Source organism: Lactuca serriola, chromosome 4 (genome assembly GCF_051521515.1).
Source record: "Lactuca serriola cultivar US96UC23 chromosome 4, Lser_US96UC23_V15, whole genome shotgun sequence".
NCBI lineage: Eukaryota > Viridiplantae > Streptophyta > Magnoliopsida > Asterales > Asteraceae > Lactuca > Lactuca serriola.
The window spans coordinates 379722765-379866943 of record NC_136411.1 but is presented as its reverse complement, the minus strand read 5'-3'; the positions used below and the strand labels follow the sequence as shown (position 1 = coordinate 379866943).

The 144179-nt window shown below is 38.3% G+C and overlaps 1 protein-coding gene across 1 annotated transcript; it reads right to left on the bottom strand.

The window, feature by feature from the left end:
• Window positions 1-59408: 59408 nt before the first annotated feature.
• Window positions 59409-141915, bottom strand: LOC145099806 (uncharacterized). Its single transcript, XM_079037311.1, has 3 exons — window positions 140784-141915; window positions 140437-140694; window positions 59409-59710 (listed from the first exon to the last, which is right to left on the bottom strand). Exons 1-3 carry the CDS (start codon window positions 141913-141915, stop codon window positions 59409-59411), a joined length of 1692 nt encoding a protein of 563 aa, XP_078893437.1.
• Window positions 141916-144179: the final 2264 nt, after the last annotated feature.

The following is a 144179-nucleotide window of genomic DNA, read 5'->3' as shown; positions in this document are numbered from 1 at the left end:
ATATGATACATAAGACTCAGAAGCCTCACATGAATCAGCAAACAAGCCGAACTTCACCAAGGGATAATTTCCTTGAAAAGTGATTTTTCCCTTTCTGTTTTGCTTCATTAAACTGACAGTGTTCGGCCCAAGAGATTTCATGTCAAGAGTTTCTCCGTCTTTGGCCATTTCGGGAAATTGTTCGTTAATGAACACTCGAATGAATCTAGGGTACAACAAGAACTTGTCCCATGTCTTTGCTTTCATGTTTGTAATCAACTCATGGAGAATGAATTTGGAGAAATTATAATTCAGTCCTGCAGCCAGATAGATTATAGCACCAGTATTCCTTAAAGAAATTTCATACGCACCAGATTTTCTGCCGGAAATGTAGCTCATAAAGACATGATCTAAGAATCTCCAAAACGGTGGCAACAACTTCTTTAAAGTTGGAGGGAAAGCACCTTCATATCCCATTTTGATAATAAATTCTTCAACTTGAGAGATCTCGATCTCCGAGGGGAAGGTTGATAAATTGTCAATTTTGAGAACATCCCTGATGAACTGTTCTGTGATGATATTTTGCAGTCTTTGACTATAGCTTCAACAGAAACTGTACCATCACTTCCTTTCTGCACATCTTCCGTGTTCCAGAATTATTTTATTAAGCCTTGAAATATAGCTGGATTAACAGTCGGTGCAATAAACAGACAACATTCTCGCAATCCATGCATCATTAATTTGAATTCTTCGTGGGCAGCCGGAGGATCAGCAAAGAGAATAGTCAGATTATGAATGTCAACAAACTTAAGTTTTGCCATTACAATCTGCACTAAACCAAGCCAATAGAGAAAAGGAAATAATTAATTTAAACATTTAAAAGATGATGTTTTTCTCATTTTACAATTTAATTTGGCTTTTAAATGAACAATAATTTTAAAAATCAAAATTTGGTTGACTAAAACTAAGTTTACGGTCAAAAGAGAGTTTACGGTCGTAAACCCATGGCCGTAAGCTCTAGCTGTAAACACCTGTCGTAAACTTCTTGGCCGTAAACTGCCTGGCCGTAAACGCCAACAATTTGATTTTCTTCGATTATACCCTCAATACAGGTCGATTTGAAGTGCGAATAGTCAATTGAGGATCAAAAATAGCATACTTACAGATTGAACCGATTAATTTCATGAGAAAACACGAAAAAAAATTTAGAGAGAGAGAGAGAGAGAAAGAATAAGTTTGCGTCCGAAAACACGAAAATGAGGAGAGAAAGAGGTTCTCGGCTGGAAACTTTTCTTTATATACCCCCAGAAAATTGGGCTGCAACTCATAATACTTTAAAAATAAAGCCCAATACTCCAAAAACTTATTAAAAATAAAACATTTTGAGGACAAAAATAAAAATAAAAATAAAAATAAAAATAAAAATAAAACCAATTTTAAAGCTAATAAAAATTAAATTTTTTTATAAGAGTATAAAAGTAAAAATAAAATTAAAATTAAAAATAGAATTGAAATGAAATTGAAATTTAATCAGGAATTTAAACTAATTTCACCTCTTACTAACACTAATAATATTTTTGTGATATTGGGATCAAAGTTGTTAGACAGTCTTAATCCGTTTATCAGCACCTTTACCTTCATGTCTATATCTGGCCGATCGCCGGTATTGTGGTCCACTTAAACACGAAAGGTTGTGACAAATTTAGAACATACTATAAGTGATAAGACAATAAATCCTATGAACATAGATAATATTCCTAATAGACCATTCAGCTGACGACGACCAAGGATATTGTTGTCCACCTAAATCGAGTAGCGAGATCTATAGACAACCAATAAAATATTCAATTTTAATTGTATTAGAACGTGTTTCCCACTTCCTGATATACCCCAATAATTAAGGTCTTCCAGAATACTCCTTACTTCAAATGAGGAGACCATTATTAAGGAAGAAGTCAAATTTAGAATGCATATGTTGTACACTCAGGTCGGATCTCTTCCAATCACATAGAGAGTGAAACATATGACTAACTAGAGGTTAGAGAGATTGAGAAGTAGAAGCTTGCATATGCTGTGTACTAGGTCAGATTTTTAATCACGCAAAGGAGACAGCATATGGCTAATAGGTAGGAAGAATATCATAGAAGAATATACAGAGAGATAGAGTTGCATATGTTGCATTCTAGGTCGGATCACTTCTAAGCAGCAAAGGAAGCAACATATGATTAACAGATAGAGAGAAAGAAAATAATTTTCTACAGACCTAATTTATCGGAATTCCCCAGTTCCCCGTCAATACCGGAATTAAGGACAAAGTCCGCACATCGAGGGAAAGTTAATCCACAATTCTAGATACAGATCATTTAATGTATCCGTAGATTCTCATGTATATCTTTTTGCTCAACCTACCCAAGCGTCGTATTGTCAAGCTAAATGAAACTATCTAGGTCATTGATTTATCAGGTATTTAGATTCCTTAAGTTCATCTGATCCAAGTCAAGTCCATTTTGAAAACTTTTCGTGCCTACCAGCGCATCAAACGCAGATCTCAGACAATTCGACTTTGGCACCTTACACAGATTCAGATTGTCTGATATCACATGATTATATCACTTCCCAGCACATCACCTACTAACAAAAACTATCAACAACATACTTTTAATTTTCTGATTTTATAATGTTTTTGGATTTTTTTAATTTTCTAATTTTTGTTTGGTTTTTTTATCTTGTTTATTTCTCCCCCTAAATTTGCGCATGGGTGAGAATGAAATTAAAATGCGCAAATTTAAACTAACCTAAAACAAAAATTAATCCTTAAAATGTATCATTTTCAAAAAGCTCACAAGCACATCGAATCGAGCTTTGTTAAACGGCTTTGTGAACAAATCCGCCACATTATTAGCAGTGGGAACCTGTTCTAGCTGAATGAGCGAAGGCTCATAAAAATCTCTGATGAAATGAATTTTGATGTCAATGTGCTTGGTTTTCGAGTGCTGGACTGGATTTTTAGCAATCTGAATTGTAGCCTCATTATCACAAAATATAGGGGTTTCTAAATAGTTCAAACCGTAATCCAACAACTAATGTTGGATCCATATAACTTGAGAGCAACAAGCAAAGGCAGCAACATATTCCGCTTCTGCTGTTGAGGTTGAGACGGTGTGCTATTTCTTGCACTGCCAAGACACCAGCCGATCACCAAGGAATTGACATCCTCCTGATGTAGATTTCCTGTCAAGCTCACAGCCTCCATAAATATTGTCAGCAAATGCAAATAAATAAAATTTAGAATTTTTCGGATACCAATAAGATGTGAAAGTTTAGAATTAGCCTGATAGCGTGCACACTGACAAATTGCAAACATGATATCTGGACGGCTTGCAGTTAGATACATTAACGAACCGATCATCGATCTATGGCGAGTTTGATCAACGGATTCGCCATCGGTATCTGGAGTAAGAAGGGGTCTCTCAGCAATTGGCATCGAGGCAGGTTTTGCGTCTTGAAACCCAAACTTCTCAAGTATATCCTCCACATACTTTGCTTGATGGAGCAGGATTCTGGTTGATCATTGTTAGACCTGAAGCCCCAAAAACATGGTCATTTCACCTAACGAACTCATCTCGAACCTCTTTTTCATCACTCCTTCGAACTCTTTGCACTATGGACTTGTAGACCCGAAGATAATGTCATCATAGATCTGGACTAGAATATGATCATTACCCACATGCTTGATGAACAAAGTTTGATCGATAGTGCCACAAGAATATCCAAGTTCGAGCAAGTGCTTTGTGAGAGTCGCATACCACGCTCTAGGAGGTTGATGTAACCCATACAATGCCTTGTCCAACTTGTAGACATGATTGGAAACTTCAAGTTAATAAACCTAGGAGGTTGATCAACGTAGATTTCTGCCTTGTCCAACTTGTAGACATGATTGGGAAACTTCGAGCAAGTGCTTAGTGAGAGTTGCATACCCGCTCATCTGCAATCTCGACCTCCAAATGGAAATCCAGCATGCCTGAAGACTCAGGAAACTTCTTGCTAAGTGCAAGAGAGACAAACGATCGGGTAGCACCCAAATCAAACAATACCTGAACTGGGATACCGTTCACATGGAACGATCCTACACCGTGCATACATGTATCAAAATCTGTGACATCCCCAAAATCTCGGCCAGAAAAGACCGATTTCATTTATGCTTTTAAAATAATTTCAGAGTAAATCCTTTTGATTTGAAAGAGTTGTGGAATTTGTTCCCAAAAACAAAAGATGATAACACAATGTTTACCAAAGCATTTCATAAAAGAAATGTATTTTCATTATAATCAAAACTCGGGGTGTCATGTTCCGATACAGACCAATAAGCATAAACAATAACATTACAAGTCATTCAATAAATATATACATATAAAGACTTGTAAACAAAACAACTGATGGTTCATCCATCTCATGCCATCGCGCCACTTCCTGTAATATAAATAAAACTGAGCGGGTCAGGTTTGGGAGCCTGGTGAGCATATAGGGTTTTCAACCCACAATAAATAATCATATTTAATTTTCACCAACCAACAATAACCCAATTACCCATTCCCGTTATTCTCACTTTATGTCCCTAAGACAACTAACATAAGGGACCTAGTCTAAGAATATTTCATCGGGGCGACAACACATGTTTCGGGGGTACCTCAGCAATATAAGTCAAATAAGGCAACCATGAGGGGGATGGAGTACAGCGAATGAACACCCGAGTTCATTAACACCTACAGGTGGCGAACCTGCTAATGTTTCCACAAGACTGTCTAGAATAGCCAGTGGTCGTCATCTAAACTCCGCTAGATGACTAAATCAAACAACAACGAGGCCTCTCATCTGTTTATTACTCACTAACAGCTACCCATGTTCTACCCAACATATTAGTAGATAAAATATACATTTTTATACATAGTTTTGAAAACCTGTATATCATGCTTTAATCAACACATAATCCACATAACAGATGAGGCACACACACACATAGCACATATCTCATAGAGAATAAATCATATCTATGAGATAGAAGAGAGTGAATACACATTCACACATATAAACAACAATATACTATACACATACCACGTATTTTATAGAAAATACTTAATATTTATGTGTTAGAAGAAGGTAACTACACACTCACACTTATAAACAACAATATACTTAATACACTCGAACCAAACTTGTATTATTATCGTGTTTATGAAAGGTATTATACACTCACTTGATCAGAAGATGATCAGACAGCACTACGACTTGCAGAAGTAGTAATCCTCAGCAGATCTTGAAAGATCTTCACAAAAATCGAACTTCTTGCGGGCAGAGCTTCGGCTCGGGAACCGCACTTCTCAGGATCTTCGGGATCTTGGGACTTGCCTCGGGGCTCGAGTATGATACCGGGGTTTCGGGATATTTCTGGCACGCAAAACGATGCAAAACGGGAGAGAGAAGAGAGGAAATTGGCAAAAGACTCGATAAATCATAACTTGTCATACGAAGTCAGATTTGGGCATTCTATATATATATATATTCGGAAACCTCGTTTCAACTACTACAACATTATTCAAAGATATTATGTTTATTTTACACTTAAATTTTGACGCTTATTTTTATTCTTAATTAATCAAACCACATAATTAAGCAATTAAGCACAAAACACACAATACTTAAATAATACAATCTTATTATTTCAAAACGGGTTACAAAGGTTAACCTAGACTATTACATTGCTACAAATGGCAAGCCCGGAAACACGGGCGTTACAATTCTCTCCACCTTAGAATGATTCCGTCCCCGGAATCACACATCAACAAACAAATGCGGATAGCGACTCGACATGTCACTCTCCGTCTCCCAGGTGAGATTCGGCCCATTCGTGTGTTTCCATCGGACAAGCACTAACCCAACCATTTTGCGTCGCAACTTCTTAGTCTTTCGGTCAACAATTGACTCTGGTTCTTTAATCAACCTTTTGTTCTCATCAATTCTCAATTCAGAAATTGGAATTATGTCGGGAACTTCTCCCGTGAACTTCCTTAAATAACACACATGAAAAATGTTGTGAATTCCATTCAGTTCCTCGGGTAATTCGAGCTTGTAAGCTTGGTTCCCAATCCTCTGAAGAACTTTAAACGGTCCAATAAACCTTGGACTCAACTTTCCCCTTTTACCAAATCTTATAAGTCCCTTCCACGGCGAGACTTTAAACAAAACCGAATCTCCAACCTCAAAAGTCATCGGTCTTCGCTTTTTGTCAGCATAGCTCTTTTGACGATCTTGAGCTGCTAACATTCTTTCCCTAATTATTTTCAACTTTTCAGCAGTTTGATGAACCATCTCTGGTCCCATAACCTGTTTTTCCCCAGCCTCAAGCCAACAAGACGACGTACGACACTTCTGTCCATACAACGCTTGATAAGGTGTCATCTTAATGCTCGAGTGGAAACTATTATTATAGGAAAATTCTACCAATGGTAAATGTTGATCCCAATTACCTAGGAATTCCAAGGTACATGCTCTCAGCATATCTTCAAGTGTTTGTATAGTTCTTTCACTCTGACCATCAGTCTGCGGATGGTAAGCTGTGCTTAAACATAACTTGGTACCCATTTCCTCTTGTAGACTTTTCCAAAACCTTGAGGTGAAACGGCTATCACGATCCGATACAATCGTTAATGGAACACCGTGAAGCCTCAAAATTTCCCTCACGTAAGAATTTGCAAGCTTCTCTATAGACCATTTCTCCTTGGCTACTATGAAATGTGCACTCTTAGTGAATCGATCAATGACCACCCAAATCATGTCGTGACCATTCTTTGTTCTGGGCAGTTTAGTGACAAAGTCCATAGCAATGTCTTCCCACTTACCCATAGGCACAGGCAATGGTTCTAAACTCCCGTAAGGTTTTTGATGTTGTGTCTTGACTCTCGCACAAGTCACACACTCAGCCACATACTTTGCAACATCAAGCTTCATCGTCGGCCACCAGTAGTAGGGTTTCAGGTCCCTACACATTTTAGTGGTACCAGGATGAATCGAGTACATGGTTTTGTGAGCTTATTCCATCAGAAGATCCCTAATTCCTCTTGACTTAGGTATCCAAATCCGATCTTGGAACACCTTCAGTCCATGACTGTTTACACCGAACACCAACGTTTTGCCCAAACGTTCCTCCTTTCGGTCATTCTTTTCAGAAGCTTCACTTTGAGCTTTCTTTATACTTTCCAAAATAGTCAAGACAAATTCAATTCTCAACGCTCTTGGCCTTTTCCTTTCAAGATTGACTTTCCGACTGAGAGCATCAGCAACAACATTAGCTTTACCGGGGTGGTAAAGTATCTCGCAATCGTAGTCTTTAAGTAATTCTAGCCAGCGTCGTTGCCTCATATTCAATTCCTTCTGATTAAAGAGATATTGAAGACTCTTATGATCAGTAAAAAGTTTGCACTTCGTGCCATAGAGGTAATGCCTCCATATTTTCAGAGCGAAAACTACTGCTGCCAACTCCAAATCATGAGTCGGGTAATTCTTTTCATGCTCTTTCAGCTGTCGAGACGCATATGCTATCACCTTTTCTCTTTGGGTCAAAACACAACCCAATCCAACCCCAGACGCATCGCTATAAACAGCGAAGTCTTCAACTCCATCGGTTAGAGAAAGTATCGGTGCCTCGCATAGCTTCTTCTTTAGCTTCTCGAATGCTTCTTTATGCTTATCACTCCAAGTATAAGTAGCTCCTTTGTGGGTCAAAGCTGTCAATGGACTAGCAATCGAAGAAAAGCCTTGGATAAACCTTCGGTAATATCCTGCTAATCCTAAAAAGCTTCGAATCTCCGTGGGACTTTTCGGTTGTTCCCACTTCGTCACAGCTTCGATCTTCGCTGGATCAACCATTATCCCTTCTTGGTTGACCACGTGACCCAAGAATTGGACTTCACGAATCCAAAAATCACATTTGGAAAACTTCACATACAGCTTCTCCTGCTTCAAAACTTATAACACTTCTCGCAAGTGTCTGCCATGCTCCTCCATGCTTTTCGAGTAAATCAGAATGTCGTCTATGAACACTCTCACGGATTTATCAAGGAATGGATTACAAACCCTATTCATCAAATCCATGAACGCTGCCGGAGCATTGGTTAGTCCAAACGACATAACCAGGAACTCATAGTGTCCATATCTAGTTCTTAATGCAGTCTTCTCAATATCTTGCTCTCTTACTTTCAGCTGATGATATCCTGACCTTAGATCGATCTTCGAGAAATAGCTCGAACCTTGAAATTGATCAAATAGGTCATCAATCCTCGGCAACGGATATCTATTCTTTATTGTTGCCTTGTTCAGCTCTCTGTAATCGATGCACATTTTCATACTTCCATCTTTCTTCTTTACAAGTAACACCGGAGCTCCCCAGGGCGATGAACTAGGTCTAATGAAACCTTTGTCCAATAACTCCTGAAGTTGCATCATTAGCTCCTTCATCTCAGTCGGTGCTAATCGATAAGGTGCTTTTGCTATTGGCGTGGTCCCTGGTAACAAGTCTATTCTGAACTCCACTTGTCTATCAGGTGGTAATCCAGGAAGATCTTCGGGAAATACTTCCGGATAATGACACACCACTGGAATGCTCTGCATCACCTTCTTTTCCTTCTTAGCATCAATCACGAATGCTAAATACGATGTACATCCCTTTGTCAAACACTTTCTGGCTTTCATTAGAGAAATGATTCCACAATTCACTCTACGTTTGTCCCCATACACCATAAACAAATCTTTACCAGGCGGGTTTACTTTAACTATCTTCTTCTTGCACAGTATCTCGGCATCATTGGCGCTAAGCCAATCCATTCCCAACACGATGTCGAAACCATTTAGTTCGATAGGCAATAATTCCTCGTGAAACTTATTCCCATTCAGATCAATTAAGATGCTTTTCATACGATGGCTAACAGGTACAAACTTGCCACTAGCTACTTCGACTAATAAAGCATCATCTAGTCTATCAATAGGCAAAGCTAGCTTTCTACCAAACTCATGCGAAATAAAGGAGTAGTTGGCTCCAGAATCAAACAAAATTTGAGCAGGTAATTCATTTACGAGAAAGGTACCTGAAGCGACATCAGCTTCATCTTTAGCAGCCTCAAGTGTCATCTGGAAGGCTCTCGCCTTCGGCTTTGGTGGAATGTTGGGCCTAGCTGCCTCCTTCTTCTTCGGACAGTCTTTCAAAATATGCCCCTCTTCATTACAGCCAAAACACATCCTTTTGTTGTTCGGACATTCATCGGCAAAATTTCCAACCTTTCCACACTTGTAGCAGGTCACATCCTCGCTACATTTCCCAAAGTGCTTTTTCTTACACTTATCACACCACTTCGCTTTGCCTCCTTTCCCTCCAAACCTTTTCGAATCAGATTTTGAAAATTTGCTTTTCTTACCGGAACCAGATGTTCCCTTAAACTTTCTTTTCTCACCAACCTCAACCTTGACGGTGGTTCTTCCCTTTATCATGTTCTCAACAGACTTGGCAGCCCAGATAGCTGCCTCTAGAGTAAGTGCCTGACGTACTGGCACCTCGTACTCCCATGGGAGTCCCTTCGCATACCGGTCCACCTTTGTCAACTCGCCTGGAACGATACGCAAGGCAAACTCCATCTTATCGGTGAAGTTATTGGTGTATTCATCAACTGACATGCTGCCTTTCGTCAATGTCAGGAACTTGTTCTCCAACTCCAACAAATTTTGAGCCGAGCAGAACTTGTGCTTGAACTGCACCAAGAACTCTGCCCATGACAATTGCAGTGGCTCATTAGGGCTCAACGTCTTCCCTAGAGTGTTCCACCAACGAACGGCTCCACCTCGGAATTGTCGCACGGCAGAGATAGTCTGCAACTTGCCTCTGCAGCCACATGTCATAAAGGCTAACTCCATTTCGGAGATCCAATCCATAACCCCAATCGGATCCTCCTTTCCATTGAAGGTCGATGGTTTGCAAGTTAGAAAGTCCTTGTACTTGCATCCCATTCCATCATTCCTTCCATCATGGTTATCTTGCCTAACTATCGGTGGGTTGGCTTGACCAATAGACCCACTGAAGTTTCCACCTTCCGAGTGCCCTTCATTTAATTCAGGCTCTTCCACACGAATTGAAAGTTCTTCACGATTCTGCTGAAGCAACCGTCTAGTTTCATCCATCTGACGATCCAACATCGTCTGAATCATCATTTGCACACCAGCCATGGTTATTGGCTCAGGTGCTGCTGCTACGATAGGTACTTGTTCAATCACTGGTGGTTGATTCCTGTTTTCGTCAGCATTTCCAACTCCACTTCTGGTTCTCACCATTTTGATCTACACACCGAATAAGGTGAAATTAGATCCTCAATCATGATAGATATTCAAATCATCCTTATCACTCCGAAACGTTTACATGCTAGTTCTAATACCGTAGACGTATGCTTAGAATCCTACACACATAAGGTTTCTAGATCCGGTCGGGAACAGACCATAGATCTGAACAAATAATATTATATATGGCAACATATAACATTTAGCACATACAAGCATTTTAGGCAACTTTCCTAAAATAAACCAGTGCTCGTGTCTAAAACACAACAGAAACACATCTCAAAATTCCACTTAGCATTCTAAGTTTAAGTCTAGAAATACTACAAATTCCTAGTTCGCTTAAACTAATGCTCTGATACCAACTGTGACATCCCCAAAATCTCGGCCAGAAAAGATCGATTTCATTTATGCTTTTAAAATAATTTCAGAGTAAATCCTTTTGATTTTAAAGAGTTGCGGAATTTGTTCCCAAAAACAAAACATGATAAAACAATGTTTACCAAAGCATTTCATAAAAGAAATGTATTTTCATTATAATCAAAACTCGGGGTGTCATGTTCCGATACAGACCAATAAGCATAAACAATAACATTACAAGTCATTCAATAAATATATACATATAAAGACTTGTAAACAAAACAACTGATGGTTCATCCATCTCATGCCATCGCGCCACTTCCTGTAATATAAATAAAACTGAGCGGGTCAGGTTTGGGAGCCTGGTGAGCATATAGGGTTTTCAACCCACAATAAATAATCATATTTAATTTTCACCAACCAACAATAACCCAATTACCCATTCCCGTTATTCTCACTTTATGTCCCTAAGACAACTAACATAAGGGACCTAGTCTAAGAATATTTCATCGGGGCGACAACACATGTTTCGGGGGTACCTCAGCAATATAAGTCAAATAAGGCAACCATGAGGGGGATGGAGTACAGCGAATGAACACCCGAGTTCATTAACACCTACAGGTGGCGAACCTGCTAATGTTTCCACAAGACTGTCTAGAATAGCCAGTGGTCGTCATCTAAACTCCGCTAGATGACTAAATCAAACAACAACGAGGCCTCTCATCTGTTTATTACTCACTAACAGCTACCCATGTTCTACCCAACATATTAGTAGATAAAATATACATTTTTATACATAGTTTTGAAAACCTGTATATCATGCTTTAATCAACACATAATCCACATAACAGATGAGGCACACACACATAGCACATATCTCATAGAGAATAAATCATATCTATGAGATAGAAGAGAGTGAATACACATTCACGCATATAAACAACAATATACTATACACATAGCACGTATTTTGTAGAAAATACTTAATATTTATGTGTTAGAAGAAGGTAACTACACACTCACACTTATAAACAACAATATACTTAATACACTTGAACCAAACTTGTATTATTATCGTGTTTATGAAAGGTAGTATACACTCACTTGATCAGAAGATGATCAGACAGCACTACGACTTGCAGAAGTAGTAATCCTCAGCAGATCTTGAAAGATCTTCACAAAAATCGAACTTCTTGTGGGCAGAACTTCGGCTCGGGAACCGCACTTCTCGGGATCTTCGGGATCTCGGGACTTGCCTTGGGGCTCGAGTATGATACCGGGGCTTCGGGATATTTTTGGCACGCAAAACGATGCAAAACGGGAGAGAGAAGAGAGGAAATTGGCAACAGACTCCGTCGGCTAATTTCGACTTTATTTTTATTATTTATTTTTAATAGGCCGCGACAGAAAAACTTCGTTATAAATTCATAACTTCTTCGTTTGACGTCCGATCTCGCCTAACTTTTTATCGCTTTGATACCAACAACGAGACCTTCGATCCTCGTTTAGATTGCTTCGGCTAAAAACCGCTCGATCTCAAATCGAGTATTTCGGGCTGCACACTGCTATGCCGAAACTTCGATAAATCATAACTTTCTCATACGAAGTCAGATTTGGGCGTTCTATATATATTTGGAAACCTTGTTTCAACTACTACAACATTATTCAAAGATATTATGTTTATTTTACACTTAAATTTTGACGCTTATTTTTATTCTTAATTAATCAAACCACATAATTAAGCAATTAAACACAAAACACACAATACTTAAATAATACAATCTTATTATTTCAAAACGGGTTACAAAGGTTAACCTAGAATATTACATTGCTACAAATGGCAAGCCCGGAAACACATGCGTTACAAAATCACAACGTCACAACATAAAGAGTAAAGATAAGAAATCATACCCCTCACCACATCAGGTGCAGCGTGCGCCTCCTTGGCCGTCAACTGAAATGCTCGACTCCTCGCTAATGGAGCCTCTACCTTTGCCTTCCGGCCATCCATCACCCATGCCATTGTTGGGGTCGGCGCTGCTGCAGTTGCTGCTTTCAATCTAGGGCAGTTGGCCTTTTTATGGCCCCTATGATTGCAATGAAAGCAAATCAAGTATAAGATTTGAACCGTGGGAGCAGGGGCAGTATAATCTCTACCAAAATTTCCAATCTAGCTGCACTTATAGCAGCTGAATCCCGGCCCAGTGCGGGAAACTCCCTCATGTGACCGACCGCACTTCCCACAGCGGTCAAAAGCACCCAAAAGCACCAAAAATGGCTTTAGATCACTCAAAGTGGTTAGGGTTTCGATAAGAGGTGTTCTGGGGGCATAAGGGACAATGGAGGCTACAATAAGGCGTTTAAATAAGGTGTAAACCCTCAAATTTGGGGTTTCACTCAAGCAGCACCTACTCGCTGAGTCAGTCTCCGACTCGTCAAGTAGGTCACTTAAACTTTCCGCAGAACCCCGTCTCTACTCGACATGTTGGGCCACCAACTCGTCGAGTCCCAGAGAAAAACACATAAAATTCTTGAATTAAAGACATACCCGGAAATCGGGTGTTACAAATCTCCCCCACTTATCTTAGACTTCGTCCTCAAAGTCTGCTGCAAGATCCTGAAAAAGCTCGGGGTAATGTTCCCTCATCTCGTCCTCCGGCTCCCAGGTCCATTCCGAGCCCTTTCGGTGCTGCCGCTGCACCTTTACTAGCTCCACTCTCTTGTTCCTCATATCCCTTGACTTCCTGTCACGGATTGCCACTGGTTGCTCAATGCAGTTCAGGCTGTCATAACCCTGAATATCCTCCAGAGGCACCACCGCCGAATTGTCTACCTGGCATTTCCGCAACTAGGAGACATGAAATGTGCTATGAATTTGACTGAGTCCGGCTGGTAGCTCCAACCTATATGCCACCTTGCTCACCCTGGCTACAACCCTGAAGGGTCCAATATACCTGGGGCCCAACTTGCCCCGCTTCCTGAATCGAATAACGCCCTTCCATGCCAACACCTTCAGGAGCACCATATCCCCGACCTGGAATTCCTGGTCTGTCCGACACTTGTCGACATAACTTTTATGCCGACTCTGAGCAGTCTTAAGTCTGCTCCGAACCTGCTGGATCCTCTCCGTAGTCTTGAGTACCACTTTAGTACTCCTCAGGACTCTCTGCCCCACTTCTCCCCAACATATCGGGTACTGCACTTCCTACCATACAACATCTCAAAAGGAGGACAGTCAATACTCGCATGATAGCTATTGTTGCAGGAGAACTCCGCCAATGGGAGGTAAGTATCCCAACTACCTCTGAAGTCCAAAACACACGACCGCAACATATCCTCCAGAGTCTGGATGGTCCGCTCGCTCTGACCATCCGTCTGTGGGTGGAAGGCGGTGCTAAAATGCAGTCGAGTACCAAGCTCGTCATGAAACTTCTTCCAAATCCTGGAAATGAACCGCACGTCCCTCTCTGAAATCACCGAAACTGGCACCCCGTGTCGTGCCACTACCTCCCGGATGTCGATGTCGGCTAACTTTTCGGCCGAAATACTCTCCTGAATCGGGATAAAATGGGCGGTTTTGGTCAATCAATCAACGATGAACCAAATCGAATCCACCCCTCACACAGTCCTGGGAAGCTTCGTAATGAAGTCCATAGGAATGTCCTCCCACTTCCATAGGGGGATATCTAACGACTTGACCTTTTTATGAGGTCTCTGGTGCTCAGCCTCGACCTTCCTACAGGTCAGGCACCTCTCCACAAACCAAGCTATGTCCCTCTTCATACAGGGCAGCCAATAATCGAGACGAAGATCCCTATACATCTTCATCGCCCCAGGATGGATGGAGAACCTAGATTTGTACGCCTCTGCCATCAGTACCTAGCACACACCCCTATGATATAGGACCCACACCCTGCGGTGAAGAGTCAACAATCCCCGACTATCATAGTCGAAGGAGGAAACCTGACCCACAATTCTCTCACTCTTTCGATGTTCCACCTTTGTGTCCTCCTGCAGGTCGTCCCGAATATGCTCCAGCAACGGAGCCACAACTGTCATCCTCAGACGGATGTCCCTGATCAGCGCTGCCTTGCGTCTAAGCGCATCGGCCACGACATTGGCCTTCCCCGGGTGGTAGAGGATCTCACAATCGTAATCCTTTACTACATCAAGCCACCGAAGCTGCCTCATATTCAGATTTGGCTGGTCCATGAGATACCTCAGGCTCTTGTGGTCCGTGCAAATAGTACAACGAACCCCATACAGGTAATGGCGCCAAATCTTGAGGGCGAAAACAATAGCCCCCAACTCCAAATCATGCGTCGGGTAGTTCGCCTCGTGACGCTTCATCTGCCTCGAAGCGTAAGCTATAGCATGCCCTATCTGAATGAATATCGCGCCCAAACCTGAGATGGACGCGTCACAGTATACCACAAAGTCCTCAATGCCCTCTAGCAGGGCTAATATTGGCGCCTCGCATAATCTCTGTCTTAATGTCTCAAATGCGACCTACTGCTAAGGCCCCCAGCGAAAGACCACGAGTTTCCTCGTCAACCGGGTCAGGGGCACGACTACCTTGGAGAAGTCCTGAATGAACTTATGATAGTACCCTTCGAGTCCCAAGAAGCTCCGAATCTCGGATGGAGACCTGGGAACCTCCCACCTCATCACGGCCTCCACCTTGGCTAGGTCAACCAAAATCCCATTCTGGTTGAGAAGGTGCCCAATAAACTGCACCTCGCGCAACCAGAACTCACACTTGGAGAACTTAGCATACAAGTTCACCCTACTCAATGTACCCAGTACCTCTCGCAAGTGCTCCTCATGCTACTCGCACGTCTTGGAATAAACCAAGATGTCATCGATAAAAACTATCACAGACCGATCCAACGTCGGTCTGCACACGTGGTTCATGAGATCCATGAATGCGGCAGGAGCATTGGTGAGCCCGAAAGGCATCACCACGAACTCATAGTGTCCATAGTGTGTTCGGGACTCAGTCTTCTGCACATCCTCATCTATGACCCTCATCGAATGATATCCTGAATGCAGATCTATCTTGGAGAACCAAGATGCTCCCTGTAGCTTGTCAAAGAGGTTGTCAATCCTTAGGAGTGGGTAACGGTTCTTCACCGTTACCTTATTCAACTCCCGATATTCGATACACATCTGATGCGACTCGTCCTTCTTTTTCACAAACAGAATCGGGGCTCCCTAGGGTGAACTGCTCAGTCTGATGAATTCTTTGTCTAACATCTCTTGCAGCTGTGTAGAAAACTCCTGCATCTCAGGAGGAGCCAACTGATACGATGCGTTGGCTATCGGAGCTCCACCGGGGACTAGGTCGATCCTGAACTCTACCTCCCTCTTCGGAGGTATCATTAGAAACTCCTCAGGGAATACATCCGCAAACTCTCGTACTACGGGCAGATCGCCCACCGTCGCCTTACCCGTTTCCCGGGTATCCATAACATAGGCGACAAATCCTGCGCAACCCTGCTAAATGTAGCACCTAGCTCTCGCTGCTGAACATAGAGCTGGTCCTCGCTGTGGCTTCTCGCCCTGAATCACAAGCTCTCCCCCACTTGGGGTCCTGATCCTCACCAACTGTTGCGCGCAGTCAATCACTGCCCCGTTGGGGTTTAGCCAATCCATACCAATAATAACCTTGTTCCCATGCAACGGTATGGGAACCGGATCTACCAGGTAACTCTCCTCGAACAGCCTCAAAACACAATCTCGGTAGACCTTCGATGCCCGCACTGACCGGTCGTCCGCAATCTCGACCTCCTAAAGGCAATCCAGCATGCTCGAAGACTCAGGAAACTTCTTGCTAAGCACAAGAGAGACAAACGATCGAGTAGCACCCGAATCAAACAATACCTGAACTGGGATACCGTTCACATGGAATGATCCTACACCGAGCATACATGTATCAAAATCTCAACGTCATAACATAAAGAGTAAAGATAAGAAATCATACTCGTCTCCACATCGGGTGTAGGGAACGCCTCCTCGGATGTCAACTGAAATGTTTGGCTCCATACCACTGGAGCCTCTATCTTGGCCTTCTGGCCATCCGTCACCCGTGCCGTCGCTGGGGTCGGCGCCGCCGCTGGTGCATCTACGGTCTCTGCTGTCAATCTAGGGCAGTTGGAGTTTTATGGCCCCTCAAATTGTAATGAAAGCAAACCAGGTCTAAGATCTGAACCATGGGAGCAGGAGCAGTACAATCTCTACAGAAATGTCCAATATGTCCGCATTTATAGCAGCCGGAACCCGACTCAGTGCAGAAAGCTCCCTCATGTGACCGACCACACTTCCTATAGCAGTTCCGCCCCTGCTAGCCCTTCAATCTCGCATCAAAGGCCCTTGGGTTTCTTCCCTGAAACCCCCGTAACATGCGCAGTCTCTGACTTCCTCTTCTTGATGTGCTCCAAATCGAGTTGCCTTTCCCGTGCCCTGGTAGTCATGGACTCCAGGGTCGGGCAGGCTGAATTGCTGACATGCTCCCGGATATCAGCCCTCAACATATCATGGTAGCGGGTCTTCCGCATCTCCTCATCCTCTGCATATTGGGGTACCTACAATGCACTCTCCCGGAACTTAGCGGTGATCTCCCCCAAAGTCTCTGTAGTTTGTCTCATATCCAAAAGCTCTTTGGCCGGCTGCTGAAGCTCCACAGCTGGTGCAAACTCAGCCGTGAATCGGGTCACGAAATCTGACCAAGTCATAGCCTCGACGGCTGGGGCTCCTAACGAATCGCCAACTAGCTCCCACCAATCCCTGGCACGATCCCTCAAACATCCTGCTGTGAAACGGACCTTTGACCCTTTCGGACAGAAGCCCGTCAACTACGCAGACCCAATGTATGCGATTCATCTCCTGGCAGCAATGGGGTCCTTCACCCCATGAAAATTCGGTGCACCACTCCCTCGGAAGTCCTTGAAGGACAGTGTGCACGCACCCATTTGGCTAGATGCCAAATCACTCCTGAATGCCCGGAGGCGATCCTCCATCAGCTCAAAAATCCCCTCCTTTATCGAACTAAAAATGACGGGGGTCGGATCAAGGATACCTCTCATGATCTCAGACGCGATGAACTCGCGTATCCTATCATCAACCTGCCCGGATCCTGCACCCGAGCCTAATCCTGATCCTGACTCTGAACCTGATCCTCCTGCACCAAGTTGTGTGATCGCCATACTGAAAATAGACATATAATTGTCAGGATCATTCATGCTCTCGAGAGGTCTCACACACTCTCCAAGTTTCCTGGTTCCATCTAGGCCCTCCTTGAATCGAGTACGGATCCTCTGCTTCCAGTAGTACGAGCCCATACTACCTTCCACATCAATCCGTACTTTCCTCAAGCTTTACTTCGACTTCACCAAGTCCCTTTACTAATACCCTTTCCTACTAATCTTGTCCTAGGCCTTCCTAGGGCACTCTCCGACCTACTCTCCGCCATCAGCTGCACAAGGAGTCCCTGCTTCCCTTCCCTAACTAACTTTCGAATGCATTTGCATATCTGCTCACTAGTTAGTTAAAGTTAGCCAGGACCCCTTAAGCACAAAGCAATCAGCATTCGTGCATTGGGTAACCACATCAGGCATAACCTAATCAAGCTATCCTACCGCTGTCTAAACAGTCCTAGCATACAGCTCATACAATAGGAATTCAAGGCATCCTCTAGATCCTTAGCCCTACTCTAGGATGCAGTTCTCAGAATCATATATCAGGCATACAAGGCATCCTTCTAGATACCTAGCCCTAATCTAGCATGCAGTTCTCAGAATTATGAATCATACACATATCATAACAAGTATGTGTATCTTGGGGAAAACTTACTTGAGCTCGGCCGGTCGCACACATCACACACTTTGTCTTTTCTCATAATCCGTTAACTTTAAATTTTAAAAACTGTTTTCCTTGAAAAAAAATCTCTTAGTCCCTCGATTTGAGTCCAGACACCGTCGAGGGTGTGTCCGGATCCCTCAAACCAGGGCTCTGATACCAACTTGTAACATCCCAAATTTCGAGACCAAAAATTTCATTTTTGAATTAATATTTTATAAAGCATTTTACCAAAACATTGTCAATAAAACAACACATTAAAAAATCATAATGTTGTGTCTCAACCCATGACGTCAAAAGTAATGAAAATCAGAGTACGATCCTAGAAAACCCAATGCAGAACCCATGTGTGTGTGATGCGCTACTATACCGCCGGCTCCTTCCCCTTCGACAAAGCTTAGCGAGTTCCCTCATCATACCACATATCATATAATATCATCGGTATCTTTCAACCGGTAACTGTCATTGGTATCTTTCAACCGGTAACAATCATCGGTATCTTTCAATCGGTAACCGCCATCGGTATCTTTCAACCGGTAACCGCCATCCGTATCTTTCAACCGGTAACTACCATCGGTATCTTTCAACCGGTAATTGGGGACTATTTCACCCCTACCACTAGCATACTGTAAAGATACAGTCAGGTATATCGGGTACTGACCTACCCCTTAGTCCTAACTACCTATGCCAGGGAAAGACTATTCCATGTCACTACTACTAACAAAGATATCATATCACGCAGGCATATCTCATAACCAAATCACATAACCAAACCAACATAATTATCACAAAGACAACTATCTACTAATTACCCTTATTGGTGGGTCAGCATTGTGGCCTTAGACCCACCCCTACTGGAAGGTAACTCACTTCGATGTCGTGTAGTGTCTGAACCGTCCTCCGCACGAAGATCGACTCTCCTCGACTCCTCAATCCCTACACGAAAATTCTCAAGTCATCAAACAGATCATGCAACCCTTACCAGGGTCAATACCATAACCAGTCAAAGTCAACAACCAGTTGACCTGACTCGTTGAATTGGGCCCGTCAATTCTCCGAGTCCATACTCCACTAATCCGATACAACCTTGACACCACTCGTCGAGTCTAGCGAGAACTCGTCGAGTTTTCCTTCATTAAAACCATCGGGACCATCTCCATCCGACTCATCAAGTTCTTCCTTCAACTCGGCGAGTTCATCTCCCTCATAAGTGTTGGGTTTTTGAGCATTCTAACACTCCTATGGTGTACATGCAACCCTAAATACCTTGGATCTATGTTTTTCTCTATTATACATACAAATATGAATATACCAAGGTATTACCCTGACTAGCATACAATCTTTATGATACTTGGATAATAACATAGATAGAATACATTCCTTGTTGATGTAGCTTGACTCCATGAAGCTCGAGAGCCTAGTGCCCTAAGTGTGACACCTCAAATGGTTCACACAACATCATCAACACTTGGAATAACCATGAGAATAAGGCATGAGACATGGAAATCGGTTTGCCCTCCATTTTATGCACTAGTGCCAATTTCTTGAACTAAAGGGGTCCTTATATAGTGTGCACATTAGGGTTACACCATGTAACCCATGACTTTACCTATTCCTTATGCTCCATGGGTTTTAACCTCCATGGAGTATCCATGGTTCACCACATGGGATAAACCCAACATAAGGAATCATGGATCATAAGCCCACATATATAAGAATGAATAGTTTACACAATCAATCCCCATATATTTAATTAGTCTCTTTTTGATCACTAAATTAAGTCTAAATTAATTCTTGATCAATACTAATTAAATAAGATGATCTCATATTAATATATTAGAACTTATAATATATTAACATGTCACAAATGTCTTCTTCTAAAAAACGATCTATTCAAATGTTTTGATGTCATGCAACCCAAATGGACCATGCCAAGTCGGGTCAAGTACATACCAATTATAGTTATGGACTTAGACACTAATCCAACAGTCTCCCACTTGGATAAGTCTAAAACTATTATTGAGTATGACTTCAAGAACAACTGGCAGTCGTAGCTCTGAAAAGCCGCTGTCGAACTCTGACCTTGTCGATGAACTCAGACCTTTGTCAATGACTTGTCCATTAGATAAAGGATCATATATTCCTCCATTCTAGATATCAGATAGACTGAGACATGGATTATAAATCATTCTCTCTGTCCATTTGTTGTTTCCCGATTTCTGATTCATGATGACTGATTGATTAAATAGATCAAATCAGTCCTGGATTGGCCAAGCACTCACATGTGTCATCATTAAATCATCGAGGGGCCCACAAATATCGCATTTATCCAGAAGGTAAAAGGAATGGATCAACTTCGACTCATATGGCTTGTTCTACTACTTGTTGAATCATACACAAAGGTACATTTTATAACATCGAGTTACCAATGCGTCTTCGTGCAATCAATGCATAACCAACTCATAGTAACACCTCATATCTCTAGGGTTGAAGAATATAAGATATTATCGTCTCATGATCACTCGTAATAAAATCCATGAAGTGATTCAATGAGCGTGGGTTGAATCCAATACTCAGAACTTATGAGAACTCACGAGTGTTGTAGCACCACTTTGTCCAACATTTTAGACCTTTACAAGCCAACCCATGACAGTCTTGATTCATATCTACTTCCAACATATGACCGACTGTGGATGGTTTGAATAACTTAGTCATTTGGGAAGAATGATCTTGTTTATTATGGAAGTCAAAACATGCAAAATGAAACACAATAATAATTGAATCCCATATGGTCTTAAAACTTATGAACATAAATAAAACACCTTTTATTTATCACCATATTGATTACACATTATTCATTGTATACTATTTGAAACTATTAACATTATACTTGAATTAAAAACACTAATTGTCCCATGCTCCAAGCATGTACACTATGTTTTTCTAAACAATAGCTTTGCCATACACCAAGTATGTACTGTATGTTCGTCTATGATCCTTACTTTGTGAACTAGATCGATTGAACATAATTTCAATGATTCTCTTTTCACACTCCCAAATCCTTATCGAAAATGTAAGAATTCCAAATTCCTATCATTTATCGAAATATGTTAGATTTTAAACTTATATGCATTGATCCTCTTCTAATAATTATGCACATAGTCACAAAGACTTGTCAACATACATTACAGAGTATTCCAATGGAGATCAACTCCATGGAAACAGCCTTCTTGCATTAAGTTTTCCTAATCTTACACAGATTGAACAACTTCCACCTATGGAATCATTTCCATATTCCCATTTCGACTATCACTTCTAAACAAGAGTTTCCTTTTTTCAGAATATGTCAATATGGTCCTTCCAAAAATTAACACTATCATTCCAACTGTCCCTGAGCAACCAATATTTGGTAAACCTTAGATTGTCCTTGGCAATTGCTTAATCATTTTAGTCATATCCAATTGTACACCTTTTCCCTTCTTAATGCCCCAAGCATTTGGAAAATTTTAGAAATGATGAATATTATAGCACATGCAATCAAGCCTGTACTCAAAGCAAATGGGACACGATTCATGATGTCTCACATAAAGACAAAATTCTAGGCCAGCCTTTTGCTACAATATTTTTTATTTGCCATGTTCTCAAAATTTGACTATCAAGAGGGATGTCGTAATCATAATCGAATTTTAAGAACACAATATATAGAATTTTCTTAAGTTGAACCAAACCAACATAAAATTCATATATATATATATATATATATATATATATATATATATATATATATATATATATATATATATATATATATTCTTGACTAAAGAGGATTAAAATCTCAATCTAAGCTTTTAGAATTGAAATGAAATATAATTTCCTCTCCCTTAATTATAGCAAAACAACTTTTCAACCCCTGCAACTCCATGAATTGAAACTTTTGTTTTCTTTAATTAACATTGCTAACTTGCGACCTTTATCATAATTATCATGCTCCCACTAACATGGTGATTATTAGCATAACACTTATGCTCCCACTAGTTTTGACATGTACTCAGAAATCAGCTGGACTTCTAGAAGTCAATACTTTACTGACTTTCTTACCAAAGTTCAAATTTCTAAGACGAGATTGCCTTGACAAGACTTTATCAAAATCATACACCTTATCTTAGATAGCTCACAGGTGTGTCTAAACAATTTTAGAACTATGAAAAGTGATGTCGTAATCATAGTCTCAGTTGTTTAGATCTTTGCTATCTGCTTCAAATCTACTTGGTGGAAGTGTTTCCTCACCATCATTTTCATGAATCGGAGAGAAACCTTATGACCCTTAGATTTTATGGTATATGTGTTCTTATCGACATGAATTGTCAAAACCATAGTCACAAGAGAAGGATAATGCCAAATCCAAACTCATATGGACTTAACTCAATCTTATTTTGTTGCCACCTGGCCACTCAAGGGCCTGCCATTGCTTCTAAGTTGTTATGCAACCAATTAAGAACTCTAAGAACTCATATGCAAATCCAACTTTAACTGGAATGGGCACAAAAATAGAAATATGTCAACACGATAGGTTATAAACCTCACGTCGTGGGCTAATGTTAAACTACAGGTTTTTATTCTTGATTAGATCTTGATTTTCTTCCAGGATCTTTAAGACTACCACTATCCTTTTGACACATAAGACTCACTTGCCAAATATTCAAGAGATAGTTTGGATTCTTTATCAAGACAAACACTTCACACAATTGTTCTTAGTTGGTCTTTGTTTTATCCAAAATATCACAACTTATCAATTTCAAATGAACAAGAGTAGGATACTTCTACTCTTAAATTTGACTTGTGTTAAGAAACATTCCTTTGAGATATGTCACTCAAGTTACAATCATGGAGTATGACTCTAAGAATTGTTTTTGGAACGAAGCATGACCCATCTTCTTGATTTAATCATTTCAACAATTCAAGATTCCTCTTCTTAGTCATAAGAATACACTAAGATGACTTTAGAGGACTAATTGTGACATGATTTCTAAATCAATAAGATGATCACAAAACATGATGCTAAAGTACTCTCCCATCTTTTCAGATTTGAGAAACTTTTATCTTTCTAACTAAGTTGATTCTTCTCATTCGTTCTGCCATACATCGAAACTTTTCCAATGTTTTAGAATTATACTTTAAACTTGTAAGTATAACCATATTTACTAAGCTTTAGTAAATCATGACGAATAGTCTTATCGATCTTTTTGTGGTGGACCTGACCTGTGCACAAGAATGTGTACTCGATCCCTTAGTCCTTCACTTGATTCACTTAAACATGTGAACAAGGAATTAGTCATAATTTTCCAAAGATAAAAATTCTCATTCATCATAAAACTTGCATGATTCCAAGTTTCTATCCAACTGAAACTTGGGTGATGAGAAGCTTTCCTTGTTTGGTAAACTTAGACACTACCACATATGAAAGAATCAAATCCACTTTCCAATATTGCTAACAATGGAATCATAAAAACTACAATTTTTCAGAAATGCCATTGTAAGGATACTTAGAATAAATAAAACCAAAAATTTTATTTTAAAACTTTGCGGAAAACTTATCCTTACAATGCAAAAGCGTATGAAAAACTTGTTGTTATCTATTCCTAAGCAATATTACATAACTCCTAAGTAACAGTTCAAAATTCTGATCACCGAACCATGCGATCGAAATCCATCTTCGCGATCAGAATCAGCATATACTTCCTTCTTCACTTTTTCTTTGATTCTTAAAACATCAATATGTGACCCAATCACATCATGTAATAAGAGTATCAAAATAGAAACTCAACAGAGTTTGATAGATGACTCTACCTAAAGATCTTTCAGGTAAATTTGGTAGCGTCGTAACTAATGCCCTCTACCATGTACCATTATCAATGTCCATGGAAGTTTGCGAAGTTGATCTTCTAATCAAATTTGCTTTACTAGTCCTCCTAATCATTGCTGATTTAGAAGCACCAAGCAAATAAATAAGACCATTAAGGGTCATGTCATAGCCTGTTCCATACTAGTCCCAAAGGAACTCACTATGTGACATAGAAAGTGATTAAACATCCAACTTTCTCAAGACTTTGACACCCAATTCTCCCGGCTTGTCAATATGTGACTTTGTCTCCAAGATGTGAGCAGACATAGACTTTGCTTGCCAATAGGGCTTGAGTAACCTTGAACTTGTGGGTTAGGAAGTATAATTGGAGGAGATGGAGGAAGTGAAGTTCCAAGATATTTGGGAAGATCATAGATGTCTGAATTAGACATCTTTTGGGAGATATTCAAGATAGTTGATTTAAAGTCCTTAATATAACACCCAATATGAAATATTAAGGCTAGGACCCAACACAATATTTTATAACTTGGAAGAGGAATGCCGTAATCCAAGCTATAGATTATTTGAAGGTAGGTGAATGATGATTCACTAATTTCCACCATGAAAAACGAAATAATTTATTAGGTTTTTATTTGAAACTCCTAGATCTTTTGAGATTCATTGAACTGTTCACTGGCATGTTTCAATCTCGAGTGTGCCCTTCAGGTTTTGTGACTGGGATGTCGAGGATCACAAAACAAGGTGTGAAGTAACCATGCAAATTACTTGGTATTCTTAAGTGTTTACCCCTCAATCGATGTGCCGGTTAACCACACACGCTCCACTAACCGACTTAACTTAAGTGCAAAGTGTAATTTCATGGATTAGCACCTTATTCACATTTCCCTAAAGTAACTAAGATTGGGAATTATAAAACATTTTAGTTACTTTATATTTATCATTAATACTTTAAATGAAAGGAGAATTATAGTCTTTGTCCTATCTGTTCGGCTAACTACCCTCCATCAGTCAAAGGAGCGGTGGGTAAGAGTGGACACCCATTAAACTGCTATTTTATAGGGAGTAACCTTATACCCCCCTATAGACCGGCTTCGTGAATGAGGCCTACTAATGGTAAGACGAATTGCTCTTATACATATATATAAATATTATTAACTTATAATATTATAAAGTATAAGGGTTGAATTTTAACTTTTAAAATTCGAAGGGCTTAACTTGGAGTTAAAGTGTTCATGGGAAAACTTTACAAAAATCCAAAACTGGAGGGCATGTTTTTGAAACTATTCAAAACTTTTCATTTCATAACTTATGAGTTCAATGGTTCATTAAAATGAAGACTCTTCATTTTTTATGTAACCTATGGCACTTTTATGAGTTTTAAGACTCTTCAGCCTCGACCTTCCTGCAGGTCAGGCACCTCTCCACAAACCAAGCTATGTCCCTCTTCATACAGGGCCACCAATAATCGAGACGAAGATCCCTATACATCGTCATCGCGCCAGGATGGATGGAGAACCTGGATTTGTACGCCTCTGCCATCAGTACCTAGCACACACCCCTATGATATGGGACCCACACCCTGCGGTGAAGAGTCAACAATCCCCGACTATCATAGTCGAAGGAGGAAACCTGACCCACAATTCTCTCACTCTTTCGATGTTCCACCTTTGTGGCCTCCTGCTGGTCGTCCCGAATATGCTCCAGCAACAGAGCCACAACTGTCATCCTCAGACTGATATCCCTGATCGGCGCTGCCTTGCGTCTAAGCGCATCGGCCACGACATTGGCCTTCCCCGGGTGGTAGAGGATCTCGCAATCGTAATCCTTTACCACATCAAGCCACCGAAGCTGCCTCATATTCAGATTTGGCTGGTCCATGAGGTACCTCAGGCTCTTGTGGTCCGTGCAAATAGTACAACGAACCCCATACAGGTAATGGCACCAAATCTTGAGGGCGAAAACAATAGCCCCCAACTCCAAATCATGCGTCGGGTAGTTCGCCTCGTGACGCTTCATCTGCCTCAAAGCGTAAGCTATAGAATGCCCTCTCTAAATCAATATCGCGCCCAAACCTGAGATGGACACGTCACAGTATACCACAAAGTCCTCAATGCCCTCTAGCAGGGCTAATATTGGCGCCTCGCATAATCTCTGTCTTAATGTCTCAAATGCGACCTGCTGCTCAGGCCCCCAGCGAAAGACCACGACTTTCCTCGTCAACCGGGTCAGGGGCACGGATACCTTGGAGAAGTCCTAAATGAACTTCTGATAGTACCCTTCGAGTCCCAAGAAGCTCCGAATCTCGGATGGAGACCTGGGAACCTCCCACCTCATCACGGCCACCACCTTGGCTGGGTCAACCAAAATCCCATTCTGGTTGAGAAGGTGCCCAATAAACTGCACCTCGCGCAACCAGAACTCACACTTGGAGAACTTAGCATACAAGTTCACCCTCCTCAATGTACCCAGTACCTCCCGCAAGTGCTCCTCATGCTACTCGCACGTCTTGGAATAAACCAAGTTGTCATCGATAAAAACTATCACAGACCGATCCAACGTCGGTCTGCACACGTGGTTCATGAGATCCATGAATGCGGCAAGAGCATTGGTGAGCCCGAAAGGCATCACCACGAACTCATAGTGTCCATAGTGTGTTCGGGACTCAGTCTTCTGCACATCCTCATCTATGACCCTCATCGAATGATATCCTGAATGCAGATCTATCTTGGAGAACCAGGATGCTCCCTGTAGCTTGTCAAAGAGGTCGTCAAGCCTTGGGAGTGGGTAACGGTTCTTTACCGTTACCTTATTCAACTCCGGATATTCGATACACATCTGATGCGAATCGTCCTTCTTTTTCACAAACAGAATCGGGCCTCCCCAGGGTGAACTGCTCAGTCTGATGAATCCTTTGTCTAACATCTCCTGCAGCTACGTAGAAAACTCCTGCATCTCAGGAGGAGCCAACTGATACGATGCGTTGGCTATCGGAGCTCCACCGGGGACTAGGTCGATCCTGAACTCTACCTGCCTCTTCGGAGGTATCATAGGAAACCCCTCAGGGAATACATCCGCAAACTCTCTTACCACGGGCAGATCGCCCATCATCGCCTTACCCGTTTCCCGGGTATCCATAACATAGGCGACAAATCCCGCGCAACCCTGCTAAAGGTAGCACCTAGCTCTCGCTGCTGAACATAGAGCTGGTCCTCGCTGTGGCTTCTCGCCCTGAATCACAAGCTCTCCCCCACTTGGGGTCCTGATCCTCACCAACTGTTGCACGCAGTCAATCACTGCCCCGTTGGGGCTTAGCCAATCCATACCAATAATAACCTTGTTCCCCTGCAACGGTATGGGAACCGGATCTACCAGGTAACGCTCCTCGAACAGCCTCAAAACACAATCTCGGTAGACCTCTGATGCCCGCACTGACCGGTCGTCCGCAATCTCGACCTCCTAAGGGCAATCCAGCATGCTCGAAGACTCAGGAAACTTCTTGCTAAGCACAAGAGAGACAAACGATCGGGTAGCACCCGAATCAAACAATACCTGAACTGGGATACCCTTCACATGGAATGATCCTACACCGAGCATACATGTATCAAAATCTCAACGTCATAACATAAAGAGTAAAGATAAGAAATCATACCCGTCTCCAGATCGGGTGTAGGGCACGCCTCCTCGGATGTCAACTGAAATGTTTGGCTCCATACCACTGGAGCCTCTACCTTGGCCTTTTGGGCATCCGTCACCCGTGCCGTCACTGGGGTCGGCACCGCCGCTGGTGCTGCTACGGTCTCTGCTGTCAATCTAGGGCAGTTGGAGTTTTATGGCCCTTCTAATTGTAATGAAAGCAAACCAGGTCTAAGATCTGAACCGTGGGAGCAGGAGCAGTACAATCTCTACAGAAAAGTCCAATATGTCCGCATTTATAGCAGTCGAAACCTGGCTCAGTGCAGAAAGCTCCCTCATGTGACCGACCACACTTTCCACAGCGGTCCCGGCCCTACTAACCCTTCGACCTCGCATCAAAGGCCCATGGGTTTCTTCCCTGAAACCCCCGTAACATGCGTAGTCTCTGACTTCCTCTTCTTGATGTGCTCCAAATCAAGTTGCCTTTCCCGCTTCCTGGTAGTCATGGACTCTAGGGTCGCGCAGGCTGAATTGCTGACATGCTCCCGGACAATGGAATCATAAAAACTACAATTTTTCAGAAATGCCATTGTAAGGATACTTAGAATAAATAAAACCAAAAATTTTATTTTAAAACTTTGCGGAAAACTTATCCTTACAATGAAAAAGCGTATGAAAAACTTGTTGTTATCTATTCCTAAGCAATATTACATAACTCCTAAGTAACAGTTCAAAATTCTGATCACCGAACCATGCGATCGAAATCCATCTTCGCGATCAGAATCAGCATATACTTCCTTCTTCACTTTTTCTTTGATTCTTAAAACATCAATATGTGACCCAATCACATCATGTAATAAGAGTATCAAAATAGAAACTCAACAGAGTTTGATAGATGACTTTACCTAAAGATCTTTCAGGTAAATTTGGTAGCGTCGTAACTAATGCCCTCTACCATGTACCATTATCAATGTCCATGGAAGTTTGCGAAGTTGATCTTCTAATCAAATTTGCTTTACTAGTCCTCCTAATCATTGCTGATTTAGAAGCACCAAGCAAATAAATAAGACCATTAAGGGTCATGTCATAGCCTGTTCCATACTAGTCCCAAAGGAACTCACTATGTGACATAGAAAGTGATTAAACATCCAACTTTCTCAAGACTTTGACACCCAATTCTCCCGGCTTGTCAATATGTGACTTTGTCTCCAAGATGTGAGCAGACATAGACTTTGCTTGCCAATAGGGCTTGAGTAACCTTGAACTTGTGGGTTAGGAAGTATAATTGGAGGAGATGGAGGAAGTGAAGTTCCAAGATATTTGGGAAGATCATAGATGTATGAATTAGACATCTTTTGGGAGATATTCAAGATTGTTGATTTAAAGTCCTTAATATAACACCCAATATGAAATATTAAAGGCTAGGACCCAACACAATATTTTATAACTTGGAATAGGAATGTCGTAATCCAAGCTATAGAATATTTGATGGTAGGTGAATGATGATTCACTAATTTCCACCATGAAAAACGAAATAATTTATTAGGTTTTTATTTGAAACTCCTAGATCTTTTGAGATTCATTGAACTGTTCACTGGCATGTTTCAATCTCGAGTGTGCCCTTCAGGTTTTGTGACTAGGATGTCGAGGATCACAAAACAAGGTGTGAAGTAACCATGCAAATTACTTGGTATTCTTAAGTGTTTACCCCTCAATCGATGTGCCGGTTAACCACACACGCTCCACTAACCGACTTAAATAAAGTGCAAAGTGTAATTTCATGGATTAGCACCTTATTCACATTTCCCTAAAGTAACTAAGATTGGGAATTCTAAAACATTTTAGTTACTTTATATTTATCATTAATACTTTAAATGAAGGGAGAATTATAGTCTTTGTCCTATCTGTTCGGCTAACTACCATCCATCAGTCAAAGGAGCGGTGGGTAAGAGTGGACACCCATTAAACTGCCATTTTATAGGCAGTAACCTTATACCCCCTTATAGACCTGCTTCGTGAATGAGGCCTACTAATGGTAAGACGACTTGCTCTTATACATATATATAAATATTATTAACTTATAATATTATAAAGTATAAGGGTTGAATTTTAACTTTTAAAATTCGAAGGGCTTAACTTGGAGTTAAAGTGTTTATGGGAAAACTTTACAAATTCCAAAACTGGAGGGCAAGTTTTTGAAACTATTCAAAACTTTTCATTTCATAAATTATGAGTTCAATGGTTCATTAAAATGAAGACTCTTCATTTTTTATGTAACCTATGGCACTTTTATGAGTTTTAAGATTCATAAAGGTGACCTTGTGTGTAACTTGAGAACAAGTTACAAAAACACATTTTATGAACTACCTCTAGATTAATTAGGATTGAAAACAACTAAAACATAATTTTTTTCATTAATCTAAACTAACTCATAAATCAAGGAAACATAAAACTTTTGGTAATCCATAACTTATGGAGTTAAATGCTTCTTTTATGATGAAACTTTTCATGTTCCATAACTTAAGAATAAGTTATGGAATTCTTTAAAACATTAACACCAAATTTTGTAACTCCATAAAATATTGAATCAATTTTTTTAAAACCTTTTCATATCCATAACTTATGGAGGTTTAAAAAAAAAACTCTTTAGATCAAACTTTTAAAACTAATAAAATAATCATATCATTTTATCCTTTACTAAATTTGACCTAATTCAGCTCATACAGAAAATGATTCAAAATTTTCAAATAATTAGTTTTTCACAAAAACCAGTAATTATCTTAAAATTTGACAAATGCCATGCTTTTTTCCCTTTTTTTCAAATTTGAAAATAACACATTTGCATCAATATAACATAAAACAACCCATGGCTCTGATACCACTATTGGATTTTTGAGCATTCTAACACTCCTATGGTGTACATGCAACCCTAAATACCTTGGATTATGTTTTTCTCTATTATGCATACAAATATGAATATTCCAAGGTATTACCCTGACTAGCATACAATCTTTATGTTACTTGGGTAATAACATAGATATAATACATACCTTGTTGATGTAGCGTGACTCCATGAAGCTCAAGAGCCTAGTTCCCCAACTGTGACACCTCAAATGGTTCACACAACATCATCAACACTTGGAATAACCATGAGAAGAAGACATGAGACATGGAAATCGGCTTGCACTCCATTTTATGCACTAGTGCCGATTTCTTGAACTAAAGGGGTCCTTATATGGTGTACACATTAGGGTTACACCATGTAACCCATGACTTTACCTATTCCTTTTGTTCCATGGGTTTTAAACTCCATGGAGCATCCATGGGTCACCACATGGGTTAAACCCAACATAACGAAACATGGATCCTAAGCCCACATATATAAGAATGAATGGTTTACATAATCAATCCCCATATATTTAATTAGTCTCTTTTTGATCACTAAATTAAGTCCAATTTAATTCTTGATCAATACTAATTAGATAACATGATCTCATATTAATATATTAGAACTTATAATATATTAATATGTCACAAATGTCTTCTTCTCATAAATGGTCTATCCAAATTTTCTGATGCCATGCAACCCAAATGGACCATGCCGAGTCGGGTCAAGTACATACCAACTATAGTTATGGACCTAGGCGCTAATGAAAAAATAAGAACGTGTCCATCTTGGGAGATTGCCTTGGACTCACCGAGTCTATTCATACACTCGTCGAGTCCCATGATTCCCAGGCCCCTTTACAAGTCTAAACATTTACGGGACTTCCTTCCCGAACCACTGGTCCAACCATAGAAAGGATTTAGTTGTCATTACACACCGACTCGCCGAGTTCCAAGAACAACTCGTCGAGTCCTTTCTTGACCCTTACTATACAATCGATTTAAATGGGTCTTAATACGTCAAAATCATATATCTGGACTCCTAATGTCCATTTTATACGTAAAGTTCCAAACTTGGCGCACATGCATGGGGTTGTTGGCTCAAAAATCCATAAAAGGTGCTCTACAATGTGCACGGGGATCTCATGGCCATAGAGTTGGCACCTTTATGCCATGAGACACCTCCAATGACTCAGATCTGAAAGTAGAACCCCATGAATCACTTCACAAATCCGGAAATGGATTAGAAAGCCCTAAATGCACCCAAAATCTAAGCCCTATAGATGAATAACCAAATGGAAGACCAAAAATGGGGGCATCTACCTTGGTTGAGCTGAAGATGGAATAAGATCTCTAGATCTACCAGCCCCAACTCGAATTCCCAAGTTTCTCCCTTCCTTTCAAGCTTCACAACCACCCAAAAGCACCAAAAATGGCCTTAGATCACTCAAAGCGGCTAGGGTTTCGATAAGAGGTGCTTTGGGAGCATGGAGGCTACAATAAGGTATTTAAACAAGGTGCAAACCCTCAAATTTAGGGTTTCACTCAAACAACACCTACTTGTTGAGTCAGTCTCCGACTCGTCGAGTAGGTCACTTAAACTTTCTGCGGAACCCGTCTCTACTCGATGAGTTGGGCCACCAACTCATCAAGTCCCGGAGAAAAATACATAAAATTCTTGAATTAAAGACATACTAGGAAATCGGGTGTTACACTGAACACATATTGAACAATTTGAACAATGACATGTAATCAAAAAGCCAATCAGGACCCACTCTAGCCTCCATTTCATTCTCCTCCAACCAGCGCACATCGAAGGATTCGACAATTTGCTTTGTTCTTTTTTTGTATACCCTGTACGAAGTGCGAGCAACATACCCCACAAAATAGCAGTCATCAGCTTTGGCACTGAACTTCGACTTGGAGTCCAGGTGAAGAAGGGTACAAGGGCAACCAAATACGCGGAAGTGGCTGAAAGATGGCTTATGACCATATAGAATTTCGTACGGAGTCTTCAACTGGGCTTTGTTGATCAAAACACGATTCTGAACATAACATGTTGTGTTGATCGCCTCAACCCAAAAGAAAACAGGTAATTTGAAGTCACACAGCATCGTGCTTGCAACGTCTTGAAGTGTTCGATTTCTCCGTTTAGCAACACCATTTTGCTGAGGCGTGCGAACGGAACTATATTAATGCACAATCCACTTTTCTGCGCAAAAGTGATTGTAGCACCTGGTTCCTGGTATGTAAGATTTATCTGAGTATTTTGTATTTTGGCCTTGGACTCGGCGAGTTGGAGGCCCGACTCGCCGAGTAGAGACGAGACTTGGGACGCGGTTAAGTTGGCGACTCGGCGAGTCCATGTTGTCTGATGAAACCCTAATTTCCAAGGGTTTGCACCCTATTTAAACGACCATTTGCGCCCCAACTCTGCCCCCTTCACCCTCAGAAGCTCTCCATACATTCTAGCCCTTGTTCTTGTGAGTTTGAAGCCTTTGGTGTGTTCTTTTGAAGCTTTGGAGTGAGAAGGAGAGGAAATCAAGAAGAAGAAGAGGAGGTCAAGCACCTTTGAGCAATCTCAGAGTGTTCACTAAGGTATGGCTCGTTTCCCCCATGTTTTCATACTTATGGCTCCATTAAAGCCCTTTGTGATCCGTTTCCAAGCTTATGTATGCTTGTGGACTCGTAATAAGCTGGGTAACTTCTAGATCTAGGTGAGATCGAGCTCCAGGAGCTTGGATCTACTGCCTTTATGGACCCATGTTGCATGTACACCCTAGATCTACCCTTTTTGGTGCAGTTTGAGCCCTAAAACCCTCATTAGTGAGTATCTACACGTAAAGTTGGAAACTTTACATGTTATTCATGCTCTAGGAACCCAGATCTGTGGATAGCATAAGTTGGATTCAAGCAAAATCGACCATATAGAGACTGCATGGTAACGACTCGGCAAGTCGTTCATCTGACTCGGCGAGTCTGCTCGCGAGTCTCCGAGTTTGTCCTCTTTTCGTTGTGTCGAGTAGAGTAGTGAGTCATGGGGTGTGACTCAGTGAGTTGGAAGTCGAACTCATCCTTGAAGGAACTCGGCGAGTCATTTCCCTGACTCGGCGAGTTCAAGGCAATCTCCTTAGATCAAGATCAGACTCGGTGAGTTATTCATACAACTCGGCGAGTCGCAGCATAAGTGTTCATCGGATGAAGATGAACTCAGCGAGTTGTTCATATAACTCGGCGAGTAGGATGAAGGACTTCAACATCAGTTTGGAAGGAGAACTCGTCGAGTCAATGCCGAACTCGACGAGTAGAGACGGGATCCAGGTCAGTCGAATGGACAGGGACTCGGCGAGTTGGCGAGCCAACTCGGCGAGTCGGGTCAACTGAAAGTTGACTCTGACTTTGACTTAGGGCATGATCAGGGGTAAAATGGTCATTTTAACCAAAGGACAGTTAGCAGTGTTTGATTGAGTATGTTGTGGGAATTACAGCCGGAGGATTTCCGGAGCAGCAGCAGCAGCAGTAGACCATCAGTTCCCGATTAGATCAGCAACTGCTTCGAGATGAGTTACCTTCCAGTAGCGGTGGGTCTACGGCCACAATGCCGGCCCACCAGTAGGCGTCGTATGTTAGATGATTGTCTTTGTGATATCATCTAGGTTTGCTACTACCTGATATGTTATATGCTAGCATGATATGTTATATGTGATAGAAGTAGAGATCGGTTGTTACGACCGAAGGGTAGTTCAGACACCCCAGAAATGTCTGACAGTATGTGATGATATGTTTGCATGCTGGCTTGTTATGTTATATGCGATAGAGGTAGTAGGAGGGGACCAGTCCCCAAGTTCGGTTGTTAGGACCGAAGGGTAGCCCAGACACCCCAGATATGTCTGATAATATGTTATGTATGATATATGTGTAAGTAGCAGTAGGGGGTGAAACAGTCCCCGAGGATCGGTTGTCAGGACCGACGGGTAGTCAGCACCCCAGAATAGCTTGACATGGGTAGTCAGCACCCCAGAATGGCTTGACACGGGTAGGCAACACCCCATAATGGCTTGACACGGATAGGACGACAGCCCAGAATGGCCGCACGGGTAGTCGGTACCCCAGAATGGCCGTACCGGGTAGTCAGGCACCCCAGAATAGCCTGGCAGTATGTATGATATGTGTTGTATGGTATGTGGTACGATGGGGGAACTCACTAAGCTTTGTGCTTACAGTTTACAGTTTTGGTTTCAGGTACCTCTTCATCAATGGGGAAGGAGCTGGCGCAGTAGCGGCACATCATGCACACACACTGGTTTCCGCATTTACGAGATTTCTCTAGGATTTATACTCTGATATTTCGATTGGTTGTATGATTTGGCTTTTAGACATGGTTTACGTTGTGATGTGGTTAGATCAAACAATGTTTTTAATTATTAATGTTTTCGAAAGTAATGTTTTAAAAACGAAATTTTTGGATGTGAAAATTGGGTCGTTACTGTGATCAAGAACCACATTCTTGAATTCATTTCCATTATCAGTACGAAGAGCCTTCACCTGGTTATTGGTTTGGTTTTCTATCATTAAGATGAACTTCTTGATCAGATCAAATACCAGCTTGGTTGGATACGAAGAAAACCCACGTGAAACGCGAGAATTCATCGATCACAACTAGACAGTATGAATTCCTGTTGATACTTAGGATATTGACCCGACCAAATGGATCCATGAGCAACAATTGGAGTACTAGGATGATTGAATTGACCTATTTTGGCAGGTGTGGTTTTCTATGATGCTTTCCCTGGGCACATGACACACATTTTTCAAATGTTATGAGGTCTCTGACAGGCAGGCCACACACCATTTCATGTTTAGCACGACGACTCATATTCTTAGCGTTCGCATTACCAAGTCGTCGGTGCCACCACATAGCATTTGGTTCTGAGACATTTGAAAAGAGGCAGGTGACTTGTTCAGGAATGTTGCTATTGAGGTCAATGATATTTGAATTTCCATCCCACTTTGATTTAATAAGAATCCACTCATCCGAGATGATAATGCCTGGCTTCACGAGCAGACGCTCTTTATCAGTAAAATATGTTGTATAACCCTTGTCGCAAATAGGAGAAACGCTCAACAAGATATGCTTTAACTCGGGAGCATAGTTGATGTTCTCAAAACTCAGCACTCCGTTCGTCACAGTTCCTCTTTGTGTAATTTTTCTGCCTTCTCCGCCCGTAAAGGAAACGAATCCCCCATTAAATTTTTGAATGTCGTTCAATTGGGAGATGTCTCCTGTCATATGTCGGGAGCAGCCACTGTCGACATACCAAGGTCTGACGACATTACTCCGCAACTGTCCCTGCAAATGAGCGGGATCATTTAGATTTGGGGACCCATGTCATTGCTTTCCTGGGTTGACCCTTTATGATCACAGACTTATCTTTTGACCTTTTTTTTATTTTTAATCATCATTTAAAGCACTCTCAGAGGATAACAATGATTGGTTGGAAGTTAATTCGGGAACCCACCGGTATTTAGGTTTCTTAAAAATCATGGGTGATTTTGAGGTATGTTTCTTTTCAGTTTGCTTTGAGCATTTGGATTTTCTACCAGAATTGGTTGAAGATCCAGATCTAGTCTTTGACGAAACCAACCTTGGCATAGCCTTGCTTGATTTTGGCAAACTATATGTGACTTTGTTATTGAAAACCTGTTTTTTCTTTTGAAAAACTACCCTTTTCTTGTTATGATTATCCTTCCAATCATCATCTCGAGGACGATATCTCGAGGACTTTCTAGTTAAATAACTTCCTCGAGACTCGTTCTCTCTCCTTGGTGAAGAAAAATTCACAAATACTCTATTAGAACAATTTCGAGAAATATGACACGCAGTACTACAATTGAATAAACTTGCTTATCGTCACTAGAGTTGATACCGCCTTGATCAGACTTCATCCTCTTATCTACTTTTCTAATTTGTCCACATGTGCACGTGCAGGAGTTAGACTGTGTGACAGATGTAAAATGTGTGGTTGTACTAGTGTCAGATTTGATAGATTTTTTTCAAAAGCAACATCACATTTTACAGAATTACCAGTTTTAGACATCACATCATCACAAACAAAAACATCAGTCTTAACATTAGACACAGACTCATCACAAATGGGAACACCAAACTTAGACACCAACTTACTAGACCCAAACTTCTCATCTCCTTGCTTTCCTTGGCTTACTGACACATCTGCATTTGAAGTAGAAACGTTAGTATCATGTGTGGTTCTCTATCAATTTCTTCTTGGGTCAAAGGAGTAGGAATATAGTTATGATTAAATGAAGGAGGGACACTCTCATATCCTAAACCTACTTGTTTTTTTGTCCTTCCACTGCATTTGTTCTTCAATTATTTTTGCAACCTTTTCACTTGACACATCGAACTTCTTGAAATTAAAATCAACATTTTCAAAATGAATTTTCAATGTGTCAAGTTCTTTGGTTACAACAGCAAGTTTATTTTTGATGTGATCATAATTCTCAAACTTGTTGATGTAATCATGTTTCAATTTCTTGAAATCTTTAATTTTAGACTCTATTTTTTCCTTTAATGGCTTTTGTTCTTTCCTAATAGTGTACCGGTCATATTTTAAGTCCTCATTTTCTCTCTTAATCAACTCAATTTGGTCACATAGGAATTTGGCAGTTTCAATGCAAGATTGAGAACAAACAATTTCACTAACCTCCGGCTTTGCAGGCTCCGGTGTCGTTTGAACTATGAATGCGAATTGGAGTTCCATCATTTCTACTTCTGGGTATGTTTCACCTTCTCCTTCAGCAACATCATTGATTTGGGCAAGATGAGCATTTTCAGGTCCTGAGATGCTCAGAACCTAAATTTGATCCTCCCATTCAAATGATTGAGCCACCATTGCAAGATTTGTTGTTTCATTGTTAATGGTAGCTCCTCTGCTGCTATTCACTGGCACCATAGTTCTTTCACCATTTTCCCATCTGTCAGGCCTTGGGCAATCTCTGGCGAAATGACCGGGTTCATGGCAGTTGAAACAACGAAGTTTGCCATTGTTGAATCCGACCTTCTTTTCTACACTCATGCTCCAATTATTTTTGCATTACTTCTTGGAAAACCGTTTAGCTCTGAACACGGCCATAGCAATTTGCCGTGTTATGTCCATTTCTTCAACATCTTCTTGATGAATTTGGTCCAGATCAGCAAATGACAATTGAGGGGCAGCTCACCAGCTACAAAAACATTATTACAATTTACAAGACCGGTTGCAAAAGCCAAATTTTCAGCATTTTCACTGGGAGCTGGAGTTGGGGCAGGAGCTAAACAGCAACCGAAACAGATGTCTTTGAAATGGAAGCAACTTGTAGGTAGGACATTGAAGAGTGAGCACTTTGCATAGATGGAGTGACATATGATGATGGTTGGGAAGCAACATAAATGGTTGAACTTGAGGAGTGGTGAAAGATGAAAAGGCATTATTGGATTGAATTCCCAGATTTGCAGTGAAGTATGAATTGACATGGTTGATCTCTCTCTGCTTGTCATCCAATTCACAAGCTTTAATGATTGCCATGGTTTCAGCTAAACTTAAACAATTTAGATCTTTTGTTTTCTTAATCATAGCAACATTCATATCCTAAGACCTTGGCAGAGAATTTAACAGCTTTTTGATTATTTCTGACTTAGACAGAAAAATTCCGACATAACTCATTTCAGTAGTGGGTGTAGTAAATCGGTGCAAGTGAGCTTCTAGGGTTTCTCCAAGGACATAGTTGAACATATTGAACTTTTGTCTCAACATATCCAAATGGGTCTCTTTCATGTCTTTGTTTCCTTCATAGACTTCAATCAAAGCTTCCCACAGAGCTTTGGCTGAAGTGTATTCTCAAAAACCTTGTGCAATCTCTGGACATAATGCCACTATGAGTGTAGCCAATGCCTTTTCTTGCTCTTCATTTTTTTCAAAGTCATCATCCGTGTAGTTTTCAATTTTCTTGTCAGTGATTGTTTCGTCTTCAAGTGTTGTGGTGATATGAGTTGGTCCTCTTAAAATGCTTCTCCAAAATTTGAAGTCATTCATTTTATTGTATTTTTCCATTCGATACTTCCATTCTGGAAATCCCTCAGCAGATAGCAACCGAGGAATTCGAGTGGTGGTTCCCATTATGGTGTCCAATTTATGATGTGCTGATGAGATTTGGGAGTCCATTTTTTTTAATGAAAATGATTTGAAAAATAAACTAAAAGGTCAAATAAACAGTTTGCAGTCAGATGATTACGGCCATAAAAAGGAGTTTACGGTCAGATCAGGTTTGCGGTCGGTAGTTTTCGGTTGTGATTGTGGTTGAGCTTACGGTCGTGAATGGAGTTTACGGTCGTGAATGGAGTTTACGGCCGTGAATAGTGTTTACGGTTGATGAATAAGGCTAGTTTGCAGTCGTAAATAGGAGTTTACACCTGTGAACTCTTGACCCTAAATACACAGTTCTTGATGAAAACGCGAGTTTTAAGCAGGTCTGATTCCCTTTTGCCACAAAAACACCAGAACAAGCCTTGAATAATGATAAAATAATGCTCCTCTGACCGAGAACGTGATTGAAAGATGATTTGACACCGGATAGGCTCTGATACCAATTGTAAGTCTCTGGAAACAGGATCTTAAGCAGTGATCAAGCAATCTTACAATCAAACAAGATAAGAATTGAGAAGAAGAAGATTAAACCAAAGCTTGCACACGTTTATATCAGAAAAACGTCTAGTACAACTTGGACACACACTAGTGAACCATCAACAACCTCAACAAACTCAGATATTCACTATATATAGGAAGGATGAACTGGTCGTAAACAGGATTATGGCCGTAAACCGGTTTACGACCGTAAACTATCTCTAGCCGTAAACTCACAATTAACACATCAGTTACATGCAAAAGACTCAATAAGACCTATACATTAAATATCCTAGCCTAAACCATAAAATAGACCCTTCAGGATCGTTTAATTATAGATACATGTAGTTAGTATTCATACGATATTTAATTTATTCATAGAAGTCTCTTCCCTTTGGCATAGTAGGATGTAGTGGAGTATATGATTAGAAGAATCTTAGAAGGAGAGTCTAGGAAGATTAGTGGTATGTGCTTATCTAATCCTGTGAATACATGATTAGAACATTTATAATTAGTAGTGATTAGTTACTTGGGAACCTTAATAAAATTATTGATATGAGTACGAATATGTCTGGAAGGTAGTATGGGTCTGTACTACTAAAAGCATAGGATCCGTACGAGGATCAAGAAGAGTTGAAGAGATTACTGAGGAACTGTATGTTATAAAAGTTTGGTATGGTGCTACTGTTGTTTGGGTCTGGGTAATGTAGGAATGTGCAACTCATACGAGTATGAGGTAGTATAGACATAGTTTAAGGTAGTATCAACTTGAGTCGCGAGACTCATGGAGAAAGTGGTTGTGATGTTCGACAGTGGGATTTCAACTTGTGTCAGGAATGATCAGCTAATGACTTGTGTTATTGTTTGTTATGACTAAGTAGTATTTTCCAATATCAAGGATAATAGTTTGGATACTTATCAGTCATAGGATAGAACCGAGGAGAAATTATATATTGGTTGTTCTGTCGGTTCGATGGTTGTGGTGGAGACCAGATCACAAGTCGAGTCTTCCAACAAGTTTTAAAAAAAGAGATTGTTCCCGATGCAGATCGAGTTTATGATTCCAGGGTCCGGACTGGAGTTCGGGAAAAGAAAGAAGGATTTGCTTCATGGTTAGGCGCAACTGGCAACTAAGATATTTGATACTTTCGATTCTCATCAATGGATCAGCGAAGTCATGGTTATTGTATTAGGTATAGGAGATGTACTGATGGATTGTCCTGCTTATATCTCAAGGTGTTACAGATGTTGCTAGGAGGATGCTTTAACTGAGAATGTAAGTAAGTGAGAAGGGAGTATAATTCTCTTCTCAACCAATTGATTCATGTTAATGATAATTGTCCCTGATTGGATCGAAAGGATAGTGTGGTACCCAACACCGATCAAGATAGCAAGTGTATTTTGTTATGATATGAGACTCTGTTATAATTTTTGTTGGTGTTCGATTTGGGTGGTAAAATTCAACTTCCATTGATCTTGTCTTAGTCATTTGACTCATGAGAATGTTATGCAATCGAATCTCTTGTTGATTGGAAAGAGTTTCATGTTTATTTTGGAGAATTGCACTTTCAATTGTGAGAAGAACCTGCTGGATTGAATTACATAGGCTTAGAATTTCGGTTTACTTTGATTTCTTGTTCTTTTGTGATAGGGTTCTAGAGCAGAACTGATTATTTCAACAACTATGTGGTTTTATATCAGGAAAATCCTTTGAGAATTAAGGATTGTAAGTGTTGATCGAGCCAGTTCAGGACTTTGATGTTTTTGACAAAAACTGGTGGTAGTTCTAACCCTAATTGGTGGATAATTTGGTATTCGAATTAGTAATTTGAAGGACAGTTTGACTTTCAGTTTCAACATCACGGGTTAGGAGAGTCTATAGTTCGATTATGTAGAATGATTAATTGAGGTTCATTGATGTGTCAAGTGAGAGGAGGATATTTCTTCAGAATACTTTTGGTTATAAGTTTAAAGGATTACCTATGAAAGGTTTGTTGGATTTCAATCCCTATGTTAGAAAGGAATACATGACCGATCATATCGAGGGTACAAATCAAGTAACCAAATGTGTTTGTGTTTTGAGTGATGCATAAATTTTCCTTAAGGCATAGAAGCTACAGAGCAGTTCCCCTTAGGAGCATTAAGTATTTTCATGAGGGAGAAGGTAGACCACCCAGGTAGTTTATTGAAGTTACCATGTTAGAGATACTGGAAACTCGTCTTTGCAAGTGGATTAGAATGGGAGTATCGTGTATGTTCACAAGGAAGCAATTGGATCAACGAGTCGTATATGGGAATTTAAGAGCTTGGTTAGCTCACAACAAGGAGTGGTTAATAGCCAAGGATATGCAATTATGGATCATTTTCATAAACAAGCATGTATGCTTTCTTCATTTTATGTTGTAATCAGGTATCATCGCATGTGTAAGGATGGAGTGATACTGTTAGGATTCGTTAGTGTTCCACCAAAATGTGTGAAGAATTATGGATTGAGATTTTAACTCAAGGTAGGATGGTAAGGTTTAGAGATTATCACGGGCTTTTAAGGTTTTGGCATGAGATGATAGAAGTGCAAGTTACATTCTGGTTAGAGTGGTCTTGTATAAGCAATTGTGAAATTATAATTGATATAAGACTATAGTCAAACCATAACTATGTCATGAAGAGGAAGTATGGATGTTAGCAAATTTAGGTAGGGCCCCAACTACTCCGTGGTGTTTCCCGTTAGTGAAATGGGTTTGTAAGTTGACAAATGTTAGGAGGAATGATTGTAAGAATGTGGTTGTATTGAGAGCTTATTATTCAAATGGGTAGACTGTGTCACGTCATATCCTGAGCAAGCAAGTAGGCGACTTATGTGGGTTGAGCCCATCAAGTTTTAGATCGTGTTTTGCATGGATGTTATGTGTTGAGTTGTCCACAAATAGGGTGGACAAGGATTAGTATGCTTGACCATGATAGACCCTTCGGGGGAAAGTGATCAATCCTCAATATGCCCGTGTTTGAGATGGGACTTTCGGGGGAGTCGGTAGAGCTGGTATGTGTAAGGAATGTATTACGTTAGTGGATAATAATAAGTTGGAAGTCATGATTTTATGTCAAAAGTTCCCAAATTGAGTTTGACTATCAATAATGAAATACTAGTTTGGAAATTATGATTCATAAGTCTCACGATAGTGCATATTAATGCTCTATTGGTAAAGACGTACACCCAATCTAGAATAACAACATAGACACAATAGGAGATTATGGTTTGTTTACTGTTATACAAGTGGCATAGTGAAGATTTTTCAAGAAATCAAGTATACATTAGAAGCCCTTTCGGGCATGGACTCCAGATTTGGAAATGTGTTGAGATTGCATGAATGAAATGTTTTTAGATAATTGTTGCATCATAAGTAGGATTAATTGATGGGGTATCCCTCGTCAGATGAGGGATTAATCGATGGATGTACCTAGAGAACCTTTTGTTATTAAGTAAAGGAGTTGCATGAGAGTTTTATTTTATAATATAACCGAAAGGGATTTCAAAGACGAAATCCAATTTAAATGGGGGCGAATTATAAACTTCGTTTCCATTTAATGATTTTGAAATAAGATCAACAAATAATAACGAGTGATTATGTAATGAAAGACTAAATTTTGTAAGTTTGATAAGTGAATTAATTAAATAAAAGACATTATACATATGTAAATGGTTAAATTAATAATAATAATAATAATAATAATAATAATAATAATAAATCATCAATTTACTTAAATAAATTAGGAATTATAAGTCCAGGGTCAGTTTTGTTATTTCGGAAACTGTATATGTTAAGAAAATCAGGAATGGGGGTATTTTCTGTCAATACGCCAAAACTTGAGGATCAAAGATGCCAACTTCTAAAATTATGATTGTCCTCTTCCTCCCAATACTCCGACGTCTCTTTCCCTTTTGAAGCTTGAAAATCTCGATCTTTTCAAAAGGCATTCGATTCCTAGCCATAAATTCTTGTATATATTCTTATGTATCGGTACACTAGGGTTTTTTAAGAAGAAGAGAGCTGCAATGTGGTGTATGTATGAGTTCTCGGGTGTCTCCTTATATTTTTCCGGTGAGACCATATAGCTCCGTCTACTGGTTCCGATAATGAATGAACGAACATAAAAGGTTAATAGAGGTGTTGTGGAAGAGTCTAACCCCATCGATTTTCATGCCCATGCTACCTCGACAACTTGGTTCGTTTCCGAAGATGACAATCTTCTCCGACGACCTGTGGACAGCTCCGGTGTAGCGCTATGGAGGGGAAGTTTGCGCCAGCAAGTAACTTCTGATTATGATGCAGCTTACTTTGAAGGAGGTATACATTCTTGTATTGGGCTTCTAATTTGGTAGACTTAGGCTTATGATTTTCCTATGGAATGAAAAGTTATATCGATCCGGTTTAACTGTTTATGGATTTGGTAAGAACTTAATGATGTTGAAATTTTATTAACTTAATCAATGAGTTATGGGTTCAAATATTTGATGTGGGACTTGTTAAGAATAATACTGTATATTAAGAGTGGTTAATTACAAAAAGGATTTGCCATGATATAGAGATAGTCTTAAGTTATGTCCTAGCAAAATGTATTTGGGTTGAATTATATTTTAAATAAAGTTGGTAAAATTATTTAACCATTTATTTAACTAATAGTCATAAGAGCTAATGTTCATGACAATATTTAATCCTAGGGTTTAGAAGGATAAAATAGTCTATGCACTATTTAATAATAACGTAAGTAAGTATAATAGTAACTTTCATTATGTAGTACTTCAAATAAGTACTATGTAAAGATTATTGATATGGATTGTAGATGCTCTGGAATCCGAACAATCCATCTAAGCATGTATAGTGGTTTTATAGTGTGTTTTGTTGCTTTGTGTGAGTTCTTATGAACTTACTTATTATATAGACTATGTGATTATGTTATCTGAAACCACAAAATAGTCTTTTAAGTGAGGGAAGTGGTTATCGATTGGGAAACTTTAAAAAGCCTCGCGGAAAGGGAATATAGTTGTTCAGCTCGGGTGGCCATTTATGGATGGTTGACCACCCGACGCATCTCTGAGGAAGGTGGTTTATGCAGGGCAACTAGATAAAAACCTTTTAAGTGAGGGAATCTAGTTGTGACCAGTGATTAGAATGCTAGCCTTCGTATATGTTTAATTATATGTGATAGAATGTAAGTAATATGTTGTTTATTACTTGATGTTTATATGTGTATTGCATATGATATGTATAATGGGTGAGTATTAAGATTACTCACTAAGCCTTAGGCTTACAGTTGCTACCTTATATTTTTAGTTGTAGGTCCTTCAGGTTCGAAGGGCGTGGAGCTGGAATGACTTGGATATCTAGATATTCTCGAGGGGCATGGCATCTAGCTACACGTTCTTTATTACATTATGGTTTTCAAAACATGACATAGCTTCCATAATTTTATTATGTTTGTATAATATGACGTGAAAAGACAACTTTATATTTTACTAATGAGTTTGAATAAAACTTTTGGTAAAACATATACTCTAATTGTCAAAAGAAATAATGTTGGGTATTTTGGATGTTACAATTTTTAAAGTGCGAAGAAAATTCTTTTTGGTTCTAAAAATTAGGGGATGTCACATGTTTGACTCTTGAGTATCTTGAAGATCTATAGGACTCCCACTAGTATCTTTCGATATTAGCTCCCTCTCGAGGAAGAAGCCCCTTCCAGAAATGAAAACCATATTCTCAGAAGGATTATAAAACAAGTATCCAAAAGAGTTCTTGGATAATCGATGAACAAACACATTTACAATCTAGGTTCTAGTTTATCGTTAGCCTCGCAACAAAAGAAAAGTTCACAACCCTATAAATTTAAATGTGCAGGACTGAGATATGTCTTATCCCACTTTTTGGAAGGTGTCTTAACGAACTTTTTAGTTGGTAAGAAGTTTAATATATTAGTGGTTGTCTCTTGGGTGTAACCACATAAACCTAATGGAAGTGTAGCTCGAGTCATCATAGAAGAAACCATAGTAATAAGTGTTAAGTTTTTTCTATTGGAAACACCATTCAATTTTGGTTTTATATGAAGGGAAAATTCTAAGACAATACCACAATCTTTTAGATGATTGATAAATTCAAGAATCAAGGATTCTCCACCATTGTCGGATCGGAACATCTTGATCTTCTTTCCCAGTTGGTTTTCAACTTCCTTTTGAAATTCTTTGAACATTCAAAAGTTTTTGACCTATGTGTAATTAAGTAGATAAAGCTATATCTACTAAAATCATCATTATAAGTCAGAAAGCAACATTCACCATGTACATATATTAGTGTGGATTAAGTCCAATAAATCATTGCCTTATTCAGAGTTTCCTACGAAAGGCGCTTTTGTCCTCTCGCCAAGCAAGCAAGACCCGCATACATCATTTGACTCTAGGTTAAATGATTATAAGATCCCATACTTTTGGAGCTTAGCGATGTGTTTCTTGTTTACATTCCCAAGATGACATTGCAACAAGCACGATTTATCCAACACATTAGAATTAGAAGAATCAACATTTAACATTAGATTATTAGTATTTCCTACACAAATAACACTTTCATAAACACCATTATAAGGACTAGATTTGAAAATAAATGAACCACTTTTGTAAACCAAAATATCATCATTATCTCTATCAAAAGCAAAATGAAATCCATCCTTATACAATGCTTGAAAATAAATAAGGTTTTGTGCCATATTTGGCAAGTATAAACAATTAAGTAAACTAAAAGACACTCAATTGCTTAATAGGAGCTTGCATTCCATGATCCTTGTAACAGGTGTCGTTCTTTTGCTTCCCATGATCAGGTTCAACTCTCTATGCTTCAACCTTCTACTTTCCTTCAGTTCCCTTCGTTTTCAGTAAATCCATGCAAATGGGAGCACCACATCCAATATCAGGTTCAATTCTCTAGTGACCTTTCGCTTGGCAGTAAAAACAAATGGCCTCCTTTGGGTTAGTGTTAGGAGTTATCTCAGAGTTGAGTTTTCTTTTAAGACATTGATAGGAAGGTCCAACTTTGGTCTTACCCTGGAAGTGAGAAAAATTCTTCTTTTTGTTAGCACCACCATGCCCGATGTCCAAGATAGGAGCGGTAGGGTTGGAGCCTTTTTCTTTAAGCAAGCTAGCTTTGATAGTTTTCAACATGTCATGTAGCTCCATGAGGGTGTTGTTGAGGTTGTTCATATTATAGTTCACGATGAACTGATGATATGAAATAGAAATTGAGTTCAACACCATGTCAATGGCCAACTCCTTTGCAAAATCGACACCCAAGTTCCATAGTCTGTCAATGAATCACTTATTTTTTTAAACGTGCACACACATGGAATTCTCATCTTGATGTTTACAAGTCATCAATGACTTCATGCTCTCGAATCTTTCTTGTCGAGCTTGCTCTTGTAACATTTCCTTGAGATGCTCATTAATTTCATACGCCCCAAGGTTCTTGAAACTTTTTTGGAGCTCAAGAGACATGGTCACCAACATTATGCAAGAAACTTTAGTATATTTATCGTCGTGCTTGTGATAAGCAGCCATTTGTTATTTAGTAGATTCATCATCCACATAAGGGAGATCTTGAACAAGGACATACTCTGTAATACTCGGTTTCGAATCGTTTCATTATTTGGGGTCGTGGCCAAATTGTCACAAGCTTTAGGGCCTTGGGGAAGGAGGATGTTGGCCCTTTTTAGATGGGGGAGTTATAGATTAAGTGATCCTAGTGTTCGTTTGTGTTTCGGAGCCCAAAGTTAATTTGATAACTCGGTCTTTTGTGAATTCTGGATTTTTGTTCAGGAAGTTCTTAGGCGAATGTGAGTAGATAGAAGTGCAGGGCTTCTTATCACTTTTCCATGGTAATAAAGTTCGTTGGAAACGAACTTAAGACGTAAGAGTTATGGCTAATTGAAGATCATAAGAATTCGAGCTTGGTCGAGTACGCAGGGCGCACTCACCAAGTACGTTGGGCGTAGAGAGTAAGGTGATCACGAGCCTTGTTTGAGTACACCAAGCGTATTAAGGGGTATGCGGGGAGTACTCCCTTCAGCTAGAAACCCTCATTTTTAAGGTTTTACCCCTATTTAAGCATCTTATCTTCTAAAGTCTTGACCCTCAGCCACGAACTTGAAGTTCTTAATCTTTTATGTGTGATTTTGGAGTGTACTTAAAGCATATGAAGAGATCGAAGGTTGTTGAAGGATCATCTTTTGGAGTGGGGCTTATAGATCCAGAAGTTTCTCATCCTTTGCCATCCGTTGAAGGTAAAAAGCTCTCATATTGGTATCCCTTTGGCTAGATCTTGTTTGGGGGTGGTTTTTGGTCCCTTTGGGTTGTATAATTCGTTTGAGGATTCCCCAAGAGTTTGGACACTAGATATGGACGTTTTAGGTGTCCCAAATACATAAAAATGTGACCTTGATAGTTGATATCAACTCATGCATGTGTTTTAGTCCCAAATACACACATTGGTTTCCGCATTTACGAGATTTCTCTGGGATTTATACTCTGATATTTCGATTGGTTGTATGATTTGGCTTTTAGACATGGTTTATGTTGTGATGTGGCTTGATCAAACAATGTTTTTAATTATTAATGTTTTCTAAAGTAATGTTTTAAAAACGAAATTTTTGGACGTGAAAATTGGGTCGTTACAAGTTGGTATCAGAGCACTGGTTTGAGGGATTCGGACACACCTTCGGGGGTGTCTGAACTCAAATCGAGGGATTAAAAGATTTTCCAAAAAGAAAATGTTTTCTAAAGATTGAGAAAAGAGTTTTGAGAAAGAACGAAGTGTGTGATGTGCGCAACCGGCCGAGCTCAAGTAAGTATTCCCCAAAGTACCCATACAAGTTTATGTTATGTTTATCAGCTTTTGTAGAACAACATGCTAGAATAGGACTAAGGATCTAGGAGTGATGCCTTATGTGCCTGCTCTATATGTTTCAGCTGTATGAGAAATTGCATGCTAGTGTTGAGTAGACAGCAAGTAGGATAGCCTGATTAAGTTATGCCTGATAGTATGAACTTAGCATTGTATGCTAGTACAAGTTCCTGTAAGCAGATAGAGTTGATTGAGATTGTTACCCTTGTCTGAATGTTGCTTGCTTCGTGCTTTGTGGGACTCTGAATAATGGGAGTTAGCCATTAGGTGAATACGTCACATCACATGTGATCAGGGTTGAATAATCTTAGAGTGCTAGATTTGATCCTATTGCGCAACTCTTGTTTGAGTCCAACCGTTGTAGGGAAGAGTCTGTTACTCGAAGGATTATCTGAGCCTCATCACATATGATGGTATTCGGGTAATGGCTAATTGGCATTACAAGGAGGTCTGCAGCAGCTGAGGAATGGATGGAGTAGAGTCAGAGATTTCCCTAGGGCAAGCCTAGGATGAGTATAGCGGAGGACAACAATAGTGAAAGGGATCTGGCGGAGTCGAGGCAGTCCTTGAAGAAGGTACGGATAGATGTGGAAGGTAGTATGGGCCCGTACTAATGAACAGAGGATCTGTACCCGAACCAAGGGAGGCCAAGATGAGACCAGGGAACTTGTAGTAGATGTGATCCCTCAAGAAGTACTAGTATCGCTAATAATTGTTATTTATGTATTGCAGAATGGTGGTACTTCGATCGAGGCCGATAGATGGCGGTTCAGGAGAGGGGTCAGGTTCGGGATCAGGTTCTGAGCCGGTAGATGAGGGACTACGCGATTTCATCGCGTCAGAGATCACCAGGGTATCCTTGAGTCGACCTCCATTATCTTCGGGTCGATCAAGGAAGGGATCATCGAGTTGATGGAGGATCGCCTCGGGGCGTTCAGGAGTGACATGGCATCTGGCCAGTTGGGATCTCTCACGCTGTCCTATAAGGACTTCAGGGGCAGTGGTGCGCCGGATTTCCACGAGGTGAAAGACCCCATTGCTGCCAGGCGATGGATTGCGGACATCGACTCTACACAGTTGACTAGCTTCTGCCCTGAGGGGTCGAAGGTGAGGTATGCAGCAGGGTGTTTACGAGACCGAGCTCGAGATTGGTGGGACTCAGTGGGTGACTCGTTCGGAGCCTTAGCTATCGAGGCTATGACCTGGTCAGACTTTGTGACCAGGTTCATGGCAGAGTTTGCGCCGGCTGTCGAGCTTCACCAGCTAGCCAAGGAGTTTTGGACATGAGACAGGCGACGGAGACTGTGGCGGAGATCACCGCCAAGTTACAGGAGAGGCACTGTTGGTGCCCCAGTATGCGGGCGATGAGGACATGAGGAAGACCCGCTATCATGACATGCTCCGGGCTGATATCCGGGAGCACGTTAGTTTTTCAGCTTGCCCCACCTTGGACTCCATGATTGTCAGGGCGAGGGAGAGGGAGATAGATTTGGAGAATATCCGGAAACGGAAGTCAGAGGAGGGACAGACAGGAGGGGCTTCGGGGAAGAAGCCCAAGGGATCAGATGGTAGGCCGAAAGGCCAGTCAGGACCGAGCCGCTGCAGGAAATGCAGCATGCCTCATGAGAGGGCATGTAGACTGGGATCGTCAGGCTGCTATAAGTGCGGCAAGACGGGGCATTTTAGTAGGGATTAAATCGCCCCTACACCTGTGTTACAGACATCAGAGTTGTTGTGTTTCCACTGCAACCAGAGAGGCCACAAGAAGGCCAATTGTCCCCAGTTGACAATAACAGCGTCAGTGAAGGCGCCAGCACCAACGACCCTGCGGATTACTGATGGCCGGCAAAGCAAGGCAGAGGCTACAGTGGTGAGGAGTCGGGCATTTCAACTAACTACCAAGGAGGCACGCGTCGCACCCGATGTGGTGACGGGTATGATTCTTTCCCTCTATTTTATTTTTATGATGTTATGATATTGATATGTGTGTGTGTGTTAGGATCGTTCCATGTGAACAGTATCCCAGTTCAGGTGTTGTTCGACTCGGGTGCTACCCGATCGTTTGTTTCTCTTGCGCTTAGCAAGAAGTTCACTGAGTCTTCGGGTATGTTGGATTGCCCTTTGGAGGTAGAGATTGCTGACGAACGATCGGTGCAAGCATCATCGGTGTTCAGGGACTGTGTTCTGAGGTTATTTGAGGAGCGTTTTTTGGTGGATTTGGTTCCAATTCCGTTGCGTGGGAACAAAGTGATTATAGGCATGGATTTGTTGAGCCCTAAGGGGGCGGTGATTGATTGCGCACAGCAGCTAGTGCGAGTCAGGACCCCAGGTGGGGGAGAGTTAGTGATTCATGGCGAGAGGCCACAGTGTGGACCTGGAGTATGTTCAGCAGCGAGGGCTAGACGCTACCTTCAGCAGGGATGCGCAGGATATGTCGCGTACGTGATGGATACCTGGGAGGCGGGTAAGGCGACGGTGAGCGAGGTTCCGGTGGTGCGAGATTTCACAGATGTCTTCCCGGAGGAGCTTCCTGGGATACCTTTGGAGCGATAGGTGGAGTTCAGGATTGACCTTGTTCCTGGTGCGGCTCCGATAGCCAAGGCACCGTATTAGTTGGCTCCTCCTGAGATGCAAGAGTTGTCTACGCAGCTGCAGGAGCTGCTAGACAAGGGATTCATTAGACCGAGCAGTTCACCCTGGGGAGCCCCGGTTCTGTTCGTGAAAAAGAAGGATGGGTCGCATAGGATGTGTATAGATTACCAGGAGCTGAACAAGGCAACGGTGAAGAACCGTTACCCACTCCCGAGGATTGATGATCTCTTTGACCAGCTTCAGGGAGCATCTTGGTTCTCCAAGATTGATTTGCGTTCGGGTTATCATCAGATGAGGGTCAGGGAGGAGGATACGCAGAAGACCGCGTTTCGGATACGCTATGGCCATTATAAGTTCGTGGTGATGCCGTTTGGGCTCACCAATGCTCCTGCCGTGTTTATGGACCTCATGAACCGCGTGTGTAGACCGATGCTGCATCGGTCTGTGATAGTTTTCATTAACGACATCTTGGTTTATTCCAAGACACAGGAGGAGCATGAGGAGCATCTGAGAGAGGTATTGGAGACCCTGAGGAGGGAGAGCTTGTATGCCAAGTTCTCTAAGTGTGAGTTTTGGTTGCGCGAGGTGCAATTTCTCGGACACCTTGTCAACCAGAACGGGATTCTGGTCGATCCGGCCAAGGTCGAGGCTGTGATGAGGTGGGAGGTTCCGAAGTCTCCATCTGAGATTCGGAGTTTCCTACGATTAGCAGGCTACTATCGGAGATTCATTCAGGATTTCTCTAAGATAGTCGTACCCCTGACGCGGCTGATGAAGAAATTCGTGGTCTTTCAGGGTTGGGCGCGGTACTAATGCAGAGGGGGCATGTTTTTGCCTACGCTTCGAGGCAGCTCAAGCCTCACGAGGCGAACTACCCGACGCACGATTTGGAGTTGGCGGCTGTGGGTTTTTCCCTCAAGATTTGGCAGCATTACCTCTACGGGGTTCGATGTACCATCTACACGGGCCACAAGAGTTTGAGGTACCTCATGGATCAGCGGAATCTGAACATGAGGCAGCGTCGGTGGTTGGACGTGGTGAAGGATTATGATTGTGAGATCCTTTACCACCCAAGGAAAGCCAACGTGGTGGCCGATGCGCTTAGCTGCAAGGCGGCGCCGATCAGGGATATTTGCATGAGGATGACCGTAGTGACTCCCCTGTTGGAGCAGATTCGGGAGGCTCAACAGGAGGCTATCAAGGAGGAGCATCGGAAGAGCGAGCGTGTGGTGGGTCAGGTTTCCTCCTTCGATTATGATAGCCAAGGACTATTGACACTACACCGTAGGGTATGGGTTCCGTATCACAGAGGTGTGCGCCAGATCTTGATGGAGGAGGCGTATAAATCCTGATTCTCTATTCATCCAGGGGCGACGAAGATGTATAGGGATCTTCGTCTAGATTATTGGTGGCCCTGCATGAAGCGGGATGTGGCTTGGTACGTCGAGCGGTGCTTGACCTGCAGGAAGGTCAAGGCCGAACATCAGAGACCACATGGCAAAATGCAGCCGATGGACATCCCGTTGTGGAAATCGGAAGATATCACGATGGATTTTATCACGAAGCTTCCCAGGACCGCGCGTGGAGTAGATTTGATTTGTGTCACCGTGGATCGATTGACCAAGAGTGCTCATTTTATTCCGATTCAGGAGAGCATATCGGCCGAGAAATTGGCCGACATCTATATTAGGGAGATTGTGGCACGGCACGGGGTGCCAGTATCGGTTATCTCGGACAGAGATGTGCGTTTTACTTCCAGGTTTTGGAAGAGGTTTCATGACGATTTGGGCACTCGTTTGCATTTTAGCACCGCCTTCCACCCGCAGACATATGGTCAGAGCGAGCGGACCATCCAGACTCTGGAGGATATGTTGCGGGCGTGCGTGCTAGACTTCGGTGGTAGCTGGGATACTTATCTTCCCTTGGCTGAGTTCTCGTACAACAACAACTACCACACGAGTATCGACCGCCCTCCATTCGAGGTGCTATAAAGACGGAGGTGCAGGACCCCGATATGCTGGGGAGAGGTTGGTCAGAGGGTCATGGGGAGCACCGAAGTTGTGCTCAAGACGACCGAGAGGATCCAGCAGGTTCGGAGCAGGATTTAGACTGCTCAGAGTCGACATAAAAGTTACACCGACAAGCGTCGATCCGACTTGGAGTTCCAAGTCAGGGATATGGTTCTCCTGAAGGTGTCGCCTTGGAAAGGCGTCATTCGATTCAGGAAGCGGGGCAAGTTGGGCCTGAGATTCATCAGACCGTTCAGGGTTGTAGCCCGGGAGGGCAAAGTGGCATATAGGATGGATCTGCCAGTCGAGCTCAGCCAGATCCACAACACTTTCCATGTTTCTCAACTGCGGAAGTGCCTAGTGGACGATTCGGCAGTAGTGCCGATAGCGGATATACAGGTTGATGACAGCCTGAATTACATTGAGCGCCCAGTCGCAATCCTCAACAGGAAGTCTAAGGATTTGAGGAACAAGCGAGTGGAACTCGTGAAGTTGCAATGGCAGCACCGGAAGGGATCAGAGTGGACTTTGGAGTCGGTGGAAGAGATGATGGAGCATTACCCCGAGTTGTTTCAGGATCGAGCAGCAGACTTCGAGGACGAAGTCTAAAATAAGTGGGGGAGATTTGCAGCACCTGGTTCCTGGTATGTAAGATTTATCTGAGTATTTTGTATTTTGGCCTTGGACTCGGCGAGTTGGAGGCCCGACTCGCCGAGTAGAGACGAGACTTGGGACGCGGTTAAGTTGGTGACTCGGCGTGTCCGTATTATGGACTCGGCGAGTCCACGCTGTCTGAGGAAACCCTAATTTCCAAGGGTTTGCACCCTATTTAAATGACCATTTGCGCCCCAACTCCACCCCCTAATTTCTAGCCCTTGTTCTTGTGAGTTTGAAGCCTTTGGTGTGTTATTTTGAAGCTTTGGATTGAGAAGGAGAGGAAATCAAGAAGAAGAAGAGGAGGTCAAGCACCTTTGAGCAATCTCAGAGTGTTCACTAAGGTATGGCTCGTTTCCCCAATGTTTTCATACTTATGGCTCCATTAAAGCCCTTTGTGATCCGTTTCCAAGCTTCTGTATGCTTGTGGACTCATAATAAGCTAGGTAACTTCTAGATCTAGGTGAGATCGAGCTCCAGGAGCTTGGATCTACTGCCTTTATGGACCCATGTTGCATGTACACCCTAGATCTACCATTTTTGGTGCAGTTTGAGCCCTAAAACCCTCATTAGTGAGTATCTACACGTAAAGTTGGAAACTTTACGTGTTATTCATGCTCTAGGAACCCAGATCTGTGGATAGCATAAGCTGGATTCAAGAAAAATCGACCATATAGAGACTGCATGGTAACGACTCGCGAGTCTCCGAGTTTGTCCTCTTTTTTCGTTGTGTCGAGTAGAGTAGTGAGTCACGGGGTGTGACTCAGTGAGTTGGAAGCCAAACTCATTTCCCTGAATCGACGAGTTCAAGGCAATCTCCTTAGATCAAGATCAGACTCGGCGAGTTGTTCATACAACTCGACGAGTTGTTCATACAACTCGGCGAGTCGCAGCATAAGTGTTCATCGGAGGATGATGAACTCGGCGAGTTGTTCATACAACTCGGCGAGTAGGATGAAGGACTTCAACATTAGTTTAGAAGGAGAAGTCGTTGAGTCAACGCCTAACTCGACGAGTAGAGACGGGATCCAGGTCAGTTGAATGGACAGGGACTCGGTGAGTTGGCGAGCCAACTCGGCAAGTCGGGTCAACTGAAAGTTAACTCTGACTTTGACTTAGGGCATGATCAGGGGTAAAATGGTCATTTTAACCAATGGACAGTTAGCAGTGTTTGATTGAGTATGTTGTGGGAAGTACAGCCGGAGGATTTCCGGAGCAGCAGCAGTAGTAGTAGACCGTCATTTCCCGATCAGATCAACAGTTGCTTCGAGGTGAGTTACGTTCCAGTAGCGGTGGGTCTACGGCCACAATGTCGGCCCACCAGTAGGAGTTGTATGTTAGATGATTGTCTTTGTGATATCATCTAGGTTTGCTACTACCTGATATGTTATATGCTAGCATGATATGTTATATGTGATAGAAGTAGAGATCGGTTGTTAGGACCGAAGGGTAGTTCAGACACCCCAGAAATGTCTGACAGTATGTGATGATATGTTTGCATGCTGGCTTGTTATGTTATATGCGATTGAGGTAGTAGGAGGGGACCAGTCCCCGAGTTCGGTTGTTAGGACCAAAGGGTAGCCCAGACACCCCAGATATGTCTGATAATATGTTATGTATGATATATGTGTAAGTAGCAGTAAGGGGTGAAACAGTCCCCGAGGATCGGTTGTCAGGACCGACGGGTAGTCAAGACCCCAGAATAGCTTGACACGGGTAGTCAGCACCCCAGAATGGCTTGACACGGGTAGTCAGCACCCCAGAATAGCTTGACACGGGTAGGACGGCACCCCAGAATGGCCGCACGGGTAGTCGGCACCCCAGAATGGCCGTACCGGGTAGTCAGGCACCCCAGAATAGCCTGGCAGTATGTATGATATGTGTTGAATGGTATGTGGTACGATGGGGGAACTCACTAAGCTTTGTGCTTACAGTTTACAGTTTTGGTTTCAGGTACCTCTTCATCAAAGGGGAAGGAGCTGGCGCGGTAGCGACACATCATGAACACACACTGGTTTCCGCATTTACGAGATTTCTCTGGGATTTATACTCTAATATTTCGATTGGTTGTATGATTTGGCTTTTAGACATGGTTTACGTTGTGATGTGGTTTGATCAAACAATGTTTTTAATTATTAATGTTTTCTAAAGTAATGTTTTAAAAACGAAATTTTTGGACGTGAAAATTGGGTCGTTACAGTGATCAAGAACCGCATTCTTGAATTCATTTCCATTATCAGTACGAAGAGCCTTCACCTGGTTATTGGTTTGGTTTTCTATCATTAAGATGAACTTCTTTATCAGATCAGATACCAGCTTGGATGGATACGAAGAAAACCCACGTGAAACGCGAGAATTCATCGATCACAACTAGACAGTATGAATTCCTGTTGATGCTTAGGATATTGACCCGACCAAATAGATCCATGAGCAATAATTAGAGTACCAGGCTGATTGAATTGACCTATTTTGGCAGGTGTGGTTTTCTATGATGCTTTCCCTAGGCACATGACACACATTTTTCAAATGTTATGAGGTCTCTGACAGGCTGGCCACGCACCGTTTCATGTTTAGCACGACAACTCAGATTCTTAGCGTTCGCATTACCAAGTCGTCGGTGCCACGACATAGCATTTTGTTCTGAGACATTTGAAAAGAGGCAGGTGACTTGTTCAGGAATGTTGCTATTCAGGTTGATGATATTTGCATTTCCATCCCACTTTGATTTAACAAGAATCCACTCATCCGAGATGATAATGCCTGGCTTCACGATCAGACACTCTTTATCAGTAAAATATGTTGAATAACTCTTGTCGCAAATTGGAGAACCGCTCAACAAGATATGCTTTAACTCTGGAGCATAGTTGATGTTCTCAAAACTCAGCACTCCGTTCGTCACAGATCCTCTTTGTGTAATTTTTCTGCCTTCTCCGCCCGTAAAGGAAACGAATCCCCCATTAAAATTTTGAATGTTGTTCAATTGGGAGATGTCTCCTGTCATATGTCGGGAGCAGCCACTGTCGACATACCAAGGTCTGATGACATTGCTCCACAACTGTCCCTACAAATGAGCGGGGTCATTTAGATTTGGGGACCCATGTCATTGCTTTCCTGGGTTGACCCTTTACGATCACAGACTTATCTTTTGACCTTTTTTTATTTTGAATCATCATTTAAAGCACTCTCAGAGGATAACAATGATTGGTTGGAAGTCAATTTGGGAACCCACCGGTATTTAGGTTTCTTAAAAATCATGGGTGATTTTGAGGTATGTTTCTTTTCAGTTTGCTTTGAGCATTTGGATTTTCTACCAGAATTGGTTGAAGATCCAGATCTAGTCTTTGACGAAACCGACCTTGGCATAGCCTTGCTTGATTTTGGCAAAGTATATGTGACTTTGTTATTGAAAACCTATTTTTTCTTTTGAAAAGCTTCCCTTTTCGTGTTATGATTATCCTTCCAATCATCATCTCGAGGACTTTCTAGTTAAAGACCTTCCTCGAGACTCGTTCTCTCTCCTTGGTGAAGAAAAATTCACAAACACTCTAATAGAACAATTTCGAGAAATATGACAGGCAGTACTACAATTGAAACGGACTTGCTTGTCGTCACTAGACTTGATACCGCCTTGATCAGACTTCATGCTCTTATCTACTTTTCTAATTTGTTCACATGTGCACGTGCAGGAGTTAGACTGTGTGACAGATGTAAAATGTGTGGTTGTACTAGTGTCAGATTTGATAGATTTTTTTCAAAAACAACTTCACATTTTTCAGAATTACCAGTTTTAGACATCACATCATCACAAACAAAAAGATCAGTCTTAACATTAGACACAGACTCATCAAAAATGGGAACACCAAACTTAGACACCAACTTACTAGAATCAGACTTCTCATCTCTTTGCTTTCCTTGGCTTACTGATACATCTGCATTTGAAGTAGAAACGTTAGTATCCAAAACTCTGGCACTAGGTCCTATCGCCCGTTCAACAGCTGGTTTACCATAAATCATGTGTGGTTCTCTATCAATTTCTTCTTGGGTCAAAGGAGTAGGAATATAGTTGTGATTAAATGAAGGAGGGACACTCTCATATCCTAAACCTACTTGTTTTTTCATCCTTCCACTGCATTTGTTCTTCAATTATTTTTGCAACCTTTTCACTTGACACATCGAACTTCTTGAAATTAAAATCAACATTTTCAAAATGAATTTTCAATGTGTCAAGCAGCAAGTTTATTTTTGATGTGATCATAATTCTCACACTTGTTGATGTAATCATGTTTCAATTTCTTGAAATCTTTAATTTTAGACTCTATTTTTCCTTTAATGGCTTTTGTTCTTTCCTAATAGTGTACCGATCATATTTTAAGTCCTCATTTTCTCTCTTAATCAACTCAATTTGGTCACGTAGGAATTTGGCAGTTTTAATGCAAGATTGAGAACAAACAATTTCACTAACCTCCAGCTTTGCAGGCTCCGGTGTGGTTTGAACTATGAATGCAAATTGGAGTTCCAGCATTTCTACTTCTGGGTACGTTTCACCTTCTTCTTCAGCAACATCGTTGATTTGGTCAAGATGAGCATTTTCAGGTCCTGAGATGCTCAGAGCCTGAATTTGATCCTCCCAGTCAAATGATTTAGCCACCATTGCAAGATTTGTTGTCTGATTGTTAATGGTAGCTCCTCTACTGCTATTCACTGGCACCATAGTTCTTTCACCATTTTCCCATCTGTCAGGCCTTAGGCAGTCTCTGGCGAAATGACCGGGTTCATGGCAGTTGAAACAACGAAGTTTTCCATTGTTGAATCCAACCTTCTTTTCTACATTCATGCTGCAATTATTTTTGCATTACTTCTTGGAAAACCGTTTAGCTCTGAACACGACCATAGCAATTTGCCATGTTATGTCCATTTCTTCAACATCTTCTGGATGAATTTGGTCTAGATCAGCAAATGACAATTGAGGGGGCAGCTCACCAGCTACAAAAGCATTATTACAATTTACAAGACCAGTTGCAAAAGCCAATTTTTCAGCATTTTCATTGGGAGCTGGAGTTGGGGTAGGAGCTGAAACAGCAACCGAAACAGATGTCTTTGAAATGGAAGCAACTTGTAGGTAGGACATTGAAGAGTGAGCACTTTGCATATATGGAGTGACATATGATGATGGTTGGGAAGCAACATAAATGGTTGAACTTGAGGAGTGGTGAAAGATGAAAAGGCATTATTGAATTGAATTCCCAGATTTGCAGTGAAGAATGAATTGACATGGTTGATCTCTCTCTGCTTGCTATCCAATTCACAAGCTTTAATGATTGCCATGGTTTCAGCTAAACTTAAACAATTGAGATCTTTTGTTTTCTTAATCATAGCAACATTCATATCCTAAGACCTTGGCAGAACTCATTTCAGTAGTGGGAGTAGTAAATCGCTGCAAGTGAGCTTCTAGGGTTTCTCCAAGGACATAGTTGAACATATTGAACTTTTGTCTCAACATATCCAAACGGGTCTCTTTCATGTCTTTGTTTCCATCATAGACATCAATCAAAGCTTCCCACAGAGCTTTGGCTGAAGTGTATTCTCAAAAACCTTGTGCAATCTCTGGACATAATGCCACTATGAGTGTAGCGAATGCCTTTTCTTGCTCTTCATTTTTTTCAAAGTCATCATCCGTGTAGTTTTCAATTTTCTTGTCAGTGATTGTTTCGTCTTCAAGTGTTGTGGTGATATGAATTGGTCCTCTTAAAATGCTTCTCCAAAATTTGAAGTCTTTCATTTTATTGTATTTTTCCATTCGATACTTCCATTCTGGAAATCCCTCAGCAGATAGCAACCGAGGAATTCGAGTGGTGGTTCCCATTATGGTGTCCAGTTTATGATGTGCTGGTGAAATTTGGGAGTCCATTTTTAAAAAAAAAAATGATTTGAAAAATAAACTAAAAGGTCAAATACACAGTTTGCAGTCAGATGATTACGGCCATAAAAAGGAGTTTACGGTCAGATCAGGTTTATGGTCGGTAGTTTTCGGTTGTGATTGCGGTTGAGCTTACTGTCGTGAATGGAGTTTACGGTCGTGAATAGAGTTTACGGTTGATGAATAATGCTAGTTTGCGGCAGTAAATAGGAGTTTACAACTGTGAACTCTTGACCCTAAATACACAGTTCTTGATGAAAACGTGAGTTTTATGCAGGTCTGATTCCCTTTTGCCACAAAAACACCAGAACAAGCCTTGAATAATGATAAAATAATGCTCCTTTGACCGAGAACGTGATTGAAAGATGATTTGACACCGGATAGGCTCTGATACCAATTGTAAGTCCCTGGAAACAGGATCTTAACCAGTGATCAAGCAATCTTACAATCAAACAAGATAAGAATTGAGAAGAAGAAGATTAAACCAAAGCTTGCACACGTTTATATCAGAAAAACGTCTAGTACAACTTGGACACACACTAGTGAACCATCAACAACCTCAACAAACTCAGATATTCACTATATATAGGAAGGATGAACTGGTCGTAAACAGGATTATGGCCGTAAACCGGTTTACGACCGTAAACAATCTCTAGCCGTAAACTCACCATTAACACATCAGTTACATGCAAAAGACTCAATAAGACCTATACATTAAATATCCTAGCCTAAACCATAAAATAGACCCTTCAGGATCGTTTAATTATAGATACATGTAGTTAGTATTCATACGATATTTAATTTATTCATAGAAGTCTCTTCCCTTTGGCATAGTAGGATGTAGTGGAGTATATGATTAGAAGAATCTTAGAAGGAGAGTCTAGGAAGATTAGTGGTATGTGCTTATCTAATCATGTGAATACATGATTAGAAAATTTATAACTAGTAGTAATTAGTTACTTGGGAACCTTAATAAAATTATCGATATGAGTACGAATATGTCTGGAAGGTAGTATGGGCCTGTACTACTGAAAGCATAGGATCCCTACGAGGATCAAGAAGAGTTTAAGAGATTACTGAGGAACAGTATGATGTAAAAGTTTGGTATGGAGCTACTGTTGTTTGGGTCTGGGTAATGTAGGAATGTGCAACTCATACAAGTATGAGGTAGTATAGACATAGTTTAAGGTAGTATCAACTTGAGTCGCGAGACTCATGGAGAAAGTGGTTGTGATGTTCGACAGCGGGATTTCAACTTGTGTCAGGAATGATCAGCTAATGACTTGTGTTATTGTTTGTTATGACTAAGTAGTATTTTCCAATATCAAGGATAATAGTTTGGATACTTATCAGTCATAGGATAGAACCGAGGAGAAATTATATATTGGTTGTTCTGTCGGTTCGATGGTTGTGGTGGAGACCAGATCACAAGTCGAGTCTTCCAACAAGTTTTAAAAAAAGAGATTGTTCCCGATGCAGATCGAGTTTATGATTCCAGGGTCCGGACTGGAGTTCGGGAAAAGAAAGAAGGATTTGCTTCATGGTTAGGCGCAACTGGAAACTAAGATATTTGATACTTTCAATTTTCATCAATGGATCAGTGAAGTCATGGTTATTGTATTAGGTATAGGAGATGTACTGATGGATTGTCCTACTTATATCTCAAGGTGTTACAGATGTTGTTAGGAGGATGCTTTAACTGAGAATGTAAGTAAGTGAGAAGGGAGTATAATTCTCTTCTCAACCAATTGAGTCATGTTAATGATAATTGTCCCTGATTGGATCGAAAGGATAGTATGGTACCCAACACCCATCAAGATGGCAAGTGTATTTTGTTATGATATGATACTCTGTTATAATTTTTGTTGGTGTTCGATTTGGGTGGTAAAATTCAACTTCCATTGATCTTGTCTTAGTCATTTGACTCATGAGAATGTTATGCAATCGAATCTCTTGTTGATTGGAAAGAGTTTCATGTTTATTTTGGAGAATTGCACTTTCAATTGTGAGAAGAACCTGTTGGATTGAATTACATAGGCTTAGAATTTCGGCTTACTCTGATTTCTTGTTCTTTTGTGATAGGGTCCTAGAGCAGAACTGATTATTTCAACAACTATGTGGTTTCATATCAGGAAAATCCTTTGAGAATTAAGGATTGTAAGTGTTGATCGAGCCAGTTCAGGACTTTGATGTTTTTGACAAAAACTGGTGGTAGTTCTAACCCTAAGTGGTGGATAATTTGGTATTCGAATTAGTAATTTGAAGGACAGTTTGACTTTCGGTTTCAGCGTCACGGGTTAGGAGAGTCTATAGTTCGATTATGTAGAATGATTAGTTGAGGTTCATTGATGTGTCAAGTGAGAGGAGGATATTTCTTCAGAATACTTGTGGTTACAAGTTTAAAGGATTACCTATGAAAGGTTTGTTGGATTTCAATACCTATGTTAGAAAGGAATACATGAATGATCATATCGAGGGTACAAATCAAGTAACCAAATGTGTTTATGTTTTGAGTGATGCATAAATTTTCATTAAGGCATAGAAGCTAATGACTTGTGTTATTGTTTTGTTATGACTAAGTAGTATTTTCCAATATCAAGGATAATAGTTTGGACACTTATCAGTCATAGGATAGAACCGAGGAGAAATTATATATTGGTTGTTCTGTCGGGTCGATGGTTGTGGTGGAGACCAGATCACAAGTCGAGTCTTCCAACAAGTTTTAAAAAAAGAGATTGTTCCCGATGCAGATCGAGTTTATGATTCCAGGGTCCGGACTGGAGTTCGGGAAAAGAAAGAAGGATTTGCTTCATGGTTAGGCGCAACTGGAAACTAAGATATTTGATACTTTCGATTTTCATCAATGGATCAGTGAAGTCATGGTTATTGTATTAGGTATAGGAGATGTACTGATGGATTGTCCTGCTTATATCTCAAGGTGTTACAGATGTTGTTAGGAGGATGCTTTAACTGAGAATGCAAGTAAGTGAGAAGGGAGTATAATTCTCTTCTCAACCAATTGAGTCATGTTAATGATAATTGTCCCTGATTGGATCGACAGGATAGTATGGTACCCAACACCCATCAAGATGGCAAGTGTATTTTGTTATGATATGATACTCTGTTATAATTTTTGTTGGTGTTCGATTTGGGTGGTAAAATTCAACTTCCATTGATCTTGTCTTAGTCATTTGACTCATGAGAATGTTATGCAATCGAATCTCTTGTTGATTGGAAAGAGTTTCATGTTTATTTTGGAGAATTGCACTTTCAATTGTGAGAAGAACATGTTGGATTGAATTACATAGGCTTAGAATTTCGGCTTACTCTGATTTCTTGTTCTTTTGTGATAGGGTCCTAGAGCAGAACTGATTATTTCAACAACTATGTGGTTTCATATCAGGAAAATCCTTTGAGAATTAAGGATTGTAAGTGTTGATCGAGCCAGTTCAGGACTTTGATGTTTTTGACAAAAACTGGTGGTAGTTCTAACCCTAAGTGGTGGATAATTTGGTATTCGAATTAGTAATTTGAAGGACAGTTTGACTTTCGGTTTCAGCGTCACGGGTTAGGAGAGTCTATAGTTCGATTATGTAGAATGATTAGTTGAGGTTCATTGATGTGTCAAGTGAGAGGAGGATATTTCTTCAGAATACTTGTGGTTACAAGTTTAAAGGATTACCTATGAAAGGTTTGTTGGATTTCAATACCTATGTTAGAAAGGAATACATGAATGATCATATCGAGGGTACAAATCAAGTAACCAAATGTGTTTATGTTTTGAGTGATGCATAAATTTTCATTAAGGCATAGAAGCTAATGACTTGTGTTATTGTTTTGTTATGACTAAGTAGTATTTTCCAATATCAAGGATAATAGTTTGGACACTTATCAGTCATAGGATAGAACCGAGGAGAAATTATATATTGGTTGTTCTGTCGGTTCGATGGTTGTGGTGGAGACCAGATCACAAGTCGAGTCTTCCAACAAGTTTTAAAAAAAGAGATTGTTCCCGATGCAGATCGAGTTTATGATTCCAGGGTCCGGACTGGAGTTCGGGAAAAGAAAGAAGGATTTGCTTCATGGTTAGGCGCAACTGGAAACTAAGATATTTGATACTTTCGATTTTCATCAATGGATCAGTGAAGTCATGGTTATTGTATTAGGTATAGGAGATGTACTGATGGATTGTCCTGCTTATATCTCAAGGTGTTACAGATGTTGTTAGGAGGATGCTTTAACTGAGAATGCAAGTAAGTGAGAAGGGAGTATAATTCTCTTCTCAACCAATTGAGTCATGTTAATGATAATTGTCCCTGATTGGATCGACAGGATAGTATGGTACCCAACACCCATCAAGATGGCAAGTGTATTTTGTTATGATATGATACTCTGTTATAATTTTTGTTGGTGTTCGATTTGGGTGGTAAAATTCAACTTCCATTGATCTTGTCTTAGTCATTTGACTCATGAGAATGTTATGCAATCGAATCTCTTGTTGATTGGAAAGAGTTTCATGTTTATTTTGGAGAATTGCACTTTCAATTGTGAGAAGAACCTGTTGGATTGAATTACATAGGCTTAGAATTTCGGCTTACTCTGATTTCTTGTTCTTTTGTGATAGGGTCCTAGAGCAGAACTGATTATTTCAACAACTATGTGGTTTCATATCAGGAAAATCCTTTGAGAATTAAGGATTGTAAGTGTTGATCAAGCCAGTTCAGGACTTTGATGTTTTTGACAAAAACTGGTGGTAGTTCTAACCCTAAGTGGTGGATAATTTGGTATTCGAATTAGTAATTTGAAGGACAGTTTGACTTTCGGTTTCAGCGTCACGGGTTAGGAGAGTCTATAGTTCGATTATGTAGAATGATTAGTTGAGGTTCATTGATGTGTCAAGTGAGAGGAGGATATTTCTTCAGAATACTTGTGGTTACAAGTTTAAAGGATTACCTATGAAAGGTTTGTTGGATTTCAATACCTATGTTAGAAAGGAATACATGAATGATCATATCGAGGGTACAAATCAAGTAAACAAATGTGTTTATGTTTTGAGTGATGCATAAATTTTCATTAAGGCATAGAAGCTAATGACTTGTGTTATTGTTTTGTTATGACTAAGTAGTATTTTCCAATATCAAGGATAATAGTTTGGACACTTATCAGTCATAGGATAGAACCGAGGAGAAATTATATATTGGTTGTTCTGTCGGTTCGATGGTTGTGGTGGAGACCAGATCACAAGTCGAGTCTTCCAACAAGTTTTAAAAAAAGAGATTGTTCCCGATGCAGATCGAGTTTATGATTCCAGGGTCCGGACTGGAGTTCGGGAAAAGAAAGAAGGATTTGCTTCATGGTTAGGCGCAACTGGAAACTAAGATATTTGATACTTTCGATTTTCATCAATGGATCAGTGAAGTCATGGTTATTGTATTAGGTATAGGAGATGTACTGATGGATTGTCCTGCTTATATCTCAAGGTGTTACAGATGTTGTTAGGAGGATGCTTTAACTGAGAATGCAAGTAAGTGAGAAGGGAGTATAATTCTCTTCTCAACCAATTGAGTCATGTTAATGATAATTGTCCCTGATTGGATCGACAGGATAGTATGGTACCCAACACCCATCAAGATGGCAAGTGTATTTTGTTATGATATGATACTCTGTTATAATTTTTGTTGGTGTTCGATTTGGGTGGTAAAATTCGACTTCCATTGATCTTGTCTTAGTCATTTGACTCATGAGAATGTTATGCAATCGAATCTCTTGTTGATTGGAAAGAGTTTCATGTTTATTTTGGAGAATTGCACTTTCAATTGTGAGAAGAACCTGTTGGATTGAATTACATAGGCTTAGAATTTCGGCTTACTCTCATTTCTTGTTCTTTTGTGATAGGGTTCTAGAGCAGAACTGATTATTTCAACAACTATGTGGTTTTATATCAGGAAAATCCTTTGAGAATTAAGGATTGTAAGTGTTGATCGAGCCAGTTCAGGACTTTGATGTTTTTGACAAAAACTGGTGGTAGTTCTAACCCTAAGTGGTGGATAATTTGGTATTCGAATTAGTAATTTGAAGGACAATTTGACTTTCGGTTTCAGCGTCACGGGTTAGGAGAGTCTATAGTTCGATTATGTAGAATGATTAGTTGAGGTTCATTGATGTGTCAAGTGAGAGGAGGATATTTCTTCAGAATACTTGTGGTTACAAGTTTAAAGGATTACCTATGAAAGGTTTGTTGGATTTCAATACCTATGTTAGAAAGGAATACATGAATGATCATATCGAGGGTACAAATCAAGTAACCAAATGTGTTTATGTTTTGAGTGAGTTTATGTTTTGAGTGATGCATAAATTTTCCTTAAGGCATAGAAGCTAATGACTTGTGTTATTGTTTTGTTATGACTAAGTAGTATTTTCCAATATCAAGGATAATAGTTTGGATACTTATCAGTCATAGGATAGAACCGAGGAGAAATTATATATTGGTTGTTCTGTCGGTTCGATGGTTGTGGTGGAGACCAGATCACAAGTCGAGTCTTCCAACAAGTTTTAAAAAAAGAGATTGTTCCCGATGCAGATCGAGTTTATGATTCCAGGGTCCGGACTGGAGTTCGGGAAAAGAAAGAAGGATTTGCTTCATGGTTAGGCGCAACTGGAAACTAAGATATTTGATACTTTCGATTTTCATCAATGGATCAGTGAAGTCATGGTTATTGTATTAGGTATAAGAGATGTACTGATGGATTATCCTGCTTATATCTCAAGGTGATACAGATGTTGTTAGGAGGATGCTTTAACTGAGAATGTAAGTAAGTGAGAAGGGAGTATAATTCTCTTCTCAACCAATTGAGTCATGTTAATGATAATTGTCCCTGATTGGATCGAAAGGATAGTATGGTACCCAACACCCATCAAGATGGCAAGTGTATTTTGTTATGATATGATACTCTGTTATAATTTTTGTTGGTGTTTGATTTGGGTGGTAAAATTCAACTTCCATTGATCTTGTCTTAGTCATTTGACTCATGAGAATGTTATGCAATCGAATCTCTTGTTGATTGGAAAGAGTTTCATGTTTATTTTGGAGAATTGCACTTTCAATTGTGAGAAGAACCTGCTGGATTGAATTACATAGGCTTAGAATTTCGGCTTACTCTGATTTCTTGTTCTATTGTGATAGGGTTCTAGAGCAGAACTGATTATTTCAACAACTATGTGGTTTTATATCAGGAAAATCCTTTGAGAATTAAGGATTGTAAGTGTTGATCGAGCCAGTTCAGGACTTTGATGTTTTTGACAAAAACTGGTGGTAGTTCTAACCCTAAGTGGTGGATAATTTGGTATTCGAATTAGTAATTTTAAGGACAGTTTGACATTCGGTTTCAGCGTCACGTGTTAGGAGAGTCTATAGTTCGATTATGTAGAATGATTAGTTGAGGTTCATTGATGTGTCAAGTGAGAGGAGGATATTTCTTCAGAATACTTGTGGTTACAAGTTTAAAGGATTACCTATGAAAGGTTTGTTGGATTTCAATACCTATGTTAGAAAGGAATACATGAATGATCATATCGAGGGTACAAATCAAGTAACCAAATGTGTTTATGTTTTGAGTGATGCATAAATTTTCCTTAAGGCATAGAAGCTAATGACTTGTGTTATTGTTTTGTTATGACTAATAATATTTTCCAATATCAAGGATAATAGTTTGGATACTTATCAGTCATAGGATAGAACCGAGGAGAAATTATATATTGGTTGTTCTGTCGGTTCGATGGTTGTGGTGGAGACCAGATCACAAGTCGAGTCTTCCAACAAGTTTTAAAAAAAGAGATTGTTCCCGATGCAGATCGAGTTTATGATTCCAGGGTCCGGACTGGAGTTCGGGAAAAGAAAGAAGGATTTGCTTCATGGTTAGGCGCAACTGGAAACTAAGATATTTGATACTTTCGATTTTCATCAATGGATCAGTGAAGTCATGGTTATTGTATTAGGTATAGGAGATGTACTGATGGATTGTCCTGCTTATATCTCAAGGTGTTACAGATGTTGTTAGGAGGATGCTTTAACTGAGAATGTAAGTAAGTGATAAGGGAGTATAATTCTCTTCTCAACCAATTGAGTCATGTTAATGATAATTGTCCCTGATTGGATCGACAGGATAGTATGGTACCCAACACCAATCAAGATGGCAAGTGTATTTTGTTATGATATGATACTCTGTTATAATTTTTGTTGGTGTTCGATTTGGGTGGTAAAATTCAACTTCCATTGATCTTGTCTTAGTCATTTGACTCATGAGAATGTTATGCAATCGAATCTCTTGTTGATTGGAAAGAGTTTCATGTTTATTTTGGAGAATTGCACTTTCAATTGTGAGAAGAACCTGCTGGATTGAATTACATAGGCTTAGAATTTCGGCTTAATCTGATTTCTTGTTCTTTTGTGTTAGGGTTCTAGAGCAGAACTGATTATTTCAACAACTATGTGGTTTTATATCATATAAATCCTTTGAGAATTAAGGATTGTAAGTGTTGATCGAGCCAGTTCAGGACTTTGATGTTTTTGACAAAAACTGGTGGTAGTTCTAACCCTAAGTGGTGGATAATTTGGTATTCGAATTAGTAATTTGAAGGACAGTTTGACTTTCGGTTTCAGCGTCACGGGTTAGGAGAGTCTATAGTTCGATTATGTAGAATGATTAGTTGAGGTTCATTGATGTGTCAAGTGAGAGGAGGATATTTCTTCAGAATACTTGTGGTTACAAGTTTAAAGGATTACCTATGAAAGGTTTGTTGGATTTCAATACCTATGTTAGAAAGGAATACATGAATGATCATATCGAGGGTACAAATCAAGTAACCAAATGTGTTTATGTTTTGAGTGATGCATAAATTTTCCTTAAGGCATAGAAGCTAATGACTTGTGTTATTGTTTTGTTATGACTAAGTAGTATTTTCCAATATCAAGGATAATAGTTTGGATACTTATCAGTCATAGGATAGAACCGAGGAGAAATTATATATTGGTTGTTCTGTCGGTTTGATGGTTGTGGTGGAGATCAGATCACAAGTCGAGTCTTCCAACAAGTTTTAAAAAAAGTGATTGTTCCTGATGCAGATCGAGTTTATGATTCCAGGGTCCGGACTGGAGTTCGGGAAAAGAAAGAAGGATTTGCTTCATGGTTAGGCGCAACTGGAAACTAAGATATTTGATACTTTCGATTTTCATCAATGGATCAGTGAAATCATGGTTATTGTATTAGGTATAGGAGATGTACTGATGGATTGTCCTGCTTATATCTCAAGGTGTTACAGATGTTGTTAGGAGGATGCTTTAACTAAGAATGTAAGTAAGTGAGAAGGGAGTATAATTCTCTTCTCAACCAATTGAGTCATGTTAATGATAATTGTCCCTGATTGGATCGAAAGGATAGTATGGTACCCAACACCCATCAAGATGGCAAGTGTATTTTGTTATGATTTGATACTCTGTTATAATTTTTGTTGGTGTTTGATTTGGGTGGTAAAATTCAACTTCCATTGATCTTGTCTTAGTCATTTGACTCATGAGAATGTTATGCAATCGAATCTCTTGTTCATTGGGAAGAATTTCATGTTTATTTTGGAGAATTGCACTTTCAATTGTGAGAAGAACCTGCTGGATTGAATTACATAGGCTTAGAATTTCGGCTTACTCTGATTTCTTGTTCTTTTGTTATAGGGTTCTAGAGCAGAACTGATTATTTCAACAACTATGTGGTTTTATATCAGGAAAATCCTTTGAGAATTAAGGATTGTAAGTGTTGATCGAGCCAGTTCAGGACTTTGATGTTTTTGACAAAAACTGGTGGTAGTTCTAACCCTAAGTGGTGGATAATTTGGTATTCGAATTAGTAATTTTAAGGAGAGTTTGACTTTCGGTTTCAGCGTCACGGGTTAGGAGAGTCTATAGTTCGATTATGTAGAATGATTAGTTGAGGTTCATTGATGTGTCAAGTGAGAGGAGGATATTTCTTCAGAATACTTGTGGTTACAAGTTTAAAGGATTACCTATGAAAGGTTTGTTGGATTTCAATACCTATGTTAGAAAGGAATACATGAATGATCATATCGAGGGTACAAATCAAGTAACCAAATGTGTTTATGTTTTGAGTGATGCATAAATTTTCCTTAAGGCATAGAAGCTAATGACTTGTGTTATTGTTTTGTTATGACTAAGTAGTATTTTCCAATATCAAGGATAATAGTTTGGATACTTATCAGTCATAGGATAGAACCGAGGAGAAATTATATATTGGTTGTTCTGTCGGTTCGATGGTTGTGGTGGAGACCAGATCACAAGTCGAGTCTTCCAACAAGTTTTAAAAAAAGAGATTGTTCCCGATGCAGATCGAGTTTATGATTCCAGGGTCCGGACTGGAGTTCGGGAAAAGAAAGAAGGATTTGCTTCATGGTTAGGCGCAACTGGAAACTAAGATATTTGATACTTTCGATTTTCATCAATGGATCAGTGAAGTCATGGTTATTGTATTAGGTATAGGAGATGTACTGATGGATTGTCCTGCTTATATCTCAAGGTGTTACAGATGTTGTTAGGAGGATGCTTTAACTGAGAATGTAAGTAAGTGAGAAGGGAGTATAATTCTCTTCTCAACTAATTGAGTCATGTTAATGATAATTGTCCCTGATTGGATCGACAGGATAGTATGGTACCCAACACCCATCAAGATGGCAAGTGTATTTTGTTATGATATGATACTCTGTTATAATTTTTGTTGGTGTTCGATTTGGGTGGTAAAATTCAACTTCCATTGATCTTGTCTTAGTCATTTGACTCATGAGAATGTTATGCAATCGAATCTCTTGTTGATTGGAAAGAGTTTCATGTTTATTTTGGAGAATTGCACTTTCAATTGTGAGAAGAACCTGCTGGATTGAATTACATAGGCTTAGAATTTCGGCTTACTCTGATTTCTTGTTCTTTTGTGATAGGGTTCTAGAGCAGAACTGATTATTTCAACAACTATGTGGTTTTATATCATGAAAATCCTTTGAGAATTAAGGATTGTAAGTGTTGATCGAGCCAGTTCAGGACTTTGATGTTTTTGACAAAAACTGGTGGTAGTTCTAACCCTAAGTGGTGGATAATTTGGTATTCGAATTAGTAATTTTAAGGACAGTTTGACTTTCGGTTTCAGCGTCACGGGTTAGGAGAGTCTATAGTTCGATTATGTAGAATGATTAGTTGAGGTTCATTGATGTGTCAAGTGAGAGGAGGATATTTCTTCAGAATACTTGTGGTTACAAGTTTAAAGGATTACCTATGAAAGGTTTGTTGGATTTCAATACCTATGTTAGAAAGGAATACATGAATGATCATATCGAGGGTACAAATCAAGTAACCAAATGTGTTTATGTTTTGAGTGATGCATAAATTTTCCTTAAGGCATAGAAGCTAATGACTTGTGTTATTGTTTTGTTATGACTAAGTAGTATTTTCCAATATCAAGGATAATAGTTTGGATACTTATCAGTCATAGGATAGAACCGAGGAGAAATTATATATTGGTTGTTCTGTCGGTTTGATGGTTGTGGTGGAGATCAGATCACAAGTCGAGTCTTCCAACAAGTTTTAAAAAAAGTGATTGTTCCTGATGCAGATCGAGTTTATGATTCCAGGGTCCGGACTGGAGTTCGGGAAAAGAAAGAAGGATTTGCTTCATGGTTAGGCGCAACTGGAAACTAAGATATTTGATACTTTCGATTTTCATCAATGGATCAGTGAAATCATGGTTATTGTATTAGGTATAGGAGATGTACTGATGGATTGTCCTGCTTATATCTCAAGGTGTTACAGATGTTGTTAGGAGGATGCTTTAACTAAGAATGTAAGTAAGTGAGAAGGGAGTATAATTCTCTTCTCAACCAATTGAGTCATGTTAATGATAATTGTCCCTGATTGGATCGAAAGGATAGTATGGTACCCAACACCCATCAAGATGGCAAGTGTATTTTGTTATGATTTGATACTCTGTTATAATTTTTGTTGGTGTTTGATTTGGGTGGTAAAATTCAACTTCCATTGATCTTGTCTTAGTCATTTGACTCATGAGAATGTTATGCAATCGAATCTCTTGTTCATTGGGAAGAATTTCATGTTTATTTTGGAGAATTGCACTTTCAATTGTGAGAAGAACCTGCTGGATTGAATTACATAGGCTTAGAATTTCGGCTTACTCTGATTTCTTGTTCTTTTGTTATAGGGTTCTAGAGCAGAACTGATTATTTCAACAACTATGTGGTTTTATATCAGGAAAATCCTTTGAGAATTAAGGATTGTAAGTGTTGATCGAGCCAGTTCAGGACTTTGATGTTTTTGACAAAAACTGGTGGTAGTTCTAACCCTAAGTGGTGGATAATTTGGTATTCGAATTAGTAATTTTAAGGACAGTTTGACTTTCGGTTTCAGCGTCACGGGTTAGGAGAGTCTATAGTTCGATTATGTAGAATGATTAGTTGAGGTTCATTGATGTGTCAAGTGAGAGGAGGATATTTCTTCAGAATACTTGTGGTTACAAGTTTAAAGGATTACCTATGAAAGGTTTGTTGGATTTCAATACCTATGTTAGAAAGGAATACATGAATGATCATATCGAGGGTACAAATCAAGTAACCAAATGTGTTTATGTTTTGAGTGATGCATAAATTTTCCTTAAGGCATAGAAGCTAATGACTTGTGTTATTGTTTTGTTATGACTAAGTAGTATTTTCCAATATCAAGGATAATAGTTTGGATACTTATCAGTCATAGGATAGAACCGAGGAGAAATTATATATTGGTTGTTCTGTCGGTTCGATGGTTGTGGTGGAGACCAGATCACAAGTCGAGTCTTCCAACAAGTTTTAAAAAAAGAGATTGTTCCCGATGCAGATCGAGTTTATGATTCCAGGGTCCGGACTGGAGTTCGGGAAAAGAAAGAAGGATTTGCTTCATGGTTAGGCGCAACTGGAAACTAAGATATTTGATACTTTCGATTTTCATCAATGGATCAGTGAAGTCATGGTTATTGTATTAGGTATAGGAGATGTACTGATGGATTGTCCTGCTTATATCTCAAGGTGTTACAGATGTTGTTAGGAGGATGCTTTAACTGAGAATGTAAGTAAGTGAGAAGGGAGTATAATTCTCTTCTCAACTAATTGAGTCATGTTAATGATAATTGTCCCTGATTGGATCGACAGGATAGTATGGTACCCAACACCCATCAAGATGGCAAGTGTATTTTGTTATGATATCATACTCCGTTATAATTTTTGTTGGTGTTCGATTTGGGTGGTAAAATTCAACTTCCATTGATCTTGTCTTAGTCATTTGACTCATGAGAATGTTATGCAATCGAATCTCTTGTTGATTGGAAAGAGTTTCATGTTTATTTTGGAGAATTGCACTTTCAATTGTGAGAAGAACCTGCTGGATTGAATTACATAGGCTTAGAATTTCGGCTTACTCTGATTTCTTGTTCTTTTGTGATAGGGTTCTAGAGCAGAACTGATTATTTCAACAACTATGTGGTTTTATATCATGAAAATCCTTTGAGAATTAAGGATTGTAAGTGTTGATCGAGCCAGTTCAGGACTTTGATGTTTTTGACAAAAACTGGTGGTAGTTCTAACCCTAAGTGGTGGATAATTTGGTATTCGAATTAGTAATTTTAAGGACAGTTTGACTTTCGGTTTCAGCGTCACGGGTTAGGAGAGTCTATAGTTCGATTATGTAGAATGATTAGTTGAGGTTCATTGATGTGTCAAGTGAGAGGAGGATATTTCTTCAGAATACTTGTGGTTACAAGTTTAAAGGATTACCTATGAAAGGTTTGTTGGATTTCAATACCTATGTTAGAAAGGAATACATGAATGATCATATCGAGGGTACAAATCAAGTAACCAAATGTGTTTATGTTTTGAGTGATGCATAAATTTTCCTTAAGGCATAGAAGCTAATGACTTGTGTTATTGTTTTGTTATGACTAAGTAGTATTTTCCAATATCAAGGATAATAGTTTGGATACTTATCAGTCATAGGATAGAACCGAGGAGAAATTATATATTGGTTGTTCTGTCGGTTTGATGGTTGTGGTGGAGATCAGATCACAAGTCGAGTCTTCCAACAAGTTTTAAAAAAAGTGATTGTTCCTGATGCAGATCGAGTTTATGATTCCAGGGTCCGGACTGGAGTTCGGGAAAAGAAAGAAGGATTTGCTTCATGGTTAGGCGCAACTGGAAACTAAGATATTTGATACTTTCGATTTTCATCAATGGATCAGTGAAATCATGGTTATTGTATTAGGTATAGGAGATGTACTGATGGATTGTCCTGCTTATATCTCAAGGTGTTACAGATGTTGTTAGGAGGATGCTTTAACTAAGAATGTAAGTAAGTGAGAAGGGAGTATAATTCTCTTCTCAACCAATTGAGTCATGTTAATGATAATTGTCCCTGATTGGATCGAAAGGATAGTATGGTACCCAACACCCATCAAGATGGCAAGTGTATTTTGTTATGATTTGATACTCTGTTATAATTTTTGTTGGTGTTTGATTTGGGTGGTAAAATTCAACTTCCATTGATCTTGTCTTAGTCATTTGACTCATGAGAATGTTATGCAATCGAATCTCTTGTTCATTGGGAAGAATTTCATGTTTATTTTGGAGAATTGCACTTTCAATTGTGAGAAGAACCTGCTGGATTGAATTACATAGGCTTAGAATTTCGGCTTACTCTGATTTCTTGTTCTTTTGTTATAGGGTTCTAGAGCAGAACTGATTATTTCAACAACTATGTGGTTTTATATCAGGAAAATCCTTTGAGAATTAAGGATTGTAAGTGTTGATCGAGCCAGTTCAGGACTTTGATGTTTTTGACAAAAACTGGTGGTAGTTCTAACCCTAAGTGGTGGATAATTTGGTATTCGAATTAGTAATTTTAAGGACAGTTTGACTTTCGGTTTCAGCGTCACGGGTTAGGAGAGTCTATAGTTCGATTATGTAGAATGATTAGTTGAGGTTCATTGATGTGTCAAGTGAGAGGAGGATATTTCTTCAGAATACTTGTGGTTACAAGTTTAAAGGATTACCTATGAAAGGTTTGTTGGATTTCAATACCTATGTTAGAAAGGAATACATGAATGATCATATCGAGGGTACAAATCAAGTAACCAAATGTGTTTATGTTTTGAGTGATGCATAAATTTTCCTTAAGGCATAGAAGCTAATGACTTGTGTTATTGTTTTGTTATGACTAAGTAGTATTTTCCAATATCAAGGATAATAGTTTGGATACTTATCAGTCATAGGATAGAACCGAGGAGAAATTATATATTGGTTGTTCTGTCGGTTCGATGGTTGTGGTGGAGACCAGATCACAAGTCGAGTCTTCCAACAAGTTTTAAAAAAAGAGATTGTTCCCGATGCAGATCGAGTTTATGATTCCAGGGTCCGGACTGGAGTTCGGGAAAAGAAAGAAGGATTTGCTTCATGGTTAGGCGCAACTGGAAACTAAGATATTTGATACTTTCGATTTTCATCAATGGATCAGTGAAGTCATGGTTATTGTATTAGGTATAGGAGATGTACTGATGGATTGTCCTGCTTATATCTCAAGGTGTTACAGATGTTGTTAGGAGGATGCTTTAACTGAGAATGTAAGTAAGTGAGAAGGGAGTATAATTCTCTTCTCAACTAATTGAGTCATGTTAATGATAATTGTCCCTGATTGGATCGACAGGATAGTATGGTACCCAACACCCATCAAGATGGCAAGTGTATTTTGTTATGATATGATACTCTGTTATAATTTTTGTTGGTGTTCGATTTGGGTGGTAAAATTCAACTTCCATTGATCTTGTCTTAGTCATTTGACTCATGAGAATGTTATGCAATCGAATCTCTTGTTGATTGGAAAGAGTTTCATGTTTATTTTGGAGAATTGCACTTTCAATTGTGAGAAGAACCTGCTGGATTGAATTACATAGGCTTAGAATTTCGGCTTACTCTGATTTCTTGTTCTTTTGTGATAGGGTTCTAGAGCAGAACTGATTATTTCAACAACTATGTGGTTTTATATCATGAAAATCCTTTGAGAATTAAGGATTGTAAGTGTTGATCGAGCCAGTTCAGGACTTTGATGTTTTTGACAAAAACTGGTGGTAGTTCTAACCCTAAGTGGTGGATAATTTGGTATTCGAATTAGTAATTTTAAGGACAGTTTGACTTTCGGTTTCAGCGTCACGGGTTAGGAGAGTCTATAGTTCGATTATGTAGAATGATTAGTTGAGGTTCATTGATGTGTCAAGTGAGAGGAGGATATTTCTTCAGAATACTTGTGGTTACAAGTTTAAAGGATTACCTATGAAAGGTTTGTTGGATTTCAATACCTATGTTAGAAAGGAATACATGAATGATCATATCGAGGGTACAAATCAAGTAACCAAATGTGTTTATGTTTTGAGTGATGCATAAATTTTCCTTAAGGCATAGAAGCTAATGACTTGTGTTATTGTTTTGTTATGACTAAGTAGTATTTTCCAATATCAAGGATAATAGTTTGGATACTTATCAGTCATAGGATAGAACCGAGGAGAAATTATATATTGGTTGTTCTGTCGGTTTGATGGTTGTGGTGGAGATCAGATCACAAGTCGAGTCTTCCAACAAGTTTTAAAAAAAGTGATTGTTCCTGATGCAGATCGAGTTTATGATTCCAGGGTCCGGACTGGAGTTCGGGAAAAGAAAGAAGGATTTGCTTCATGGTTAGGCGCAACTGGAAACTAAGATATTTGATACTTTCGATTTTCATCAATGGATCAGTGAAATCATGGTTATTGTATTAGGTATAGGAGATGTACTGATGGATTGTACTGCTTATATCTCAAGGTGTTACAGATGTTGTTAGGAGGATGCTTTAACTAAGAATGTAAGTAAGTGAGAAGGGAGTATAATTCTCTTCTCAACCAATTGAGTCATGTTAATGATAATTGTCCCTGATTGGATCGAAAGGATAGTATGGTACCCAACACCCATCAAGATGGCAAGTGTATTTTGTTATGATTTGATACTCTGTTATAATTTTTGTTGGTGTTTGATTTGGGTGGTAAAATTCAACTTCCATTGATCTTGTCTTAGTCATTTGACTCATAAGAATGTTATGCAATCGAATCTCTTGTTCATTGGGAAGAATTTCATGTTTATTTTGGAGAATTGCACTTTCAATTGTGAGAAGAACCTGCTGGATTGAATTACATAGGCTTAGAATTTCGGCTTACTCTGATTTCTTGTTCTTTTGTTATAGGGTTCTAGAGCAGAACTGATTATTTCAACAACTATGTGGTTTTATATCAGGAAAATCCTTTGAGAATTAAGGATTGTAAGTGTTGATCGAGCCAGTTCAGGACTTTGATGTTTTTGACAAAAACTGGTGGTAGTTCTAACCCTAAGTGGTGGATAATTTGGTATTCGAATTAGTAATTTTAAGGACAGTTTGACTTTCGGTTTCAGCGTCACGGGTTAGGAGAGTCTATAGTTCGATTATGTAGAATGATTAGTTGAGGTTCATTGATGTGTCAAGTGAGAGGAGGATATTTCTTCAGAATACTTGTGGTTACAAGTTTAAAGGATTACCTATGAAAGGTTTGTTGGATTTCAATACCTATGTTAGAAAGGAATACATGAATGATCATATCGAGGGTACAAATCAAGTAACCAAATGTGTTTATGTTTTGAGTGATGCATAAATTTTCCTTAAGGCATAGAAGCTAATGACTTGTGTTATTGTTTTGTTATGACTAAGTAGTATTTTCCAATATCAAGGATAATAGTTTGGATACTTATCAGTCATAGGATAGAACCGAGGAGAAATTATATATTGGTTGTTCTGTCGGTTCGATGGTTGTGGTGGAGACCAGATCACAAGTCGAGTCTTCCAACAAGTTTTAAAAAAAGAGATTGTTCCCGATGCAGATCGAGTTTATGATTCTAGGGTCCGGACTGGAGTTCGGGAAAAGAAAGAAGGATTTGCTTCATGGTTAGGCGCAACTGGAAACTAAGATATTTGATACTTTCGATTTTCATCAATGGATCAGTGAAGTCATGGTTATTGTATTAGGTATAGGAGATGTACTGATGGATTGTCCTGCTTATATCTCAAGGTGTTACAGATGTTGTTAGGAGGATGCTTTAACTGAGAATGTAAGTAAGTGAGAAGGGAGTATAATTCTCTTCTCAACTAATTGAGTCATGTTAATGATAATTGTCCCTGATTGGATCGACTGGATAGTATGGTACCCAACACCCATCAAGATGGCAAGTGTATTTTGTTATGATATGATACTCTGTTATAATTTTTGTTGGTGTTCGATTTGGGTGGTAAAATTCAACTTCCATTGATCTTGTCTTAGTCATTTGACTCATGAGAATGTTATGCAATCGAATCTCTTGTTGATTGGAAAGAGTTTCATGTTTATTTTGGAGAATTGCACTTTCAATTGTGAGAAGAACCTGCTGGATTGAATTACATAGGCTTAGAATTTCGGCTTACTCTGATTTCTTGTTCTTTTGTGATAGGGTTCTAGAGCAGAACTGATTATTTCAACAACTATGTGGTTTTATATCATGAAAATCCTTTGAGAATTAAGGATTGTAAGTGTTGATCGAGCCAGTTCAGGACTTTGATGTTTTTGACAAAAACTGGTGGTAGTTCTAACCCTAAGTGGTGGATAATTTGGTATTCGAATTAGTAATTTGAAGGACAGTTTGACTTTCGGTTTCAGCGTCACGGGTTAGGAGAGTCTATAGTTCGATTATGTAGAATGATTAGTTGAGGTTCATTGATGTGTCAAGTGAGAGGAGGATATTTCTTCAGAATACTTGTGGTTACAAGTTTAAAGGATTACCTATGAAAGGTTTGTTGGATTTCAATACCTATGTTAGAAAGGAATACATGAATGATCATATCGAGGGTACAAATCAAGTAACCAAATGTGTTTATGTTTTGAGTGATGCATAAATTTTCCTTAAGGCATAGAAGCTAATGACTTGTGTTATTGTTTTGTTATGACTAAGTAGTATTTTCCAATATCAAGGATAATAGTTTGGATACTTATCAGTCATAGGATAGAACCGAGGAGAAATTATATATTGGTTGTTCTGTCGGTTTGATGGTTGTGGTGGAGATCAGATCACAAGTCGAGTCTTCCAACAAGTTTTAAAAAAAGTGATTGTTCCTGATGCAGATCGAGTTTATGATTCCAGGGTCCGGACTGGAGTTCGGGAAAAGAAAGAAGGATTTGCTTCATGGTTAGGCGCAACTGGAAACTAAGATATTTGATACTTTCGATTTTCATCAATGGATCAGTGAAATCATGGTTATTGTATTAGGTATAGGAGATGTACTGATGGATTGTCCTGCTTATATCTCAAGGTGTTACAGATGTTGTTAGGAGGATGCTTTAACTGAGAATGTAGGTAAGTGAGAAGGGAGTATAATTCTCTTCTCAACCAATTGAGTCATGTTAATGATAATTGTCCCTGATTGGATCGAAAGGATAGTATGGTACCCAACACCCATCAAGATGGAAAGTGTATTTTGTTATGATTTGATACTCTGTTATAATTTTTGTTGGTGTTTGATTTGGGTGGTAAAATTCAACTTCCATTGATCTTGTCTTAGTCATTTGACTCATGAGAATGTTATGCAATCGAATCTCTTGTTCATTGGAAAGAATTTCATGTTTATTTTGGAGAATTGCACTTTCAATTGTGAGAAGAACCTGCTGGATTGAATTACATAGGCTTAGAATTTCGGCTTACTCTGATTTCTTGTTCTTTTGTTATAGGGTTCTAGAGCAGAACTGATTATTTCAACAACTATGTGGTTTTATATCAGGAAAATCCTTTGAGAATTAAGGATTGTAAGTGTTGATCGAGCCAGTTCAGGACTTTGATGTTTTTGACAAAAACTGGTGGTAGTTCTAACCCTAAGTGGTGGATAATTTGGTATTCGAATTAGTAATTTTAAGGACAGTTTGACTTTCGGTTTCAGCGTCACGGGTTAGGAGAGTCTATAGTTCGATTATGTAGAATGATTAGTTGAGGTTCATTGATGTGTCAAGTGAGAGGAGGATATTTCTTCAGAATACTTGTGGTTACAAGTTTAAAGGATTACCTATGAGAGGTTTGTTGGATTTCAATACCTATGTTAGAAAGGAATACATGAATGATCATATCGAGGGTACAAATCAAGTAACCAAATGTGTTTATGTTTTGAGTGATGCATAAATTTTCCTTAAGGCATAGAAGCTAATGACTTGTGTTATTGTTTTGTTATGACTAAGTAGTATTTTCCAATATCAAGGATAATAGTTTGGATACTTATCAGTCATAGGATAGAACCGAGGAGAAATTATATATTGGTTGTTCTGTCGGTTCGATGGTTGTGGTGGAGACCAGATCACAAGTCGAGTCTTCCAACAAGTTTTAAAAAAAGAGATTGTTCCCGATGCAGATCGAGTTTATGATTCCAGGGTCCGGACTGGAGTTCGGGAAAAGAAAGAAGGATTTGCTTCATGGTTAGGCGCAACTGGAAACTAAGATATTTGATACTTTCGATTTTCATCAATGGATCAGTGAAGTCATGGTTATTGTATTAGGTATAGGAGATGTACTGATGGATTGTCCTGCTTATATCTCAAGGTGTTACAGATGTTGTTAGGAGGATGCTTTAACTGAGAATGTAAGTAAGTGAGAAGGGAGTATAATTCTCTTCTCAACCAATTGAGTCATGTTAATGATAATTGTCCCTGATTGGATCGACAGGATAGTATGGTACCCAACACCCATGAGGATGGCAAGTGTATTTTGTTATGATATGGTACTCTGTTATAATTTTTGTTGGTGTTCGATTTGGGTGGTAAAATTCAACTTCCATTGATCTTGTCTTAGTCATTTGACTCATGAGAATGTTATGCAATCGAATCTCTTGTTGATTGGAAAGAGTTTCATGTTTATTTTGGAGAATTGCACTTTCAATTGTGAGAAGAACCTGCTGGATTGAATTACATAGGCTTAGAATTTCGGCTTAATCTGATTTCTTGTTCTTTTGTGTTAGGGTTCTAGAGCAGAACTGATTATTTCAACAACTATGTGGTTTTATATCATATAAATCCTTTGAGAATTAAGGATTGTAAGTGTTGATCGAGCCAGTTCAGGACTTTGATGTTTTTGACAAAAACTGGTGGTAGTTCTAACCCTAAGTGGTGGATAATTTGGTATTCGAATTAGTAATTTGAAGGACAGTTTGACTTTCGGTTTCAGCGTCACGGGTTAGGAGAGTCTATAGTTCGATTATGTAGAATGATTAGTTGAGGTTCATTGATGTGTCAAGTGAGAGGAGGATATTTCTTCAGAATACTTGTGGTTACAAGTTTAAAGGATTACCTATGAAAGGTTTGTTGGATTTCAATACCTATGTTAGAAAGGAATACATGAATGATCATATCGAGGGTACAAATCAAGTAACCAAATGTGTTTATGTTTTGAGTGATGCATAAATTTTCCTTAAGGCATAGAAGCTAATGACTTGTGTTATTGTTTTGTTATGACTAAGTAGTATTTTCCAATATCAAGGATAATAGTTTGGATACTTATCAGTCATAGGATAGAACCGAGGAGAAATTATATATTGGTTGTTCTGTCGGTTTGATGGTTGTGGTGGAGATCAGATCACAAGTCGAGTCTTCCAACAAGTTTTAAAAAAAGTGATTGTTCCTGATGCAGATCGAGTTTATGATTCCAGGGTCCGGACTGGAGTTCGGGAAAAGAAAGAAGGATTTGCTTCATGGTTAGGCGCAACTGGAAACTAAGATATTTGATACTTTCGATTTTCATCAATGGATCAGTGAAATCATGGTTATTGTATTAGGTATAGGAGATGTACTGATGGATTGTCCTGCTTATATCTCAAGGTGTTACAGATGTTGTTAGGAGGATGCTTTAACTAAGAATGTAAGTAAGTGAGAAGGGAGTATAATTCTCTTCTCAACCAATTGAGTCATGTTAATGATAATTGTCCCTGATTGGATCGAAAGGATAGTATGGTACCCAACACCCATCAAGATGGCAAGTGTATTTTGTTATGATTTGATACTCTGTTATAATTTTTGTTGGTGTTTGATTTGGGTGGTAAAATTCAACTTCCATTGATCTTGTCTTAGTCATTTGACTCATGAGAATGTTATGCAATCGAATCTCTTGTTCATTGGGAAGAATTTCATGTTTATTTTGGAGAATTGCACTTTCAATTGTGAGAAGAACCTGCTGGATTGAATTACATAGGCTTAGAATTTCGGCTTACTCTGATTTCTTGTTCTTTTGTTATAGGGTTCTAGAGCAGAACTGATTATTTCAACAACTATGTGGTTTTATATCAGGAAAATCCTTTGAGAATTAAGGATTGTAAGTGTTGATCGAGCCAGTTCAGGACTTTGATGTTTTTGACAAAAACTGGTGGTAGTTCTAACCCTAAGTGGTGGATAATTTGGTATTCGAATTAGTAATTTTAAGGAGAGTTTGACTTTCGGTTTCAGCGTCACGGGTTAGGAGAGTCTATAGTTCGATTATGTAGAATGATTAGTTGAGGTTCATTGATGTGTCAAGTGAGAGGAGGATATTTCTTCAGAATACTTGTGGTTACAAGTTTAAAGGATTACCTATGAAAGGTTTGTTGGATTTCAATACCTATGTTAGAAAGGAATACATGAATGATCATATCGAGGGTACAAATCAAGTAACCAAATGTGTTTATGTTTTGAGTGATGCATAAATTTTCCTTAAGGCATAGAAGCTAATGACTTGTGTTATTGTTTTGTTATGACTAAGTAGTATTTTCCAATATCAAGGATAATAGTTTGGATACTTATCAGTCATAGGATAGAACCGAGGAGAAATTATATATTGGTTGTTCTGTCGGTTCGATGGTTGTGGTGGAGACCAGATCACAAGTCGAGTCTTCCAACAAGTTTTAAAAAAAGAGATTGTTCCCGATGCAGATCGAGTTTATGATTCCAGGGTCCGGACTGGAGTTCGGGAAAAGAAAGAAGGATTTGCTTCATGGTTAGGCGCAACTGGAAACTAAGATATTTGATACTTTCGATTTTCATCAATGGATCAGTGAAGTCATGGTTATTGTATTAGGTATAGGAGATGTACTGATGGATTGTCCTGCTTATATCTCAAGGTGTTACAGATGTTGTTAGGAGGATGCTTTAACTGAGAATGTAAGTAAGTGAGAAGGGAGTATAATTCTCTTCTCAACTAATTGAGTCATGTTAATGATAATTGTCCCTGATTGGATCGACAGGATAGTATGGTACCCAACACCCATCAAGATGGCAAGTGTATTTTGTTATGATATGATACTCTGTTATAATTTTTGTTGGTGTTCGATTTGGGTGGTAAAATTCAACTTCCATTGATCTTGTCTTAGTCATTTGACTCATGAGAATGTTATGCAATCGAATCTCTTGTTGATTGGAAAGAGTTTCATGTTTATTTTGGAGAATTGCACTTTCAATTGTGAGAAGAACCTGCTGGATTGAATTACATAGGCTTAGAATTTCGGCTTACTCTGATTTCTTGTTCTTTTGTGATAGGGTTCTAGAGCAGAACTGATTATTTCAACAACTATGTGGTTTTATATCATGAAAATCCTTTGAGAATTAAGGATTGTAAGTGTTGATCGAGCCAGTTCAGGACTTTGATGTTTTTGACAAAAACTGGTGGTAGTTCTAACCCTAAGTGGTGGATAATTTGGTATTCGAATTAGTAATTTTAAGGACATTTTGACTTTCGGTTTCAGCGTCACGGGTTAGGAGAGTCTATAGTTCGATTATGTAGAATGATTAGTTGAGGTTCATTGATGTGTCAAGTGAGAGGAGGATATTTCTTCAGAATACTTGTGGTTACAAGTTTAAAGGATTACCTATGAAAGGTTTGTTGGATTTCAATACCTATGTTAGAAAGGAATACATGAATGATCATATCGAGGGTACAAATCAAGTAACCAAATGTGTTTATGTTTTGAGTGATGCATAAATTTTCCTTAAGGCATAGAAGCTAATGACTTGTGTTATTGTTTTGTTATGACTAAGTAGTATTTTCCAATATCAAGGATAATAGTTTGGATACTTATCAGTCATAGGATAGAACCGAGGAGAAATTATATATTGGTTGTTCTGTCGGTTTGATGGTTGTGGTGGAGATCAGATCACAAGTCGAGTCTTCCAACAAGTTTTAAAAAAAGTGATTGTTCCTGATGCAGATCGAGTTTACGATTCCAGGGTCCGGACTGGAGTTCGGGAAAAGAAAGAAGGATTTGCTTCATGGTTAGGCGCAACTGGAAACTAAGATATTTGATACTTTCGATTTTCATCAATGGATCAGTGAAATCATGGTTATTGTATTAGGTATAGGAGATGTACTGATGGATTGTCCTGCTTATATCTCAAGGTGTTACAGATGTTGTTAGGAGGATGCTTTAACTAAGAATGTAAGTAAGTGAGAAGGGAGTATAATTCTCTTCTCAACCAATTGAGTCATGTTAATGATAATTGTCCCTGATTGGATCGAAAGGATAGTATGGTACCCAACACCCATCAAGATGGCAAGTGTATTTTGTTATGATTTGATACTCTGTTATAATTTTTGTTGGTGTTTGATTTGGGTGGTAAAATTCAACTTCCATTGATCTTGTCTTAGTCATTTGACTCATGAGAATGTTATGCAATCGAATCTCTTGTTCATTGGGAAGAATTTCATGTTTATTTTGGAGAATTGCACTTTCAATTGTGAGAAGAACCTGCTGGATTGAATTACATAGGCTTAGAATTTCGGCTTACTCTGATTTCTTGTTCTTTTGTTATAGGGTTCTAGAGCAGAACTGATTATTTCAACAACTATGTGGTTTTATATCAGGAAAATCCTTTGAGAATTAAGGATTGTAAGTGTTGATCGAGCCAGTTCAGGACTTTGATGTTTTTGACAAAAACTGGTGGTAGTTCTAACCCTAAGTGGTGGATAATTTGGTATTCGAATTAGTAATTTTAAGGACAGTTTGACTTTCGGTTTCAGCGTCACGGGTTAGGAGAGTCTATAGTTCGATTATGTAGAATGATTAGTTGAGGTTCATTGATGTGTCAAGTGAGAGGAGGATATTTCTTCAGAATACTTGTGGTTACAAGTTTAAAGGATTACCTATGAAAGGTTTGTTGGATTTCAATACCTATGTTAGAAAGGAATACATGAATGATCATATCGAGGGTACAAATCAAGTAACCAAATGTGTTTATGTTTTGAGTGATGCATAAATTTTCCTTAAGGCATAGAAGCTAATGACTTGTGTTATTGTTTTGTTATGACTAAGTAGTATTTTCCAATATCAAGGATAATAGTTTGGATACTTATCAGTCATAGGATAGAACCGAGGAGAAATTATATATTGGTTGTTCTGTCGGTTCGATGGTTGTGGTGGAGACCAGATCACAAGTCGAGTCTTCCAACAAGTTTTAAAAAAAGAGATTGTTCCCGATGCAGATCGAGTTTATGATTCCAGGGTCCGGACTGGAGTTCGGGAAAAGAAAGAAGGATTTGCTTCATGGTTAGGCGCAACTGGAAACTAAGATATTTGATACTTTCGATTTTCATCAATGGATCAGTGAAGTCATGGTTATTGTATTAGGTATAGGAGATGTACTGATGGATTGTCCTGCTTATATCTCAAGGTGTTACAGATGTTGTTAGGAGGATGCTTTAACTGAGAATGTAAGTAAGTGAGAAGGGAGTATAATTCTCTTCTCAACTAATTGAGTCATGTTAATGATAATTGTCCCTGATTGGATCGACAGGATAGTATGGTACCCAACACCCATCAAGATGGCAAGTGTATTTTGTTATGATATGATACTCTGTTATAATTTTTGTTGGTGTTCGATTTGGGTGGTAAAATTCAACTTCCATTGATCTTGTCTTAGTCATTTGACTCATGAGAATGTTATGCAATCGAATCTCTTGTTGATTGGAAAGAGTTTCATGTTTATTTTGGAGAATTGCACTTTCAATTGTGAGAAGAACCTGCTGGATTGAATTACATAGGCTTAGAATTTCGGCTTACTCTGATTTCTTGTTCTTTTGTGATAGGGTTCTAGAGCAGAACTGATTATTTCAACAACTATGTGGTTTTATATCATGAAAATCCTTTGAGAATTAAGGATTGTAAGTGTTGATCGAGCCAGTTCAGGACTTTGATGTTTTTGACAAAAACTGGTGGTAGTTCTAACCCTAAGTGGTGGATAATTTGGTATTCGAATTAGTAATTTTAAGGACAGTTTGACTTTCGGTTTCAGCGTCACGGGTTAGGAGAGTCTATAGTTCGATTATGTAGAATGATTAGTTGAGGTTCATTGATGTGTCAAGTGAGAGGAGGATATTTCTTCAGAATACTTGTGGTTACAAGTTTAAAGGATTACCTATGAAAGGTTTGTTGGATTTCAATACCTATGTTAGAAAGGAATACATGAATGATCATATCGAGGGTACAAATCAAGTAACCAAATGTGTTTATGTTTTGAGTGATGCATAAATTTTCCTTAAGGCATAGAAGCTAATGACTTGTGTTATTGTTTTGTTATGACTAAGTAGTATTTTCCAATATCAAGGATAATAGTTTGGATACTTATCAGTCATAGGATAGAACCGAGGAGAAATTATATATTGGTTGTTCTGTCGGTTTGATGGTTGTGGTGGAGATCAGATCACAAGTCGAGTCTTCCAACAAGTTTTAAAAAAAGTGATTGTTCCTGATGCAGATCGAGTTTATGATTCCAGGGTCCGGACTGGAGTTCGGGAAAAGAAAGAAGGATTTGCTTCATGGTTAGGCGCAACTGGAAACTAAGATATTTGATACTTTCGATTTTCATCAATGGATCAGTGAAATCATGGTTATTGTATTAGGTATAGGAGATGTACTGATGGATTGTACTGCTTATATCTCAAGGTGTTACAGATGTTGTTAGGAGGATGCTTTAACTAAGAATGTAAGTAAGTGAGAAGGGAGTATAATTCTCTTCTCAACCAATTGAGTCATGTTAATGATAATTGTCCCTGATTGGATCGAAAGGATAGTATGGTACCCAACACCCATCAAGATGGCAAGTGTATTTTGTTATGATTTGATACTCTGTTATAATTTTTGTTGGTGTTTGATTTGGGTGGTAAAATTCAACTTCCATTGATCTTGTCTTAGTCATTTGACTCATGAGAATGTTATGCAATCGAATCTCTTGTTCATTGGGAAGAATTTCATGTTTATTTTGGAGAATTGCACTTTCAATTGTGAGAAGAACCTGCTGGATTGAATTACATAGGCTTAGAATTTCGGCTTACTCTGATTTCTTGTTCTTTTGTTATAGGGTTCTAGAGCAGAACTGATTATTTCAACAACTATGTGGTTTTATATCAGGAAAATCCTTTGAGAATTAAGGATTGTAAGTGTTGATCGAGCCAGTTCAGGACTTTGATGTTTTTGACAAAAACTGGTGGTAGTTCTAACCCTAAGTGGTGGATAATTTGGTATTCGAATTAGTAATTTTAAGGACAGTTTGACTTTCGGTTTCAGCGTCACGGGTTAGGAGAGTCTATAGTTCGATTATGTAGAATGATTAGTTGAGGTTCATTGATGTGTCAAGTGAGAGGAGGATATTTCTTCAGAATACTTGTGGTTACAAGTTTAAAGGATTACCTATGAAAGGTTTGTTGGATTTCAATACCTATGTTAGAAAGGAATACATGAATGATCATATCGAGGGTACAAATCAAGTAACCAAATGTGTTTATGTTTTGAGTGATGCATAAATTTTCCTTAAGGCATAGAAGCTAATGACTTGTGTTATTGTTTTGTTATGACTAAGTAGTATTTTCCAATATCAAGGATAATAGTTTGGATACTTATCAGTCATAGGATAGAACCGAGGAGAAATTATATATTGGTTGTTCTGTCGGTTCGATGGTTGTGGTGGAGACCAGATCACAAGTCGAGTCTTCCAACAAGTTTTAAAAAAAGAGATTGTTCCCGATGCAGATCGAGTTTATGATTCTAGGGTCCGGACTGGAGTTCGGGAAAAGAAAGAAGGATTTGCTTCATGGTTAGGCGCAACTGGAAACTAAGATATTTGATACTTTCGATTTTCATCAATGGATCAGTGAAATCATGGTTATTGTATTAGGTATAGGAGATGTACTGATGGATTGTCCTGCTTATATCTCAAGGTGTTACAGATGTTGTTAGGAGGATGCTTTAACTGAGAATGTAAGTAAGTGAGAAGGGAGTATAATTCTCTTCTCAACTAATTGAGTCATGTTAATGATAATTGTCCCTGATTGGATCGACTGGATAGTATGGTACCCAACACCCATCAAGATGGCAAGTGTATTTTGTTATGATATGATACTCTGTTATAATTTTTGTTGGTGTTCGATTTGGGTGGTAAAATTCAACTTCCATTGATCTTGTCTTAGTCATTTGACTCATGAGAATGTTATGCAATCGAATCTCTTGTTGATTGGAAAGAGTTTCATGTTTATTTTGGAGAATTGCACTTTCAATTGTGAGAAGAACCTGCTGGATTGAATTACATAGGCTTAGAATTTCGGCTTACTCTGATTTCTTGTTCTTTTGTGATAGGGTTCTAGAGCAGAACTGATTATTTCAACAACTATGTGGTTTTATATCATGAAAATCCTTTGAGAATTAAGGATTGTAAGTGTTGATCGAGCCAGTTCAGGACTTTGATGTTTTTGACAAAAACTGGTGGTAGTTCTAACCCTAAGTGGTGGATAATTTGGTATTCGAATTAGTAATTTGAAGGACAGTTTGACTTTCGGTTTCAGCGTCACGGGTTAGGAGAGTCTATAGTTCGATTATGTAGAATGATTAGTTGAGGTTCATTGATGTGTCAAGTGAGAGGAGGATATTTCTTCAGAATACTTGTGGTTACAAGTTTAAAGGATTACCTATGAAAGGTTTGTTGGATTTCAATACCTATGTTAGAAAGGAATACATGAATGATCATATCGAGGGTACAAATCAAGTAACCAAATGTGTTTATGTTTTGAGTGATGCATAAATTTTCCTTAAGGCATAGAAGCTAATGACTTGTGTTATTGTTTTGTTATGACTAAGTAGTATTTTCCAATATCAAGGATAATAGTTTGGATACTTATCAGTCATAGGATAGAACCGAGGAGAAATTATATATTGGTTGTTCTGTCGGTTTGATGGTTGTGGTGGAGATCAGATCACAAGTCGAGTCTTCCAACAAGTTTTAAAAAAAGTGATTGTTCCTGATGCAGATCGAGTTTATGATTCCAGGGTCCGGACTGGAGTTCGGGAAAAGAAAGAAGGATTTGCTTCATGGTTAGGCGCAACTGGAAACTAAGATATTTGATACTTTCGATTTTCATCAATGGATCAGTGAAATCATGGTTATTGTATTAGGTATAGGAGATGTACTGATGGATTGTCCTGCTTATATCTCAAGGTGTTACAGATGTTGTTAGGAGGATGCTTTAACTGAGAATGTAGGTAAGTGAGAAGGGAGTATAATTCTCTTCTCAACCAATTGAGTCATGTTAATGATAATTGTCCCTGATTGGATCGAAAGGATAGTATGGTACCCAACACCCATCAAGATGGCAAGTGTATTTTGTTATGATTTGATACTCTGTTATAATTTTTGTTGGTGTTTGATTTGGGTGGTAAAATTCAACTTCCATTGATCTTGTCTTAGTCATTTGACTCATGAGAATGTTATGCAATCGAATCTCTTGTTGATTGGAAAGAATTTCATGTTTATTTTGGAGAATTGCACTTTCAATTGTGAGAAGAACCTGCTGGATTGAATTACATAGGCTTAGAATTTCGGCTTACTCTGATTTCTTGTTCTTTTGTTATAGGGTTCTAGAGCAGAACTGATTATTTCAACAACTATGTGGTTTTATATCAGGAAAATCCTTTGAGAATTAAGGATTGTAAGTGTTGATCGAGCCAGTTCAGGACTTTGATGTTTTTGACAAAAACTGGTGGTAGTTCTAACCCTAAGTGGTGGATAATTTGGTATTCGAATTAGTAATTTTAAGGACAGTTTGACTTTCGGTTTCAGCGTCACGGGTTAGGAGAGTCTATAGTTCGATTATGTAGAATGATTAGTTGAGGTTCATTGATGTGTCAAGTGAGAGGAGGATATTTCTTCAGAATACTTGTGGTTACAAGTTTAAAGGATTACCTATGAGAGGTTTGTTGGATTTCAATACCTATGTTAGAAAGGAATACATGAATGATCATATCGAGGGTACAAATCAAGTAACCAAATGTGTTTATGTTTTGAGTGATGCATAAATTTTCCTTAAGGCATAGAAGCTAATGACTTGTGTTATTGTTTTGTTATGACTAAGTAGTATTTTCCAATATCAAGGATAATAGTTTGGATACTTATCAGTCATAGGATAGAACCGAGGAGAAATTATATATTGGTTGTTCTGTCGGTTCGATGGTTGTGGTGGAGACCAGATCACAAGTCGAGTCTTCCAACAAGTTTTAAAAAAAGAGATTGTTCCCGATGTAGATCGAGTTTATGATTCCAGGGTCCGGACTGGAGTTCGGGAAAAGAAAGAAGGATTTGCTTCATGGTTAGGCGCAACTGGAAACTAAGATATTTGATACTTTCGATTTTCATCAATGGATCAGTGAAGTCATGGTTATTGTATTAGGTATAGGAGATGTACTGATGGATTGTCCTGCTTATATCTCAAGGTGTTACAGATGTTGTTAGGAGGATGCTTTAACTGAGAATGTAAGTAAGTGAGAAGGGAGTATAATTCTCTTCTCAACCAATTGAGTCATGTTAATGATAATTGTCCCTGATTGGATCGACAGGATAGTATGGTACCCAACACCCATGAGGATGGCAAGTGTATTTTGTTATGATATGATACTCTGTTATAATTTTTGTTGGTGTTCGATTTGGGTGGTAAAATTCAACTTCCATTGATCTTGTCTTAGTCATTTGACTCATGAGAATGTTATGCAATCGAATCTCTTGTTGATTGGAAAGAGTTTCATGTTTATTTTGGAGAATTGCACTTTCAATTGTGAGAAGAACCTGCTGGATTGAATTACATAGGCTTAGAATTTCGGCTTACTCTGATTTCTTGTTCTTTTGTGATAGTGTTCTAGAGCAGAACTGATTATTTCAACAACTATGTGGTTTTATATCATGAAAATCCTTTGAGAATTAAGGATTGTAAGTGTTGATCGAGCCAGTTCAGGACTTTGATGTTTTTGACAAAAACTGGTGGTAGTTCTAACCCTAAGTGGTGGATAATTTGGTATTCGAATTAGTAATTTGAAGGACAGTTTGACTTTCGGTTTCAGCGTCACGGGTTAGGAGAGTCTATAGTTCGATTATGTAGAATGATTAGTTGAGGTTCATTGATGTGTCAAGTGAGAGGAGGATATTTCTTCAGAATACTTGTGGTTACAAGTTTAAAGGATTACCTATGAAAGGTTTGTTGGATTTCAATACCTATGTTAGAAAGGAATACATGAATGATCATATCGAGGGTACAAATCAAGTAACCAAATGTGTTTATGTTTTGAGTGATGCATAAATTTTCCTTAAGGCATAGAAGCTAATGACTTGTGTTATTGTTTTGTTATGACTAAGTAGTATTTTCCAATATCAAGGATAATAGTTTGGATACTTATCAGTCATAGGATAGAACCGAGGAGAAATTATATATTGGTTGTTCTGTCGGTTTGATGGTTGTGGTGGAGATCAGATCACAAGTCGAGTCTTCCAACAAGTTTTAAAAAAAGTGATTGTTCCTGATGCAGATCGAGTTTATGATTCCAGGGTCCGGACTGGAGTTCGGGAAAAGAAAGAAGGATTTGCTTCATGGTTAGGCGCAACTGGAAACTAAGATATTTGAGACTTTCGATTTTCATCAATGGATCAGTGAAATCATGGTTATTGTATTAGGTATAGGAGATGTACTGATGGATTGTCCTGCTTATATCTCAAGGTGTTACAGATGTTGTTAGGAGGATGCTTTAACTGAGAATGTAAGTAAGTGAGAAGGGAGTATAATTCTCTTCTCAACCAATTGAGTCATGTTAATGATAATTGTCCCTGATTGGATCGAAAGGATAGTATGGTACCCAACACCCATCAAGATGGCAAGTGTATTTTGTTATGATTTGATACTCTGTTATAATTTTTGTTGGTGTTTGATTTGGGTGGTAAAATTCAACTTCCATTGATCTTGTCTTAGTCATTTGACTCATGAGAATGTTATGCAATCGAATCTCTTGTTGATTGGAAAGAATTTCATGTTTATTTTGGAGAATTGCACTTTCAATTGTGAGAAGAACCTGCTGGATTGAATTACATAGGCTTAGAATTTCGGCTTACTCTGATTTCTTGTTCTTTTGTTATAGGGTTCTAGAGCATAACTGATTATTTCAACAACTATGTGGTTTTATATCATGAAAATCCTTTGAGAATTAAGGATTGTAAGTGTTGATCGAGCCAGTTCAGGACTTTGATGTTTTTGACAAAAACTGGTGGTAGTTCTAACCCTAAGTGGTGGATAATTTGGTATTCGAATTAGTAATTTGAAGGACAGTTTGACTTTCGGTTTCAGCGTCACGGGTTAGGAGAGTCTATAGTTCGATTATGTAGAATGATTAGTTGAGGTTCATTGATGTGTCAAGTGAGAGGAGGATATTTCTTCAGAATACTTGTGGTTACAAGTTTAAAGGATTACCTATGAAAGGTTTGTTGGATTTCAATACCTATGTTAGAAAGGAATACATGAATGATCATATCGAGGGTACAAATCAAGTAACCAAATGTGTTTATGTTTTGAGTGATGCATAAATTTTCCTTAAGGCATAGAAGCTAATGACTTGTGTTATTGTTTTGTTATGACTAAGTAGTATTTTCCAATATCAAGGATAATAGTTTGGATAATTATCAGTCATAGGATAGAACCGAGGAGAAATTATATATTGGTTGTTCTGTCGGTTTGATGGTTGTGGTGGAGATCAGATCACAAGTCGAGTCTTCCAACAAGTTTTAAAAAAAGTGATTGTTCCTGATGCAGATCGAGTTTATGATTCCAGGGTCCGGACTGGAGTTCGGGAAAAGAAAGAAGGATTTGCTTCATGGTTAGGCGCAACTGGAAACTAAGATATTTGATACTTTCGATTTTCATCAATGGATCAGTGAAATCATGGTTATTGTATTAGGTATAGGAGATGTACTGATGGATTGTCCTGCTTATATCTCAAGGTGTTACAGATGTTGTTAGGAGGATGCTTTAACTGAGAATGTAAGTAAGTGAGAAGGGAGTATAATTCTCTTCTTAACCAATTGAGTCATGTTAATGATAATTGTCCCTGATTGGATCGAAAGGATAGTATGGTACCCAACACCCATCAAGATGGAAAGTGTATTTTGTTATGATTTGATACTCTGTTATAATTTTTGTTGGTGTTCGATTTGGGTGGTAAAATTCAACTTCCATTGATCTTGTCTTAGTCATTTGACTCATGAGAATGTTATAAAATCGAATCTCTTGCTGATTGGAAAGAATTTCATGTTTATTTTGGAGAATTGCACTTTCAATTGTGAGAAGAACCTGCTGGATTGAATTACATAGGCTTAGAATTTCGGCTTACTCTGATTTTTGTTCTTTTGTTATAGGGTTCTAGAGCAGAACTGATTATTTCAACAACTATGTGGTTTTATATCAGGAAAATCCTTTGAGAATTAAGGATTGTAAGTGTTGATCGAGCCAGTTCAGGACTTTGATGTTTTTGACAAAAACTGGTGGTAGTTCTAACCCTAAGTGGTGGATAATTTGGTATTCGAATTAGTAATTTTAAGGACAGTTTGACTTTCGGTTTCAGCATCACGGGTTAGGAGAGTCTATAGTTCGATTATGTAGAATGATTAGTTGAGGTTCATTGATGTGTCAAGTGAGAGGAGGATATTTCTTCAGAATACTTGTGGTTACAAGTTTAAAGGATTACCTATGAAAGGTTTGTTGGATTTCAATACCTATGTTAGAAAGGAATACATGAATGATCATATCGAGGGTACAAATCAAGTAACCAAATGTGTTTATGTTTTGAGTGATGCATAAATTTTCCTTAAGGCATAGAAGCTAATGACTTGTGTTATTGTTTTGTTATGACTAAGTAGTATTTTCCAATATCAAGGATAATAGTTTGGATACTTATCAGTCATAGGATAGAACCGAGGAGAAATTATATATTGGTTGTTCTGTCGGTTCGATGGTTGTGTTGGAGACCAGATCACAAGTCGAGTCTTCCAACAAGTTTTAGGAAAAGAGATTTTTCCCGATGCAGATCGAGTTTATGATTCCAGGGTCCGGACTGGAGTTCGGGAAAAGAAAGAAGGATTTGCTTCATCGTTAGGCATAACTGGAAACTAAGATATTTGATACTTTCGATTTTCATCAATGGATCAGTGAAGTCATGGTTATTGTATTAGGTATAGGAGATGTACTGATGGATTGTCCTGCTTATATCTCAAGGTGTTACAGATGTTGTTAGGAGGATGCTTTAACTGAGAATGTAAGTAAGTGAGAAGGGAGTATAATTCTCTTCTCAACCAATTGAGTCATGTTAATGATAATTGTCCCTGATTGGATCGAAAGGATAGTATGGTACCCAACACCCATCAAGATGGCAAGTGTATTTTGTTATGATATGATACTCTGTTATAATTTTTGTTGGTGTTCGATTTGGGTGGTAAAATTCAACTTCCATTGATCTTGTCTTATTCATTTGACTCATGGGAATGTTATGCAATCGAATCTCCTTTTGATTGGAAAGAGTTTCATGTTTATTTTGGAGAATTGCACTTTAAATTGTGAGAAGAACCTGCTGGATTGAATTACATAGGCTTAGAATTTCGGCTTACTCTGATTTCTTGTTCTTTTGTGATAGGGTTCTAGAGCAGAACTGATTATTTCAACAACTATGTGGTTTTATATCAGCAAAATCCTTTGAGAATTAAGGATTGTAAGTGTTGATCGAGCCAGTTCAGGACTTTGATGTTTTTGACAAAAACTGGTGGTAGTTCTAACCCTAAGTGGTGGATAATTTGGTATTCGAATTAGTAATTTGAAGGACAGTTTGACTTTCGGTTTCAGCGTCTCGGGTTAGGAGAGTCTATAGTTCGATTATGTAGAATGATTAGTTGAGGTTCATTGATGTGTCAAGTGAGAGGAGGATATTTCTTCAGAATACTTGTGGTTACAAGTTTAAAGGATTACCTTTGAAAGGTTTGTTGGATTTCAATACCTATGTTAGAAAGGAATACATGAATGATCATATCGAGGGTACAAATCAAGTAACCAAATATGTTTATGTTTTGAGTGATGCATAAATTTTCCTTAAGGCATAGAAGCTAATGACTTGTGTTATTATTTTGTTATGACTAAGTAGTATTTTCCAATATCAACGATAATAGTTTGGATACTTATCAGTCATAGGATAGAACCGAGGAGAAATTATATATTGGTTGTTCTTTCGGTTCGATGGTTGTGGTGCAGACCAGATCACAAGTCGAGTCTTCCAACAAGTTTTAAAAAAAGAGATTGTTCATGATGCAGATCGAGTTTATGATTCCAGGGTCCGAACTGGAGTTCGGGAAAAGAAAGAAGGATTTGCTTCATGGTTAGACGCAACTGGAACCTAAGATATTTGATACTTTTCATTTTCATCAATGGATCAGTGAAGTCATGGTTATTGTATTAGGTATAGGAGATGTACTGATGGATTGTCCTGCTTATATCTCAAGGTGATACAGATGTTGTTAGGAGGATGCTTTAACTGAGAATGTAAGTAAGTGAGAAGGGAGTATAATTCTCTTCTCAACCAATTGAGTCATGTTAATGATAATTGTCCCTGATTGGATCGAAAGGATAGTATGGTACCCAACACCCATCAAGATGGCAAGTGTATTTTGTTATGATATGATACTCTGTTATAATTTTTGTTGGTGTTCGATTTGGGTGGTAAAATTCAACTTCCATTGATCTTGTCTTAGTCATTTGACTCATGAGAATGTTATGCAATCGAATCTCTTGTTGATTGGAAAGAGTTTCATGTTTATTTTGGAGAATTGCACTTTCAATTGTGAGAAGAACCAGCTGGATTGAATTACATAGGCTTAAAATTTCGGCTTACTCTGATTTCTTGTTCTTTTGTGATAGGGTTCTAGAGCAGAACTGATTATTTCAACAACTATGTGGTTTTATATCATTAAAATCCTTTGAGAATTAAGGATTGTAAGTGTTGATCGAGCCAGTTCAGGACTTTGATGTTTTTGACAAAAACTTGTGGTAGTTCTAACCCTAAGTGGTGGATAATTTGGTATTCGAATTAGTAATTTGAAGGACAGTTTGACTTTCGGTTTCAGCGTCACGGGTTAGGAGAGTCTATAGTTTGATTATGTAGAATGATTAGTTGAGGTTCATTGATGTGTCAAGTGAGAGGAGGATATTTCTTCAGAATACTTGTGGTTACAAGTTTAAAGGATTACCTATGAAAGGTTTGTTGGATTTCAATACCTATGTTAGAAAGGAATACATGAATGATCATATCGAGGGTACAAATCAAGTAACCAAATGTGTTTATGTTTTGAGTGATGCATAAATTTTCCTTAAGGCATAGAAGCTAATGACTTGTGTTATTGTTTTGTTATGACTAAGTAGTATTTTCCAATATCAAGGATAATAGTTTGGATACTTATTAGTCATAGGTAGAACCGAGGAGAAATTATATATTGGTTGTTCTGTCGGTTCGATGGTTGTGGTGGAGACCAGATCACAAGTCGAGTCTTCCAACAAGTTTTAAAAAAAAAAAGAGATTGTTCCCGATACAGATCGAGTTTATGATTCCAGGGTCCGGACTGGAGTTCGGGAAAAGAAAGAAGGATTTGCTTCATGGTTAGGCGCAACTGGAAACTAAGATATTTGATACTTTTGATTTTCATCAATGGATCAGTGAAGTCATGGTTATTGTATTAGGTATAGGAGATGTACTGATGGATTGTCCTGCTTATATCTCAAGGTGTTACAGATGTTGTTAGGAGGATGCTTTAACTAAGAATTTAAGTAAGTGAGAAGGGAGTATAATTCTCTTCTCAACCAATTGAGTCATGTTAATGATAATTGTCCCTGATTGGATCGAAAGGATAGTATGGTACCCAACACCCATCAAGATGGCAAGTCTATTTTGTTATGATATGATATTCTGTTATAATTTTTGTTGGTGTTCGATTTGGGTGGTAAAATTCAACTTCCATTGATCTTGTCTTAGTCATTTGACTCATGAGAATGTTATGCAATCGAATCTCTTGTTGATTGGAAGGAGTTTCATGTTTATTTTGGAGAATTCCACTTTCAATTGTGAGAAGAACCTGCTGGATTGAATTACATAGGCTTAGAATTTCGGCTTACTCTGATTTCTTGTTCTTTTGTGATAGGGTTCTAGAGCAGAACTGATTATTTCAACAACTATGTGGTTTTATATCATGAAAATCCTTTGAGAATTAAGGATTGTAAGTGTTGATCGAACCAGTTCAGGACTTTGATGTTTTTGACAAAAACTGGTGGTAGTTCTAACCCTAAGTGGTGGATAATTTGGTATTCGAATTAGTAATTTGAAGGACAGTTTGACTTTCGGTTTCAGCGTCACGGGTTAGGAGAGTCTATAGTTCGATTATGTAGAATGATTAGTTGAGGTTCATTGATGTGTCAAGTGAGAGGAGGATATTTCTTCAGAATACTTGTGGTTACAAGTTTAAAGGATTACCTATGAAAGGTTTGTTGGATTTCAATACCTATGTTAGAAAGGAATACATGAATGATCATATCGAGGGTACAAATCAAGTAACCAAATGTGTTTATGTTTTGAGTGATGCATAAATTTTCCTTAAGGCATAGAAGTTAATGACTTGTGTTATTGTTTTGTTATGACTAAGTAGTATTTTCCAATATCAAGGATAATAGTTTGGATACTTATCAGTCATAGGATAGAACCGAGGAGAAATTATATATTGGTTGTTCTGTCGGTTCGATGGTTGTGGTGGAGACCAGATCACAAGTCGAGTCTTCCAACAAGTTTTAAAAAAAGAGATTGTTCCCGATGCAGATCGAGTTTATGATTCCAGGGTTCGGACTGGAGTTCGGGAAAAGAAAGAAGGATTTGCTTCATTGTTAGGTGCAACTGGAAACTAAGATATTTGATACTTTCGATTTTCATCAATGGATCAGTGAAGTCATGGTTATGTTATTAGGTATAGGAGATGTACTGATGGATTGTCCTGCTTATATCTCAAGGTGTTACAGATGTTGTTAGGAGGATGCTTTAACTAAGAATGTAAGTAAGTGAGAAGGGAGTATAATTCTCTTCTCAACCAATTGAGTCATGTTAATGATAATTGTCCCTGATTGGATCGAAAGGATAGTATGGTACCCAACACCCATCAAGATGGCAAGTGTATTTTGTTATGATATGATACTCTGTTATAATTTTTGTTGGTGTTCGATTTGGGTGGTAAAATTCAACTTCCATTGATCTTGTCTTAGTCATTTGACTCGTGAGAATGTTATGCAATCGAATCTCTTGTTGATTGGAAAGAGTTTCGTGTTTATTTTGGAGAATTGCACTTTCAATTGTGAGAAGAACTTGCTGGATTGAATTACATAGGCTTAGAATTTCGGCTTACTCTGATTTCTTGTTCTTTTGTGATAGGGTTCTAGAGCAGATTTGATTATTTCAACAACTATGTGGTTTTATATCAGGAAAATCCTTTGAGAATTAAGGATTGTAAGTGTTGATCGAGCCAGTTCAGGACTTTGATGTTTTTGACAAAAACTGGTGGTAGTTCTAACCCTAACTGGTGGATAATTTGGTATTCGAATTAGTAATTTGAAGGACAGTTTGACTTTCGGTTTCAGCATCACGGGTTAGGAGAGTCTATAGTTCGATTATGTAGAATGATTAGTTGAGGTTCATTGATGTGTCAAGTGAGAGGAGGATATTTCTTCAGAATACTTGTGGTTACAAGTTTAAAGGATTACCTATGAAAGGTTTGTTGGATTTCAATACCTATGTTAGAAAGGAATACATGAATGATCATATCGAGGGTACAAATCAAGTAACCAAATGTGTTTATGTTTTGAGTGATGCATAAATTTTCCTTAAGGCATAGAAGCTAATGACTTGTGTTATTGTTTTGTTATGACTAAGTAGTATTTTCCAATATCAAGGATAATAGTTTGGATACTTATCAGTCATAGGATAGAACCGAGGAGAAATTATATATTGGTTGTTCTGTCGGTTCGATGGTTGTGGTGGAGACCAGATCACAAGTCGAGTCTTCCAACAAGTTTTAAAAAAAGAGATTGTTCCCGATGCATATCGAGTTTATGATTCTAGGGTCCGGACTGGAGTTCGGGAAAAGAAAGAAGGATTTGCTTCATGGTTAGGCGCAACTGGAAACTAAGATATTTGATACTTTCGATTTTCATCAATGGACGAGTGAAGTCATGGTTATTGTATTAGGTATAGGAGATGTACTGATGGATTGTCCTGCTTATATCTCAAGGTGTTACAGATGTTGTTAGGAGGATGCTTTAACTGAGAATGTAAGTAAGTGAGAAGGGAGTATAATTCTCTTCTCAACCAATTGAGTCATGTTAATGATAATTGTCCCTGATTGGATCGAAAGGATAGTATGGTACCCAACACCCATCAAGATGGCAAGTGTATTTTGTTATGATATGATACTCTGTTATAATTTTTGTTGGTGTTCGATTTGGGTGGTAAAATTCAACTTCCATTGATCTTGTCTTAGTCATTTGACTCATGAGAATGTTATGCAATCGAATCTCTTGTTGATTGGAAAGAGTTTCATGTTTATTTTGGAGAATTGCACTATCAATTGTGAGAAGAACCTGCTGGATTGAATTACATAGGCTTAGAATTTCGGCTTACTCTGATTTCTTATTCTTTTGTGATAGGGTTCTAGAGCAGAACTGATTATTTCAACAACTATGTGGTTTTATATCAGGAAAATCCTTTGAGAATTAAGGATTGTAAGTGTTGATCGAGCCAGTTCAGGACTTTGATGTTTTTGACAAAAACTGTTGGTAGTTCTAACCCTAAGTGGTGGATAATTTGGTATTCGAATTAGTAATTTGAAGGACAGTTTGACTTTCGGTTTCAGCGTCACGGGTTAGGAGAGTCTATAGTTCGATTATGTAGAATGATTAGTTGAGGTTCATTGATGTGTCAAGTGAGAGGAGGATATTTCTTCAGAATACTTGTGGTTACAAGTTTAAAGGATTACCTATGAAAGGTTTGTTGGATTTCAATACCTATGTTAGAAAGGAATACATGAATGATCATATCGACGGTACAAATCAAGTAACCAAATGTGTTTATGTTTTGAGTGATGCATAAATTTTCCTTAAGGCATAGAAGCTAATGACTTGTGTTATTGTTTTGTTATGACTAAGTAGTATTTTCCAATATCAAGGATAATAGTTTGGATACTTATCAGTCATAGGATAGAACCGAGGAGAAATTATATATTGGTTGTTCTGTCGGTTCGATGGTTGTGGTGGAGACCAGATCACAAGTCGAGTCTTCCAACAAGTTTTAAAAAAAGAGATTGTTCCCGATGCAGATCGAGTTTATGATTCTAGGGTCCGGACTGGAGTTCGGGAAAAGAAAGAAGGATTTGCTTCATGGTTAGGCGCAACTGGAAACTAAGATATTTGATACTTTCGATTTTCATCAATGGATCAGTGAAGTCATGGTTATTGTATTAGGTATAGGAGATGTACTGATGGATTGTCCTGCTTATATCTCAAGGTGTTACAGATGTTGTTAGGAGGATGCTTTAACTGAGAATGTAAGTAAGTGACAAGGGAGTATAATTCTCTTCTCAACCAATTGAGTCATGTTAATGATAATTGTCCCTGATTGGATCGAAAGGATAGTATGGTACCCAACACCCATCAAGATGGCAAGTGTATTTTGTTATGATATGATACTCTGTTATAATTTTTGTTGGTGTTCGATTTGGGTGGTAAAATTCAACTTCCATTGATCTTGTCTTAGTCATTTGACTCATGAGAATGTTATGCAATCGAATCTCTTGTTGATTAGAAAGAGTTTCATGTTTATTTTGGAGAATTGCACTATCAATTGTGAGAAGAACCTGCTGGATTGAATTACATAGGCTTAGAATTTCGGCTTACTCTGATTTCTTGTTCTTTTGTAATAGGGTTCTAGAGCAGAACTGATTATTTCAACAACTATGTGGTTTTATATCAGGAAAATCCTTTGAGAATTAAGGATTGTAAGTGTTGATCGAGCCAGTTCAGGACTTTGATGTTTTTGACAAAAACTGTTGGTAGTTCTAACCCTAAGTGGTGGATAATTTGGTATTCGAATTAGTAATTTGAAGGACAGTTTGACTTTCGGTTTCAGCATCACGGGTTAGGAGAGTCTATAGTTCGATTATGTAGAATGATTAGTTGAGGTTCATTGATGTGTCAAGTGAGAGGAGGATATTTCTTCAGAATACTTGTGGTTACAAGTTTAAAGGATTACCTATGAAAGGTTTGATGGATTTCAATACCTATGTTAGAAAGGAATACATGAATGATCATATCGAGGGTACAAATCAAGTAACCAAATGTGTTTATGTTTTGAGTGATGCATAAATTTTCCTTAAGGCATAGAAGCTAATGACTTGTGTTATTGTTTTGTTATGACTAAGTAGTATTTTCCAATATCAAGGATAATAGTTTGGATACTTATCAGTCATAGGATAGAACCGAGGAGAAATTATATATTGGTTGTTCTGTCGGTTCGATGGTTGTGGTGGAGACCAGATCACAAGTCGAGTCTTCCAACAAGTTTTAAAAAAAGAGATTGTTCCCGATGCATATCGAGTTTATGATTCTAGGGTCCGGACTGGAGTTCGGGAAAAGAAAGAAGGATTTGCTTCATGGTTAGGCGCAACTGGAAACTAAGATATTTGATACTTTCGATTTTCATCAATGGATCAGTGAAGTCATGGTTATTGTATTAGGTATAGGAGATGTACTGATGGATTGTCCTGCTTATATCTCAAGGTGTTACAGATGTTGTTAGGAGGATGCTTTAACTGAGAATGTAAGTAAGTGAGAAGGGAGTATAATTCTCTTCTCAACCAATTGAGTCATGTTAATGATAATTGTCCCTGATTGGATCGAAAGGATAGTATGGTACCCAACACCCATCAAGATGGCAAGTGTATTTTGTTATGATATGATACTCTGTTATAATTTTTGTTGGTGTTCGATTTGGGTGGTAAAATTCAACTTCCATTGATCTTGTCTTAGTCATTTGACTCATGAGAATGTTATGCAATCGAATCTCTTGTTGATTAGAAAGAGTTTCATGTTTATTTTGGAGAATTGCACTATCAATTGTGAGAAGAACCTGCTGGATTGAATTACATAGGCTTAGAATTTCGGCTTACTCTGATTTCTTATTCTTTTGTGATAGGGTTCTAGAGCAGAAATGATTATTTCAACAACTATGTGGTTTTATATCAGGAAAATCCTTTGAGAATTAAGGATTGTAAGTGTTGATCGAGCCAGTTCAGGACTTTGATGTTTTTGACAAAAACTGTTGGTAGTTCTAACCCTAAGTGGTGGATAATTTGGTATTCGAATTAGTAATTTGAAGGACAGTTTGACTTTCGGTTTCAGCGTCACGGGTTAGGAGAGTCTATAGTTCGATTATGTAGAATGATTAGTTGAGGTTCATTGATGTGTCAAGTGAGAGGAGGATATTTCTTCAGAAAACTTGTGGTTACAAGTTTAAAGGATTACCTATGAAAGGTTTGTTGGATTTCAATACCTATGTTAGAAAGGAATACATGAATGATCATATCGAGGGTACAAATCAAGTAACCAAATGTGTTTATGTTTTGAGTGATGCATAAATTTTCCTTAAGGCATAGAAGCTAATGACTTGTGTTATTGTTTTGTTATGACTAAGTAGTATTTTCCAATATCAAGGATAATAGTTTGGATACTTATCAGTCATAGGATAGAACCGAGGAGAAATTATATATTGGTTGTTCTGTCGGTTCGATGGTTGTGGTGGAGACCAGATCACAAGTCGAGTCTTCCAACAAGTTTTAAAAAAAGAGATTGTTCCCGATGCAGATCGAGTTTATGATTCTAGGGTCCGGACTGGAGTTCGGGAAAAGAAAGAAGGATTTGCTTCATGGTTAGGCGCAACTGCAAACTAAGATATTTGATACTTTCGATTTTCATCAATGGATCAGTGAAGTCATGGTTATTGTATTAGGTATAGGAGATGTACTGATGGATTGTCCTGCTTATATCTCAAGGTGTTACAGATGTTGTTAGGAGGATGCTTTAACTGAGAATGTAAGTAAGTGAGAAGGGAGTATAATTCTCTTCTCAACCAATTGAGTCATGTTAATGATAATTGTCCCTGATTGGATCGAAAGGATAGTATGGTACCCAACACCCATCCAGATGGCAAGTGTATTTTGTTATGATATGATACTCTGTTATAATTTTTGTTGGTGTTCGATTTGGGTGGTAAAATTCAACTTCCATTGATCTTGTCTTAGTCATTTGAATCATGAGAATGTTATGCAATCGAATCTCTTGTTGATTGGAAAGAGTTTCATGTTTATTTTGGAGAATTGCACTTTCAATTGTGAGAAGAACCTGCTGGATTGAATTACATAGGCTTAGAATTTTGGCTTACTCTGATTTCTTGTTCTTTTGTGATACGGTTCTAGAGCAGAACTGATTATTTCAACAACTATGTGGTTTTATATCAGGAAAATCCTTTGAGAATTAAGGATTGTAAGTGTTGATCGAGCCAGTTCAAGACTTTGATGTTTTTGACAAAAACGGGTGGTAGTTCTAACCCTAAGTGGTGGATAATTTGGTATTCGAATTAGTAATTTGAAGGACAGTTTGACTTTCGGTTTCAGCGTCACGGGTTAGGAGAGTCTATAGTTCGATTATGTAGAATGATTAGTTGAGGTTCATTGATATGTCAAGTGAGAGGAGGATATTTCTTCAGAATACTTGTGGTTACAAGTTTAAAGGATTACCTATGAAAGGTTTGTTGGATTTCAATACCTATCTTAGAAAGGAATACATGAATGATCATATCGAGGGTACAAATCAAGTAACCAAATGTGTTTATGTTTTGAGTGATGCATAAATTTTCCTTAAGGCATAGAAGCTAATGACTTGTGTTATTGTTTTGTTATGACTAAGTAGTATTTTCCAATATCAAGGATAATAGTTTGGATACTTATCAGTCATAGGATAGAACCGAGGAGAAATTATATATTGGTTGTTCTGTCGGTTCGATGGTTGTGGTGGAGACCAGATCACAAGTCGAGTCTTCCAACAAGTTTTAAAAAAAAAGAGATTGTTCCCGATGCAGATCGAGTTTATGATTCCAGGGTCCGGACTGGAGTTCGGGAAAAGAAAGAAGGATTTGCTTCATGGTTAGGCGCAACTAGAAACTAAGATATTTGATACTTTCGATTTTCATCAATGGATCAGTGAAGTCATGGTTATTGTATTAGGTATAGGAGATGCACTGATGGATTGTCCTGCTTATATCTCAAGGTGTTACAGATGTTGTTAGGAGGATGCTTTAACTAAGAATGTAAGTAAGTGAGAAGGGAGTATAATTCTCTTCTCAACCAATTGAGTCATGTTAATGATAATTGTCCCTGATTGGATCGAAAGGATAGTATGGTACCCAACACCCATCAAGATGGCAAGTGTATTTTGTTATGATATGATACTCTGTTATAATTTTTGTTGGTGTTCGATTTGGGTGGTAAAATTCAACTTCCATTGATCTTGTCTTAGTCATTTGACTCATGAGAATGTTATGCAATCGAATCTCTTGTTGATTGGAAAGAGTTTCATGTTTATTTTGGAGAATTGCACTTTCAATTGTGAGAAGAACCTGATGGATTGAATTACATAGGCTTAGAATTTCGGCTTACTCTGATTTCTTGTTCTTTTGTGATAGGGTTCTAGAGCAGAACTGATTATTTCAACAACTATGTGGTTTTATATCATGAAAATCCTTTGAGAATTAAGGATTGTAAGTGTTGATCGAACCAGTTCAGGACTTTGATGTTTTTGACAAAAACTGGTGGTAGTTCTAACCCTAAGTGGTGGATAATTTGGTATTCGAATTAGTAATTTGAAGGACAGTTTGACTTTCGGTTTCAGCGTCACGGGTTAGGAGAGTCTATAGTTCGATTATGTAGAATGATTAGTTGAGGTTCATTGATGTGTCAAGTGAGAGGAGGATATTTCTTCAGAATACTTGTGGTTACAAGTTTAAAGGATTACCTATGAAAGGTTTGTTGGATTTCAATACCTATGTTAGAAAGGAATACATGAATGATCATATCGAGGGTACAAATCAAGTAACCAAATGTGTTTATGTTTTGAGTGATGCATAAATTTTCCTTAAGGCATAGAAGCTAATGACTTGTGTTATTGTTTTGTTATGACTAAGTAGTATTTTCCAATATCAAGGATAATAGTTTGGATACTTATCAGTCATAGCATAGAACCAAGGAGAAATTATATATTGGTTGTTCTGTCGGTTCGATGGTTGTGGTGGAGACCAGATCACAAGTCGAGTCTTCCAACAAGTTTTAAAAAAAAGAGATTGTTCCCGATGCAGATCGAGTTTATGATTCCAGGGTCCGGACTGGAGTTCGGGAAAAGAAAGAAGGATTTGCTTCATGGTTAGGCGCAACTGGAAACTAAGATATTTGATACTTTCGATTTTCATCAATGGATCAGTGAGGTCACGGTTATTGTATTAGGTATAGGAGATGTACTGATGGATTGTCCTGCTTATATCTCAAGGTGTTACAGATGTTGTTAGGAGGATGCTTTAATTGAGAATGTAAGTAAGTGAGAAGGGAGTATAATTCTCTTCTCAACCAATTGAGTCATGTTAATGATAATTGTCCCTGATTGGATCGAAAGGATAGTATGGTACCCAACACCCATCAAGATGGCAAGTGTATTTTGTTATGATATCATACTCCGTTATAATTTTTGTTGGTGTTCGATTTGGGTGGTAAAATTCAACTTCCATTGATCTTGTCTTAGTCATTTGACTCATGAGAATGTTATGCAATCGAATCTCTTGTTGATTGGAAAGAGTTTCATGTTTATTTTGGAGAATTGCACTTTCAATTGTGAGAAGAACCTGCTGGATTGAATTACATAGGCTTAGAATTTCGGCTTACTCTGATTTCTTGTTCTTTTGTGATAGGGTTCTAGAGCAGAACTGATTATTTCAACAACTATGTGGTTTTATATCATGAAAATCCTTTGAGAATTAAGGATTGTAAGTGTTGATCGAACCAGTTCAGGACTTTGATGTTTTTGACAAAAACTGGTGGTAGTTCTAACCCTAAGTGGTGGATAATTTGGTATTCGAATTAGTAATTTGAAGGACAGTTTGACTTTCGGTTTCAGCGTCATGGGTTAGGAGAGTCTATAGTTCGATTATGTAGAATGATTAGTTGAGGTTCATTGATGTGTCAAGTGAGAGGAGGATATTTCTTCAGAATACTTGTGGTTACAAGTTTAAAGGATTACCTATGAAAGGTTTGTTGGATTTCAATACCTATGTTAGAAAGGAATACATGAATGATCATATCGAGGGTACAAATCAAGTAACCAAATGTGTTTATGTTTTGAGTGATGCATAAATTTTCCTTAAGGCATAGAAGCTAATCACTTGTGTTATTGTTTTGTTATGACTAAGTAGTATTTTCCAATATCAAGGATAATAGTTTGGATACTTATCAGTCATAGGATAGAACCGAGGAGAAATTATATATTGGTTGTTCTGTCGGTTCGATGGTTGTGGTGGAGACCAGATCACAAGTCGAGTCTTCCAACAAGTTTTAAAAAAAAGAGATTGTTCCCGATGCAGATCGAGTTTATGATTCCAGGGTCCGGACTGGAGTTCGGGAAAAGAAAGAAGGATTTGCTTCATGGTTAGGCGCAACTGGAAACTAAGATATTTGATACTTTCGATTTTCATCAATGGATCAGTGAGGTCACGGTTATTGTATTAGGTATAGGAGATGTACTGATGGATTGTCCTGCTTATATCTCAAGCTGTTACAGATGTTGTTAGGAGGATGCTTTAACTGAGAATGTAAGTAAGTGAGAAGGGAGTATAATTCTCTTCTCAACCAATTGAGTCATGTTAATGATAATTGTCCCTGATTGGATCGAAAGGATAGTATGGTACCCAACACCCATCAAGATGGCAAGTGTATTTTGTTATGATATCATACTCCGTTATAATTTTTGTTGGTGTTCGATTTGGGTGGTAAAATTCAACTTCCATTGATCTTGTCTTAGTCATTTGACTCATGAGAATGTTATGCAATCGAATCTCTTGTTGATTGGAAAGAGTTTCATGTTTATTTTGGAGAATTGCACTTTCAATTGTGAGAAGAACCTGCTGGATTGAATTACATAGGCTTAGAATTTCGGCTTACTCTGATTTCTTGTTCTTTTGTGATACGGTTCTAGAGCAGAACTGATTATTTCAACAACTATGTGGTTTTATATCAGGAAAATCCTTTGAGAATTAAGGATTGTAAGTGTTGATCGAGCCAGTTCAGGACTTTGATGGTTTTGACAAAAACTGGTGGTAGTTCTAACCCTAAGTGATGGATAATTTGGAATTCGAATTAGTAATTTGAAGGACAGTTTGACTTTCGGTTTCAGCGTCACGGGTTAGGAGAGTCTATAGTTCGATTATGTAGAATGATTAGTTGAGGTTCATTGATGTGTCAAGTGAGAGGAGGATATTTCTTCAGAATACTTGTGGTTACAAGTTTAAAGGATTACCTATGAAAGGTTTGTTGGATTTCAATACCTATGTTAGAAAGGAATACATGAATGATCATATCGAGGGTACAAATCAAGTAACCAAATGTGTTTATGTTTTGAGTGATGCATAAATTTTCCTTAAGGCATAGAAGCTAATGACTTGTGTTATTATTTTGTTATGACTAAATAGTATTTTCCAATATCAAGGATAATAGTTTGGATACTTATCAGTAATAGGATAGAACCGAGGAGAAATTATATATTGGTTGTTCTGTCGGTTCGATGGTTGTGGTGGAGACCAGATCACAAGTCGAGTCTTCCAACAAGTTTTAAAAAAAGAGATTGTTCCCGATGCAGATCGAGTTTATGATTCCAGGGTCCGGAATGGAGTTCGGGAAAAGAAAGAAGGATTTGCTTCATGGTTAGGCACAACTGGAAACTAAGATATTTGATACTTTCGATTTTCATCAATGGATCAGTGAGGTCACGGTTATTGTATTAGGTATAGGAGATGTACTGATGGATTGTCCTGCTTATATCTCAAGGTGTTACAGATGTTGTTAGGAGGATGCTTTAACTGAGAATGTAAGTAAGTGAGAAGGGAGTATAATTCTCTTCTCAACCAATTGAGTCATGTTAATGATAATTGTCCCTGATTGGATCGAAAGGATAGTATGGTACCCAACACCCATCAAGATGGCAAGTGTATTTTGTTATGATATCATACTCCGTTATAATTTTTGTTGGTGTTCGATTTGGGTGGTAAAATTCAACTTCCATTGATCTTGTCTTAGTCATTTGACTCATGAGAATGTTATGCAATCGAATCTCTTGTTGATTGGAAAGAGTTTCATGTTTATTTTGGAGAATTGCACTTTCAATTGTGAGAAGAACCTGCTGGATTGAATTACATAGGCTTAGAATTTCGGCTTACTCTGATTTCTTGTTCTTTTGTGATACGGTTCTAGAGCAGAACTGATTATTTCAACAACTATGTGGTTTTATATCAGGAAAATCCTTTGAGAATTAAGGATTGTAAGTGTTGATCGAGCCAGTTCAGGACTTTGATGGTTTTGACAAAAACTGGTGGTAGTTCTAACCCTAAGTGGTGGATAATTTGGAATTCGAATTAGTAATTTGAAGGACAGTTTGACTTTCGGTTTCAGCGTCACGGGTTAGGAGAGTCTATAGTTCGATTATGTAGAATGATTAGTTGAGGTTCATTGATGTGTCAAGTGAGAGGAGGATATTTCTTCAGAATACTTGTGGTTACAAGTTTAAAGGATTACCTATGAAAGGTTTGTTGGATTTCAATACCTATGTTAGAAAGGAATACATGAATGATCATATCGAGGGTACAAATCAAATAACCAAATGTGTTTATGTTTTGAGTGATGCATAAATTTTCCTTAAGGCATAGAAGCTAATGACTTGTGTTATTCTTTTTTTATGACTAAGTAGTATTTTCCAATATCAAGGATAATAGTTTGGATACTTATCAGTAATAGGATAGAACCGAGGAGAAATTATATATTGGTTGTTCTGTCGGTTCGATGGTTGTGGTGGAGACCAGATCACAAGTCGAGTCTTCCAACAAGTTTTAAAAAAAAGAGATTGTTCCCGATGCAGATCGAGTTTATGATTCCAGGGTCCGGACTGGAGTTCGGGAAAAGAAAGAAGGATTTGCTTCATGGTTAGGCGCAACTGGAAACTAAGATATTTGATACTTTCGATTTTCATCAATGGATCAGTGAAGTCATGGTTATTGTATTAGGTATAGGAGATGTACTGATGGATTGTCCTGCTTATATCTCAAGGTGTTACAGATGTTGTTAGGAGGATGATTTAACTAAGAATGTAAGTAAGTGAGAAGGGAGTATAATTCTCTTCTCAACCAATTGAGTCATGTTAATGATAATTGTCCCTGATTGGATCGAAAGGATAGTATGGTACCCAACACCCATCAAGATGGCAAGTGTATTTTGTTATGATATGATACTCTGTTATAATTTTTGTTGGTGTTCGATTTGGGTGGTAAAATTCAACTTCCATTGATCTTGTCTTAGTCATTTGACTCATGAGAATGTTATGCAATCGAATCTCTTGTTGATTGGAAAGAGTTTCATGTTTATTTTGGAGAATTGCACTTTCAATTGTGAGAAGAACCTGATGGATTGAATTACATAGGCTTAGAATTTCGGCTTACTCTGATTTCTTGTTCTTTTGTGATAGGGTTCTAGAGCAGAACTGATTATTTCAACAACTATGTGGTTTTATATCATGAAAATCCTTTGAGAATTAAGGATTGTAAGTGTTGATCGAACCAGTTCAGGACTTTGATGTTTTTGACAAAAACTGGTGGTAGTTCTAACCCTAAGTGGTGGATAATTTGGTATTCGAATTAGTAATTTGAAGGACAGTTTGACTTTCGGTTTCAGCGTCACGGGTTAGGAGAGTCTATAGTTCGATTTTGTAGAATGATTAGTTGAGGTTCATTGATGTGTCAAGTGAGAGGAGGATATTTCTTCAGAATACTTGTGGTTACAAGTTTAAAGGATTACCTATGAAAGGTTTGTTGGATTTCAATACCTATGTTAGAAAGGAATACATGAATGATCATATCGAGGGTACAAATCAAGTAACCAAATGTGTTTATGTTTTGAGTGATGCATAAATTTTCCTTAAGGCATAGAAGTTAATGACTTGTGTTATTGTTTTGTTATGACTAAGTAGTATTTTCCAATATCAAGGATAATAGTTTGGATACTTATCAGTCATAGGATAGAACCGAGGAGAAATTATATATTGGTTGTTCTGTCGGTTCGATGGTTGTGGTGGAGACCAGATCACAAGTCGAGTCTTCCAACAAGTTTTAAAAAAAGAGATTGTTCCCGATGCAGATCGAGTTTATGATTCCAGGGTCCGGACTGGAGTTTGGGAAAAGAAAGAAGGATTTGCTTCATGTTAGGCGCAACTGGAAACTAAGATATTTGATACTTTCGATTCTCATCAATGGATCAGTGAAGTCATGGTTATTGTATTAGGTATAGGAGATGTACTGATGGATTGTCCTGCTTATATCTCAAGGTGTTACAGATGTTGTTAGGAGGATGCTTTAACTGAGAATGTAAGTAAGTGAGATGGGAGTATAATTCTCTTCTCAACCAATTGAGTCATGTTAATGATAATTGTCCCTGATTGGATCGAAAGGATAGTATGGTACCCAACACCCATCAAGATGGCAAGTGTATTTTGTTATGATATGATACTCTGTTATAATTTTTGTTGGTGTTCGATTTGGGTGGTAAAATTCAACTTCCATTGATCTTGTCTTAGTCATTTGACTCATGAGAATGTTATGCAATCGAATCTCTTGTTGATTGGAAAGAGTTTCATGTTTATTTTGGAGAATTGCACTTTCCATTGTGAAAAGAACCTGATGGATTGAATTACATAGGCTTAGAATTTCGGCTTACTCTGATTTCTTGTTCTTTTGTGATAGGGTTCTAGAGCAGAACTGATTATTTCAACAACTATGTGGTTTTATATCAGGAAAATCCTTTGAGAATTAAGGATTGTAAGTGTTGATCGAGCCAGTTCAGGACTTTGATGTTTTTGACAAAAACTGGTGGTAGTTCTAACCCTAAGTGGTGGATACTTTGGTATTCGAATTAGTAATTTGAAGGACAGTTTGACTTTCGGTTTCAGCGTCACGGGTTAGGAGAGTCTATAGTTCGATTATGTAGAATGATTAGTTGAGGTTCATTGATGTGTCAAGTGAGAGGAGGATATTTCTTCAGAATACTTGTGGTTACAAGTTTAAAGGATTACCTATGAAAGGTTTGTTGGATTTCAATACCTATGTTAGAAAGGAATACATGAATGATCATATCGAGGGTACAAATCAAGTAACCAAATGTGTTTATGTTTTGAGTGATGCATAAATTTTCCTTAAGGCATAGAAGCTAATGACTTGTGTTATTGTTTTGTTATGACTAAGTAGTATTTTCCAATATCAAGGATAATAGTTTGGATACTTATCAGTCATAGGATAGAACCGAGGAGAAATTATATATTGGTTGTTCTGTCGGTTCGATGGTTGTGGTGGAGACCACATCACAAGTCGAGTCTTCCAACAAGTTTTAAAAAAAAGAGATTGTTCCCGATGCAGATCGAGTTTATGATTCCAGGGTCCGGACTGGAGTTCGGGAAAAGAAAGAAGGATTTGCTTCATGGTTAGGCGCAACTGGAAACTAAGATATTTGATACTTTCGATTTTCATCAATGGATCAGTGAGGTCATGGTTATTGTATTAGGTATAGGAGATGTACTGATGGATTGTCCTGCTTATATCTCAAGGTGTTACAGATGTTGTTAGGAGGATGCTTTAACTAAGAATGTAAGTAAGTGAGAAGGGAGTATAATTCTCTTCTCAACCAATTGAGTCATGTTAATGATAATTGTCCCTGATTGGATCGAAAGGATAGTATGGTACCCAACACCCATCAAGATGGCAAGTGTATTTTGTTATGATATGATACTCTGTTATAATTTTTGTTGGTGTTCGATTTGGGTGGTAAAATTCAACTTCCATTGATCTTGTCTTAGTCATTTGACTCATGAGAATGTTATGCAATCGAATCTCTTGTTGATTGGAAAGAGTTTCATGTTTATTTTGGAGAATTGCACTTTCAATTGTGAGAAGAACCTGATGGATTGAATTACATAGGCTTAGAATTTCGGCTTACTCTGATTTCTTGTTCTTTTGTGATAGGGTTCTAGAGCAGAACTGATTATTTCAACAACTATGTGGTTTTATATCATGAAAATCCTTTGAGAGTTAAGGATTGTAAGTGTTGATCGAACCAATTCAGGACTTTGATGTTTTTTACAAAAACTGGTGGTAGTTCTAACCCTAAGTGGTGGATACTTTGGTATTCGAATTAGTAATTTGAAGGACAGTTTGACTTTCGGTTTCAGCGTCACGGGTTAGGAGAGTCTATAGTTCGATTATGTAGAATGATTAGTTGAGGTTCATTGATGTGTCAAGTGAGAGGAGGATATTTCTTCAGAATACTTGTGGTTACAAGTTTAAAGGATTACCTATGAAAGGTTTGTTGGATTTCAATACCTATGTTAGAAAGGAATACATGAATGATCATATCGAGGGTACAAATCAAGTAACCAAATGTGTTTATGTTTTGAGTGATGCATAAATTTTCCTTAAGGCATAGAAGCTAATGACTTGTGTTATTGTTTTGTTATGACTAAGTAGTATTTTCCAATATCAAGGATAATAGTTTGGATACTTATCAGTCATAGGATAGAACCGAGGAGAAATTATATATTGGTTGTTCTGTCGGTTCGATGGTTGTGGTGGAGACCACATCACAAGTCGAGTCTTCCAACAAGTTTTAAAAAAAAAGAGATTGTTCCCGATGCAGATCGAGTTTATGATTCCAGGGTCCGGACTGGAGTTTGGGAAAAGAAAGAAGGATTTGCTTCATGGTTAGGCGCAACTAGAAACTAAGATATTTGATACTTTCGATTTTCATCAATGGATCAGTGAAGTCATGGTTATTGTATTAGGTATAGGAGATGTACTGATGGATTGTCCTGCTTATATCTCAAGGTGTTACAGATGTTGTTAGGAGGATGCTTTAACTAAGAATGTAAGTAAGTGAGAAGGGAGTATAATTCTCTTCTCAACCAATTGAGTCATGTTAATGATAATTGTCCCTGATTGGATCGAAAGGATAGTATGGTACCCAACACCCATCAAGATGGCAAGTGTATTTTGTTATGATATGATACTCTGTTGTAATTTTTGTTGGTGTTCGATTTGGCTAGTAAAATTCAACTTCCATTGATCTTGTCTTAGTCATTTGACTCATGAGAATGTTATGCAATCGAATCTCTTGTTGATTGGAAAGAGTTTCATGTTTATTTTGGAGAATTGCACTTTCCATTGTGAAAAGAACCTGATGGATTGAATTACATAGGCTTAGAATTTCGGCTTACTCTGATTTCTTGTTCTTTTGTGATAGGGTTCTAGAGCAGAACTGATTATTTCAACAACTATGTGGTTTTATATCAGGAAAATCCTTTGAGAATTAAGGATTGTAAGTGTTGATCGAGCCAGTTCAGGACTTTGATGTTTTTGACAAAAACTGGTGGTAGTTCTAACCCTAAGTGGTGGATACTTTGGTATTCGAATTAGTAATTTGAAGGACAGTTTGACTTTCGGTTTCAGCGTCACGGGTTAGGAGAGTCTATAGTTCGATTATGTAGAATGATTAGTTGAGGTTCATTGATGTGTCAAGTGAGAGGAGGATATTTCTTCAGAATACTTGTGGTTACAAGTTTAAAGGATTACCTATGAAAGGTTTGTTGGATTTCAATACCTATGTTAGAAAGGAATACATGAATGATCATATCGAGGGTACAAATCAAGTAACCAAATGTGTTTATGTTTTGAGTGATGCATAAATTTTCCTTAAGGCATAGAAGCTAATGACTTGTGTTATTGTTTTGTTATGACTAAGTAGTATTTTCCAATATCAAGGATAATAGTTTGGATACTTATCAGTCATAGGATAGAACCGAGGAGAAATTATATATTGGTTGTTATGTCGGTTCGATGGTTGTGGTGGAGACCACATCACAAGTCGAGTCTTCCAACAAGTTTTAAAAAAAAGAGATTGTTCCCGATGCAGATCGAGTTTATGATTCCAGGGTCCGGACTGGAGTTCGGGAAAAGAAAGAAGGATTTGCTTCATGGTTAGGCGCAACTGGAAACTAAGATATTTGATACTTTCGATTTTCATCAATGGATCAGTGAGGTCATGGTTATTGTATTAGGTATAGGAGATGTACTGATGGATTGTCCTGCTTATATCTCAAGGTGTTACAGATGTTGTTAGGAGGATGCTTTAACTAAGAATGTAAGTAAGTGAGAAGGGAGTATAATTCTCTTCTCAACCAATTGAGTCATGTTAATGATAATTGTCCCTGATTGGATCGAAAGGATAGTATGGTACCCAACACCCATCAAGATGGCAAGTGTATTTTGTTATGATATGATACTCTGTTATAATTTTTGTTGGTGTTCGATTTGGGTGGTAAAATTCAACTTCCATTGATCTTGTCTTAGTCATTTGACTCATGAGAATGTTATGCAATCGAATCTCTTGTTGATTGGAAAGAGTTTCATGTTTATTTTGGAGAATTGCACTTTCAATTGTGAGAAGAACCTGATGGATTGAATTACATAGGCTTAGAATTTCGGCTTACTCTGATTTCTTGTTCTTTTGTGATAGGGTTCTAGAGCAGAACTGATTATTTCAACAACTATGTGGTTTTATATCATGAAAATCCTTTGAGAGTTAAGGATTGTAAGTGTTGATCGAACCAATTCAGGACTTTGATGTTTTTTACAAAAACTGGTGGTAGTTCTAACCCTAAGTGGTGGATACTTTGGTATTCGAATTAGTAATTTGAAGGACAGTTTGACTTTCGGTTTCAGCGTCACGGGTTAGGAGAGTCTATAGTTCGATTATGTAGAATGATTAGTTGAGGTTCATTGATGTGTCAAGTGAGAGGAGGATATTTCTTCAGAATACTTGTGGTTACAAGTTTAAAGGATTACCTATGAAAGGTTTGTTGGATTTCAATACCTATGTTAGAAAGGAATACATGAATGATCATATCGAGGGTACAAATCAAGTAACCAAATGTGTTTATGTTTTGAGTGATGCATAAATTTTCCTTAAGGCATAGAAGCTAATGACTTGTGTTATTGTTTTGTTATGACTAAGTAGTATTTTCCAATATCAAGGATAATAGTTTGGATACTTATCAGTCATAGGATAGAACCGAGGAGAAATTATATATTGGTTGTTCTGTCGGTTCGATGGTTGTGGTGGAGACCACATCACAAGTCGAGTCTTCCAACAAGTTTTAAAAAAAAGAGATTGTTCCCGATGCAGATCGAGTTTATGATTCCAGGGTCCGGACTGGAGTTCGGGAAAAGAAAGAAGGATTTGCTTCATGGTTAGGCGCAACTAGAAACTAAGATATTTGATACTTTCGATTTTCATCAATGGATCAGTGAAGTCATGGTTATTGTATTAGGTATAGGAGATGTACTGATGGATTGTCCTGCTTATATCTCAAGGTGTTACAGATGTTGTTAGGAGGATGCTTTAACTAAGAATGTAAGTAAGTGAGAAGGGAGTATAATTCTCTTCTCAACCAATTGAGTCATGTTAATGATAATTGTCCCTGATTGGATCGAAAGGATAGTATGGTACCCAACACCCATCAAGATGGCAAGTGTATTTTGTTATGATATGATACTCTGTTGTAATTTTTGTTGGTGTTCGATTTGGCTGGTAAAATTCAACTTCCATTGATCTTGTCTTAGTCATTTGACTCATGAGAATGTTATGCAATCGAATCTCTTGTTGATTGGAAAGAGTTTCATGTTTATTTTGGAGAATTGCACTTTCAATTGTGAGAAGAACCTGATGGATTGAATTACATAGGCTTAGAATTTCGGCTTACTCTGATTTCTTGTTCTTTTGTGATAGGGTTCTAGAGCAGAACTGATTATTTCAACAACTATGTGGTTTTATATCATGAAAATCCTTTGAGAGTTAAGGATTGTAAGTGTTGATCGAACCAGTTCAGGACTTTGATGTTTTTTACAAAAACTGGTGGTAGTTCTAACCCTAAGTGGTGGATAATTTGGTATTCGAATTAGTAATTTGAAGGACAGTTTGACTTTCGGTTTCAGCGTCACGGGTTAGGAGAGTCTATAGTTCGATTATGTAGAATGATTAGTTGAGGTTCATTGATGTGTCAAGTGAGAGGAGGATATTTCTTCAGAATACTTGTGGTTACAAGTTTAAAGGATTACCTATGAAAGGTTTGTTGGATTTCAATACCTATGTTAGAAAGGAATACATGAATGATCATATCGAGGGTACAAATCAAGTAACCAAATGTGTTTATGTTTTGAGTGATGCATAAATTTTCCTTAAGGCATAGAAGCTAATGACTTGTGTTATTGTTTTGTTATGACTAAGTAGTATTTTCCAATATCAAGGATAATAGTTTGGATACTTATCAGTCATAGGATAGAACCGAGGAGAAATTATATATTGGTTGTTCTGTCGGTTCGATGGTTGTGGTGGAGACCAGATCACAAGTCGAGTCTTCCAACAAGTTTTAAAAAAAAAGAGATTGTTCCCGATGCAGATCGAGTTTATGATTCCAGGGTCCGGACTGGAGTTCGGGAAAAGAAAGAAGGATTTGCTTCATGGTTAGGCGCAACTAGAAACTAAGATATTTGATACTTTCGATTTTCATCAATGGATCAGTGAAGTCATGGTTATTGTATTAGGTATAGGAGATGTACTGATGGATTGTCCTGCTTATATCTCAAGGTGTTACAGATGTTGTTAGGAGGATGCTTTAACTAAGAATGTAAGTAAGTGAGAAGGGAGTATAATTCTCTTCTCAACCAATTGAGTCATGTTAATGATAATTGTCCCTGATTGGATCGAAAGGATAGTATGGTACCCAACACCCATCAAGATGGCAAGTGTATTTTGTTATGATATGATACTCTGTTATAATTTTTGTTGGTGTTCGATTTGGCTGGTAAAATTCAACTTCCATTGATCTTGCCTTAGTCATTTGACTCATGAGAATGTTATGCAATCGAATCTCTTGTTGATTGGAAAGAGTTTCATGTTTATTTTGGAGAATTGCACTTTCAATTGTGAGAAGAACCTGATGGATTGAATTACATAGGCTTAGAATTTCGGCTTACTCTGATTTCTTGTTCTTTTGTGATAGGGTTCTAGAGCAGAACTGATTATTTCAACAACTATGTGGTTTTATATCATGAAAATCCTTTGAGAGTTAAGGATTGTAAGTGTTGATCGAACCAGTTCAGGACTTTGATGTTTTTTACAAAAACTGGTGGTAGTTCTAACCCTAAGTGGTGGATAATTTGGTATTCGAATTAGTAATTTGAAGGACAGTTTGACTTTCGGTTTCAGCGTCACGGGTTAGGAGAGTCTATAGTTCGATTATGTAGAATGATTAGTTGAGGTTCATTGATGTGTCAAGTGAGAGGAGGATATTTCTTCAGAATACTTGTGGTTACAAGTTTAAAGGATTACCTATGAAAGGTTTGTTGGATTTCAATACCTATGTTAGAAAGGAATACATGAATGATCATATCGAGGGTACAAATCAAGTAACCAAATGTGTTTATGTTTTGAGTGATGCATAAATTTTCCTTAAGGCATAGAAGCTAATGACTTGTGTTATTGTTTTGTTATGACTAAGTAGTATTTTCCAATATCAAGGATAATAGTTTGGATACTTATCAGTCATAGGATAGAACCGAGGAGAAATTATATATTGGTTGTTCTGTCGGTTCGATGGTTGTGGTGGAGACCAGATCACAAGTCGAGTCTTCCAACAAGTTTTAAAAAAAAGAGATTGTTCCCGATGCAGATCGAGTTTATGATTCCAGGGTCCGGACTGGAGTTCGGGAAAAGAAAGAAGGATTTGCTTCATGGTTAGGCGCAACTAGAAACTAAGATATTTGATACTTTCGATTTTCATCAATGGATCAGTGAAGTCATGGTTATTGTATTAGGTATAGGAGATGTACTGATGGATTGTCCTGCTTATATCTCAAGGTGTTACAGATGTTGTTAGGAGGATGCTTTAACTAAGAATGTAAGTAAGTGAGAAGGGAGTATAATTCTCTTCTCAACCAATTGAGTCATGTTAATGATAATTGTCCCTGATTGGATCGAAAGGATAGTATGGTACCCAACACCCATCAAGATGGCAAGTGTATTTTGTTATGATATGATACTCTGTTATAATTTTTGTTGGTGTTTGATTTGGGTGGTAAAATTCAACTTCCATTGATCTTGTCTTAGTCATTTGACTCATGAGAATGTTATGCAATCGAATCTCTTGTTGATTGGAAAGAGTTTCATGTTTATTTTGGAGAATTGCACTTTCAATTGTGAGAAGAACCTGATGGATTGAATTACATAGGCTTAGAATTTCGGCTTACTCTGATTTCTTGTTCTTTTGTGATAGGGTTCTAGAGCAGAACTGATTATTTCAACAACTATGTGGTTTTATATCATGAAAATCCTTTGAGAGTTAAGGATTGTAAGTGTTGATCGAACCAGTTCAGGACTTTGATGTTTTTTACAAAAACTGGTGGTAGTTCTAACCCTAAGTGGTGGATAATTTGGTATTCGAATTAGTAATTTGAAGGACAGTTTGACTTTCGGTTTCAGCGTCACGGGTTAGGAGAGTCTATAGTTCGATTATGTAGAATGATTAGTTGAGGTTCATTGATGTGTCAAGTGAGAGGAGGATATTTCTTCAGAATACTTGTGGTTACAAGTTTAAAGGATTACCTATGAAAGGTTTGTTGGATTTCAATACCTATGTTAGAAAGGAATACATGAATGATCATATCGAGGGTACAAATCAAGTAACCAAATGTGTTTATGTTTTGAGTGATGCATAAATTTTCCTTAAGGCATAGAAGCTAATGACTTGTGTTATTGTTTTGTTATGACTAAGTAGTATTTTCCAATATCAAGGATAATAGTTTCGATACTTATCAGTCATAGGATAGAACCGAGGAGAAATTATATATTGGTTGTTCTGTCGGTTCGATGGTTGTGGTGGAGACCAGATCACAAGTCGAGTCTTCCAACAAGTTTTAAAAAAAAGAGATTGTTCCCGATGCAGATCGAGTTTATGATTCCAGGGTCCGGACTGGAGTTCGGGAAAAGAAAGAAGGATTTGCTTCATGGTTAGGCGCAACTAGAAACTAAGATATTTGATACTTTCGATTTTCATCAATGGATCAGTGAAGTCATGGTTATTGTATTAGGTATAGGAGATGTACTGATGGATTGTCCTGCTTATATCTCAAGGTGTTACAGATGTTGTTAGGAGGATGCTTTAACTAAGAATGTAAGTAAGTGAGAAGGGAGTATAATTCTCTTCTCAACCAATTGAGTCATGTTAATGATAATTGTCCCTGATTGGATCGAAAGGATAGTATGGTACCCAACACCCATCAAGATGGCAAGTGTATTTTGTTATGATATGATACTCTGTTATAATTTTTGTTGGTGTTCGATTTGGGTGGTAAAATTCAACTTCCATTGATCTTGTCTTAGTCATTTGACTCATGAGAATGTTATGCAATCGAATCTCTTGTTGATTGGAAAGAGTTTAATGTTTATTTTGGAGAATTGCACTTTAAATTGTGAGAAGAACCTGATGGATTGAATTACATAGGCTTAGAATTTCGGCTTACTCTGATTTCTTGTTCTTTTGTGATAGGGTTCTAGAGCAGAACTGATTATTTCAACAACTATGTGGTTTTATATCATGAAAATCCTTTGAGAGTTAAGGATTGTAAGTGTTGATCGAACCAGTTCAGGACTTTGATGTTTTTTACAAAAACTGGTGGTAGTTCTAACCCTAAGTGGTGGATAATTTGGTATTCGAATTAGTAATTTGAAGGACAGTTTGACTTTCGGTTTCAGCGTCACGGGTTAGGAGAGTCTATAGTTCGATTATGTAGAATGATTAGTTGAGGTTCATTGATGTGTCAAGTGAGAGGAGGATATTTCTTCAGAATACTTGTGGTTACAAGTTTAAAGGATTACCTATGAAAGGTTTGTTGGATTTCAATACCTATGTTAGAAAGGAATACATGAATGATCATATCGAGGGTACAAATCAAGTAACCAAATGTGTTTATGTTTTGAGTGATGCATAAATTTTCCTTAAGGCATAGAAGCTAATGACTTGTGTTATTGTTTTGTTATGACTAAGTAGTATTTTCCAATATCAAGGATAATAGTTTGGATACTTATCAGTCATAGGATAGAACCGAGGAGAAATTATATATTGGTTGTTCTGTCGGTTCGATGGTTGTGGTGGAGACCACATCACAAGTCGAGTCTTCCAACAAGTTTTAAAAAAAAGAGATTGTTCCCGATGCAGATCGAGTTTATGATTCCAGGGTCCGGACTGGAGTTCGGGAAAAGAAAGAAGGATTTGCTTCATGGTTAGGCGCAACTAGAAACTAAGATATTTGATACTTTCGATTTTCATCAATGGATCAGTGAAGTCATGGTTATTGTATTAGGTATAGGAGATGTACTGATGGATTGTCCTGCTTATATCTCAAGGTGTTACAGATGTTGTTAGGAGGATGCTTTAACTAAGAATGTAAGTAAGTGAGAAGGGAGTATAATTCTCTTCTCAACCAATTGAGTCATGTTAATGATAATTGTCCCTGATTGGATCGAAAGGATAGTATGGTACCCAACACCCATCAAGATGGCAAGTGTATTTTGTTATGATATGATACTCTGTTATAATTTTTGTTGGTGTTCGATTTGGGTGGTAAAATTCAACTTCCATTGATCTTGTCTTAGTCATTTGACTCATGAGAATGTTATGCAATCGAATCTCTTGTTGATTGGAAAGAGTTTCATGTTTATTTTGGAGAATTGCACTTTCAATTGTGAGAAGAACCTGATGGATTGAATTACATAGGCTTAGAATTTCGGCTTACTCTGATTTCTTGTTCTTTTGTGATAGGGTTCTAGAGCAGAACTGATTATTTCAACAACTATGTGGTTTTATATCATGAAAATCCTTTGAGAGTTAAGGATTGTAAGTGTTGATCGAACCAGTTCAGGACTTTGATGTTTTTTACAAAAACTGGTGGTAGTTCTAACCCTAAGTGGTGGATAATTTGGTATTCGAATTAGTAATTTGAAGGACAGTTTGACTTTCGGTTTCAGCGTCACGGGTTAGGAGAGTCTATAGTTCGATTATGTAGAATGATTAGTTGAGGTTCATTGATGTGTCAAGTGAGAGGAGGATATTTCTTCAGAATACTTGTGGTTACAAGTTTAAAGGATTACCTATGAAAGGTTTGTTGGATTTCAATACCTATGTTAGAAAGGAATACATGAATGATCATATCGAGGGTACAAATCAAGTAACCAAATGTGTTTATGTTTTGAGTGATGCATAAATTTTCCTTAAGGCATAGAAGCTAATGACTTGTGTTATTGTTTTGTTATGACTAAGTAGTATTTTCCAATATCAAGGATAATAGTTTCGATACTTATCAGTCATAGGATAGAACCGAGGAGAAATTATATATTGGTTGTTCTGTCGGTTCGATGGTTGTGGTGGAGACCAGATCACAAGTCGAGTCTTCCAACAAGTTTTAAAAAAAAGAGATTGTTCCCGATGCAGATCGAGTTTATGATTCCAGGGTCCGGACTGGAGTTCGGGAAAAGAAAGAAGGATTTGCTTCATGGTTAGGCGCAACTAGAAACTAAGATATTTGATACTTTCGATTTTCATCAATGGATCAGTGAAGTCATGGTTATTGTATTAGGTATAGGAGATGTACTGATGGATTGTCCTGCTTATATCTCAAGGTGTTACAGATGTTGTTAGGAGGATGCTTTAACTAAGAATGTAAGTAAGTGAGAAGGGAGTATAATTCTCTTCTCAACCAATTGAGTCATGTTAATGATAATTGTCCCTGATTGGATCGAAAGGATAGTATGGTACCCAACACCCATCAAGATGGCAAGTGTATTTTGTTATGATATGATACTCTGTTATAATTTTTGTTGGTGTTCGATTTGGGTGGTAAAATTCAACTTCCATTGATCTTGTCTTAGTCATTTGACTCATGAGAATGTTATGCAATCGAATCTCTTGTTGATTGGAAAGAGTTTCATGTTTATTTTGGAGAATTGCACTTTAAATTGTGAGAAGAACCTGATGGATTGAATTACATAGGCTTAGAATTTCGGCTTACTCTGATTTCTTGTTCTTTTGTGATAGGGTTCTAGAGCAGAACTGATTATTTCAACAACTATGTGGTTTTATATCATGAAAATCCTTTGAGAGTTAAGGATTGTAAGTGTTGATCGAACCAGTTCAGGACTTTGATGTTTTTTACAAAAACTGGTGGTAGTTCTAACCCTAAGTGGTGGATAATTTGGTATTCGAATTAGTAATTTGAAGGACAGTTTGACTTTCGGTTTCAGCGTCACGGGTTAGGAGAGTCTATAGTTCGATTATGTAGAATGATTAGTTGAGGTTCATTGATGTGTCAAGTGAGAGGAGGATATTTCTTCAGAATACTTGTGGTTACAAGTTTAAAGGATTACCTATGAAAGGTTTGTTGGATTTCAATACCTATTTTAGAAAGGAATACATGAATGATCATATCGAGGGTACAAATCAAGTAACCAAATGTGTTTATGTTTTGAGTGATGCATAAATTTTCCTTAAGGCATAGAAGCTAATGAATTGTGTTATTGTTTTGTTATGACTAAGTAGTATTTTCCAATATCAAGGATAATAGTTTGGATACTTATCAGTCATAGGATAGAACCGAGGAGAAATTATATATTGGTTGTTCTGTCGGTTCGATGGTTGTGGTGGAGACCAGATCACAAGTCGAGTCTTCCAACAAGTTTTAAAAAAAAGAGATTGTTCCCGATGCAGATCGAGTTTATGATTCCAGGGTCCGGACTGGAGTTCGGGAAAATAAAGAAGGATTTGCTTCATGGTTAGGCGCAACTAGAAACTAAGATATTTGATACTTTCGATTTTCATCAATGGATCAGTGAAGTCATGGTTATTGTATTAGGTATAGGAGATGTACTGATGGATTGTCCTGCTTATATCTCAAGGTGTTACAGATGTTGTTAGGAGGATGCTTTAACTAAGAATGTAAGTAAGTGAGAAGGGAGTATAATTCTCTTCTCAACCAATTGAGTCATGTTAATGATAATTGTCCCTGATTGGATCGAAAGGATAGTATGGTACCCAACACCCATCAAGATGGCAAGTGTATTTTGTTATGATATGATACTCTGTTATAATTTTTGTTGGTGTTCGATTTGGGTGGTAAAATTCAACTTCCATTGATCTTGTCTTAGTCATTTGACTCATGAGAATGTTATGCAATCGAATCTCTTGTTGATTGGAAAGAGTTTCATGTTTATTTTGGAGAATTGCACTTTCAATTGTGAGAAGAACCTGATGGATTGAATTACATAGGCTTAGAATTTCGGCTTACTCTGATTTCTTGTTCTTTTGTGATAGGGTTCTAGAGCAGAACTGATTATTTCAACAACTATGTGGTTTTATATCATGAAAATCCTTTGAGAGTTAAGGATTGTAAGTGTTGATCGAACCAGTTCAGGACTTTGATGTTTTTTACAAAAACTGGTGGTAGTTCTAACCCTAAGTGGTGGATAATTTGGTATTCGAATTAGTAATTTGAAGGACAGTTTGACTTTCGGTTTCAGCGTCACGGGTTAGGAGAGTCTATTGTTCGATTATGTAGAATGATTAGTTGAGGTTCATTGATGTGTCAAGTGAGAGGAGGATATTTCTTCAGAATACTTGTGGTTACAAGTTTAAAGGATTACCTATGAAAGGTTTGTTGGATTTCAATACCTATGTTAGAAAGGAATACATGAATGATCATATCGAGGGTACAAATCAAGTAACCAAATGTGTTTATGTTTTGAGTGATGCATAAATTTTCCTTAAGGCATAGAAGCTAATGACTTGTGTTATTGTTTTGTTATGACTAAGTAGTATTTTCCAATATCAAGGATAATAGTTTGGATACTTATCAGTCATAGGATAGAACCGAGGAGAAATTATATATTGGTTGTTCTGTCGGTTCGATGGTTGTGGTGGAGACCAGATCACAAGTCGAGTCTTCCAACAAGTTTTAAAAAAAAGAGATTGTTCCCGATGCAGATCAAGTTTATGATTCCAGGGTCCGGACTGGAGTTCGGGAAAAGAAAGAAGGATTTGCTTCATGGTTAGGCGCAACTAGAAACTAAGATATTTGATACTTTTGATTTTCATCAATGGATCAGTGAAGTCATGGTTATTGTATTAGGTATAGGAGATGTACTGATGGATTGTCCTGCTTATATCTCAAGGTGTTACAGATGTTGTTAGGAGGATGCTTTAACTAAGAATGTAAGTAAGTGAGAAGGGAGTATAATTCTCTTCTCAACCAATTGAGTCATGTTAATGATAATTGTCCCTGATTGGATCGAAAGGATAGTATGGTACCCAACACCCATCAAGATGGCAAGTGTATTTTGTTATGATATGATACTCTGTTATAATTTTTGTTGGTGTTCGATTTGGGTGGTAAAATTCAACTTCCATTGATCTTGTCTTAGTCATTTGACTCATGAGAATGTTATGCAATCGAATCTCTTGTTGATTGGAAAGAGTTTCATGTTTATTTTGGAGAATTGCACTTTAAATTGTGAGAAGAACCTGATGGATTGAATTACATAGGCTTAGAATTTCGGCTTACTCTGATTTCTTGTTCTTTTGTGATAGGGTTCTAGAGCAGAACTGATTATTTCAACAACTATGTGGTTTTATATCATGAAAACCCTTTGAGAGTTAAGGATTGTAAGTGTTGATCGCACCAGTTCAGGACTTTGATGTTTTTTACAAAAACTGGTGGTAGTTCTAACCCTAAGTGGTGGATAATTTGGTATTCGAATTAGTAATTTGAAGGACAGTTTGACTTTCGGTTTCAGCGTCACGGGTTAGGAGAGTCTATAGTTCGATTATGTAGAATGATTAGTTGAGGTTCATTGATGTGTCAAGTGAGAGGAGGATATTTCTTCAGAATACTTGTGGTTACAAGTTTAAAGGATTACCTATGAAAGGTTTGTTGGATTTCAATACCTATGTTAGAAAGGAATACATGAATGATCATATCGAGGGTACAAATCAAGTAACCAAATGTGTTTATGTTTTGAGTGATGCATAAATTTTCCTTAAGGCATAGAAGCTAATGACTTGTGTTATTGTTTTGTTATGACTAAGTAGTATTTTCCAATATCAAGGATAATAGTTTGGATACTTATCAGTCATAGGATAGAACCGAGGAGAAATTATATATTGGTTGTTCTGTCGGTTCGATGGTTGTGGTGGAGACCAGATCACAAGTCGAGTCTTCCAACAAGTTTTAAAAAAAAGAGATTGTTCCCGATGCAGATCGAGTTTATGATTGCAGGGTCCGGACTGGAGTTCGGGAAAAGAAAGAAGGATTTGCTTCATGGTTAGGCGCAACTAGAAACTAAGATATTTGATACTTTCGATTTTCATCAATGGATCAGTGAAGTCATGGTTATTGTATTAGGTATAGGAGATGTACTGATGGATTGTCCTGCTTATATCTCAAGGTGTTACAGATGTTGTTAGGAGGATGCTTTAACTAAGAATGTAAGTAAGTGAGAAGGGAGTATAATTCTCTTCTCAACCAATTGAGTCATGTTAATGATAATTGTCCCTGATTGGATCAAAAGGATAGTATGGTACCCAACACCCATCAAGATGGCAAGTGTATTTTGTTATGATATGATACTCTGTTATAATTTTTGTTGGTGTTCGATTTGGGTGGTAAAATTCAACTTCCATTGATCTTGTCTTAGTCATTTGACTCATGAGAATGTTATGCAATCGAATATCTTGTTGATTGGAAAGAGTTTCATGTTTATTTTGGAGAATTGCACTTTAAATTGTGAGAAGAACCTGATGGATTGAATTACATAGGCTTAGAATTTCGGCTTACTCTGATTTCTTGTTCTTTTGTGATAGGGTTCTAGAGCAGAACTGATTATTTCAACAACTATGTGGTTTTATATCATGAAAACCCTTTGAGAGTTAAGGATTGTAAGTGTTGATCGCACCAGTTCAGGACTTTGATGTTTTTTACAAAAACTGGTGGTAGTTCTAACCCTAAGTGGTGGATAATTTGGTATTCGAATTAGTAATTTGAAGGACAGTTTGACTTTCGGTTTCAGCGTCACGGGTTAGGAGAGTCTATAGTTCGATTATGTAGAATGATTAGTTGAGGTTCATTGATGTGTCAAGTGAGAGGAGGATATTTCTTCAGAATACTTGTGGTTACAAGTTTAAAGGATTACCTATGAAAGGTTTGTTGGATTTCAATACCTATGTTAGAAAGGAATACATGAATGATCATATCGAGGGTACAAATCAAGTAACCAAATGTGTTTATGTTTTGAGTGATGCATAAATTTTCCTTAAGGCATAGAAGCTAATGACTTGTGTTATTGTTTTGTTATGACTAAGTAGTATTTTCCAATATCAAGGATAATAGTTTGGATACTTATCAGTCATAGGATAGAACCGAGGAGAAATTATATATTGGTTGTTCTGTCGGTTCGATGGTTGTGGTGGAGACCAGATCACAAGTCGAGTCTTCCAACAAGTTTTAAAAAAAAGAGATTGTTCCCGATGCAGATCGAGTTTATGATTCCAGGGTCCGGACTGGAGTTCGGGAAAAGAAAGAAGGATTTGCTTCATGGTTAGGCGCAACTAGAAACTAAGATATTTGATACTTTCGATTTTCATCAATGGATCAGTGAAGTCATGGTTATTGTATTAGGTATAGGAGATGTACTGATGGATTGTCCTGCTTATATCTCAAGGTGTTACAGATGTTGTTAGGAGGATGCTTTAACTAAGAATGTAAGTAAGTGAGAAGGGAGTATAATTCTCTTCTCAACCAATTGAGTCATGTTAATGATAATTGTCCCTGATTGGATCGAAAGGATAGTATGGTACCCAACACCCATCAAGATGGCAAGTGTATTTTGTTATGATATGATACTCTGTTATAATTTTTGTTGGTGTTCGATTTGGGTGGTAAAATTCAACTTCCATTGATCTTGTCTTAGTCATTTGACTCATGAGAATGTTATGCAATCGAATCTCTTGTTGATTGGAAAGAGTTTCATGTTTATTTTGGAGAATTGCACTTTAAATTGTGAGAAGAACCTGATGGATTGAATTACATAGGCTTAGAATTTCGGCTTACTCTGATTTCTTGTTCTTTTGTGATAGGGTTCTAGAGCAGAACTGATTATTTCAACAACTATGTGAAATATCATGAAAATCCTTTGAGAGTTAAGGATTGTAAGTGTTGATCGAACCAGTTCAGGACTTTGATGTTTTTTACAAAAACTGGTGGTAGTTCTAACCCTAAGTGGTGGATAATTTGGTATTCGAATTAGTAATTTGAAGGACAGTTTGACTTTCGGTTTCAGCGTCACGGGTTAGGAGAGTCTATAGTTCGATTATGTAGAATGATTAGTTGAGGTTCATTGATGTGTCAAGTGAGAGGAGGATATTTCTTCAGAATACTTGTGGTTACAAGTTTAAAGGATTACCTATGAAAGGTTTGTTGGATTTCAATACCTATGTTAGAAAGGAATACATGAATGATCATATCGAGGGTACAAATCAAGTAACCAAATGTGTTTATGTTTTGAGTGATGCATAAATTTTCCTTAAGGCATAGAAGCTAATGACTTGTGTTATTGTTTTGTTATGACTAAGTAGTATTTTCCAATATCAAGGATAATAGTTTGGATACTTATCAGTCATAGGATAGAACCGAGGAGAAATTATATATTGGTTGTTCTGTCGGTTCGATGGTTGTGGTGGAGACCAGATCACAAGTCGAGTCATCCAACAAGTTTTAAAAAAAAGAGATTGTTCCCGATGCAGATCGAGTTTATGATTCCAGGGTCCGGACTGGAGTTCGGGAAAAGAAAGAAGGATTTGCTTCATGGTTAGGCGCAACTAGAAACTAAGATATTTGATACTTTCGATTTTCATCAATGGATCAGTGAAGTCATGGTTATTGTATTAGGTATAGGAGATGTACTGATGGATTGTCCTGCTTATATCTCAAGGTGTTACAGATGTTGTTAGGAGGATGCTTTAACTAAGAATGTAAGTAAGTGAGAAGGGAGTATAATTCTCTTCTCAACCAATTGAGTCATGTTAATGATAATTGTCCCTGATTGGATCGAAAGGATAGTATGGTACCCAACACCCATCAAGATGGCAAGTGTATTTTGTTATGATATGATACTCTGTTATAATTTTTGTTGGTGTTCGATTTGGGTGGTAAAATTCAACTTCCATTGATCTTGTCTTAGTCATTTGACTCATGAGAATGTTATGCAATCGAATCTCTTGTTGATTGGAAAGAGTTTCATGTTTATTTTGGAGAATTGCACTTTAAATTGTGAGAAGAACCTGATGGATTGAATTACATAGGCTTAGAATTTCGGCTTACTCTGATTTCTTGTTCTTTTGTGATAGGGTTCTAGAGCAGAACTGATTATTTCAACAACTATGTGGTTTTATATCATGAAAATCCTTTGAGAGTTAAGGATTGTAAGTGTTGATCGAACCAGTTCAGGACTTTGATGTTTTTTACAAAAACTGGTGGTAGTTCTAACCGTAAGTGGTGGATAATTTGGTATTCGAATTAGTAATTTGAAGGACAGTTTGACTTTCGGTTTCAGCGTCACGGGTTAGGAGAGTCTATAGTTCGATTATGTAGAATGATTAGTTGAGGTTCATCGATGTGTCAAGTGAGAGGAGGATATTTCTTCAGAATACTTGTGGTTACAAGTTTAAAGGATTACCTATGAAAGGTTTGTTGGATTTCAATACCTATGTTAGAAAGGAATACATGAATGATCATATCGAGGGTACAAATCAAGTAACCAAATGTGTTTATGTTTTGAGTGATGCATAAATTTTCCTTAAGGCATAGAAGCTAATGACTTGTGTTATTGTTTTGTTATGACTAAGTAGTATTTTCCAATATCAAGGATAATAGTTTGGATACTTATCAGTCATAGGATAGAACCGAGGAGAAATTATATATTGGTTGTTCTGTCGGTTCGATGGTTGTGGTGGAGACCACATCATAAGTCGAGTCTTCCAACAAGTTTTAAAAAAAAGAGATTGTTCCCGATGCAGATCGAGTTTATGATTCCAGGGTCCGGACTGGAGTTCGGGAAAAGAAAGACGGATTTGCTTCATGGTTAGGCGCAACTGGAAACTAAGATATTTGATACTTTCGATTTTCATCAATGGATCAGTGAGGTCATGGTTATTGTATTAGGTATAGGAGATGTACTGATGGATTGTCCTGCTTATATCTCAAGGTGTTACAAATGTTGTTAGGAGGATGCTTTAACTAAGAATGTAAGTAAGTGAGAAGGGAGTATAATTCTCTTCTCAACCAATTGAGTCATGTTAATGATAATTGTCCCTGATTGGATCGAAAGGATAGTATGGTACCCAACACCCATCAAGATGGCAAGTGTATTTTGTTATGATATGATACTCTGTTATAATTTTTGTTGGTGTTCGATTTGGCTGGTAAAATTCAACTTCCATTGATCTTGTCTTAGTCATTTGACTCATGAGAATGTTATGCAATCGAATCTCTTGTTGATTGGAAAGAGTTTCATGTTTATTTTGGAGAATTGCACTTTCAATTGTGAGAAGAACCTGATGGATTGAATTACATAGGCTTAGAATTTCGGCTTACTCTGATTTCTTGTTCTTTTGTGATAGGGTTCTAGAGCAGAACTGATTATTTCAACAACTATGTGGTTTTATATCATGAAAATCCTTTGAGAGTTAAGGATTGTAAGTGTTGATCGAACCAGTTCAGGACTTTGATGTTTTTTACAAAAACTGGTGGTAGTTCTAACCCTAAGTGGTGGATACTTTGGTATTCGAATTAGTAATTTGAAGGACAGTTTGACTTTCGGTTTCAGCGTCACGGGTTAGGAGAGTCTATAGTTCGATTATGTAGAATGATTAGTTGAGGTTCATTGATGTGTCAAGTGAGAGGAGGATATTTCTTCAGAATACTTGTGGTTACAAGTTTAAAGGATTACCTATGAAAGGTTTGTTGGATTTCAATACCTATGTTAGAAAGGAATACATGAATGATCATATCGAGGGTACAAATCAAGTAACCAAATGTGTTTATGTTTTGAGTGATGCATAAATTTTCCTTAAGGCATAGAAGCTAATGACTTGTGTTATTGTTTTGTTATGACTAAGTAGTATTTTCCAATATCAAGGATAATAGTTTGGATACTTATCAGTCATAGGATAGAACCGAGGAGAAATTATATATTGGTTGTTCTGTCGGTTCGATGGTTGTGGTGGAGACCACATCACAAGTCGAGTCTTCCAACAAGTTTTAAAAAAAAGAGATTGTTCCCGATGCAGATCGAGTTTATGATTCCAGGGTCCGGACTGGAGTTCGGGAAAAGAAAGACGGATTTGCTTCATGGTTAGGCGCAACTGGAAACTAAGATATTTGATACTTTCGATTTTCATCAATGGATCAGTGAGGTCATGGTTATTGTATTAGGTATAGGAGATGTACTGATGGATTGTCCTGCTTATATCTCAAGGTGTTACAGATGTTGTTAGGAGGATGCTTTAACTAAGAATGTAAGTAAGTGAGAAGGGAGTATAATTCTCTTCTCAACCAATTGAGTCATGTTAATGATAATTGTCCCTGATTGGATCGAAAGGATAGTATGGTACCCAACACCCATCAAGATGGCAAGTGTATTTTGTTATGATATGATACTCTGTTATAATTTTTGTTGGTGTTCGATTTGGCTGGTAAAATTCAACTTCCATTGATCTTGTCTTAGTCATTTGACTCATGAGAATGTTATGCAATCGAATCTCTTGTTGATTGGAAAGAGTTTCATGTTTATTTTGGAGAATTGCACTTTCAATTGTGAGAAGAACCTGATGGATTAAATTACATAGGCTTAGAATTTCGGCTTACTCTGATTTCTTGTTCTTTTGTGATAGGGTTCTAGAGCAGAACTGATTATTTCAACAACTATGTGGTTTTATATCATGAAAATCCTTTGAGAGTTAAGGATTGTAAGTGTTGATCGAACCAATTCAGGACTTTGATGTTTTTTACAAAAACTGGTGGTAGTTCTAACCCTAAGTGGTGGATACTTTGGTATTCGAATTAGTAATTTGAAGGACAGTTTGACTTTCGGTTTCAGCGTCACGGGTTAGGAGAGTCTATAGTTCGATTATGTAGAATGATTAGTTGAGGTTCATTGATGTGTCAAGTGAGAGGAGGATATTTCTTCAGAATACTTGTGGTTACAAGTTTAAAGGATTACCTATGAAAGGTTTGTTGGATTTCAATACCTATGTTAGAAAGGAATACATGTATGATCATATCGAGGGTACAAATCAAGTAACCAAATGTGTTTATGTTTTGAGTGATGCATAAATTTTCCTTAAGGCATAGAAGCTAATGACTTGTGTTATTGTTTTGTTATGACTAAGTAGTATTTTCCAATATCAAGGATAATAGTTTGGATACTTATCAGTCATAGGATAGAACCGAGGAGAAATTATATATTGGTTGTTCTATCGGTTCGATGGTTGTGGTGGAGACCAGATCACAAGTCGAGTCTTCCAACAAGTTTTAAAAAAAAGAGATTGTTCCCGATGCAGATCGAGTTTATGATTCCAGGGTCCGGACTGGAGTTCGGGAAAAGAAAGAAGGATTTGCTTCATGGTTAGGCGCAACTGGAAACTAAGATATTTGATACTTTCGATTTTCATCAATGGATCAGTGAGGTCATGGTTATTGTATTAGGTATAGGAGATGTACTGATGGATTGTCCTGCTTATTTCTCAAGGTGTTACAGATGTTGTTAGGAGGATGCTTTAACTAAGAATGTAAGTAAGTGAGAAGGGAGTATAATTCTCTTCTCAACCAATTGAGTCATGTTAATGATAATTGTCCCTGATTGGATCGAAAGGATAGTATGGTACCCAACACCCATCAAGATGGCAAGTGTATTTTGTTATGATATGATACCCTGTTATAATTTTTGTTGGTGTTCGATTTGGCTGGTAAAATTCAACTTCCATTGATCTTGTCTTAGTCATTTGACTCATGAGAATGTTATGCAATCGAATCTCTTGTTGATTGGAAAGAGTTTCATGTTTATTTTGGAGAATTGCACTTTCAATTGTGAGAAGAACCTGATGGATTGAATTACATAGGCTTAGAATTTCGGCTTACTCTGATTTCTTGTTCTTTTGTGATAGGGTTCTAGAGCAGAACTGATTATTTCAACAACTATGTGGTTTTATATCATGAAAATCCTTTGAGAGTTAAGGATTGTAAGTGTTGATCGAACTAGTTCAGGACTTTGATGTTTTTTACAAAAACTGGTGGTAGTTCTAACCCTAAGTGGTGGATACTTTGGTATTCGAATTAGTAATTTGAAGGACAGTTTGACTTTCGGTTTCAGCGTCACGGGTTAGGAGAGTCTATAGTTCGATTATGTAGAATGATTAGTTGAGGTTCATTGATGTGTCAAGTGAGAGGAGGATATTTCTTCAGAATACTTGTGGTTACAAGTTTAAAGGATTACCTATGAAAGGTTTGTTGGATTTCAATACCTATGTTAGAAAGGAATACATGAATGATCATATCGAGGGTACAAATCAAGTAACCAAATGTGTTTATGTTTTGAGTGATGCATAAATTTTCCTTAAGGCATAGAAGCTAATGACTTGTGTTATTGTTTTGTTATGACTAAGTAGTATTTTCCAATATCAAGGATAATAGTTTGGATACTTATCAGTCATAGGATAGAACCGAGGAGAAATTATATATTGGTTGTTCTGTCGGTTCGATGGTTGTGGTGGAGACCAGATCACAAGTCGAGTCTTCCAACAAGTTTTAAAAAAAAAGAGATTGTTCCCGATGCAGATCGAGTTTATGATTCCAGGATCCGGACTGGAGTTCGGGAAAAGAAAGAAGGATTTGCTTCATGGTTAGGCGCAACTAGAAACTAAGATATTTGATACTTTCGATTTTCATCAATGGATCAGTGAAGTCATGGTTATTGTATTAGGTATAGGAGATGTACTGATGGATTGTCCTGCTTATATCTCAAGGTGTTACAGATGTTGTTAGGAGGATGCTTTAACTAAGAATGTAAGTAAGTGAGAAGGGAGTATAATTCTCTTCTCAACCAATTTAGTCATGTTAATGATAATTGTCCCTGATTGGATCGAAAGGATAGTATGGTACCCAACACCCATCAAGATGGCAAGTGTATTTTGTTATGATATGATACTCTGTTGTAATTTTTGTTGGTGTTCGATTTGGGTGGTAAAATTCAACTTCCATTGATCTTGTCTTAGTCATTTGACTCATGAGAATGTTATGCAATCGAATCTCTTGTTGATTGGAAAGAGTTTCATGTTTATTTTGGAGAATTGCACTTTCAATTGTGAGAAGAACCTGATGGATTGAATTACATAGGCTTAGAATTTCGGTTTACTCTGATTTCTTGTTCTTTTGTGATAGGGTTCTAGAGCAGAACTGATTATTTCAACAACTATGTGGTTTTATATCATGAAAATCCTTTGAGAGTTAAGGATTGTAAGTGTTGATCGAACCAGTTCAGGACTTTGATGTTTTTTACAAAAACTGGTGGTAGTTCTAACCCTAAGTGGTGGATAATTTGGTATTCGAATTAGTAATTTGAAGGACAGTTTGACTTTCGGTTTCAGCGTCACGGGTTAGGAGAGTCTATAGTTCGATTATGTAGAATGATTAGTTGAGGTTCATTGATGTGTCAAGTGAGAGGAGGATATTTCTTCAGAATACTTGTGGTTACAAGTTTAAAGGATTACCTATGAAAGGTTTGTTGGATTTCAATACCTATGTTAGAAAGGAATACATGAATGATCATATCGAGGGTACAAATCAAGTAACGAAATGTGTTTATGTTTTGAGTGATGCATAAATTTTCCTTAAGGCATAGAAGCTAATGACTTGTGTTATTGTTTTGTTATGACTAAGTAGTATTTTCCAATATCAAGGATAATAGTTTGGATACTTATCAGTCATAGGATAGAACCGAGGAGAAATTATATATTGGTTGTTCTGTCGGTTCGATGGTTGTGGTGGAGACCACATCACAAGTCGAGTCTTCCAACAAGTTTTAAAAAAAAGAGATTGTTCCCGATGCAGATCGAGTTTATGATTCCAGGGTCCGGACTGGAGTTCGGGAAAAGAAAGAAGGATTTGCTTCATGGTTAGGCGCAACTGGAAACTAAGATATTTGATACTTTCGATTTTCATCAATGGATCAGTGAGGTCATGGTTATTGTATTAGGTATATGTGACACCCAAATTTTTTTTTTTTTTTTTTTTTTGCAACAATTTTAAACTTTTAAAACCCATCTTAAATTAAATTAAAACAACTGAAATAGTCATAACATAATCCATCAACTTAATAACCATATAAAATAAGTGCGGAAGTAATAATAATAATAAGGTCCCAACAAAATAACTAGTAGCGATGTCCCGATGCTCCATGTCAAGCCTTAGCCTCTTTAATCTTAACACCTGAAAAGTTATAAGGGAAAAACGTAAGCACGAAGCTTAGTAAATTCAAACACAGACATTGTACTAACATTCATATTTACTAGCCCTAATCCATTTTCCAATTATAATGATAAAGACAAAGAACGAATCAATGTCTATATTACGAGAAGGACTTGTAGGTTTGAACCGCACCGGGAAGATCCCGTATCATTTGGCCCTAATCACCGCACCTCACGAAGAGTATTACGTTGGTGATCTTACCTACCCACCGCACCGGTAAATCCGTATCCTTTGGTGGTGTCCCCATATCCATAATTAGTTACATACAGTGCACATGTACGAATTAAAACAATACTTATATAGCATGCTTTTATAATAAATTCAAATAATCACACACGAGCTAACAAGCAAACACAATCATCAATACAACGGTGTGAGAGAACTCACCTTGAGTGATTATTAAGGATGGCTAACAATCAAATAATGCTACCAAGCTTGAGCAAACTTCAAAACCTCGCCTAAGAAGGACTAAAGGTTAGAAACGAGAAGTAATGAAGCTATGAGTTGAGAAAAGAGTAATCACAGCAAGGTCTCTAAAACAGACCTGCTGTTCAAAACGGATTTACTCCAAAATCTAAAACAGAAACATAGTTTTAACTAAATTTTATAGGAAACTATGATTGCTCAGGATTCCATAACTATAAAGAACTCATTCTAACTCCAAAAGATGAATTAAATATGAATTTTACAAAATGGTGTATCACTTCTGTCTCCAACAATACAGTCAAGTGATGTTGGCCAATTCTACCCAACTTGTGAGTAGAATTCGTCCAAAAGAAAATTAAGAGAAGTAAAGGACATACAAGTGAAAGTCTCAGAGTTGGAATTGAATGAAAAGCATCTCTCAAACTCCAGATATAAAATTCACATTGTGGACAATCACAGCACTAGCAAAAGCTGGTGACTGCCCACTGACCTGGAGTGTGGATCCATTCTAACCAATTTATAATTGGAAATAACACCCCATATTCTCCAGATCTTAAATTCATAATATAAGGAACATATAGAAACTTGGAATCACTCTGGATCCTTTTCCAAGCCTTAGAAATGATGAAAACAAAATGACATATCAGAACAGACCCGGATCAGACCTAACAGCAAAGATGCCATTCTTTCACATAGATAAAGCCCTTATCAGTGAGGTTGGCCTTCCTAAGAAAGTTAGCAAACTCAATTTGTGAACTTTTGGAACTGGTTTGGGGTCCGTTTGAGTCCTAGAGCTCCAGATATGATTTTTACAAAATGACTACAGATCTGATGGAAAACAGAATCGTAGCCACCCGTGATTCCTTTTTGGCTTATCCATCCTTCTCCTTTTGAAACACATTTTAAGATGTGTTCATCATCCCAATTCAGTCCCCATGATAATGGTGGTACTAAAAAGGGTTAGGGATCATTAGGATTTCATTTAGCCTCAAGGATGTAATAATAATCAACATGAAAATAAACATAAGCACATAAAATCATCATTCTCCCTTTTAGGGTTTCCATGATCTTTTGCCACATGTAATCCCCTAGATCCATCATCCACCATATATGGGGTGAAGATAGGATCTTGAGATGATGTATAACATACAATTACAAATAAAATAAGAAGGAGAAGAGGTGAAGATGAAATCATAAAACTAGAACAAGGTTATGAATCAAGTTGTAAGAAAGGATAAGGAGGTTCATACCAATACGAATCAAGGCTGGAAATGAACAAGAATTAAGCTCCAAATAGCCCCTTGGATGCTCTTGATCCCAAAGAGATAGAGGGGGACGATTTTTGAGAGAGAGGGAGGGTTTAGAGTGTTTTCCTTGTGTGTGTTCCAAATGATTCAATTTACACATTAAGTACTATTAACTAGGTGGACTTTGCAAATAGGCCCATAGCCCATGGACTTCAATAAAAGGAGTTTACAAGATCATCAAAAGAGTCCAATAACATAAGAAATTAGACATTGGTTAAATAAATTAACCCAAGGTTACAAGGATAATTAAATTAAAATAACCAAACGTACCGAGAAAACCCGGGGCGTTACAACTCTCCCCCACTAAGAACGGACTTCGTCCTCGAAGTCAACACCTAGAAACAGATCCGGATAATGAGCCCGCATCTCGCATTCCGGTTCCCAAGTCCATTCCGAACCCTTCCTATGTTGCCACTGCACTTTAACCAGGTTTATAGTCTTGTTGCGAAGAGCTTTCGTCTTTCGTTCTAAAATAGCGATTGGTTTCTCAACATAATTGAGACGCTCGTCAATTTGTATGTCCTCCAGTGGTATCACAGCGGTCTCATCAACAACGCATTTTCGTAACTGAGACACATGGAACGTATTATGAATTAGACTAAGCTCGTCAGGAAGCTCTAAACGGTAAGCCACCTTCCCCACACGAGCTATGACCTTGTAGGGTCCAATGAATCGGGGTCCGAGCTTTCCCCGCTTCCGAAATCGAATCACACCTTTCCAGGGGGAGACTTTAAGCAACACATAATCTCCCACCTGGAACTCAAGATTGGAGCGTCTTTTGTCAGCATAACTTTTCTGACGACTGCTCGCTGTGACCAAATGATCCCGAATCACTTGGATTTTCTCCGTAGTCTGTAGCACGATATCAGTACTCCCAAGTACCCTCTGCCCAACCTCGCCCCAACAAACGGGCGTCCTGCACTTCCTCCCATACAAGGCTTCATACGGAGGCATTTTAATGCTCGAGTGATAGCTGTTGTTATAAGAAAACTCAGCTAGATGTAGATGGTCATCCCAACTACCCCCAAAATCAATCGCACACGCCCTAAGCATGTCCTCCAAGGTCTGAATCGTCCGCTCACTCTGCCCGTCTGTCTGCGGATGGAAGGCGGTACTAAAATGTAATCGTGTGCCCAATTCCTCTTGAAACTTCCTCCAGAACCGAGAGGTAAATCGGGTGTCTCGATCGGAGATGATAGAAACGGGCACCCCATGTAATGAGACAATCTCCCGAACAAAGATCTCGGCTAATTTCTCCGCCGATGAGCTCTCCTTTATAGCCAGAAAGTGAGCACTCTTAGTCAAACGATCAACAATCACCCATATCGTATCTGATCCTCGGGCAGTTCTAGGAAGTTTTGTAATGAAGTCCATGGTTAGATGCTCCCATTTCCATTCAGGAATCTCCAATGGTTGCAACTTCCCATGCGGTTTCTGGTGTTCCGCCTTGACCTTTCGACAGGTCATACATTCTTCCACAAATCGAGCCACATCATTCTTCATTCCATGCCACCAGTAAGCCTCATGAAGGTCCCGATACATTTTAGTAGCACCAGGATGGATAGAAAATTTTGACTTATGAGACTCATCCATTAGGGTTTTCCGATTTCCCCCGGTATATGGAACCCAAATCCTACCGTAGCGAGTCAGCAAACCACGCCCGTCTCGTTCCATCTTAGGCAACTCTTTCCCAATCTTCTCACGCCTGATGTTTTCCTCCAGTATTGCCGTCTTTTGGGCGTCCCGGATTAGATCTAACAAAGACGACACCATCGTGATCCGGAGACACTTAGCTCGAATCGGTTCGGCAGATTGTTTACGACTAAGAGCATCAGCTACCACATTAGCTTTACCGGGGTGGTAGTGAATTTCAAAATCATAATCTTTTACCACATCTAACCATCGGATCTGCCTCATATTCAAATCCCGCTGCTCGAACAAATATTTTAGACTCTTATGGTCAGTGTATATGATAAACTTCACTCCATAGAGATAGTGTCTCCAAATCTTAAGAGCGAAAACAACAGCCCCAAGCTCCAAATCATGAGTGGGGTAGTTTCGTTCGTGGGGTTTCAGCTGTCGGGAGGCATAGGCTATCACCCTATCTCGTTGCATTAACACGGCACCAAGACCTTGAAGCGATGCATCACAGTAAACCACCATATCCTCAACCCCATCAGGTAAGGCCAAAATCGGAGCTTCACACAATCGTTTCCTTAACTCATCAAACGCCAGTTGCTGCTCCGGGCCCCAAACGAATTTCATTGATTTCTTGGTCAATCGGGTGAGTGGTAAGGCGATTTTAGAGAAATTTTCAATGAACCTCCGGTAATAACCGGCTAAACCCAAGAAACTGCGAATTTCAGAAGGTGTTTTCGGAATCTTCCATTGTTTAACCACATCAACCTTGGCTTGATCGACCTTGATACCCTGTTTGTTTACCACATGCCCAAGAACTGAACTTCTTCCAACCAAAATTCACATTTTGAAAATTTAGCATAAAGCCTTTCTCTTGCCAGAGTTTCCAGAATCTCCCGAAGGTGTTGCTGATGCTCCTCTTTGCTCTTAGAATAGACTAAGATATCATCTATGAACACTATGACCGAACGGTCAAGCATCAGGCTACACACCCGGTTCATGAGATCCATGAACGCTGCGGGTGCATTGGTGAGCCCAAAAGGCATCACTACGAATTAAAAGTGCCCATATCGAGTACGGAATGCTGTTTTCTCAATGTCTTCTTCACAAACACGCATCTGATGGTAACCGGAACGTAAATCAATCTTGGAAAACCAAGATGCTCCTTGAAGCTGATCGAAAAGATCGTCAATACGTGGCAACGGGTACCTATTCTTTATCGTGCGCTTGTTTAGCTCCCTATAATCAATACACATTCGCTGGGATCCATCTTTCTTCTTCACAAAGAGAATAGGAGCACCCCAAGGCGAGCAGCTTGGCCGTATAAACCCTTTATCACTTAGATCTTGAAGTTGATCTTGGAGCTCTTTCATTTCAGGTGGTGCCAAGCGGTAAGGAGATTTCGCTACCGGAGTCGCACCTGGCACCAAATCAATGCGAAACTCCACTTGCCGAACAGGTGGCAAGCCAGGGAGTTCCTCCGGAAAGACATCGCTGAAGTCGGAAACGATAGGAACGTCGTCTAGTGCTATAGCAGAAGAGCAAGAAGCCATAGCCAGGCGGGGAATGTCCCCCTGAATAATAAGTTCTCCACCTCTAGGGTTTCGAACACGAACTTGCTTCTTACGACAGTGGATTTCCGCATCAAACGCATCAAGCCAATCCATGCCTACGATAACGCAGAGCTCTCGCATCGCAATAGGGATAAGATCGATAGGGAATTCAACTCCAGAAAACTCGAGAGTGCAACCCCGATAGACATCGGTGACATAAATAGTGCGGTTGTCGGCAACTTCGACAACCATTGGGCGAGCCAATTTTCCGATACTACACCCCAGACGATTAATAAACGTGCGAGATACAAAAGAATGGGTAGCACCGCTATCAAACATAACAACAGCAGGCTCGGAATCTAGCAAATAAGTGCCTGATTTACCACATACAATCATGTAAACAATTCTAATTACCATTTATTAAATAATGGCAGGAGAGAAAAGAAAAAAAAAAGAAATTTACCTGCCACTGTCGCGGTAATCACCGGCTCATCCGCAGTCATCTGGTGAGCACGACCTCGTGTCACCATAGTGGGTCCCTTAGAAGACGATGCAATTGCAGGATTTGTACCCCCGCTTCCTTTACCAGCCTTCAACTTTGGACATTCGGGCTTCTTGTGTCCCGTCTCGTTGCAGTGATAGCAAACGGGAGCAGCAGAAGTAATCTGAGGAACTGCACTCGCAGGGGGAGCCCTACAATTCTTCCAATGATGCCCTGGCTTTTTACAGTTGTAGCATATCAACGGATTTTTCTCGCCCTGACTTGAAGACGGCCTGTACTCATACCTTGACTTACCACCCTGCTTTTGCTTTTTCTGGGCATCTCCGGATGTCTTGGAGGAGGTGTCATTGGCCTTCCTCTTGGTCTGGGTCTGCAACTCGATTTCCCTCCTCCTCGCTGCATCCATGATCGCAGATAAAGTCGGGAACTCCTGCATGCTAACGAATTCCCGAATCTCGGTACGTAGAATGGTAGTGTATTGGCTGACCAACCAGGCCTCATTCCCAGCAAATGAGGGACAAAAAGATAGCATCTCCAAGAACTTGGCATTCAAGTCGCTAACAGACTCGGTAGTTTGCTGTAAGGCCATGAACTCTTGCTGCATCCGCTGCTGCTCCACCTTGCGCACATATTGTGCCTCGAACCTCTCCACAAATTGGGCCCAAGACATGGCCCTCACTTCTTCCTCGTTTAATAGAGCGGTGATGGTGTTCCACCATGTCTTTCCCCTTTTTTGCAGCTGATTCATGGCGATCACAACTTTGTACTGGTCCGGACACCCAACAGTCATGAAGGCGCCCTCAACATCTGACACCCAATGCTTAGCAGCAACTGGGTCGGATTCACCATTCCAAAGAGGAGGGCTACACTTGTTGAACTTCTCGAAGTAGTATGCCGAATCCCGAACGGGCGGAGCCGATAACGCTCCCCCGGGAATAGCTGCGAGGCGCTCATCCAGAAGAGCTTTGACCTGGTTGATTATGTCATTGGTCACGCCCGGGATTAATTCATTGAAAGCGTTATTGAATTCCTCAGCGACAATATTCCTAACTTGCTCCATTTGGAGCTGATTAAGGCGAGCAGGCGGAGCCATCTGTATCCGTAGAAGGAGGAAAATATTTAGAAATAATTCAGCCTAGATATTTCTAGGAAGACGAAACACTCAGCTTGCCGAAAATTTTTCAACCTTGCCCCGACTCGAAACCGGCACCGATGTTTCAAATAGTAGGGGCCCTTCTACTACCTTCCACACAAGTTCCAATTTCGCATTCGCGTCTAGTTTCAAAATTTCCAGTTCGCTCTAGCCGTTAATTTTACAACTCTCTCACATGTTAACACTAACTAAGTGTGTAATCTAATATTTTAAGGCTAGTAGAATCCAATTCATAGTCAACAATTTAACATAAACATTTAACATAAGAAATAAGGCTTACTTGGCTGGCTGACTGGTACACCGCGACATCTTTCACTACTAGTCTTCAGAGAGTTTGAAAAATATTTTAAAAAGAGAATAAACTATTATAGAGCCTCAAATTTGAGTCTAGAACATCCACAAGAATGCCTAGTTCCCTCAAACTGTGGCTCTGATACCAACTTGTGACACCCAAATTTTTTTTTTTTTTTTTTTTTTTTGCAACAATTTTAAACTTTTAAAACCCATCTTAAATTAAATTAAAACAACTGAAATAGTCATAACATAATCCATCAACTTAATAACCATATAAAATAAGTGCGGAAGTAATAATAATAATAAGGTCCCAACAAAATAACTAGTAGCGATGTCCCGATGCTCCATGTCAAGCCTTAGCCTCTTTAATCTTAACACCTGAAAAGTTATAAGGGAAAAACGTAAGCACGAAGCTTAGTGAATTCAAACACAGACATTGTACTAACATTCATATTTACTAGCCCTAATCCATTTTCCAATTATAATGATAAAGACAAAGAACGAATCAATGTCTATATTACGAGAAGGACTTGTAGGTTTGAACCGCACCGGGAAGATCCCGTATCATTTGGCCCTAATCACCGCACCTCACGAAGAGTATTACGTTGGTGATCTTACCTACCCACCGCACCGGTAAATCCGTATCCTTTGGTGGTGTCCCCATATCCATAATTAGTTACATACAGTGCACATGTACGAATTAAAACAATACTTATATAGCATGCTTTTATAATAAATTCAAATAATCACACACGAGCTAACAAGCAAACACAATCATCAATACAACGGTGTGAGAGAACTCACCTTGAGTGATTATTAAGGATGGCTAACAATCAAATAATGCTACCAAGCTTGAGCAAACTTCAAAACCTCGCCTAAGAAGGACTAAAGGTTAGAAACGAGAAGTAATGAAGCTATGAGTTGAGAAAAGAGTAATCACAGCAAGGTCTCTAAAACAGACCTGCTGTTCAAAACGGATTTACTCCAAAATCTAAAACAGAAACATAGTTTTAACTAAATTTTATAGGAAACTATGATTGCTCAGGATTCCATAACTATAAAGAACTCATTCTAACTCCAAAAGATGAATTAAATATGAATTTTACAAAATGGTGTATCACTTCTGTCTCCAACAATACAGTCAAGTGATGTTGGCCAATTCTACCCAACTTGTGAGTAGAATTCGTCCAAAAGAAAATTAAGAGAAGTAAAGGACATACAAGTGAAAGTCTCAGAGTTGGAATTGAATGAAAAGCATCTCTCAAACTCCAGATATAAAATTCACATTGTGGACAATCACAGCACTAGCAAAAGCTGGTGACTGCCCACTGACCTGGAGTGTGGATCCATTCTAACCAATTTATAATTGGAAATAACACCCCATATTCTCCAGATCTTAAATTCATAATATAAGGAACATATAGAAACTTGGAATCACTCTGGATCCTTTTCCAAGCCTTAGAAATGATGAAAACAAAATGACATATCAGAACAGACCCGGATCAGACCTAACAGCAAAGATGCCATTCTTTCACATAGATAAAGCCCTTATCAGTGAGGTTGGCCTTCTTAAGAAAGTTAGCAAACTCAATTTGTGAACTTTTGGAACTGGTTTGGGGTCCGTTTGAGTCCTAGAGCTCCAGATATGATTTTTACAAAATGACTACAGATCTGATGGAAAACAGAATCGTAGCCACCCGTGATTCCTTTTTGGCTTATCCATCCTTCTCCTTTTGAAACACATTTTAAGATGTGTTCATCATCCCAATTCAGTCCCCATGATAATGGTGGTACTAAAAAGGGTTAGGGATCATTAGGATTTCATTTAGCCTCAAGGATGTAATAATAATCAACATGAAAATAAACATAAGCACATAAAATCATCATTCTCCCTTTTAGGGTTTCCATGA

Coding starts and splice junctions, on each gene's coding strand:
- LOC145099806 (XM_079037311.1), bottom strand. CDS start 141,915: ATGGCTCCGCCTGCTCGCCTTAATCAGCTCCAAATGGAGCAAGTTAGG. Junction 140,695..140,783: donor GATTACCGCGACAGTGGCAG/GTAAATTTCTTT, acceptor GTGGTAAATCAG/GCACTTATTTGCTAGATTCC. Junction 59,711..140,436: donor AGAGCTCTGCGTTATCGTAG/GCATGGATTGGC, acceptor AAATTTCACCAG/CACATCATAAACTGGACACC.